This window comes from Azolla caroliniana, unplaced genomic scaffold (assembly GCF_043228905.1).
Source record: "Azolla caroliniana isolate FFs.n. ecotype wild unplaced genomic scaffold, voAzoCaro1.0.p SCAF_15, whole genome shotgun sequence".
Taxonomy (NCBI): domain Eukaryota; kingdom Viridiplantae; phylum Streptophyta; class Polypodiopsida; order Salviniales; family Salviniaceae; genus Azolla; species Azolla caroliniana.
In genome coordinates, this window is record NW_028230450.1 from 3,834,486 (window position 1) to 3,978,664 (window position 144,179).

Consider the following 144,179-nt stretch of genomic DNA (forward strand, 5'->3'; position numbering starts at 1 on the left):
CTTCTCAAGTGTACAAGCTTTCTTCTTCTCAAGTGAACAAATTCCGTCTAATCTTACATTGATCGTCATCTCTTCGATAATTCCGCGAACATCCTCCCCAGTCCAAGACCCCGGTGGTCGCTCGAGTAGCACACGCACGCGCGAATCTTCGCGACAACGTTCATCAGCTTCCCCTTTTGTCCTAGATGGCTTAAAGGGACTTCTCCGACATGCACAATCGGGTGAGGGGTGTCGTCTCCAGTTTCGACAATCCTCGGTTGTTCCGGTTTCTCCAAAAGGGAGAACCACTCTTCATGGCTCGTCATGTGGTTGGACGCTCCGGAATCAACGTACCATACTTCCTCCGATTTGGAAGTAGTCTTCTTCATTGAGTTAGCCTTGTGTTTCATCACGAAGGCTGGACCTTTACTGGTTTTCCCGTTTCTGGATCCTTCCGATCCTTCCGTGTAGTGCGAGTATTGTCGGTTCTCTCTGCCAGCCTTGCCGGATCCAGATCTGTCCGAATCGGCGCGCTTCTTCCAACACTCTCTTTCTGTGTGGCCCTTTTTACCACAGTACCAGCATTCCGTGTTAGCCTTTGCTTGCCGGCCTCCAGCGCCGCCTTGACTCCCCCTGCTTGTGGAGGGTCTGGAACTGCTCTCGGCACGTTCTCTGTGCCTTCGGTCCTACTCTTGCCGGCCACTACCATTGCAAACCGACCTGCCTCGTCCACCACGGGTGTCGGTGGGTGCACTTGTTAACGCACCGGCGTGATTCTCCTCTACAAGGAGCATCTACTGTAAGTAAAAAAATGATGGCGTATTCTCCCTTGTACATACCGCCGTTCGGAGCGCTCTGAACTTAGATGCTAGGCCCCCAAGACAGATCTGCACCGTCTCATCTTCCTCTACAGTGACGTTGATAGAGGCAAGTGAGTCACAGATCTCTTTGATTCGGGTCGTGTAATCGGCTACTGACGTGTCCTTCTGTCGGACATTGCTCAACTCCTGTCGGAGTTGCAGCTTCCGAGCCGTAGTACTTGCCGCGAAAACCTTCTTCAGGTTTCTCCAAGCTTCTTTTGGCATCTTGGCATCTCGGACATGGCTCAGTAGCTGGTCTCCGACACTGGACGCAAAGTAGTATATCACTATGCTTGCCGCTTGTTCCCACACTGGGAAGTTCTTGTGTGCCGCATCAGGTGTTGTGTCGTTAGCTCTGTCGACATAGCTCCAATAACCATGCCCAAGCAGGTACTGGTGCAACTTGTATGACCAAGATGCGTAGTTGGATCTGTCAAGCTTCCCCATCAGGAGCGAGCTAGCCATTCCTCTGTCCATCACTTCTCTTTCTGCTCTTATCGGGTCTTAGGGTTTGTCTTCAGATGTTGATGTCGGCTGCAGAGGTTCTCAACCCTCGCGCTCTGATACCATGTGAATGTTAATGTGCGGAAGCGTCAGATAGAACCGGCTCAGCCGGATAGCAATAGAAAATGACATGAAGGTTTAATGGAAAAGCTTAAAACACAAAGTATATACGGGAGAGACAGAGAGAGCAGAACATAGAACTATATTCAAAATTAACTCTAAAACTCTGTACATACAACGTGCTCAACAACACTATTTATACAAGTCCTAAGAGGACCGACAGAAGTATAGTGTACTTCAATGCTCACACGAGCGTCTCACACTAACTACAAGACATTAACTACCTAGTAGTCTAGGCTGCTACTAGGCTTCCGATTATTGCTTGATCGGCCTAATCGGCTCCCCAGCTCACCGGCTCACCGATCCGGCTCATCCTTCTGGATGCCGATCCGGCTCAGGCTTATTCAGCCGATCCGGATCCGGTTGAGCTTGCCGCTCAACACGGGTTGACCGGCGTAACTGTTTGTTACCCGGTTTGAGGCCCTTCTTGGCTGCTACCTAATATCTGAAGGTGTCTCAAATTTGGCTTCCGCCCGAAATACAGCTCATGTGCTGACACCGTGTCCCCGATCCGGTTTTGGATGTACATGGCCGTCCAGACCGCCTCAACACAGTAGAATTTGGACAGGCTCTTCTCCTCCAGCATTGCCCTTGCCGCGTCGACAATTGACCGGTTCTTTCTTTCGGCCACACCGTTTTGTTCAAGTGTATATCGGCAACTGAATTCTCTCCAAATTGGCCGGAAAAGTATTCTTTTCCGCCATCCGACCGCATGCACTTTATCTTCCTCTTCGTTTCCCTTTCGACTAAGCTTTGAAGGTTCCGGAAATAGTCGAAGACTTCAATTTTCTTCTCGATGAGGTAGATCCACGTGTGTTGGATGTAGTCGTCGATGAAGGAGACGAAATACCGACTCCCACCAAGACTAACGTTCTATGTCGGTTCCCATACATCCAAATGGATTAGATTGAGCTTGTTACAGCTCCAGTTTCATTCGGTGGGGAATGGAAGCCGATGTTGCTTCCCGAGCTGGCAGGCTTCACATATTTGGGCCTTCCAGCCACTGAACTTCGGCAATTCAAACACAACTTTTTTCGATTGAAGATCTTGAAGCCTCTAGTAGCTGACATGGCCGATCCGCTTATGCGAGAGATCGATGTCCGATTCAATCATCTATCCTTTGGCAAACATGGCGGTGCCAACGTCATTTGTGTTGAGGATGAACATCCTCCCTTCTCTGTGCCCTTGCGCGATTATCCGTCCTTCTTCCTCGATGAAGCACCCCAGGTGCGTAAACCGCACCTGCATTCCCTGGTCGACGATTTGTCCGACCGAGACCAGGTTCTTTGTGATTGTCGGAACGTGTAGTACGTTCATCAACTTCCCCCTTTGTCCAACATGGCTTAAAGGAACTTCTCCGACATGCACAATCGGGTGAGGAGTGTCGTCTCCGGTTTCAACAATTCCCGGTTGTTCCGGTTTCTCCAAAAACGAGAACCACTCTTTGTGGCTCATCATGTGGTTTCACGCTCCGAAATCAACATATCATACTTCCTCCGATCCGGAAGTGGTCTTCTTCATCGAGTTCTCCTTGTGCTTCATGAAGACTTGCCCTTTTCCGGTCTTCTCGTTTCCGGATCCTTCCGATCCTTTTACGTAGTGCGAGCTTTGCCGATTCCCTTGTCCGGCCTTGCCGGATTCGGATTTATCCGAATCGGCACGCTTCTTCTAGCACTCACTCTCTATATGGCCTTTCTTGCCACAATACCACCATTTAGTGTTGGTTTTCGACTGCCAGTTTTCGGCTTCGACTTGACTCCCCCCACTTGTGGAGGGTCCGGAACTACTATCGGCACCGTCTCTGTGCTTCAGGTTCTACTTTTGCCGGCTACCTCCATTGTGTTCCAACCCACCTTGTCCTCCACGCCCACAGGGTCGATTCGCTTCCGTGTACATCATCCGGCTATTTGATTGAGTGATCCTCGACCCACTTGCGTGGTTTTCTTCGACCATCAACATGGATTGTAAGTCGAAGAAGGACGGTGGCTTCTCCCGGGTGCAAATTTGCCATTCAGATTGGCTTGTACTGTTGGGCATTGTGTGAATCATGTGTAGAGAATGTTGGTCGCAATGAGGGTAAGAATCTGTTTTATAGCGAGCCAATCTAACAATGACCATGTGAGTTTCTTGATGCGAAAATAATTTCCTTCAGACAATGTTGGACAAGTATCGGCACAAGTTGCTAAACATCATAAAGACTTGATGGCGTAATTGGTTCTTGTTTCATTATTTTTCTTATAGAAGATTTTTTTTTAAAAACTTATCATACGTGTATAGGTGGTCTAGTGGCAGATTACTAACCTTCCACAGTACAAACCAAGGTTCGATTCTCGACCAATGTAATACGTATGAATCCTAGACCATTAACTTACTATATTTAGCACTCAAGATTCCATATAAACATCATAAAGTTGCTAAACATCATAAAGACTTGATGGCGTAATTGGTTCTTGTTTCATTATTTTTCTTATAGAAGATTTTTTTTTAAAAACTTATCATACGTGTATAGGTGGTCTAGTGGCAGATTACTAACCTGCCACAGTACAAACCAAGGTTCGATTCTCGACCAATGTAATACGTATGAATCCTAGACCATTAACTTACTATATTTAGCACTCAAGATTCCATATAAACATCATAAAGTTGCTAAACATCATAAAGACTTGATGGCGTAATTGGTTCTTGTTTCATTATTTTTCTTATAGAAGATTTTTTTTTTAAAACTTATCATACGTGTATAGGTGGTCTAGTGGCAGATTACTAACCTGCCACAATACAAACCAAGGTTCGATTCTCGACCAATGTAATACGTATGAATGTCAAGCAAATGGAGTGCACTAAAGATTTCAATACATGGGCATTGTACAAATCAGATGTAGAGAATGTTGGCCGCAACGAGGGTACGAAACAGTTTTAGCGCGAGCCAATCTAGCAATGAACATGTGAGTTTGTTGATGTATAAAGAATTTCCTTAAGAGAACCTTAGACAAGTATGGCCACAAGTTGCTAAACATCATAAAGACTTGATGACGTAATTGGTTCTTGTTTCATCATTTCTCTTATAGAACACGAAAATATTTTAACACTTGCATTGGTGGTCTAGTGGTAGAATAGTACCCTGCCACGGTACAGACCCGGGTTCGATTCCCGGCCAATGCAATTCGAATGAATCCTAAAACGAAACTTACTATATATAGCACTCAAAATTCCACATCTAGAGTGAGAATATTGGCCGCAGTAATGGTACGAAGCAGTTTTCTAGGGAGCCAATCTAACCATGAACATGTGAGTTTGTTAATGCATAAAAGACATGATGATGTAATTGCTTCTTGTTTCGTTATTTTTCATAGAGAAGATGAAAATCTTTTAACATGTCATACTTGCATCGGTGGTCTAGTGGTAGGATAGTACGTTGCCACGGTACAAACCCAAGTTCGATTCTCGACCGATGTAAACCGTATGAATCCTAAACCTTTAACTTACTATATTTAGCAATCAAGATTCCACATCTCATTCCTAAACCTATAACTTACTATATTTAGCAATCAAGATTCCACATCTAGTGTAGAATGTCAAGCACATGGAGAGCACTAAAGATTTCAATTCATGGGCATTGTACGAATCAGATGTAGAGAATGTTGGCCGCAACGAGGGTACGAAATAGTTTTAGCGCGAGCCAATCTAGCAATGAACATGTGAGTTTGTTGATGTATAAAGAATTTGCTTAAGAGAACCTTAGACAAGTATGGCCACAAGTTGCTAAACATCATAAAGACTTGATGACGTAATTGGTTCTTGTTTCATCATTTCTCTTATAGAACTCGAAAATATTTTAACACTTGCATTGGTGGTATAGTGGTAGAATAGTACCCTGCCACGGTACTGACCCGGGTTCGATTCCCGGCCAATGCAATTCGTATGAATCCTAAAACGAAACTTACTATATATAGCACTCAAATTTCCTCATCTAGCGTGAAAATATTGGCCGCAGTAATGGTACGAAGCAGTTTTCTAGAGAGCCAATCTAACCATGAACATGTGAGTTTGTTAATGCATAAAAGACATGATGACGTAATTGCTTCTTGTTTCGTTATTTTTCGTAGAGAAGATGAAAATATTTTAACATGTCATACTTGCATCGGTGGTCTAGTGGTAGGATAGTACGTTGCCATGGTACAAACCCAAGTTCAATTCTCGACCGATGTAAACCGTATGAATCCTAAACCTTTAACTTACTATATTTAGCAATCAAGATTCCACATCTAGCGTAGAATGTCAAGCACATGGAGAGCACTAAAGATTTCAATTCATGGGCATTGTACAAATCAGATGTAGAGAATGTTGGCCGCAACGAGGGTACGAAATAGTTATATAGCGAGCCAATCTAGCAATGAACATGTGAGTTTGTTGATGTATAAAGAATTTCCTTAAGAGAACCTTAGACAAGTATGGCCACAAGTTTCATCATTTCTCTTATAGAACACGAAATTTTTTTAACACTTGCATTGGTGGTCTAGTGGTAGAATAGTACCCTGCCACGGTACAGACCCGAGCTCGATTCCCGACCAATGCAATTCGTATGAATCCTAAAACGAAACTTACTATGTCTAGCACTCAAAATTCTACATCTAGCGTGAGAATGTTCGCCGCAGTAAGGGTACGAAGCAGTTTTCTAGCGAGCCAATCTAACAATGAACATGTGACTTTGTTGATGCGCAAAAGACATGATGACGTAATTGCTTCTTGTTTCGTTATTTTTCTTAGAGAAGATGGAAATATTTTAACATGCCATACTTGCATTGGTGGTCTACTGGTAGAATAGTACCTTGGCACGGTACAAACCCATGTTCGATTCTAGGCCAATGTAATGCGTATGAATCCTAAACCTTTAACTTACTATATACATAGGAAACAATATTCCACATCTAGCGTAGAATGTCAAGCACATGGAGAGCACTAAAGATTTCAATAGATGGGCATTGTACGAATCAAATGTAAAGAATGTTGGCCGCAACGAGGGTACGAAATAGTTTTATAGTGAGCCAATCTAACAATGAACATGTGAGTTTGTTTATGCGAAAAGAATTTCCCTCAGGCAACTTTAGGCAAGTATCGCCACAAGTTAAACATCATAAAGACATGATGATGTAATCGGTTCTTGTTTAATTATTTTTCGTAATGAGGATGAAAATATTTTAACATGTCATACTTGCATCGGTGGTCTAGTGGTAGGATAGTACGTTGCCGCGGTGCAAACCCAGCTTCGATTCTCGACCAATGTAATCCGTATGAAACGTGAAACTTAATATATTTAGCACTCAAGATTCCATATCTAGCGTCGAATGTCAAGCACATGGAGTGCACTAAAGATTTCAATACATGGGCATTGTAAGAATCGGATGTAGAGAATTTTGGCCGCAATGAGGGTAGGAAATAGTTTTAGCACGAGCCAATCTAGCAATGAACATGTGAGTTTGTTGATGTATAAAGAATTTCCTTAAGAGAACCTTAGACAAGTATGGCCATAAGTTGCTAAACATCATAAAGACTTGATGATGTAATTGGTTCTTGTTTCATCATTACTCTTATAGAACTTGAAAATATTTTAACACTTGCATTGGTGGTCTAGTGGTAGAATAGTACCCTGCCACGGTATAGACCCGGGTTCGATTCCCAGCCAATGCAATTCGTATGAATCCTAAAATGAAACCTACTATATATAGCACTCAAAATTCCACATCTAGCGTGAGAATATTGGCCGCAGTAACGGTACGAAGAAGTTTTCTAGCGAGCCAATGTAACGATGAACATGTGACTTTGTTGATGCGTAAAAGACATGATGACGTAATTGCTTCTTGTTTCGTTATTTTTGTTAGAGAAGATGGAAATATTTTAACATGCCATAATTGCATTGGTGGTCTAGTCGTAGAATAGTACCTTGCCACGGTTCAAACCCGTGTTCGATTCTCGGCCAATGTAATGCGTATGAATCCTAAACCTTTAATTTACTATATCCATAGCAAACAATATTCCACATTTAGCATAGAATGTCAAGCACATGGAGAGCACTAAAGATTTCAATAGATAGGCATTGTACGAATCAGATGTAGAGAATGTTAGCCACAAGGAGGGTACGAAATAGTTTTTTAATGAACCAATCTAACAATGAACATGTGAGTTTGTTGATGCGAAAAGAATTTCCCTCAGACAACTTTAGGCAAGTATCTCCAAAAGTTAAACATCATAAAGACATGATGATGTAATCGGTTCTTGTTTAATTATTTTTCTTAGAGAAGATCAAAATATTTTAATTTGTCATACTTGCATCTGTGGTCTAGTGGTAGGATAGTACGTTGCCACGGTTCAAGCCGAAGTTCGATTCTCGACCAATGTAATTCGTATGAAACCTGAAACTTACTATATTTAGCACTCAAGATTCCATATCTAGCGTTGAATGTCAAGCACATGGCGTGCACTAAAGATTTTCAATACATGGGCATTGTACGAATCAGATGTAGAGAATGTTGGCCGAAACGAGGGTACGAAATAGTTTTATAGGGAGCCAATCTAGCAATGAACATGTGAGTTTGTTGATGTATAAAGAATTTGCTTAAGAGAACCTTAGACAAGTATGGCCACAAGTTGCTAAACATCATAAAGACTTGATGACGTAATTTGTTCTTGTTTAATCATTTCTGTTATAGTACACGAAAATATTTTAACACTTGCATTGGTGGTCTAGTGGTAGAATAGTACCCTGCCACGGTACAAACCCGGGTTCGATTCCCGGCCAATGCAGTTCGTATGAATCCTAAAATTAAACTTACTATATATAGCACTCAAAATTCCACATCTATTGTGAGAACGTTGGCCGCAGTAAGGGTACGAAGCAGTTTTCTAGCTAGCCAATCTAACGATGAACATGTGAGTTTGTTGATGCGTAAAAGACATGATGACGTAATTGCTTCTTGTTTCGTTATTTTTCTTAGAGAAGATGGAAATATTTTAATATGCCATACTTGCATTGGTGGTCTAGTGGTAGAATAGTACCTTGCCACGGTACAAACCCGTGTTCGATTCTCGGCCAATGTATTGCGTATGAATCCTAAACCTTTAACTTACTATATACATAGCAAACAATATTCCACATCTAGTGTAGAATGTCAAGCACATGGAGAGCACTAAAGATTTCAATAGATGGGCATTGTACGAATCAGATGTAGAGAATGTTGGCCGCAACAAGGTACGAAATAGTTTTATAGTGAGCCAATGTAACAATGAACAATTGAGTTTGTTGATGCGAAAAGAATTTCCCTCAGACAACTTTAGGCAAGTATCGCCACAAGTTAAACATCATAAGATATGATGATGTAATCGGTTCTTGTTTAATTATTTTTCGTAAAGAAGATGAAAATATTTTAACATGTCATACTTGCATCGGTGGTCTAGTCGTAGGATAGTACGTTACCGCGGTTCAAACCCAGCTTCGATTCTCGACCAATGTAATCCGTATGAAACGTGAAACTTACTATATTTAGCACTCAAGATTCCATATCTAGCGTTGAATGTCAAGCACATGGAGTGCACTAAAGATTTTCAATACATGGGCATTGTACGAATCAGATGTAGAGAATGTTGGCCATAACGAGGGTACGAAATAGTTTTAGCGCGAGGCAATCTAGCAATGAACATGTTAGTTTGTTGATGTATAAAGAATTTCCTTAAGAGAACCTTACACAAGTATGGCCACAAGTTGCGAAACATCATAAAGACTTGATGATGTAATTGGTTCTTGTTTCATCATTTCTTTTATAGAACACGAAAATATTTTAACACTTGCATTGGTGGTCTAGTGGTAGAATAGTACCCTGCCACGGTACAAACCCGAGTTCGATTCCCGACCAATGAAATTCATATGAATCCTAAAACGAAACTTACTATATATAGCACTCAAAATCCCACATCTAGCGTGAGAATGTTGGCCGCAGTAAGGGTACGAGGCAGTTTTCTAGCGAGCCAATCTAACAATGAACATGTGACTTTGTTGATGCGTAAAAGACATGATGACGTAATTGCTTCTTGTTTCGTTATTTTTCTTAGAGAAGATGGAAATATTTTAACATGCCATACCTGCATTGGTGGTCTAGTCGTAGAATAGTACCTTGCCACTGTACAAACCCGTGTTCGATTCTCGGCCAATGTATTGCGTATGAATCCTAAACCTTTAACTTACTATATACATAGCAAACAATATTCCACATCTAGCGTAGAATGTCAAGCACATGGAGAGCACTAAAGATTTCAATAGATGGGCATTGTACGAATCAGATGTAGAGAATGTTAGCCGCAACGAGGGTACGAAATAGTTTTATAATGAACCAATCTAACAATGAACATGTGAGTTTGTTGATGCGAAAAGAATTTCCCTCAGACAACTTTCGGCAAGTATCTCCAAAAGTTAAACATCATAAAGACGTGATGATGTAATCGGTTCTTGTTTAATTATTTTTCGTAGAGAAGATCAAAATATTTTAACATGTCATACTTGCATCGGTGGTCTAGTCATAGGATAGTATGTTGCCACGGTTCAAACCCAGGTTCGATTCTCGACCAATGTAATCCATATGAAACCTGAAACTTACTATATTTAGCACTCAATATTCCATATCTAGCGTTGAATGTCAAGCACATGGAGTGCACTAAAGATTTTCAATACATGGGCATTGTACGAATCAGATGTAGAGAATGTTGGCCGCAACGAGGGTACGAAATAGTTTTAGCGCGAGCCAATCTAGCAATGAACATGTGAGTTTGTTGATGTATAAAGAATTTCCTTAAGAGAACCTTAGACAAGTATGGCCACAAGTTGTTAAACGTCATAAAGACTTGATGACGTAATTTGTTCTTGTTTCATCATTTCTGTTATAGTACACGAAAATATTTTAACACTTGCATTGGTGGTCTAGTGGTAGAATAGTACCCTGCCACGGTACAGACCCGGGTTCGATTCCCGGCCAATGCAATTTGTATGAATCCTAAAACGAAACTTACTATATAAAGCACTCAAAGTTCCACATCTAGCGTGAGAATGTTGGCCGCAGTAAGGGTACGAAGCAGTTTTCTAACGAGCCGATCTAACGATGAACATGTGACTTTGTTGATGCGTAAAAGACATGATGACGTAATTGCTTCTTGTTTCGTTATTTTTCTTAGAGAAGATGGAAATATTTTAACATGCCATACTTGCATTGGTGGTCTAGTGGTAGAATAGTACATTGCCACGGTACAAACCCGTGTTCGATTCTCGGCCAATGTAATGCGCATGAATCTTAACCTTTAACTTACTATATACATAGCAAACAATATTCCACATCTAGCGTAGAATGTCAAGCACATGGAGAGCACTAAAGATTTCAATAGATGGGCATTGTACGAATCAGATGTAGAGAATGTTAGCCGCAACGAGGGTACGAAATAGTTTTATAGTGAGCCAATCTAACAATGAACATGTGAGTTTTATGATGCGAAAAGAATTTCCCTCAGACAACTTTAGGCAAGTATCGCCACAAGTTAAACATCATAAAGACATGATGATGTAATCGGTTCTTGTTTAATTATTTTTCGTATAGAAGATTAAAATATTTTAACATGTCATACTTGCATCGGTGGTCTAGTGGTAGGATAGTACGTTGCCATGGTTCAAACCCAAGTTCGATTCTCGACCAATGTAATCCGTATGAAACTTGAAACTTACTATATTTAGCACTCAATATTCCATATCTAGCGTTGAATGTCAAGCACATGGAGTGCACTAAAGATTTTCAATACATGGGCATTGTACGAATCAGATGTAGAGAATGTTGGCCGCAATGAGGGTACGAAATAGTTTTAGCGCGAGCCAATCTAGCAATGAACATGTGAGTTTGTTGATGTAGAAAGAATTTCCTTAAGAGAACCTTAGACAAGTATGGCCACAAGTTGTTAAACATCATAAAGACTTGATGACATAATTGGTGCTTGTTTCATCATTTCTATTATAGTACACGAAAATATTTTAACACTTGCATTGGTGGTCTAGTGGTAGAATAGTACCCTGCCACGGTACAGACCCGGGTTCGATTCCCGGCCAATGCAATTCGTATGAATCCTAAAACGAAAATGCTTACTATATATAGCACTCAAAATTCCACATCTAGCGTGAGAATGTTGGCCGCAGTAAGGTTATGAAGCAGTTTTCTAACTAGCCAATCTAACAATGAAGTTCGATGATGCATAAAAGACACGATGACGCAATTTCTTCTTGTTTGTTATTTCTCTTAGAGAAGATGAAAATATTTTAACATGCCATACTTGCATTGGTGGTCTAGTTGTAGAATAGTACCCTGCCACAGTACAAACCCGTGTTCGATTCTCGGCCAATGTAATGCGTATGAACCGTAAACGTACTATAGTATTTTATACACGTGGATAAAGTGTGAGGGTTAAACGAGAGTGTAAAGAAGGGAAGGATTACTTTTCATCCTTGGGATTGAGACAACCCATTAAAGGCCAACTGTGAACTTGCCTGGGGGGGCCTTAGGTCTGGCTATAAATATGAGGCCTAGCTACCCTCATTTGGCACATGATCGACTACGTCGAGACTCTGTCCTTGTGGTGATTAACTCTTGAAGCGAGTGCCAGAATACCAAGTACGATTCGACACCACAATGGTGGTATGGAACGCCAATCAAGGTTCAAGTCCATCTCGATCCCTTCACTCAAGGGTGGTCAGATTGATCGACACCCTTCTTTCTCTCTTTCCTCTCTTTTTTTTAATAATATATTCCCTTATCTCATGCCTACATTAGGATCTAGCTCTAACAAAAAAACATCATGAAAATTGTCATGAAACCTTCTTAAGTTGTCCACCATAATATTATTTGGCTACACATTAACTAATTTCACCCATCACCTAACACATAAAGCCATTTGGTCTTGGTGGATGGTTATATCAAGGATATATTATGACATGATGGTCACATGTTATAATTGTCTTCTTGACATCACTCCTCTATAAAAGAAGTGTTTTTCTCATATAAAGAAATATGGCAACCCTCGACAAGTACCACTTACATCATGCTTACTTCTCAAAATTACATTGTTGCACCTCTCCAATGGAAGATGCATTGTTTGTCCTAATTCAACTTGTCTTTGATATGCACTTGTGCATTTTGCACAAATTACACATGAAATTGTTGCAAGTAATACACAACGAGGATCAAGGTACTACTACAATGACAATATTTTGAATATTGGTTAGAACAAGTCACAAGTGAATAGCATGTGTTGTATATCGGAAACATATGCGACCATGAGAAGGTGGAGGTATTGTATACAATGACGCAAGAAGAAGAAGAGACGCACAAGGATAGTTATCTTATTATGTAACTCTAAAACCCCTATGAATGGAAGTATGGACAATGTCAGGTGAAGACCATACCTATATGGGGGCAAGAGGTGGGTCATAATGAGCTCCCTAGTTGTAACACATCCGATGTGTTGAGGGGTTCTGTGATCGGAACCGCAACACGCCACCTCGATGGATTGAGGTAAGGGTCTTTCTCGACGGATAGAGAAGGCGCCCATGACTCGGAGTAAGAGTCGTGGGCTCCTAAGTCTACTCGATAGATGGAGAAGACACCCATGACTCAAGGTGTGAGTCATGGGTTTGTGGCATGTGTACCATTGCCTAAGTGCAATGTGAGGGATGGAATCTCTCTGAAGTGCACTCAATAAGCTAATAACTATGTGAGGGATGGAATCTCTCTAGAGTGCACTCAATAATCTAATACATATGTGACGGGTGGAATCTCTCTAGAGTGCACTCAATAATCTAATAAGGGATGGAACCCCCTAGAGTGCACTCACTTCCATAAGGTACTCATGTACCATATGGGGGGGGGGGGGGACTGACAAGAGAATGAAGAAGTATATTCTATTTTAAGCTGGATAGAGGGTGGTTGGGCGGATCCAAATAATTTCTCTCTTGTAGTCATTGATTCCCGTAAACGAAGAGCATCGACACGCGAGTCCGAACCAATCGGCGATTCACCCTTATCTCAGAAATTTCAGTGGTGTTACACTAGTAGCCCCCCTAAGACATATTTGATTGTCATTAATCGACAATCTCGCTTTAACGACTCTTCTAAGTATTAAAAAAATCTATCATCAAAATCTTTGAGTTTTAAATATATAAAACTTCCACCATTAAAATTAAAACACATATAAATCTTCTTCCCAATATAAAACAATAAGTAAGAGATCATTCCAAGCACTGTTTCGTCTCTGATTTCATCAAAGCATTAAAATTTTAGCCACCACAAATATTTTAACCACTAAAAAACACAAAATGTGTTTTGAACATACTTAAAACATCAAGTTACACAAATTTCCAGCCACAAAATGTTTCTAAGATCATAAGTTATGTAGTCTTGACTTCGGAGACCCAAATTGTCCAAAATCCAAGACCAAACCTAGAAATGAAAATTGAATCCATACAAAACAGAGATTATGGCCTATGTGGAGAGGATGGCAAATAGATTCAAAAGTTGAAGAGAGTACTAGTGTGACAATTTTCTTCAACAGAGCGAGTGGGAATTCTTTCTTCAATGGAGTGTTCATCTTGCTTATTTGCAATTCAACATGTTCCATTACATTACACACGTAGTTAGTTAGTGGGTGACCATACTCCATTGTGACCCCCGTTGTAAGTAGCAATGGCCACGGTTCAGTTCAGTTTCTTTGCCTTAAAACCAAACCAAACCAAACCATTTATATAGAACAAAAACCAAACGAAGCCGTGTATGAACACTCAAGCCATTTAAACCAAACCATTTAAGAGAAAAGGTAAACCAAATCATTTAAACCCAAACCGTTTAGGGAAAAGTTGAAACCAAACCAAACCATTTAGTACAAAATTTAAACATAACCATTTAAGTAAAACTAATTAAAAATCTAAATAATCAAATATACATTAAATTAAATAAGCGTTTAAGTAAAATTCATCAAATCAATAAAAGAAACTTTAATTAAACTAGTAAATTAAATACGCATTTAAGTTAAATTAATTAAATTAATAAAAAACCATTAAATTAATAAATAATTAAGGCAAAAAAAAAGTCAACTAGGAATACGAACAACGAACAGCAGGAGGAGCTCGTCGGGAGGCTGCACGAACAGCAGCTCGCAGTGATGGCGGTGATGACAACAGTGATGACAACAGAGGGGGCATCAACCAGCGTCTCAGAACCTGTGGAGGCTGCACGAACTGCAACTCGAAATCCTCTTGCCACCAAGGGGACGCAGGTATGTGAGGATCAAACCTCTAATGATTATGATGATGATCTAGAACAGGGGACAGAGGGGATGAATAGGTTAGGTGATAACTCAATGCAAGCTATGGGAGCCTTCGTTCTCTCCCCGGAAGAAGAATGCATCATGGAGAGTGAAATCGCAAGACTTAGACAGGAATCATTTGTGGTGAAAGTGGTGGGTAGTCGACCAAATCGCCCGTTGTTGCGTGATTGGTTGCAAAGTTGCCTGCAAGAAAACCTTGGAAGAGTGATGGACATCACATTTATGGGAAAGGGGTTCTACCATGTTACTGTGATGCCTGATACGAATATATGTAAAATTATCGAGAACAATCCATTGACATGGCACAATGCAAGAGCGTATGTATTCAAATGGAATGTGGATTTTGACATGTGTAAAGCAAATGCTTGTATAGGAAATCCAGCAGTAATAACGGCCTTTTTCCCTGGTTTACCTAAGAAATGGGAGTCCTTTCTCCCAGCCATTGGGAAGAGTATGGGAGGGCAATGTTTGGAAAAAACATTTGCAGAGAGAGTAAGTGAAATGCCGAGGATGAAATTAATTGTCTCTGATGTAAAGACCTTACCACAAACAATGGTGTTAAGCAGCAAACTCATGCCTGACCATGTACATCCAATGGAATATGCCGGACTTCCAGGGCAATGCTTTGTTTGTAGACAAATGGGGCATATGGCCCGAGAATGCCCTAGAGGTAAGGAGATCATGCATCGTAGAAATGGGAAGCATGGATGGAAAAGCCCAACAAGTTTGACACAACAGAAAAATATGAGAACAAACCATGCAATGTGGATGAATGAAGATGGATGGAAGTATATGAATAATAAAGGAAAACAAAAAATTATGCTCAGACAAGAATGGCATCAACTTAGCAACAAATATGAACTCTTAGCCATAGAGGACAATGAAAACATAGCTAATGACAAGGAAGCAAGATCAAAGGCACATTCGGAGAGCAACTTTGTGAATGTTATTAATGATATGCAGACATGGCAGTAGGAAGACAATGTTGATGCATCAAGAATGTATGGATGAGGAAGGAGAAATAAGAAATCAAAAGGATGTAAGCCCCTTGAAAGAGCAAGATAAGTCGCTAGTGACAACCCAACATATTAAGGGGATAGCAAAAATGAAAAGGCACATGCGTGCTAGAAAAGAGGAAGAGAATGGGATGGAGAAACATAAAGGTATGCGTAAACGGTCAAGAGTGAAATGGAATCCTCAATACAAAGTGACCCCCCCTATCGACTACTGGGCAACAAATCAAATTGAAACTGACAGGCAAAAAGTGGTTCAAGGAAATGTGTGGGGTTGAGATGAAGAAGGACAACATGTGTAGAATCAATATCTATAGTCATTGTGAGGACGAAGATCAAATCGTTGGACTGTCCTATATGCTGGTCGTGGGAAATAAGGAGCCCCACAACAGAGAAGAAGCACTCGGATGGTTGGAACAACAAATGGGTGCTCATGTAGATTCAACATATGGTACCGCAATAAGTGTGAAAATGAAAAGACAATGGAAAGATGCCATGCTATGGAGCTCGGGCAAGGTGAATGAGCAAGGCATATGCTATATAAATGTGAAATTTAGGAAGCTACCTCGAATGATCACGGAATTCATGGTATACCACCTTGAAATGGTGACATTAGAAGAGGATAATCTCCAAGATATGATCTTTGCGAACCTAGTGGAAGCTGAAAATGCATTGGTTGGGCCACTAAAGAGGCACGGTATATGCTAAAATGAATCTTAGCTTGCTAACATGGAATATACAAGGAATTGGTGGTAGCCAATTCCACATGAAGAACAATGTATTAGCTGCTGAAATTCAGCGATGCACGGAGGCAATAGTGCTTGATGTTATCATGGTGCAAGAGCATCACCTAGATGGGGATAAGATCGACAAAATTGGAAACATCTGCCCTGGCAGTTGGACCAATACATGGTCGGCAGCTACGGGGGACAGACAGATTCACGGGGGAGTACTCATAGCAATGAAAGCTAAGTATAATGCAACATTCACAGGCAGAGGATGTTTAGTAGAGGGTCGGGCTGTCTATATAAGGATCAAACATAGATATGGGCACTTGGGCATACTGAACATATATGCCCCAAATTCTACTACTGAAATAAAGGAATTCTGGTTGCAACTAGTGGACAAGAAACCAGATGCAGATATGTGGATCATTGGAGGAGATTTTAATATGGTGGAGCAACAAGAAGATATAAGCGGAAATGCAAATGGCACGGTGCAAGGGGCGGAAAAAGATGCATGGGATAAGTTTTGTTTAGCATATAACGTGATAGATTGTTGGAATGCATCTAACTTTCAGATGCAAAAAGAAAAATCTCTTCTATACTCTAGAGTAGGAGGAAGCGTTCATGGGAGGAGAATGTCCATGTTGGACAGATGGTATTTGGACCCTCGGCTCATAGATATGAAAGGCAAATGCATAATTTGTCCTGGAACGATGTTCTCAGACCATGCACCTATCCTGTTACATATAAAAAAAAACAGTCGATGCAATCCACATAATGTGAAGGGGAGCAAGGAGTTGGTCATGGACAATAAATGGACTAATGATATAAGAAGACTATGGTCTAATGTCAAATGGATGTATCATGATCCCGCTCATAGGCTGGCTGGGAAAATTGAGGAATGTGCATGTTTCTTTCGGAAGAAAGCAACTGAAATTAGAAAGGAGATGAAGGAGAAACTACAAAGAATGCAATGGACACTCGCTTCTATGCAGCGACTAAGAGAACAATACCTGAATAATGTATGGATTGAGGCCCAACTAGAGGAGGCAAAATGCAAACTGGATATGTATTAGAAACTAAGGACTACTAATGCCTATCGTAGTAAAGCAGTAAATTGGATGAGGGTAGGAGACCGTGTTATGAAAGGTTTTTTTGAAGCTGTAAAATGCAAAGGCTCTGGGACCCAACCTTCATGTTTGAAAAAGACAGATGGCACAATGACCACGTGCGCGAAGGAAATGCTTGGAATGGCCACGAGCTATTATATGCAACTACTGAATGTATGCAACGAGGATCATATTGAGCAGGATGCCTTTAGAAATATAATAAATAGGATACCGAAGAGAGTTTCGGCTCAGATGATGGACCGTCTAAATACCCCTATTTGTATACAAGAATTGTGGGATGCAATTTCAGATATGAACAAACAAAGTTGTGCAGGCATAGATGGACTCCCTATATATTTTTACATCAAATATTGGGATTTAATTAAGGATGACATGTTGGAAGGGATGCAATACATTATGGCTGAAGGTTTAATGCCTCCGACATTGTATCAAGGAATGATTTATTTAATTCCCAAGGATGGGAAAGATCTAACTATGCTTGATAATTGGCGACCTTTGACGATTCTCACTAATGGCTATAAGATCATGGCTAAAGTTGTAAGTAGTCAATTGAAAACGGTCCTAGGGGACATAATACATACAACGCAAACTGGCTTCCTCGAAAACCGGAGCATTGTTGACAATGTGATAACTTTTTGGGAGTATTCAGCATGGGCAGAGGAGCAAGAAGTGGACCTAGCAGTAATGTTACTCGATTTTGAAAAAACATATGATAGGATCTCATGGGAATTCCTAGAAGCAGTGATGGCTGCCCTAAGCTTCGAGCAGCAATGGATCCTTGGATTGGCTGCCTTTTATAGGGATGCTTCCAGCCAGGTTTTAATGGCTGGAAGCTTGGGGAAGAGCTTTAGGATGACACGATCGGTACGCCAGGGATGCCCATTGGCCTCGTACCTATTCATTATTGCAGCGGAAGTGTTGCATTATCAGATTAGTGATAGATATTGGCAAATACAAGGCCTTCCCCTACCCGAGGATGCAGGAATGATGCTTGATACAGAATATGATGATGATACAACAATTTATGTTAAGGGGGATGCAAACAACTTGGACAGACTACAAAGTGCAATAAATGAGTTTTGTAGGGGGTCATGTGCGAATATAATTTGGAATAAATCAGTGGGCATTTGGATTAGCAATAAGCCTGTGGTCAATTGGGCTCCAGACCCTAATTTCAGATGGTTGAGGAGAGGAGAAGCTACTAGATACTTGGGTTTCAAAATCGGGATGGACATTGATCGCTCAGAACACTACACTCTACTTGTGGACAAAATAAAAGTGAAGTTAATATGGTGGAATGCAAGAAAATTATCCTTTGCAGCCAAGATTGTGATTGCAAATCAGGTGCTAATGGCCACAATATGGCATACTGTGGCATGTTGGATAATCGCACCCAAGTCGATGAAATTGATAAAAAGGTTGATCAGAAATTTCTTATGGGGGGGCACCGAGGAAAAACATGCTTGTGCAAAGGTTGCATGGACTACACTCATAAAAGATAAACGTGAAGGTGGGGTGGGACTAATAGATCCTGTGGTGCAAACGAAGGCTTTGCTCGGCAAATTGGTGGTCAGGAGCTTGCAACCACCCGAGGCACCTTGGAAAATTCTCTGGCGACGCAGATGGAATATGTGGTTGCCAAGACATGGTGGGAGTTGGCCAAGTAGCCCTTTTTGGGGGTTTGTGCCTGAAATGCGACCCAAATACCGGGGATGTACACAGAGTATATGTGTTGTTGGAATTATGAAGGCATGGAATGGAATAAGAAAGGGAATCGTTTGTAGGTGGAGAAATGATGCATATGCTCGAATGTACATGCCTATTGTTTGGAACCCATTAATTAGAGATGTGGATGGGCTGATGATAGGACAAAAAACAGGTTTCAAATGGGCCAATTTAATCAATGCCCAAGGGAATACATTGGCAAATTGGAAGAGATTTCTACGTAATGATGTGGGCACTCAAAAGGCTAGAATATGGAGGATAAACAGGGGTAAATGCATGCTAATGAGGATTACAGATGCCTTTGCACGCAGCGGGCAAATCTTGGAAGAAGCAGCCATAAGCCCCTCTGAAATGGAATGGACAGGACTCATCGATGCTGAAAATTATGTAATTGGAATTAAGGGAATGAAAGCCAACTCTAATGAGGCATGCTACTACAAAATAGATCATAGAAGGGTAATATGTGAGCAACCAGCCTATCAAAGTGAAAGGCCAATTAGGTTGCTTGCAAAAAATGGAAAGGCTATGATAGTTGACCCCAAACCAAGTGAGCTCAAACCAACGACGGTGTGTTGGCCGATAGAAGGGAATTCAAATCAGCTATCATGGGACCCTGCGATGTATTTCTGGAAAACTCAAGGTCCAAGTGATGGTGCCAAGTTGGTGCAATTTTTCAAGTACAACACGAAAATCGAGAGGCAAATTATCCTAAAACAAGAACACCAAGATATTGCAGCTCGTAAATTTTGGATACAAGAGGGCATTAGTGAAAGGAGATTAGCTAAATTCTGGAAAATGATATGGCATGACAGCGGTGACCGCAAGATAATGATGTGCTTATGGCTTATTGTGCATAGAGCCTTGCCAGTAGGGGCATGGGCTAAAGGCCCCAATGTAGACCCAAGATGTAGTGCATGTGGACAACTAGAAAGCATTTCCCATTGTCTTTGGGAATGTCATGAGGCTATGGTAGTATGGAGAAGGGCATTACGATTGCTTTGCCATGCCTCTAGCTCATTTACCCTCAATTGGGGACATGCTTGTTGGAATTGTCTTGATGATGACGTAGAGAATTTTGATAGCACATGTACAACTATGTACAAAGGGGAGAATGGGACTATTCGAGTGATCGTTGGTAAAAGTGCACCTAGAAGTAATGCCCAGAAGCAGAAAATTGTAGATCTATGGATGTTGTTAGCACCCATTATCATATGGAACATTTGGACCGCAAGATGTACCAGGGTATTTTCAGCAAACAAACGGCCTCCAACAGAATCTATTAAGCTAATATGGCACATGCTAATAACTACATTGAGGGCCCAATATGAGCGGATTGATGGAATAGATGATGCTTCAGATTTAATGAGACTGAAATTCAGAAAACGATGGTGTACTACACCGATGGCTACAGAAATTGGAGTGGAGATACGATGGCAATACGTAGTACCGAGATGGTTGTTCCCCCCTCCCATTAGATGATAGAGGGGCGTGAATGACACAACAAACATGGAGAACAAACATATGGGCTATTTAGTGTAAGATAAATATGTGATGTAGTCCATACGGAAGTAGGTAATGTCTAAAGTTGTGTATTGTATGTCATTTTAACTAATGGAGTATATTCTTCTTTTGGAAAAAAAAACAAAAAGTCAACCAAAAACCAATAAACCTTTAAACCAAACCATTGAAACCGATAAACCCGAGTTTTAGAACCGAACCGAACCGTTTATTAAAAATCGAAACCAAACCATTAATTTATTGTGGAACCAATAAACCGTTAAAAGCATGACTTACGGTTTGGTTCGGTTCGGTTCGGTTGGAGCCGAAACCGTGCCCATTGCTAATAATTTGTAAGTAGTGTTTTTCGCACAGATATACTAATTGTATGTTTTCACCAGAAGAAGAAGAAGAAGAAGAAGACGAAGAAGAAGAAGAAGGAGAGAGAGAGAGAGAGAGAGAGAAAGGCCTTTCTCTCTGAAAGGCTTGACCCCTGTTCTGTGACTCCTTCCTTCTGCCACCGTCGCCATCACCACATCCATCCATCCATCCATCCATCCATGGAGCGTCGACACATCGTCGCATTGCAGTGTGCTTCCATTGCTCTGCTCTCTGTCTCTCTCCTGCATTTCTACCGAACCCGGCGTAGAAACCTTCGCAGGGCTTCTCTAGAACGTGTCAAAGATCTTCTCAATTGGAACAGAGAGCTAGAAGGCCTGGAAGAAGGAGACGAAGACGAAGACAATGAAGCAGATGCAATAGCAGAAGAAAAAAATGTGAGGGGTCGGACTTCTCATATCTGTACTTCTAATAGCAATAAGGAGACGAAATCATGTGGTAGTTGTAAACCTAAATTACCATCTTCTCGTCGTAAAAGGAAAGAGGAAGGTTCAGTTAAGCATCAAAATCGGGCAAATCGAGTCTTGAATTTGCCCGAGAAGCGAACATTAGCTGAAAATCCTATTGTCTTGGATGTCAAGTCTCTTAATTCTATCCAAGGTAAAGTTATTTATGCTTCTCAAACCGGTCGTAGTAAGGCCTTAGCTGAAAAACTTGTTCGAGATCTCTTAGTTGAGAATGCTCAAGTTGAGCTATTGGACCCTTTGTCTTATGAACCCGAAGACTTAGCTCAAGAGAAGTTTGTTGTCTTTGTTGTCTCGACATGGGAGAATGGCTTAGCGCCAGATCATGCTTCTTTTCTTGGAAGATGGTTAGAAGAAAGTTCTGCCGATTTTAGGGTCAGTTCTTGGCTCCTAAATCAGTGCAAATATGCCATTTTTGGAATAGGTAGTAGTGCTTATGGCTCTTCATATAATATGGTTGCTAGATCCTGGGATCAGCATATGTCAGAACTTGGGGCAAGTAGGATACTTGATAGAGAAGAAGGAGACGAAGATGAAGGTTTGGTGGATGAAAAATTCAAGGAATGGACGGAAAAGCTCATTAGAAAGCTGAAGTCTCTCAATGGGTCTCCATTACAAGTGGTTCATGAAGAAGGAAATATCGATGATGCTATCGATAGTGACGATGAAGATGAAGATGAAGATGATTATGATAAAGATGAAGATGAAGATGACAAAGAGAATATGGAAGAAGAGTTGGTTGATGTAGAAGATATTGGAGGGAAGTTTGATGTATCGGGGAAAAAAGATAACGTGCTTCTAGAAAATGGTAAACAAAAAATATATAGAAGGAAGAATCAAAGCAAAGTAGTTCCAAGTTTGGACAATGGAAATCAAGGACCAAAGGAAATGGTGACCCCAACCATTCGTGCAAATTTAGAAAAGCAGGTTTGACATCATGCCACTATCTATTACTAGGAAATTTCATGGTCTATATATGGATGCTTGTTTCCAATATTTGGTTATGGTGGCTATGCAGGGATATAAAATCATTGGTTCACATAGTGGTGTGAAGCTTTGTAGATGGACTAAGTCACAGCTCCGAGGACGTGGTGGATGTTATAAGCATTCATTTTATGGCATTGAAAGTCATAGGTAAGAATTTTATGCTTGGCATTCGAGAATGTTTTGTTACTAATCAGCAGTCTCCTTTTCATGTGTTAAAAATTGGAAAGCATGAAAAAAGACTGCGAATCGGATATTTGTATATTTTATAGGATTTGTAGTTTTCAAATATTTCCAGCCCATGCTCCTTTATAGTTCTATTTTTTCTGATAATTCGATTTACCTAATTTTGTGCTACTTGACATGGTAAAGATTAAAATGTTTGTAAAAGAAACCCTGTTTGGCTAAGCTAGTTTGTATATTTGACCACAGGTGTATGGAGACGACACCAAGCCTAGCATGTGCTAACAAATGTGTGTTTTGTTGGAGACATCACACGAATCCTGTTGGCAAGACGTGGAAGTGGAAAATGGACGACCCTATCGAGATTGTTGAAGCTGCATTAGACAAACATATTAAAATGGTCAAACAGATGAAAGGTGTTCCTGGTGAGACTTGAAAGTGAAGTTTTCATATCTATATATGATCTTTGCAAAAATGGAAACACTTTGTTCATTTATGGAGTGTCTGTGCATGTGTTGCATCACAGGCGTTAGTCAAGACCGCTTGATCGAAGGAATTAACCCCAGACATTGTGCCTTATCTCTGGTTGGGGAACCTATCATGTACCCTGAAATTAATAAGCTAGTAAGAGAGTTGCACAAACGCAGGATTTCAACATTTCTCGTTACCAATGCACAATTTCCAGATTGCATCGAAAATCTGGATCCGATCACACAGGCATGAATATTGAGAGTTTTGTTTGTTATAGAAGTTGTTCTACATTGTGAATCTTGATATTATCTCTAGAAAAGCTCACAGGAGGACATGTATACCCATCTTAAATTGGCACTTTTGGCATTATCAGCTCTATGTCAGTGTTGATGCAGCTACCAAGGAACGGCTTAAGGCTATCGATCGACCACTTTTTGCAGATTTCTGGGAGCGCTTTGTAGTAAGCAGTTTGCTGTTATTGTTTTGAGCATGAAAATTTCTTGGTGCTATGCATAACATGAAATCACTTTTGTTGTATTTTTCTCTGAAATTTGAATAGTTTTTTACTATCAAAATGATTATTAGGGTAATATACTAAGCTTAAAACTTATTTCATTTTTTTGTATTTTGTTTCCTGTGATGAAATATCTGGATCTTTTAGAATCGTAATGTCATAAGCATAGATGAAAATATGTTAGTCTGAAACATGGAATTGAATTTGAAGATTATGAGCACATGCTAGTCTGAACCGTACAATCTATAATATCAGATTCCACCCCATATGGGATCTGTCGACAAACTAATTCATCAGAAAACATACATGGCATCTGGTCAGGTCGACAAGAAGTCCTTACCCTCTTTTCTTCAGCTCGATTGTCTCTGTTCTTTGCTAGGATCCAGTCATAGGGTTCTTTAGGTGGATTTCTTGATCGCAACCTGCTGCCTAGTAACGTGAATCTGGAATCCCTGTAATTGCTTTCTTAAGTCTCATGAAGAAACCTATGCTAATGAGACAACATGGCCCATTTCACTATATCTCTCCCTCAAAGTTGATCATTTATCTGTAAAATTTGTAAGCAATTTACATGTCATGTTTCCGGAAAATGGTGGATGATCTATGATTTTCATCTTGTACTCACTCCATTACAATATTTCATCACTGAGGGGAATAGTGATTGCTGAATTCCCTTGTATTGTGCTAACAGGATTCATTGAAGGCCCTTAAAAACAAACATCAGAGAACTGTTTACAGACTAACCTTGGTTAAAGGATGGAACACTGAAGAAATTGAAGGATATGCAAGTCTTCTAGAAATTGGGGAACCAGACTTCTTAGAGATCAAAGGAGTGACCTACTGTGGGTCGTAAGTTATCTTCACATCTATATGCTTTGTGTAGATTGGTATGCATAAGAAATGAGAATCCTTTGTTTCAGATCAACCACATCAACCTTGACAATGGAGAACGTTCCGTGGCATGAAGATGTCAAGAATTTTGCAGAGGCTATTGCATCAAAGAGCAATGGTAAATATGAGCTGGCATGTGAGCATGCACATTCCTGTTGTGTGCTCCTAGCAAATGCTAAGAAGTTTAAATTGAATGGCTCCTGGTATACATGGATAGACTATGAAAAATTCCATGATTTGGTACTCTCTCTCTCTCTCTATCTATCTATCTTTACAGCATTTTAGTGTTACATTTATATACTTAATGTATTCAGATGCTCTAAGTGGGACTTAAATGGAGCTACTGATATTCACTGCATAGCTTGCCTATTTCTCCTTTCGAAATAATTTTATATCATTCATATAAGTTTTACATTAATATACTTCGACATGTTGAGGTGCACTAAGTGGAATTCAATTGAGAGGCTAGAGCTACCGATATCCACTGAGTCTTTCTTTTGGACATTATTATACATCATGCCATTCAAGTGTTGAATTGACATACTTGCCATGTTTAGTTGCTCACATAGCTTGTCTAATGTTCCGTTGGAAATTTTAGTAAAAACTTTCTATGTTCTTGGCAGGTTGCTGGTGGCTCTCAGTTCTCTAGCGAAGATTATATGGCTCAAACTCCAGCATGGGCTGTTTATGGTTCTGCTGAGGGTGGGTTTGATCCAAATGAAGTTCGTGTGAAAAAGGAACGCCGACATGGCGTTTCGAAACCTGTTTCTGGAGGCTGTACTTAAAACACAATTTTGTGGTATAGGTAAAAAATTAACATTATAGTGGTCTCAGGGCGTTTTCCATTTGAGGTAGACATTTAGTAACTACAATTTTTTTGTGCTAAGTTTCGAGGTGCATGTAAGATTCGATTTGATAACAAATTTTGTGGCCGTTGATTGAAGATTTGAAGGCTCAAGTTGTTTTAGAAAGGTTCTTCGAACAGTGTTGTGTTCCCAGCTGTGAATAAGGACCTAAGTTCAAGGTGAAAGAAATAATCTGCATCTGTGGATCAGACTGTACGTGAGCTGTATATATTGAATGAGAATAAATTGTTATTTTTAGTTGACCTCCATCTGGCATATTTAGATGCAAGTATGTTAATGACATTAAAGCATATGGATGTCTGAATCAGATGATTTTGATTCAGAAACCATTTCTCAATTTCTTCAATATAATGTGGTTTGCTTTGTACCATGCCCTCTACTTTGAAAAACCATGTGAGATACTTTCGATGTAAAAAATTATGTACCTACCTACATGCATAAAGGAGGATCAGTGGAATTCAGTCATAAACAGGGTAAGCGTGATTATGTACCAGCACAAGGGAAGGGGAGGAAGATGAATATAGAGAAGATTCTAATATCAGAGAGAGAATATTTAGAAATTTTTGTTTGTGCTCCAGAGGAAAGTGGATTAAGAAATGAGATAGTTTTGTGGCTATAACTGTATTATTTTATTGGATGTAGGTGGATGGATATAAATTGAATTGAAAGATGTGTGCATATTGTGATTTTTTGAGAGGGCAATATTTTGTTGGTAAGGGCTTGCTTGACAAATCTGTTTGTCGTCCTGTGAAAGACATACTAGCTAGACGTTGTACATATCGAACAAGAGATTCATAATCTTACAGTTTACTGAAGGAGGAATCTCTTTTTGGTGCAATGGTGATTGTGGAAAAACGTTATGTGCTACATTTATTGTCAAAACATCATATTAAAGGAATGGTTTTTATACGAACTTTTCCTATACATTTGGAGTTTTTCCTTGATGGAAGTCTAGAGCATCAACTAACTATTATGTATTTGCTCATACCTTCAGTTGTACTGGCAGATTCATTGCCATTAAACAATTGTATACAAATTTGAGAATATGATGCAAGTGTAGTTGCAATATAACGACCTTATCTTGTAAACTTTTCACTTAAACAATGATCATCAATCATGGATTCATCATGGCAATGAGTGATGATAATTAGATTCCTCCATTTATAGTGCCTCTTAATAATGATATGGAGAGTAAAACGCAAAATCATGTGTCTTAAATTTGGAATGTTGCGTTGCTGAATAGCTACATCAAATCACGAACACATGAAGAAGTTCTCATGTGAGAATTAGTAATTCAAATCAGGAGGGGAACTAAAAATTTGAACTAGTTGGAGATATTATGGTGTCATATGGCAGATTCACGTTATACACTTGCTAGAAGGAGGTATGAAAGGTATGGCTCTAACACTAGAGGGGGGGGATATGGATGGTGCGTGAGTCACACCGTAAGAGGTGTTGCCAAAAGGAAGGGTTAACTGGTGAATGAAATTGTAAAGAAACAGGTATGATTCTTGTGTAGCGGAATAGGTGTGAACTGTGTGTGTGTATGAGAGAGAGAGAGAGAGAGTGAGTGAGAGAGAGAGACAAGGAGTAAGACACAGAGTATATGCAAGGTAGATTATATTAACAAAGGAGAAAGACTCAACATTGTACAAGGTGGGAGGAGGGTGCTTTATATAGTCACCCTCTCTCTTCATTAACTGCAAGACTCATGGAGCATGGGGAATGTGAAAGCTAATAAGTTATGTGTCATAGAATATGATTCTATGACTCATAATAAATGATAGAATACAACGTGGTGACATAATGGTGACTCTTGACCGTTGGAGTGTCTATTCACTCTCAAGGTGAGTTCACACACTAGACCAAGTTGAGCTTGATTCTCAACAAAAAAGAATAACCATGAAAGGGCGAGAAACAAAGAAATATTAATAGTCTTTTAAGAGGCCCAAAATGGCCTATAAGACCAAAAACAAGAGATTCCATTCGTAAGTGTTGTCTCATCTTTGAGAACAACAAACCACAATAAATGTTCGTCAATACAAACTTCAAAGAGAGAGAGAGAGAGAGAGAGAGAGAGAGAGAGAGAGAGAGAGAATAAGATAAAAAGATACTAAAGAATCTTGTTATTGGCACATGTAAGATTCCCAAGCTAGATAGCTTGTAATTTTCGTCTTCGAAAGAACTCTAGCATAGGTCAATCGAGAATGCCGAGGCTAGAGATAGATTCACACACACACACATGCACGCGCACGCACACACATTGATTGAAGGAGATGAGAACAAAAACAACACATGCACGTGCACACACGCACATTGGCAGATAGAGATACAAACATAATCAACACTTTGGTGGTGATGGAGATGGAGATGAAGATGATGGAGATGGTGTGAATGAAGAAGAAGATGAAGAGTCCATTCCACTTTTGGCACCCCTCTTTCCGTTTTTTGGTCTATAATTCCTTTTATCTTTTTGCTTTAACTGATTTGTTAGACTCTTAACACTTTACATTCCATTACATTTCCATTTCGTTTTTGTTTTTGTTTTTTGTTTGGGAAGCTCTAAGGTTCTCTCTAACAAACTCAAACTCTTTATGAAATAAGTATAATAAGATTTGTATATAAATTATTACAGAAATAAAATAACAGCGAATTTAGGGCTTCTTTGCATCGCCCGCACGTTTTGTGACGTTCGGGAATTGAATAGAAGATCTAAATGATTAAAATTTGTAAAAAAGGAATTTAAAAATAAATAAATAAATAGATTATATATATATATCGTCGAAAAAAATTCTGAGCAGACAGAAATCACAGAAAAAACTGTTGAGGAAATTATTGCTGTTTTTTGTTTTCGGATTGCTTCTGTTTTGGTGTTTGTATGTATGGATCTGATGATTGGCTCTGATGATCACGATCGTCCTCCTCCTGCTTCGGTTGATGATGATCGTATTTATATTAATTTCGCCAATGGCAATATCATTCCAGCAATCCCTAATCCCTCTCCTCCTCATAACAATGTCCTCCTCCTCTCCGATTCTCAGCTCCTCGATGCCATGGAAGCTGAATTGCGCTTAGCTTACAAGATGGTACTGCTACAGCGATTCCCATCCATTCCTTACTGTTAAATTTTTATTTTTTGTCCATTGATTCGCTCAACTTTGCGTGCTTAAATCTGAATGAGAACCTTCTTTCTGCATCCGTGGAATTATTAACTAAAAGTTTGACATAATGAACCAACGAATGGAATTGAAACTGTTAAATTTTATTTTATTCTTTTATCCATTGATTCACTCAACTTTGCGTGCTTAAATCTGAATGAGAACCTTCTGCATCCGTGGAATTATTAACTAAAATTTTGACCTAATGAACAAACGAATGGAAATGGAATTGAAACTGTTAAATTTTATTTTATTTTTTTATCCATTGATTCACTCAACTTTGCGTGCTTAAATCTGAATGAGAACCTTCTGCATCCGTGGAATTATTAACTAAAAGTTTGACCTAATGAACCAACGAATGGAATTGAAACTGAACTGAGATGAGAACGGATGGATCATGGCAGGTGGAAGAGCTGAAGCAGGCGCCACGGCATAATAAGAGCTACAATTCTAGGTCACGGAGGGGAATGAATGGAAATGGTAGAAGGAGTGGTAGTAGCAGTGAGGCTATGGCGCTGAATATAGCGAAGCCATGCTGTTTCTGCAGCGGCAGCACTACAACCGCCGCCGCCATGGCAAGTCATGAAATGATGGTTCAGACGATGAGCAGGAGCGGCTCGGATCAATTCCCGTCGCCAGATTCGACGGCGCAGATGCGCAGCAGCGCCACCACTACGCCGCCGCGACGATCTTCCTCCACTTCTTCTTCTTCTCCCTCGTCTTCCCGCCTCCTCCTCCTCAGTAATAGTAGTAATCTGACGGTGCGCCATTTTTGTAATTTCAGCATATATTTTCTTTTCCCTCCATTTTTTCGTTACTACTTATAATGTGATAGATGGTTGGTAGTTATATTGGAAATTCATCCCTACTTACTGACATGATTTAGATTGTACTTCCTGTATGATTTGAACACGTTTTGAGTTCCTTATGTGTGTACGCATATTATGCATCTGAGAGTGCGCGCACGGAGCAATACTCCACACATATTATTCGTAAATGGATCATTTGCAATGGAGGGATTAAGTATCTAGCTCATATTAAGGGTTCATTAACAGAAGTAATGGATTGAACTAATCCAGAATGCATAAATTTGCTATTGTTTTCGTTGCATATTGTGTAATCCCAAAATTAGGGCGGCGTAGGAGATGGGACGGTTTTTAGGGTTTCAATAGAGGAAGTGTGTTTAGTAGTATCATCCATGGAGGCTTTTAAAAACAGTCTGGTGAATTTTTAAAATAGTATAAGGCCTTAAATGAATGTGAGCGATGAATTCTTGGAGCACTTTTATAGAGTAATGCACTTATAGTCTTGAGATATTCCATGGTTTCAGAAAATTGGATTTGTTTAATTACCATTCAATGTCAAGTCCATGTAATTAGCGAGCACTTTTAATGTATTGGTTGCCTCAAACTAATCTAAACTTTACCATAACTCCAGGTTGCTCAGAAGCTTTTCGACACGCGAATGGAGACTGTTTCCACAGGGTTGAACCCAGATGGTTTGATGCTAGCAGTAGACAAGTTCCTCTCTTCCCCTAATTACAGTTGATGTGCAAATTAAGGAGATTACAGGTCCAATTAGGATCTAATTGTGATGTGCTTATAAATATCTACCCATCTAAGCCAAATGATGCCTTTAATCCTCCCAGAATGTCGAAAGTAGAGAGAAATAATGGCAAGGCTAAGTTTCTTTAAATCTAATCCAAGTTCTGATAATTATATATTACAATGTATCTGTCGACACTGTATTTCAAGTAAATTAAACAATGGCCACCCGATTAGTAACAGAAAATGCTCTTTACATTGTGAAGAAGACAATCAGTTAACACATTGAATAAGGTTGTGCTGTTATCCCTCTCCCTAAACGAATAGAAATCTTAATTATGTATACACGAACATGTTGCATATGGCCTCGCATATAGCAGCTTGGATATGGCCGGGCTATGGTTTTAGATAGGGTTTAGAGATTTATACCAAAGAATATTGAGTAATGTTTGAACATAATTAGATGCATTTCTAATTAGATCGGATATAGAAAGTTATACCAAAGACTCAAGAGTATTGAGTAAATTAATGTTTGAACATACTTAGATGCATCTAATTGGATCGGATTTAGAGATTTATACCAACGAGTATTGAGTAATGTTTGAACATAATTAGATGCATCAATTTAGATCGGATTTACAGACATTAATACACAAGAGTATTGAGTAATGTTTCAACATAATTAGATGCATCAGATTAAATCAGATTGAGAGATTTATACCAAAGAGTATGAGTAGTGTCTGAACATATTTAGGTGCATCAAGTTAGATCGAATTTAGAGATTAATACCGAATATTATGATCACCACTCAACAAGATTTAGGAATTGACAAAGGGAATTTATAAATATGAGTAAATGGAGTCGGAATTATAACAAAATTAGGGAATGGACGAAGTTTTGGCATGGTGCAGAGAGCCTTAAATCGTAATTGGTGAATCTTAAGATCTGGATTAATTAATTCAGTGTCTCTTCAACAATGTATTAAGTGACAGAATTAGAAGTAAGAATTACTTTACAGGATTAAGAAAAGGGAGGTTTCAGCAACAGAAGTATGCCACCGATTTTTACTGCCGGTGCGTGAAAATTAATACTCAAACCATTAAACAATCGAAAGCAAAAGACTTAAATACTCGAACCATTAAACAATCGAAATCGAACCATTAAACAATCGAAAGAAAAACACTTAATACTCGATCCATTAAACAATGGAAAGAAAAAAAACGTCATACTCGAGCCATTAAACAATCGAAAGAAAAAAACTTAATACTCAAGCCATTAAACAATCGAAAGTATATGTATATATTTATTTATTTTTAGATTTAATGTTTAACGATTGACGAAGATGTTAATGTGATATGCTGTCATTACACAGACTAAGATTAGGCATATATGGTTGACACTAATTATGGATCAATGGCGGCTATAATTGGGGGGTATGTACTACAGGCAATGGATTTTGGATTCGATTGGATTGGATTGATTTGTATTTACTCCTGGTGGTGTCCACTGTGATGGTCATGGCCTGATGCATTTGGGGAGGTATGATGATGATGATGGTCATGGTGGCTAGATTGATGGCCATCATGCTGAGGCTTGGACGCCTGATGCTTCTTCGATTTCCTCTTGTGGCCTGCACGGGCAGAGGCAGGGCGTTTCTTCGAAGCAGCAGCAGAAGAAGAAGAAGCAGACCTGGATGAGGCCTTCTTCTTCCCTTTCTGTGCTGCTACTTTCCGCTTCTTCGTGCCGCCCGCCTGATAATTTCCCACAGACATCATCATCATCATCATCATGAAAAGCCATAGATATGGAGTCAATTCTTCTTTATGATCCCATGGGAAATGCTTAATTTTTAGTCCATTTCTCAGAGAATGAATTAAGACCAAAGAATCAACCAAATTTAAAACAAACAGGTTAATTTTTAGTCCATTTCTCAGAGAATTAAGACGAAAGAATCAACGAAATTCAAAACAAACAGGAACTTAAATTTTTGGTCCATTTCTCATAGAATTACGACGAAAGAATCAACGAATTCAAAAAACACATGTAAATTTTAAAGAATTATGACGAAAGAATCAACCAAATTCAAAACAAACAGATCAATTTTAGTCCATTTCTCAGAGAATGAATTAAGACGAAAGAATCAACAAAATTTAAAACAAACAGGTTAATTTTCTGTCCATTTCTCAGAGAATTACGACAAAAGAATCAACAAATTTAAAACAAACAGGTTAATTTTATTCCATTTCTCAGCGAATTAACACGAAAGAATCAACAAATTTTAAAACAAAAAACAGGCACGCAAACACAAACGATCCCCGAAGGCACATTCAAGATGGTTTTTCTGTAAGAAGGAAAGGGATCATTAGAAATATGTATTGGGAGTTTTTTTTTACCTTGACTTTGTGGGGTTTGGAGGCGAGTTTCTTCTTGGCAGAAGGAGAAGCAGAAGCCTTCATCTTTCGAGCAGGAGCCATGGATACTAACTAATGCGTATCTTCTTCCTGTATATGAGAGGTACTTTGGCAACGAATCAGAGCAAAATTAGGGCAAAGCTTTAAATTATGTTAATCTCAGAACACTCAGGGATTAATCAACTAAACTCCTGATGAAATTCGGATGGGAAGGATTGAGAGATTATATATATATATATGTATATATATATGTATGTATAGCTGATTCTTCTTCTGAAGGATCGAAAGGGTTGGAAGGAGCCAACCGTCACGTGACCCCTCGCCAATAACCGTCACGTGATTAATTTAATTCCTCCATAACCGTCAACCCACGTCCCTTGACTCCTCCTCTTTTGCATGCCTCTTACATTATTATTATTATTATTATTATTATTATTATTATTATTATTAGATCATGCCTTTACATAATTTTCTCATTTTTTTCTCTTTTCTAAAGGGCATTTTGGTAATAAAAAAAACTTCTCTTATATTATCCTAAAACCCTATATGTTAATCCTAGTACCACCCCCATGTCACGCGACAACTTCTATCTCTTGGTGTTATAGGACAGTTTCATTATTCAGTTATCCGATCGTTGCATCCCACTAGAGAGCGGGTATATAGATAGATTGATAGATCTATCAGTTGATGGATTGATTTATACATAAACCTCCCGAATTTGAATTCGTTGATCCTCGCCCATCAAGTGTAGTCCCTTATATGGAGCGAATCATCCTACTTGGTAGATTAAATTACAAACCTTTCATATTGTGGCATGCTAGACTCTTTCCCGAACATTAGTGCCTATCTTCGACTGTATCTAGTCATCTTGGGTCATGAGCTTTCGTTATGCATTCTATCCGCGAGTGAAATGGTCGTCTTTATGCATTTGACATGTCAGTACGACACGTCGTCAATTTTATGCATCTCTCGATCTAGATATTGGCATCAATGGGTTGTATCTAGTCATCTTGGGTCATGAGCTTTCGTTATGCATTCTATCCGCGGTTGAAATGGTCGTCTTTATGCATTTGACTCTCACTTTTGACATGTCGCTCCGACACATCGTCAAATTTATGCATCTCTCGATCTAGATATTGGCATCAATGGGTTTCCCTATCCGCAACATCCAAGCGCATGAATAGTCAAGCTTTTTTTTTTAGAGTTATCGTTGCAAAACTATAAGGTTGCCATTTCAACGTTTCTACCTTGGTTATCTTAGCTTCACCTTAAAGAACCATTAAAGCGTAACATGTCGACCACATATTTAATGATTCATAGGGAATCTTGCTTCTATATTAGAGTGATTGCATGCTTTTTAACAATCATGTTTGAAAATTTATATAGTTTTGATGAGCTACTAATTATATGGTAGAAATCAATAGATTCAATCTGAATCTGTCATCAATGTCACGTTTATAATAATAAATATAAAAGTAGCTAAGAGAAGATGAGATGAGCCAAAATTGAATCGGCACTAATGCAATATAAGTGGCTAAGTTGAAGCTAAGCATAGAAGTGTATACCGCTACAATTGAACATGTGGTTTTATCCACGATCATGTGATAACTTTCAATCTAAAAACAAACAAAGATGTCAACTAGGGAAAGGGTACTTATCACCCATATTGACGTTTCTTGACTATTTATGCAGGTGTGGTGATATTCATGATGCGGACGTGGTTGAAGTCATGCACGCTAATAATAAATATATTGTATGAGTTTCTTGACTTGATCCTTGCAACCTAGATGTAAGGTTTGAAGGTTTAATGATCTCAACTAGAAACATTCATGTTATATTGGATTTATGTTGAGGTGATTGATTATATACACATGAAATAAGGGTACACAACTTTATTGATGGATGCATAATGATAGGGATAGGTTAACACCTTAGTTTCTTAAAACAAGGTTAGTGTTGTCAATAAACAATATGTTTGATAATAAACACTCATGCACTCACATTACCAAGATTAAAAGTGTGTCAATGTAATTGAATATCCTTTCATGTGACCTAATTAAAGGAAATGCCTAAATTTCTAACTTGAAAGTTACATTATAGTAGAATTGTATTGCATGTTTTGTCTTTTGTGTTCATATTTTGGACCACTTAAGGACCACCTCTTTGATGTACTACACAATCATCACAACCTATTATAATAATGGGAAGGGTATCTACCATTGGCATACATGTGAATCTTGAAAAGTGCAAATTTGATAGTTACGACTTCATTGTGAAGTGATTCTATAAATGTAACTTGTAAAAACATAAGGGAATGGTTGTATCTCAAATAATGCAATAAAATTTTGAATTATTGGAGCCCATGATATAAACTCTCCAAGTTGACATGAAGATTCTATATTATTTTCACATTTTGTATGTTAATTGCATTGCAAAGATTCGATAATATTAATGCACACCATATTGTTGAGTATTTACCATAGTTAATCAAGACCCCATACTGATAACTTGCAATTGGGCATCTCCAAGAGTACCCTAAAGTTTTAAAAAATGACAATGGCCCAAACTTATGCCTATAACATCTTGAAGTTTCCAAGAATTGCGATAAAAGACCTCCCTTAGTAGTCGTTGACATATATCAATACCCAACAACAAGCTCGCTAAGAGAGTAAATACTCTTGCATTTCCCCGAAATGGTATGATCACAAATTATTACATGATGTTATAATAACATAAGAAGAGGTGTCTCACATAGAGAGAATCGTATATGTAAGGGCAAAAAATCATCAAAAACATTGACAGAGTTGGTTTTTATTATTAAAGTAGTATAACGTGAAATAGAAAAATAAATACATAAAGGAAAATATCATCGAAGGCATTGATGTATATCATTCTACCATTGTGTCGTGATATATGTGTATCTGTTAGAAGATCCTTGGCATGACATGTATGAGGATCATTGCATTTGAAGTGCAACACACTTCAACCAAGTTCCCCACCCTAAAAAACTAAGGAAAACAATCAACATTGCACCAATAGCACGCCATTCTCTCTCGCAAATATCTTTGTATTATATCATGTTTATGAATTGTATTCATATAGCGTTTATTTTTAGAGTCAATATTTGATCTTTTAACTCTTCTAACTTAGGCAAACATTTGGAAATAACCTACATTTCATTCCTCTTGCACACGCACACATGTATGCGAGTGAAGCAAACCCCACACTTTCCTACACCTATATATGCACATACTTGTATTCTTCCCCTTGTTCTTTGAATAGTTGCCCATCATCCACTCTCACTTTGCATGGTGAGCACCATTTCCCTCTACCATTTAATCACTTTCTCTTATATTTGTTGTTTCCCATGCTTTTAAAATAACTACGTGTTGATCTTCCTGTCCCAACTTCTTAGTTAGAACTGTCGCCAAACAAATTTACAATACACCATATGATAGCTCCTATCTTCAAAGTGTTGATATCACTAAAGACATAGTTTCCCAATACTCTTGGTTGTTTCTTCTTGCCATCAACACGCTCAAATGTTTTCTCTTAGTAATCATTGTTATTTTTAGGAAGATAGAGTGTCGTGAGTTTCTAACATAATAGATTATCTCCCACAATGAAATTTGATTTTTCTCCCCTTACTGAGTTTAGTGTCTTTCACCCTTTCCATGGCCTTTTCCCAAGTTTATAGCTATTAAGTATTTTTTTCACGTTTTATAATTTGTTATTGATTGCTCAAAGCAAGTTGTAGCTATGGCACCTCACATTATGGCAAAAAAAAAAAAGCTTCATAATGCAACATAGCTAGGTTTCTTGCATAAATTTGTGCCCATGTTGGAACGTTTAGAATCCATGCTTCTATTCTTACACAATTCATTATTGTTTCTAAAGTTTGTCTCATGAGTGAGCAAATCTTTATATAATAAAAGTAGATAGTCAAATGGTTAGTAAACCTCTACAATGTACATTGTAATTAAGTAAGGGTGTCATATAATGTGTTTGAGCTTATTCGGTGTATAATGCAACAAAAAAAGTATATATAATTTTTATTAACACATGGATTCATTCAAACTAGTTGTTAAAATCAAGTGCACGCCAACATCATGCAACATGACAAAGGGAATACTTCGGAAATTCAAGAAATTGACATCACAGTAAGTATTCATTAAATTATTTCCGTTTGGAACTTGGAGGTTAAAATTCGTGCATGTTATTATCAAGATTATATGACATTTAAAATTTAGACACATGATAATACTAGAGTGTATCACGATCTACACAATAAAATAAAATGCGTATATTATTTCCATATGACCTTTATGATTTTGTGATGTGCACTTGCAATATTCTGTATATGCATCATTTGAGTCTGACATTGTATTTGGCTACTAACCAAGTATAGGCTACATTGTTGTACATGGAACAAACCAAGTATACGCTTTATGGGTTTATCCGAGGCTTCTGATGTACAACATATTTTAGGGGTTGTATAATGTTGGTGAGGAATATGTAGCCTTAGATACAAGCAATATCAATGTTCCCTATGCCCATTGTGACTTTTGTAAAAGCTCGTCGTGACTTTTCCAAATGTGTATTTACGGTTACAAGCAACTTCAAAATATTCCTATAGCTCAATTTAAGAAAATGTTCCCCAAGAAAATATTTACAGAAGTTTTGTAATGATGAGAAGTACCGTCAACATCGTATTTAACGTTATTCCTTAGGAAACACAAGAGCCTTATAAGTTTACATATCTATGAAGTGATTTGAGATCTCCAACTTTTTCTTTCTAAAAGCTTGATGCCTCGTGATGTGAACAAGAAAGAGAATCCTTAGATGATATCTTGTATGGAACATAGATAATGCCTTAATTTGCGAAGGAGTTTAGTCAACATAGTCCCAATTAGTTTTTAAAGCTTACAAAATAACTAGTTATCGTCTATCAGTAGAAAGAAAAACAAATGAACAAATAAATGAATGCATGTGTGGGCATTCCCACTACCTGTAAATATTATCCATGGTCATTCTATGTCAAAGGAAACACTTACCAAAATCTCAAAACGTTTAGTGCATCACATCTTATTCATGGTACCATTTATTGTGAGTCAAATGTAGTATGTAACCATAGGATAAATAACAAATTTGATGAAGAATTCCTATCATTCATAATACATTGCCATATGAAGGAGATTTCACATTTAGCTTTTGATGCAAATGGTTGTCTGATTAGTATGCAACCAGAATAGTTTGGTTGTTGGACTAAGAAACATATAGGGACATGAATAACAATAAGATATTACATCTCCACTGATTATTGACATGCATATGGTAATGTCCCCTCGATATCTCATTTATCTTTACAACTCTTGTTTGGAATGTATTTAGGTTTGTTTGAACATCGCAAACATATAATAATTTTTTATATCGATGTGGATATCATAAGAATGAGAGAATAAAAATTATTTAACTAAATTTACTTCAAAGTGTACACATCAGAAAAAAAGTTTACAATTCCGTGGCTCTTTGACTTGCATTTGATAAGTTATGTGTTTATCATACATCATGTCTATGGACCATAACTAAGTAACCCTATGCAATATGATATTTAGGCACGCTTAATTCGAAGCGGAATAATATTGTTTTACCAATTGTAATGAAGATGTGTGCAACCTTTACAAAGACCCATGGGCCCCAATAGTACAACAATATTGTAAAGGTTAGGAAAATCTTATAACTAAGACCATTAAAAGCATCGAAAAAAAACACTTGGACAACTAGACATGACATCAAAAGTTGGTAGTGAGAAAGGATAATCAAAGCTTAGTACAAAAGAAAATGCATGTCAGAAAAGGAAGCATGATCCACCATCCTAAGTAACACCACACGCGCGCAAATGAATAAGAACTCTTTCTATTAATACTTCATATTATTGATGGGACACCTCCCATATTACACAAACAAATGTTCTTATTAAGAATAATCTAGATTGTGTTCAAATGCCCAATATTAGACTATGCAAAAGAAATGGCAAAGGGGTCTAGGTTGTGCAAGAACCTAAGAGACAAAGAACTTTGAGAATTGACGAGCATGAAATCATAATTATAGATTGCATGCAAATATTGCAAAAAGAATTGTGTGGGAACAAGTCCAAATTCGATGGAGGGTTTCCGTTGCTAGCTCAGACCACCTGCAAATAATAAAAGCAATTTTCCTTCATCTTAGAAACACATCAACATGCAAGATCCCAAGTACACATTGCCAAAGAAACAATCGTGTTATCTATCCATACTTCACACTACAATCCTATTCATACTTTTTGCTAGGTATGTAATGGCCGACAAAACATACGTCACTCCTTAAGCCATGTTTGTCCACTAAAGGAGGCATAAGATATGCTACAAATTGAGTCATTGAATCTCACTCCATATGGGCAAGGTGACACATATCACTCACTAGATTACTAGCCCTAGGTCTTGGGTTCAAGACCCAATTTTCTCTATGACTCCAGACATATACTCATTGAGTGAGTCGTTAACTTACGAGTCCTAGGTCTTGGGCCAACACATGATTTGAATATGGTGCTAGACCAAAACACATATTTGAACCTCCTTGTGCAACAAAGTGCCCAATGCAAATGACACTACAAGCTTTCAATTGCCTAGTCTATCATTTGCAATCGTGCTTGTGTGTCAAAATATGAAGACATTCTACATCCTCTAAACAGGCCATGAGGTCCAATAACTCACGAACTAAAACAATATTTCAAAACATGGTAGAACCTACACAAATTAAAAATATATACTTGCTTTCAATAACGACACAATATCGATGTTACGTGTATGTACATGGGTACTAGGGTAATTAAAAAGCGCTCATAGTTAGTCAAATTAAAAATATATACTTGCTTTCAATAACGACACAATATCGATGTTACGTGTATGTACATGGGTACTAGGGTAATTAAAAAGCGCTCATAGTTAGTCAAATTAAAAATATATACTTGCTTTCAATAACGACACAATATCGATGTTACGTGTATGTACATGGGTACTAGGGTAATTAAAAAGCGCTCATAGTTAGTCGTCTGAGAGACGAGAGACGCACAAATGGCATGCACATGTCATCATGACATGCGACAGATACAATAGATCCAATGTATGGGCATTTGTGCTATAAACTTAGTGGAGCTAAAGGACGTGATGAGGCGTGAGAACACAAACATAACATGCATGTGGTGATACGTACGGTGTGGGACTTGAAAAGACCATCACCATTTAAACAACAACTTGCGAAATCATGAGAAAATGTCATTGAATTAACAAACAAACAAATGTCAATTCCATCCCATACATGCATACATACATACATACATACATACATACATACATACATACATACATACATACATACATACATACATATACATATACATATACATACATTGATTGTACATACATACATAAATACATACACACACACACATATTATACATATACATACATACATCATACATATACATACATTGATTGTACATACATACATACATCATACATATACATACATTGATTGTACATACATACATACACACACACACACACACATTATACATATACATACATACATCATACATATACATCATACATACATTGATTGTACATACATACATACATACATACACACACACACATATTATACATATACATATACTGTTATACATATACATACATACATACATACATACATCGTACATATACATATACATATACATATACGGTTATACATACATACATACATACATACATTGTACATATATGTATTTGTTGTTTTGAGTAATTTTGCTGCAAAATTTAGTGCACCCATAATTTATACATATGTCGATGATTTGTTGCAGAATGTGAACAGACAGGGCCTCACTTCTGAAGAAGCTGCTCGATTACTCAGCAAATATGGACCCAACAAACTTGAAGAGAAACCTGTAAGACCTTCAATCTGTGTATTTTGCCTGATTCATGACGCTTATTCATTTAGCAGAAATCATTATTTGGCACCAGTCAACCCTTCATGTCCTCTACGCGTGTATGGGTTGAGAGAAACAACAAGCTCATCAAATGCCTATTAAAAATCTGGAAACTTGTTGAGGGGAGTGTGGCCAGCTTAATTTCTTTTTCGTAAATAAATTCTCATCCGATAGCAGGTCCCGCCAGGTTCTAGGAATTGGATTATAACGAATCAATCACGTTTCCATTAACATGTATGATAGTGGCTTTGCGTATATGAATGTGTTTAAAGAGGAATGTAGAAGAACCCGAAAGAATATTTGAGTGCAAAAATGAAGAAAGAAATGACTGGCTCACAAAGATTGGAATGAAAAACAGGTGAGTATCACATTAGGAAGGCTGATGAAACATGGCTATGTTTCAGGCACTCTGTAGAGATTCTTGGCAAAATTTGTTATAGTTTTTCATAATACATTATAATAATGGATATCATCTGACAAGTAATATTCAAGGAAGAATGCATGGATATACTCTTCCTTTTTTGGTAACGCATTATCTAAATGGACATTGTCTCTTTTAATGACCAATGAAGGTGAACAAGAGATTATATCTGAAAATGTTGTGCTATCTAAGCAACAACAAGATAAGCCACATAGCCATTTGATGGAATTATATGGGCCCTTGAGCTTCTTTAAAATCATAACTCATAGACATGGACTTCCACTCCAGCACACAAGTAAGAGTTTGGATACATACAACCTGGTGAAGTTACTGGTGGACAAATGCTCACATAAAAATTGATATCATGATGACTGCCATCATGATCATTTACAAGCACACTTCCAAAAGCTGGAGGTATTAGGATATTCACTCATGCTATTGAGATTTGCAAACAGAAACCTAATGGATTTTTCAAACCTTAAAAAAGAAAATAATATATGAGCTCTTCTTGGGACATACTGTAAGAAAGACTGACATAATCTGAGAGAGAAAGATGAAAGAAAGAAAGAAAAGTATATTAACATCTTTTAAGAGACCAAAATGGCCTATACGACCAAACAAGAGATTACAGCTTAAGTGTTGTCTCATCATTGAGAACAACAAACCAAAATAAATGTCACTAAGTAAAAAAAGTAAATACAATAAAAGGTGAGTAAAGTACCTTGTTATCGGTCCATGTAAGATTCTCTAGTCAGATAATTTGTAATTTTTGTTTTTGAAAGTTCGGTAGCAGAGGATAGATTAATGTCCATATATGAGGTCCTGATGATGAATTCATCCTCCTATGATTGCAAAAAGTGTCTTATAGTGGGCTATTTTCCTATCAAGTGATGTTTTGGGGCTGATACTTGTTATCTTGTTTTGCATTGGAGTGTGTGTATGCCACCTTTTCCTTTCCCAAGAAGAATTTTGGTTTTGATCTTGTTACCCATGCTTAAGTAGTGTTAAACATCATCTCTCGAGTTTTATTGATGTTTATCAACAAATCTTTGACTGTACAAAATACCTTGAAGGTGTTTAGATGTCTTTGTAGTTCCTCTGTGGAGTCGGAGATCAGCACAATGTTATCAGCATATAAGAATATCTGTATCTATACGTGCTAAGCATGCTCCCAAACTGCCATATCTGTCTGCAATGCCATATCTCATCTAAACAGATATCACAGAGAATGGGTGATAATGGGCATACTTGTACTCCAATTGCACTAACCAGTCTCTAACAACCCATTGGGATATTGCACTTTTCATGACAGGGATTCATACAGTGCATATATTCCCCTTTGCATATTTACGGGGACACTAAGGACTTTTAACTGCTGCATGAGCCGAGCGCGTATGTTGGAGGCTTTTCAGAAATCCACAAAGCACAATCCTTGTTTTATGGGATATGCCCTCCTCAATAAGGTCTCGGAGGGTCAATATGTGGTCCAATGTTGTGAACCCTTTTGAAAGTCTGCATGTCCACCTGATCAACAGCTTTTTCTCTTTGGTCATACACTCAAGTCTGACTCTGAGATCAAGCCATTAAAATAGCTAAGTAATGGCCATTGCAAATTTGAAAGAACAATATATACTGTTTCACGATAATTATGAACTCCTCATTCACAAGAATATACCCTGGTGGTAGAAAGTGTTTTATTCTCTGGGTGGCATTGAACAGCCTAAAGTAATGGAGTAACAACAATGATGGAATGTTGGATGAAGGTTTTTCATATCCACGTGATACATTATTGCACTGTCATATATTTTTAACTAAAATTTTGTAAGAGTTTTTAAATTACCTGGACAGAGTATTCCATTACCATTATGTTACCTTCTAAGAGAAAGAAAGAAAGAGATTACATCTTAAGTGTTGTCTTGTCTTTGAGAACAACAAATCAAAATAAAATAAATATTACTCTGTAAACATAAAAGTAAGTAAGATAAAAAGAGACGAGGAAAACTGGTTTTCGGCACATGTGAGATTCTCAAGCTAGATGTATTGTAACTTTTTTCTTTGAAAGATCTCTAGCATAGGTTGATCCAGAATGGAAAGTTCTCCAGAGCGAGGGAAGCACCTGCGATGGCGGGAGATAATGGCTTCTATCTGTCGATGACAAGGGTGTTGAGGTCGTGGTCCACGGGGCTGGGGCCTACGTGCACGACAAATTGCTATTGCCCGATCAATTGTAACCCCTTTGTTATGTCCTGCTCAGGAGCCCATTTGTGTATCCCTTGATTGACTTGTAGCATTGGTAGGAGTGATGGGGTTAAAGAAAGTTGTGATTGTTCTTTGTGGATGAGCTTGTGCGGCTGTATTTTTTAACAATATTTGCCGATGTCTCTTGAGCTCTAACAAGAAAAGGCAGACTCGATGGTACCTAGAACAATGGAAGTTAGAGAAATGGTCGATTGCCCTCAGTAAGCTCAATCCCCATCCAAACCATGTCTAAAAATGATTTCACGATTTACCAGTATTTGCTGAGAAAGAATAAGGAATATGATTCTTCACTTGTTTCTGATGTTGACTTCTTGTTCCTCTTTGGTCTGCTTAAGAGCATATATCAAGAAATTCTATGTCAAAGATGAAAGCATTGAGTATTTGTGATTAGTGAATTTAGTGATGAATATCTTCTGTTTTGATTTGAGCAGGAAAGCCAGATTCTCAAATTTCTTGGATTTATGTGGAATCCTCTTTCTTGGGTCATGGAATTTGCAGCCATCATGGCAATTGCTCTTGCAAATGGAAACGTGAGTGGATTTTATATCTTGCTGAAGCTTTTAGAGTTTATTGATAAATATCTCTCATGTAGACACTATATTACAACTCTTCATGGAACAGAACAAACCTCCAGATTGGCAAGACTTCGTAGGTATCATTGTGTTACTCTTATTAAACTCTACAATCAGTTTCTGGGAAGAAAGTAATGCAAGCAGTGCAGCGGCCTCTCTTATGTCTCGCCTTGCTCTCAAAACCAAGGTGCTCATATTCCAAATAATCACCAACTAAGTGAGATCTACATATCCATGCTAAGCTGACTTAATAAGGTATAGGTTTTGCGTGATGGAGAATGGACAGAACAGGATGCTTCTGTGCTGGTACCTGGTGATATTGTGAGTATCAAACTTGGTGACATTATACCTGCAGATGTTATACTTTTAGAGGGGGATCCTCTTCAGATTGATCAGGTAAATTCAGTATACCAACTTGAAATGAGGGAATGAATTTATGGTTGTTAACTGATTCATTCACTAGAACCTTGAGATAAGGTGATTGGTTTTGAATTTAGCATATTTTTACATCCATGCATCTGTGTGTTTCTTTTGCAGTCTGCACTCACAGGGGAATCTTTGGCAGTTATAAAGAGAACAGGGGAAAAGGTCCTTTCAGGGTCCATATGCAAACAGGGGGAGATTGAAGCTGCTGTATTTGCAACTGGTGTGCATACATTTCTTGGAAAAGCTGCCCATCTGGTTCATTCCACGCATCAAGTTGGGCATTTTCAAAAGGTCAGCCTTGAGAATTCATTGTATGGATGTAGGACGCTGGCATTCATGCATTGTTTGAAGCTAACTTTGTGGTCAAAACTTCAATGATGGATAGCATACCAATTATATTGATTGAGATTTCTTTTCCATGTTATTGGATAAGCACAAAAGAATCATTCAAGAAAATGAAGACGAGAAGTGAGTGGTAAATCCAAAATACAATGTGCATTATTGTTGCCTGTAGATTTTTGCGTTTGATACTGGGCTTCTAATTTCAGTACAACTATCTCCACAATACTTATGGAGAATGTGAATTTATGGTCCTCTCAATGTGCTAGTGGGTGAAGATAAGTTGCAGCTGAATATCAGCTGCATGTCATACTTTCACTTTGGATTGTTGAATCATGCACTTTCCTTTATTTCCAAGACCTAGATTTTCATTTGTGGCAGTTCTTAGTTAAATATCCTTTTTCATGAAAATAATAACCATTTTTGTAGAATACGTATGCTAAGTATTCTACAATATTCTAACGTTTTTTTAAGAATACGTATTTTATAGATAAAATACGTTAAATACTTCTTAAAATTAAAAAATATAAATTTCAAAAAAAATAAATTAAAAAATTAAAAAAATGTTAAACTTTTTTGAAATGATAAATACTTGGTAAATACATAGAATATGACAAATTTTTAGAATACGTAGAATGCGTCAAATTTTGAAAAACTGCAGTTCTAAAACGTAGAATACGTGTAGAATACTTCGGCACATTCTAAAATGTATTCTAAACATAGAATACATGTTTTTTAACAACTATGATAATAACCCAATTTGGTGGATCTGATGCAATGATATTTGTGTGTTTAATATAGAACAATTTCTTTCTGTAATAACAAAGATCTGCAGGATCTATGTTTCATTTAATGTTGTTTCCTACTTGTTAATTTTCATTTTAAGTCTTGTATAATGCTCTTTTCAACTAGTTACAGTTTTTGAAATCGTTGAATTTCAGGTTCTAAAATCCATTGGAAATTTTTGTATCTGTTCCATAGCAGTTGGAATGCTCATTGAGATTGTTGTCATGTATCCTGTTCAACATAGGCTCTACAGGGATGGGATTAATAACCTTTTGGTCCTCCTTATTGGAGGGATTCCCATTGCTATGCCAACTGTTTTATCTGTCACAATGGCCATTGGGTCACATCGCCTTGCTCAACAGGTAAAAGCAAAAGGATTAGAAATCTGTTGAAAATCATAATCCGGTTAAGAGGAGTTTGCATCTTTTTATATCTGGGTTGAACCGATGCTTTATGGATTGTTTGCTAGGGGGCTATAACAAAACGAATGACCGCTATAGAAGAATTGGCAGCTATGGATGTTCTGTGCAGTGATAAAACAGGAACTCTTACATTGAATAGGCTTACTGTTGAAAAACAACTTATAGAGGTAATCTTGGCTTGAACTGATAACCTTACTGCAACATACTTTTGAATGGGGAAATACAATACTCCAATTTCATACCTGCATTAATCAGTGCATGTATATATGATTTTCAGAGAAGAGAATGTTGTATGGCACATGTTTTGTATAGGTCATTTTCATTTGAAGTTTTCATAGAGGAATCCTCATGAAAGAATAGTTGAATATTCAATAAACTCACTTCCATTTCTGCTTCCAAGGTTCCAACTCAAAGAAATGGATAGCGTTATATGATGACAAAGCATTCATGTTACGACAGCCAAAGGATGTATAAGCTGTATGAATTAAGACAACATGTCTTTTTAAGTAACAAAACAGTGTGTTGGAGCATTTCTTATCGTGAGGGAACAATTTCTCACTTGCCACTATTTAGGATCCCTTTGTTATGAAGATAAACACATTACGTGTATATGATTAATTGGGTAGTTCAAATCGAATTGATCTCTCAAGACCCGTTGACCTATCCAGGAAATTGTTTCAAGAGGATCATCATTTGTACATTCTTTTAATTAAAATAATTTCGTGTTTGACTCACAGGTCTTTGAAAAAGGTGCAACTAAGGATAAAGTAATCATGCTAGCAGCTAGGGCATCTAGAACTGAAAACCAAGATGCCATTGACTCTGCTATCATCAGTTTGCTTCCTAACCCCAAAGAGGTGATATAGAAAAGAAAGAAAGAAAGAAAACTACATTACAGTGTTTTAAGAGGTCAAAATGGCCTGTAGGAACAAACAAAAGATTACATACATCTTAACATGTTTTCTTGTCTTTGACAATAGCCAACCAAAATAAATAAATGTAATTAAATATAAAGTAAATAATAATAAAAGTGGCTAAAGAAGTTTGTTATCGTTAAATGTAAGAGTCTCAAGTCAGATTATATACCTCCAGCTTTTCCATTAGGATGCTGTTTTGTCTTCTAGGTAACTTTCCTCACCTAAGGATGTGGAAGTACCCATTATTTTCTGCCCCAAATTATATCTAATTCTAAAAGCATATTTGAATGATGCGTCACACGGTTCACAAACATTTTAGTCAGCCTATTACGCCAACGGATCAAAACAGAAAATCCTTACGGTTCAGTTTAGCCTAAGAAAATACTTGTTACCATTTAAATTGGTCCTTCCATTGCAATAATGCCACAATTCTAATTTCAAGTGTTTCATCTGTACAATGTTTATTATTGCTTGAAGATAATGGCCACATACTTATTCACTGTTTGGTTGCCTCTTGTATGTGGATATTTGTTTGTCATCTAGACCTTCAAGACCAGAGGTATTTGATCTCCTTTTTGTTGAGTACTTTCTCAACAAATTTTATTGTTCCCTTGTAAGCACTTCTAGTTTGTTGTTTATTTTCTTAGCTTCAGTAGTTGTTGGAATAATTCTTGTCACACAATGCCTTTCGTTTTTATGCTCAGCATGCATTGTGTCCACTGCCTGAAAGTTCTTGTATTGTTTCACTTCTCTATATTGCACACAGAGAGAAAGAGAAAGAGAAAGAAAGACAAATGTAACGTCTTTTAAGAGGCCAAAATGGCCTATAAGACCAAACAAGAGATTACACCATAAGTGTTGTCTCGTCTTTGAGAACAAGAAATCAAAATAAAATAAATATTGCTAAGTAAATATAAAAGTAAATAAGATGAAAGGAACTAAAGAATCTGGTTTTCAGCACATGTAAGATTCTCAGGTAGAAAGAAAGAAAGAAAGAAAGAAAGAAAGAAAGAAAGAAAGAAAGAAAGAAATATTAACGTCTTTTAAGAGGCCAAAATGGCCTATAAGACCAAATAAGAGATTACATCTTAAGTGGTGTCTTGTCTTTGAGAATAAATCAAAATAAAATAAATATTACACAGTAAATATAAAAGTAAATAACATGAAAAGAAAAGAAATGAGGGAATCTGGTTTTTGGCACATGTGAGATCCTCAGGAGAGAGAGAGAGAGAGCTTTGAATAAACAGGCTCGTGAAAATATCAAAGAAGTTCACTTTCTGCCTTTCAATCCTATGATCAAACGCACGGCATTAACATACATAGATGAAAATGGATGCTGGTATAGAGCAAGTAAAGGTGCACCTGAACAGGTAGCTATGTATACTGAATTTTGTGCAATCATTGACCTTGTATTTATTGGGTTATTGACCCTATCATGGGCAATTTAGGTACAACATTTGATGATGTGAATGTTACATTTCTGAACAGATTCTAAGTTTATGCCAAAACAGAGGAGAACTGGCTCAGCATTTCCATTCAGTAATCCAAACTTATGCTGATCGTGGTTTCCGCTCACTTGCTGTTGCATGGCAGGTCAATTATATATTAACATGCATATATTTAAAATGGATCCTTTTTCATGTTATATACATCTTAGTTGCAACTTGTTTTATTTTAGGAAGTTCCTGAGAAAAGGCTGGATGGTGAGGGATCACCTTGGCAGCTTTCTGGCATACTCCCACTTTTCGATCCTCCTCGTCATGATAGTGCTGAGACTATATCTCGAGCTCTTAAGCTTGGGATTACTGTGAAGATGCTAACTGGTAAAAACTAAAACACGCATTAGAATTCATGTTGATATTTTTCAGCTTCGGAATACCAGTGGGTGGTTATAATATGCTAGGGACTGTACTGTGCCTGGAGTTTTTTAGGTCATCTGAAATCTTTATAATGATACTTCCTTTTTTCAGAAAAAATGGTGAACTTGAAGTTTTTGGGAAGGGGGTATTTTATGTACTTTCTCGAAGATTAAATAAACAAGTGTCCCTAGAAAAGAAACTCATTTATCTACCTTTGCAATATCATTATGACTAATAAGGAATCTTTGGTAAAGGGACTAACTAGGAAGGAAGAAAAACAATGACTGGCCTTAAAATGATTGAGGTTGAGTTTGTGGTACCAATATGTAAGGAAAATAAACAAGGTAATGCAATCAAAGAGCTATGGTCTAGTAGAGCATCTGATGGGTGACCATGAAGATGCCTCTACCAAAAATCTGGATGTCAAATATAGCAATGGTAGCCAACGAGTCAAGACTGATAAGAGTTGGATCAATTGCATGATCCAAAAATTCTTTGTGACTAAGGTCTATCATGATTGCTTTGATAAAGTTAGCATCTGAAAAAATAAAATAAAACTGCCGAGGAGTCTGAACAGATGCTTAGAACCAGCTGTTAATAGCTATTATGAAACAATAACAGAGAACTATAGCAACTCAAGGACAATTGAGAAAACATAGAAGAAGCGCAAACTTGTTACTTACAGAGTATTGTATTACACAACAGTATAGTTATAAAGTCAGAAGAACGCCTTCAAACATCAAAGGCACTTGATGCAAATGCCATACCACTACCAGGGGACATACGTGACTACAAAGTCAGAAGAACATCTTCAAACATCAAAGGCACTTGATGCAAATGACATACTAGGGGACATGCACGACAGATTGCTGAAGCGTTAAATGATAAAAATGCACTTCTTCTGGTTGCAATAGTGTAGAAGATTGCAATTATTTTAAGAGAGGACCTGTTCTAATCCAACTTCTACATGCAAGTTAAGATTTCTCGAGTGAGGGAGATGTATATCTTCAATAAAAATCTCATCTTTTTTTTTTCTTTATTTGTTCTTGTATTGTCTTATGCTTAGGTGATCAATTGGCAATAGCAAAAGAGACAGGCCGAATGCTTGGGATGGGCAGCAACATGTATCCTTCGTCACTGTTAAATAAAGAACACATCAATGGCGTTCCTCTGGATGATCTGATTGAAAATGCAGATGGGTTTGCTGGTGTATTCCCAGGTGATTATTTTATAATTTTCTGGTGATAAATCTAACAGCATCACAAAAGTTAAATATAAGAAGACACTGGTATAGGAAACAACTGTATTATAAACTGAGAACAAAGAAGTAACATTTTATTTAAATAAACTTATGATGCTTGAATAAACAAAAAAAGACATATCCACATCTTTTAAGAGGCCAAAATGGCCAATAAGACCAAACAAGAGATTACATCTTCAAATGTTGTCTTGTCTTTGAGAAGAACAAACCAAAATAAATGTAATTATGTAAATAAGTTTACTAAAATTAAAAGTGATGAAAGAACCCCATTATCTATAAATGTAAGATTTTCAAGTCAGATAGGTTGTAATTTTTGTTTTCAAAAGATATCTAACGTAGGTAAATCCAGAATGGCCTTTATTTGTCAATGACAAGGGTGGTGAAATCATGGTCCACAAGGCTGGGGCCTATGTGCACAAAAAATTGCCATTACCTGATCTATTATAACCCCTTTGCAATGTCCTTGGCAGGAGCCTATTCCCACTCATGTAGCCCTGATTGACTTTTAACATGAATAGGAATGATCGGGCTAAAGAAAGTTGTGATTGTTGATGAGCTTGTGTGGTTGTATTGTTGTGTTTCAGTTATTTCTCTCTAAATCTCTCCAGTTATTTGCCTTGTGAGGACTTTGTCCCTAGGTTTCTACTCCATAGAGAAGAGTATCAAGTAGCCACAATCTAGTTAATAGTTCTTGAACCTGTATATGTGTACATTCTTTATCAAGAGCACCAAAGGCTGCATACCCACGAGAAAGTCAAGCACATGCAACTTTCCGTAAGGAGAACTGAGGAGTTGTGAATGTTACTCCTAGGTATGTGTTGGATCATGTATATGCCACCTTTCTCCCAAGAAGAATACTGGTTCTGATCTCATTACCATGCATGAGTGCTGTTAAACATTATCATCTTAGTTTTATCTAAGTTTACCAACAAACCATTGTTTGTACAATTATTTTAAAGTGTTTAGATGCCTTTGTAGTCACTCCAGACATTTGGAGATCGGCACAATGTTATGAGCATATCATAATAATTGTATGACCCCTGAACTGCCAAATCTCGCTATACAATGCGATGCTGCATCTATATAGAGACTAAAGAGAGTGGGTGACAGTGGACATCCTAGTTTTACTCCAACAGTGCTAGCCACACCTTCTGACAACCCATTGGGAGATCACATTTTTCTTGACAGGGATTTATACTGTGCATAGATTCCCGAGTCCATATCTACAGGGACCCTTGTCTACAGGGACACCAAGGGTTTCAACTGACTGCATGCGTGAGAATGGGCTATGAGATGAACGGGAGATTGCATCTACAATGTTGGCTCATCTTTGAGAGCATCAACAAAAATAATTATAACTTAATTAATAAAACTGCTCATTAGCTAAGCACAAAATATGCCGCATAGATGAAACGTTTCCCGTTAAAAGATCTCTCACATGGGTTGATCTGAGGTGGAGAGGTGGTATCAGGTGATAATGACCTTGATTTGTCAATAACGGTGGCAGGGCTGTGGAAAGTTCTTGAGCTGCCCCATCATACAATGGAGCATACGAGATAGAGGTGTATCCATGCAAGAGGACTTGATAAATTGGGCAATGTTCCTATAAAGAGACATTGCGGGGTTGCATGTTCTTTCATTATCCAATTTAATGATATCAGTTTGGATCATTGTATTCGTTTTCATGCAGGCAATCACTGAGACTAAAGATCTCTTCTGGTTTTGAGTTCTACGAAGGCGTGATCCCCAAGTTTCTACTCTGTACAGAAGAGTTGGTGCTACAAGTGTATTCGACAACTACAATTGTGTTTGTGGTTGTTGGAATTGCATGTGTACATTGCTGTTCAAAGGCAGTTAGGGCTGCATACCCATGAGAAAGTCAATCACAGGAAGCATCCTGTAGGAAGAACCAAGGCCCTTTGAATTTAGGGTCATGTGCATGCCACAATTTCCTCGGCATGTACCCTATCCTTGTTCTGAAAATCTCGGCATCGTCTTTTGAGCTTTCCTATAGCGCACACAACTTGTATGTGTAGTGCATGCACGTTCCTTTTGGCCGCTTTGTCCAATGTTGCAGTCGTTATGTGCAACTTATTTATGGGTGCTCTTTTTGCTTCTTGAATACCTGTTCGAAAGTGCATATTCTATTATTTCGTACTGAGTTTTTGCATTTTTAACTACCTCTACCCATGTTTACATTTTCTTCTCTATATTTTCTTTTACAATGGAGGTGCATGTTTCAATTGTCTCTTGACCTTTCTTAAGTTCAACATTAATAGCTTCGTTCATCAAGACTAGTTTGGCCCAACTTAATTTAATTTCTGCTGTTAGATATTTTGCCGCAGTTTAACCTCTATAGTTGATTCCCTTACTAAGCTTTTAGTTCCATTTCTTAGAGTTTCTTGTAATTCCGAAAAGGGCATATTGTTCCTTTTTCTGCTTTGTGTGCTGCATTTCTCCTTTCAAGGCATTTCCTTTGCTTCTAGACAGTTTGCTATTTCATCTTTAACTTCTACTGTTGATTGTCTTACTAGGCTTGCAATGCCATTTCTTAGAGCTTCTTGTAATTCTTTCTTCCGTAAGGACATATAATTCTTTTTTCTTCTTTTTTGATTCCCCTTGCATTGTGTTGCATTCTCTCTTTCAAGGCATTTCCTATCTATCTATCCTATGCCAGATCACGTTTGATTGAGCAAGTTTCAACTTGTAATCATCCTAGGTTGGTGCTGGCCCAGTCCCTCGAGCATTGGCATTGTCTATAATCATGCATGTGTGATCACCTTTTGTGGAGAGCTCTATGTCGTTTATTATACCTGGTGCTTTTTCAGTTTTCTATTGTACATAATTTAATACGATATTTCTTAAAAGAGATCATATCCATGCAGAACATAAATTTGAGATTGTAAAACGGCTACAAGAAAAGAAACATGTTTGTGGCATGACTGGAGATGGAGTTAATGATGCTCCTGCTCTGAAGAAGGCAGATATAGGTATTGCTGTTGCAGGAGCTACAGATGCTGCGAGGAGTGCCTCAGATATTGTTCTTACAGAACCTGGATTAAGTGTGATCATAAGTGCAGTGCTCACAAGCCGAGCAATTTTCCAAAGGATGAAGAACTATACAGTATGTCAGGGTGGTTCTTTGAACATTTATTAGTATTATCTGAAGTTCAATGCCAGGAGATAACAGTTATTTACCACTGTCTTATTGTAGATATATGCTGTTTCGATCACAATACGCATAGTGGTTGGTTTCATTTGAAGCTTGCTCTTTTACAAAGTTATCATTAATAAAGTTAAGAGTATGGTTCAGACTAAGTAAATTCTTGATGTGTAGGTTGGATTTCTGCTCTTGGCCTTGGTTTGGAAGTTTGATTTTTCCCCTTTTATGATTCTCATCATTGCAATATTAAATGATGGTAAGGCATTTGTAATAATGTCTGTTTCTCATGTTGCCATGTTGTTTACCATGTGAAAATGACCTGTAACAAAGGTCAATTTTTTCGGTGTTCTTGGAGATGTTATAATATTTTCTGTTGGAGATGGTAAATTCTCATAGGCCTTTTTGGCCTTGCTGCAATCTTTGCACGCAATTTTCCTGGAATCCCAACTACATACCAAAGTGTCTCTTTGCCAACTTTCACGTCTCTACCCATTGGAGCTCTCTGCTCATCCATTTTATCTAAAGCATACTATTCTTTTATCAGCAAACTTGTTGCCATTGAGCACTACCTGTCGTATTTTCTTGACGATCTCAACATTAATTCCTTAACCTAGCCATCACATCTCTGGTAATTCATGATCTCCCGTTTTCTACTATTTCGCAAGAAGCTTAAGCTCGTAAGCATTTTGTGAAATCCAAGGGTGGGGAATAGTTACTGTCAATTTCAGAAGAGAGAGAAACTGCTGCTACATAGAACATGTTCAATAAACCAATCTATGTTCAATCCTCATTAATAGCCAAATCAGACACATGCTACAGTGCTAAGGTTCATACATACATCATGTGAACATTTCAAATACATGACTGTTCAATTTTGTGGTGATCAATGATGGCTGAAGAGAGTTGGCCTAGTAGTTGGGATTCCTACACAGGTGGGAAGCTTAACGCCCATCTGCCACAAATCTACCTAGGCAAGTGGGAAAATAAGACTTGTCTATGAAACAAAATGTCTGGTTCTTACAGGGTGCAGCCATTCCCAAATTATGTGGTGTTTATAAATTGGCGAAATTTCACAAGGGACAAAATTGAGAACAGAGATGTGTACAGCCTACAGTAAAATGATTACACATATTACTATTATTTCTGTTCTCTTCATTAATACAAATTAATATGTTGTTTGAAAATAAATTATGCATGTGTTTCATTCTTGAAGCTTTAAATGTACAATGACTAACAGGTAAGATCTAAGTTTCTCCTTGTAGGTACAATAATGACTATAGCAAAGGATCGTGTAAAACCTTCACCCCTTCCTGATAGTTGGAAGCTCAAAGAAATATTTGCAACTGGAATTGTCTTGGGTGTCTATCTTGCTCTTATGACAGTTCTGTTCTTTTGGGCTGTTCATAAAACTGACTTCTTTGAGGTAGGTTGCAAGAAGACTTTCGGCATATTTCAGCATGTTATTCCATCCTCATGGAATTTTATTTATTGGTTGTGTACATCTTATAGAGGCAATTCCATGTTAGAAGCATCCAGTCAAGTCAGAGCCAATTGACAAGTGCTGTTTACCTGCAAGTGAGCATTGTCAGCCAGGCCCTAATATTTGTTACACGTTCTAATGGTTGGTCATTCATGGAAAGGCCTGGGATGCTTCTTTTTATTGCTTTTATAATAGCCCAATTGGTAAGTGTGTATTTAAATTTTCATATCCACAAATTCAAATGATTGGTATGGTAGAGTGGTGATATGATAAATTTCTATTGTTTCTTGAACTTTGTTTTATTTTCATTGTGTTGTTTCGGTTTCAAACAGATCGCAACATTTTTAGCAGTATATGCTAAGTGGGGCTTTGCAAATATCAAGGGAATCGGTTGGAAATGGGCAGGGATCATTTGGCTCTACAGTCTCATAACTTATATACCACTCGACATTTTGAAGTTCACCATACGCTACATCTTGATGGAAAATCCTTGGAATCTCATATTTGCAAGGAAGGTCGCATTCACCACCAAAAGAGAACATGGAAAGGAAGAAATAGAAGCAATTTGGGATCCGAAAGATGCAGTGTTGCTCCGTTCCAACACTAAATCCATCTTCGACAAGAGTCAGTCAAAAAGAACTTCTCAAATGGTTGAACAAGCAAAATGGCGAGCAGAAATGGCAAAGTAAGATTCAATTTATTGACATGCAAAATCTTTGAGATAAGGGTTTAGACCTTTTGATTAACTCGTTCTTGGCTCAAATTGAAGTCTATTAATTCATTCATGGTTCATAATGGAAACAAAGGGGCAATGCTTCCTTTCATACCCAGGTGTGTCACCTTGCAGAGATGGAACCATATTATTTCATATACTAAAGAATGATTGAGCTGTACAAATGATTGTTAAGAGGTTATCTTGTTGGCCTCTAAGATTAAAATATATAAACTTGAAGATGTGTTTAGTGATGGTGGACTCTAGGTAGTTGCCTACGAGTCACTCAAATCCTGAAGCTTAGTCACAAGAGAATATCCCTCTCAAGATGGAAGGCTTCTGGGGTGTGCGAGTTGGTACATACACTACAGATGCCCCCTGAACCCAGCTGAAAAACAAAACATAAACGCTGCTATAGAGTAGGCCGTGCCCTTAGGTTTATTATATATTTATCATCTATATTGTCCATAGATTTAATTTCTCACTACAAGTTTGAATAATCGTCATGATCAGGTTACATGGATCACAGGGTTCAGCTGATTCAATCATATGGAAGGATCCAGGAATGTCTAGTTCTGTGGCAATTGTTTGAGTGAGTACACTTAGAAGCAAAGAAGATATTGTATACCAGGAAAGTACATAAACCATCACCATGGAACCAAATTATGAAACAAAAAAAATAAATCCTTTAAATGCTTTGATGGATTGAAGTCTATTATTTTCTAGCTCCTTTTCTTTAAATTTTTCAGGTGATTCCTGCTGTGTACCAATCTGTCTGTCGATATATCTTAATGCAATTAATACTCCCCCAGCATTAGAGAATCTGACAGCTTATGTGGTTCTATATGATATTCCATTATAAATTTATTTAGTGGCACCCTCTTAGCAATACTTTTTAGTGACACACCTAACAGCTTTTGTATTTCATATATTTACTTGATCTTATTGATCTGCATTTGGTATTCAAGGTGGCCTGATATTTGAGAGGGATATTATAAAGATTGGATTTTTTCATTTTTAATGAATGTGAAGGTATACCAGTTTGTGGGTGCAATAACATTCATTAAATGCATCAAACTAGTAGTAAGATGGGTGGTAATGAAATTGATTGTGCTCTACAGCTTCATTAGTAAGATTGGTGTTCATGAAATTGGTTGTGTGATCAACTCCTTTTGCACAGAAATCAGTTCAATCCTCTTGTGCTTACATAATAATTACCACTAAATGAGGATTCAAAGTGAAGATTTATGCCTGGTATGATCAAAAGCTTACATTCGCTGACTGACCAAATCCAAGAATTATATATTGTACACTAAAAGCAGAGGTTCGAATAAATATTTCAGAATGATTTACCAATCCTATATACATGATAAGGTGTGGCAGGATGCAGAAATTTGACAGTATAATTTTACAAAAAAATGCTCTCAATTTTATGGTACAAAAAATAGCGCAGCCAACTCAAAGCAGAGGAAACTTGACGGTATAATTTTACAAGAAAAATGCTCTCAATTTTAAGGTACAAAAAATAGCACACCCAACTAAAAGCAGAGGAAACTTGACAGTATAATTTTACAAAAAAATGCTCTCAATTTTATGGTACAAAAAGTAGCACAGCCAACTAAAAGCAGAGGTTCGAATAAATATTTCAGAATTATTTACCAATCCTATATCCATGATAAGGTGCAGCAGGGTGCAGAAACTTGACGGTATAATTTTACAAAAAAATAGCCTCAATTTTATGGTACAAAAAATAGCACAGCCAAATCTTTGCAGAGGTGTCTGGCAACATCTTGTAACTGTACACATTCTGAGAACTGACCACCTTTCACCTTTAAAGATATTCTAGCGCTCATGCTAGGATCTGCCACTGACAGACCAGTGTTTTCTCTGATTTGTTACCTGTGCATAATAAACATAATCTGTAATCCAATGCAGTGTCTACATCAAAAATATGAGCCCCACATAAATATAAATTATATATATACCTTGAGCAGATACTTTTTATGGATCTTCAATGCCTCCTTACACGCTTTCCTTGCATCAAGTTTGCCAGTCACATCATTCAGGATCTGAAAAGCTCTTTCAAGATCAAAACCCATCACCACGTATCCCATATCTATTTGTAAAAAAAAACTATAGAACTGTAATAAAGAGCTCATAGCTAGAGTATCCACAAAAGACTTTGTTTAAAATATACAAACTTGGCCACTTGTGGAAACATACCCTCAGAACTTCATCGAGCCCAGGTGATTCTTGAAGCCTTGATTTCTGTGACTCAAATATGCTCGCAGCACAAAAAACCACAAAAGGAATTTCGTGTGGATTATTATCTTGACCATACTTATTTTTCTGGCGCTCAAACTTGCCCCATTTATACACAGATTTTCCCTTTCTTGTGATCCAGCCATTTCCCATACTGCTCTTTGAGAACGGGTCAGCCTTTTGCGGCTGAAGACCAGTCTCAGGAAGAATCATGTCAGGATAGTATTCTAAAGACCACATAATCTGAACAAACAAGACAACATGTACCAAGAGAGAAAGATAAATCAATATCTTCAAGCTGGCCAAAATGACCTATGAGACGAAACACAAGATTACATCTTAAAATGTTGTCTCATATTTAACCACCACCACCAAAATAATTATAATTAAATTAGTAAAATAGTGTAAGGTACTAAATAATCTTGCTAGCTATGCATTTACTATTTTGAGCTTAAATTGATCGAAAGATCTCTAACATGGGCCAACCCAAAATGAAGAGGCGTCCAAAGCAGCAAAAGCACATTTGGTGTCAGGTTATAATGGCTTGATTTATCAATAATAAATGTAGTGGCCTGTGGTCAAAATAGGTTGCATTACCTGCACAAATTTCTATTGCCCAACTATTGTAAACCCTTTTGAATGTTGTGGTTGAGACCCTAGCCTTGTGGCCCTTTATTGACTTGTAGAATAAGAAGGGATAGCGATACTAAAAGTTACAATGATTCTTATTGATGAGCTTTTGTTGTCTATCGGCTCTTTTCCATAAATGTGTTATATCTGCCTGACTCATCTGTAACTGATGTAACGAGGTCCTGAGCTACCCTATCACATTATGAAGTGCATGAGAACAACATGTATTCATATAAAAGGGTCTCATCATAAATTCATCTTCCCATGTGTAAAAAGAGGGGCATGTAGTGGGCCAACTTCCTATCAAGAGGCATAGTTGGGCATGTTCTTCCATTTCAAATTTCATGATAACAGTTTGGATCAATCAATTCTTTGCCTCTTTGGTCATGTTCAAGGGTGCGCAATCAAAGATATACTGGAACAAGGGTAGTGCATTTATATTTATGCAATGTGATCAGAAACATTCTTGCATTTCAGCAGACAAACAATAATTGTTTCCATATTCTGTCAAGTGTATTGATGACCCAAGGGCCAATTTTGAGTACCTTTTCTTTGATCCATTGGATACCAGTCAATGATCAGAGTAGTGAGTCAATCAAAGATCACTCCAAATCTCGCCAGTTATGTGATCTATGGAGGCTCAATCCCTAAGTTTCTACCCCATAGAAAGAGTTAGGTGATGCAAGTGTATGAAACCTACCATAATTTTGTTCATGGTTCTTGCAACTGTATATATATGCATTGTCTTTTACGGCAAGCAAGTGCTGCATATCTAAGAGAAAGTTGCGCAAATACAGCCTCCGCATAATAAGAACCAAAGCCGTGCTACGCATGCTTGAATGGTGTTAATACCATCACTTTGAGTTTATCAAGTTTTACCAACAAAACTGTCTGTACAAGATGACTTCAAAACGTCCCTCTATGCAATTAGATACCTCATCAATGAAAAGACCATGAAGAGTCAAGGATAGTTCCATTATTGTTTTGTTCCAATCGTGCTAAGCCATAATCACTGACAACCCATTAGGGGCATATATTTTTCTAGCACATTCAAATAGTGAATGGATTCCACATGACATTCATCTACCAGGACTTGCAGAAGCCTCCAGTTTCTGCATGACACAAACATGAGGTATTATGTCGAAAGTTTGCTGGAAATCCACAAGGCAAAAATAGCTTCCCCTTTTATGGGCTTTTTCTTCCTCAGTAAGGGCTGAACGCATAAATTTATGCTCCTCAGCTCTCTTGGAAATAAATTGTCTTCATTTCACACAAAATGGAGCTAGCTCCCCCACAAGGAGGTTGTCCTAGTTGCATAAGCGCAGCGCAGTCTTGACTACAGGTATGTGAGGATTATTCACTCAACTGCAGTTGAGAAAGAATCTCAATACTCTCTGAACAGGGTAAGGTGCACAGCAATAGGAAAGATCATGGCAAGCTTGCTAGTACTTAGTATAAGTGAATGAAGTGGTGAACCTGGAGAAGAATCATACCCCTAGTGGCTATTCTCGGTATGGTTCTGATACTATCAATATCCACAAATTCATATGCTTACACAAGAACATCAAGCTATAAAATGAAAGGATCCCTTGCAAGCTAACCTCCCATAGATATAACGAATCAGAAAAAGAGAACTCCCGCCGAAATAAAACCATCAGCATTCGAAATGCAAAAATAAAGCTGCCACCCCCAAGGTCATCTGCAACATTAAAAATGTAATCATAAATTGGAAACCATATCTAGGATACTAACAAGATAAATGAACAAATTGTGATTTGGCAACCAAACATATGTCGAAGCTTTATCGGACTAGAATATTTTGAAATTACAAATTCAGTATCTGGGTGAGTATGTAAGTTAAGGAAAACTCGAGTGCATATTATATTATATCATAATCTATTCATAACAAAGAATTAACCAGCACATGAAAAGCTCTGGAGTTACTTGGCATACCAGATGATATAAATATAAACTTAAGCAAATCCACCTACTTCTAACAAGTTGAGCGATAGCATTTGGTCCATTCGCCATTTTATGTAATTCAAAGTATATTGCTTGTATTGTATTTGTTCTCATTTACACTTAATAAGATAAACTAAAAATGCACATGGATACGTTTCAATTTCTTCTCAATAACCAAGTTTACTGAAATCTACTTCAAACATAAGATGTATACAAAAGAATTGAAATGCACATGGATACGTTTCAATTTCTTCTCAATAACCAAGTTTACTGAAATCTACTTCAAACATAAGATGTATACAAAAGAATTGAAATGCACATGGATACATTTCAAGTTCTTGACAATAACTAAGTTTTATTGAAATCTACATAAATCATAAGATATAGACAAAAGAATTGAAAAGTGCTGACCTAAATGCGTATGCAGCTTTGGATCAACAACCTTTAGAACTAAGCCTAGATTTGCAAGTTGCTTCTGCACTCCAATAGCTTGTGCTGTACATTTGAAGTTGTCCCGCTACATTTACAAACAAATAACCAGTTTAAGCAATCAGTATTTGGATGTCAACCTTGCATGCAATGATGAAAACACAAATTTGTTTACACATTAAAAACTTTATTTCTGTCTCTTAAATCAATTAATCCTCCTATCACTTGAATTAATTATATTAACTAGCCTACATTGTAAACCAGTTCTATGTCATATTGTCTGCTCAAAACGACCATTCAATTCTTGTAAAATAGATCTCAAATATGTATATCATATCTCAGATTTATTCAATTTTGTCACCTGCATGTATATCAATTCTTTAAACATAGTGTGCATGAGGGCAACCTGACTTAATTTTTTGCACAGAAGGCTTTTAGCACTTAAAGGTGCTCGAAGTGTGGAAGGTTCATCTTAGTCAAAAATCTTGGCTTTACCCATTCTTCTAAATACCTCAATTGGTACGTTAACAGAAATTATGATGAACCATACGCTTCTTACTTTTTGATGGTGGAATAATCTAATTTTATTTAGAATGCTGGCACCACTGATAGATAAGTGAGCCCATTGCCATTCTGATCTGGTGATGTGACTCTTTTGCAGTTATAAAAAAGCAAGTCAGCAATTGCAAATAAATACGTCAGCAGCTATAAAAAAATTGAAACTTGCCCTAATGTCATTGAATTTTGTGCAAATACTAATCTTTGGACAGATGTCCCATGGAGCCTAACAGCCTATTGATGTTTGCTGTTGAATTTCTTGAACCTGTCCTCATATAAAATGAGCTGAATGGGCTCAGTTTTCATACTAGCAATGAAATAAATTGGAGTTGTTGCTGAATACTTTGCATAGAGATAGCTGCATTGTCAAATATATTTGTGGAGGGTTCCAAACACTGACTTTAGAATTCTTAATATCCTCTTCCTTAACCTCATGTACCTAGTACGAAAAGAGGTCTTGGACTATAAGCCCCTTCATCTTTACAACGTGAATTGTGAAGCTCATGAGAGGGAATTCCTCTCATGTAAGTTCTTCTGTAACCCAAAGTTGCCATGCAGCATCCTGTATCAAGTATTACCTTATCATTTATGGACTCTTGTATTAGGCTCTGCCATGTTATAATCCCAAGGAGATGCAGTACATACAGTCAGTTGCTTGATGTGATCTCCATCCCTTTTACCTGTGATAACAGAATTCGCGAATTCGCTGTCCCTACATACTTTACCAATACGAGTAGTAATGCTCGTAGAGCCCTCACACTACTTCGCACTCGATCTCACAAGTTAGGTATTGAAGTTGCATCATGGTATCAAATAGTAACGAATTTAAGGGCATGTAAAGTATGCAATGAAGGCATGGTAGAGGATGAATGTCACTTGCTCTTCACATGCTCGGCATATAGTGCAATTCATTCAAGATATGATGACATATTAAGAGTTAGTAAAAACTTAAGTGCCATACTTCAAACACCGCCTAGAAGGTTGAGCTCATATGTGCATGCCTTATTCACACATAGAGACATTGTGCTTCAATGTACAAATACCCCTTTTTAGGAAGGAGACACATATCAAGAACACATGTATACTCTGGTTCCATAGGTCAAAATTGGCCTCTTTATGGACAATAAAAATTCTAATTCTAATGCATTGGCTTGCCACAGATCATGCAACCCTATGCTTTAAGACACATGATGGATGCCAAAAAGATGTATATGCTAAGAATAGGACTGGGGAATTTACTTGGAAAATAATTTATGTGTCTAGTTGTAAGGGTATGGAATGGCATGCTTTATTTGGGTTCTTTCCCACCCAGAGAGTGTTGGAGGGAAACCGCTCCGGCCCCATGGACTACGATCTCACCACCCTTGTCATTATCTCCCATTGTCAAAGGGGCTTCCCTCACTTCAAAGACCTCTCCATTCTAGATCGAACTATGCTCAAGATCTTTCGAAGACAAAAGTTACTATATTTCTGACTTGAGAATCTTATATGTGTCGATAACAAGACTCTTTAAGTCTCTAGTAATCTTATTTACTTTTATGTTTACTTAGTAACATTTATTTTATTTTGATTTATTGTTCTCAAAGACAAGACAACACGTTAGATGTAATCTCTTGTTTGGTCTTAAAAGACGTTAATATATCTCTTTCTTTCTGCATATTTGCTCTCTAGATATACTTTATTCCACAAAGAACCACAATTTTCTTTAGCCTTATCACTCCTACTAATGCTATAAGTCAATCAAGGGCTACACAAACGGGCTCCCAACCAAGACATAACAAAGAGGTTATAGAAGATAGGGCAATAGCAATTTGTCACGGCATTGGCTCATTGACTGCGACCTCACCACCCTTGTCATTGACAGATAAAGGCCCTTATCTCCCACCATCGCAGGCACTTCCCTCGCTTCAGAGACCTCTCCACTTTGGATCGACCTATGCTAGAGATCATTCGAAGTCAAACGTTATAATATATCTAACTTGAGAATCTTATGTGTGTGGAAAACCAGATTCTTTAGTCTCTTTTTATCTTATATACTTTCATATTTACTTAGTAAAATTTATTTTATTTTGATTTGTTGTTCTCAAAGATGAGACAACACTTAAGATGTAATCTCTTATTTGGTCTTGTAGACCATTTTGGCCTCTCTTAAAAGACGTTAATATATCTTTCTTTCTTTCTTTCTCCATTCTCCACCACTTTAACTCATTAAATACCTGGGAATATTTTATCTCCTTTCATAATTGCAATAGGTTATAAAACCCACTCTCATTTTTTTATCTAAAGGCTTTGAGCCTCATGAAGAAATATAGTTCTTGTTTTAACTTATTGTTAAGCTCCTGCTAGCCTCTTTGGCATCTTACAAGTATTCATAACAGTTTTCTTGCATGGTATCAGAGCTGTGAGGTCTCCATAACCTCCACTAATATTTTTCTCCTATTCAACTCAATTTTCTTCCAGTAGCCAACCATTTGTTTCTTTTCTTTCCATTTCATCCCTCCCACCCTACAAAGAACACTCTCCAAACAGCCATATATTTTCTCACTTGAACTATCATTCAGGGAGTAGGCAGCCTTGAGCACCTGATTCTGTTTATAGCTCTAGAGGAGAGATTCATGGTTTCCGATGCCACTATAAACTCTTCCACCATTCAGAAACTTCCCAAAGAGTCTATTCTAGATGGAACTTCTATCTAGATTGGGAATTGCACAGGATGACCTTGTTGCAATACCATTGTTTGTGGAGTATTGTAAAAGGACCAGAGCCCAATCCTGAGGCTACATCTATTATTTCATCTTCCACACCCACACAAGATGCAATTGACTCTTGGCGAGACAAAGATGGCAATGCTCAAGCTTTCATGTTCTTCAACATGAAACTTCAAGTTCTTGGCAAAGATAGCAAGATAGCAGAAGAGTTGTGGGATGCAGTCCAATAAAAAAGTATCCTAGAGCCAGAATAAGGCTCAAATGATAGCATTGGAGAACCAACTAGCCAATTTTCGAGTTTTTTATTGCCATAAGATTGTGGAACAGATCACAGATTTTATCTCTCTCCAAAAACAGCTTGTTTCCTTAAGAAGCAAGGCCACTAAAGAAGAGTTTGTGCATCACTTGATGACCAAGCTCCTAGAATCTTTCACGGAATTTTGTGATACTATTTCCCTTCTTCCCACTACTCCCTCTTTGAATACCTTTGTAGGGATGTTAAAGATTGGGTTGCAAGGCGAACTAGCACTTCAAGTTCTAAAGGAGACTTCTCTCCATGTTAAAGGCAAAGGCAAATGCAATGCTCTCCTAATAACGGTACATCTTCATCGAAATCAGCCAACAATCCAGCCCATAAAGAGCTTACTTGCCACAATTGTGGCTATAACGGCCACATCCAGCCCAATTGCCAGAAAAGAAAAGGGACAATACCACAAAACCAGCCTCAACAACCCCAAAATCACACCTAGATCTAACAGCAATCAGTTCAGACACCCTATTCTTTTCCACTTCGGTCATGTTTAGATTGGGCATGGTCCAAGCTATCTTGGAACAGGGGTAGTGCATCTATGCTTATGCCCACGTGACTCGAACCATTCCTGCATTTCAGCATACCCATAATGAATGTCTCCATGTTCAGCCATTTGTCTTGATGACGTAAGTGCCAACCTTGAGTACCTTCCTTTAGGGAGCTCCCAAAGACATTGGATACAACTCACTATTTGGAATAATGCCTCAGTGATTATAGGGGCTACCTCCATCTCTGCCCGAATTATAAAGAGAAGTTGCTGAAGAACCAGAATACAACTACAACATCTCATCACCAGAGAGCAAGCAAAACCTTCAGTCTATCTAGGTTCAGAATCTTAAGTGCGTAGATAATTAGATTCTTTGGTAACCTATATTGAGATATATTTATTTTGGCACAGAATACGAAGACAAACAACGCTTGACATTACCCTTGATAGAGCTCAAGAGCAATAAAGAAAAATTGTTGGACAACAGAGCAAAACTTTTCGTCTATCAAAGTTGAGAATCTTAAGTGCTTAGATAACTAGATTCTTTGGTAACCTATGTTTAGTTATATTTATTTTGGCTTCTTGTTCTCAAATATGAGCAAATGTTTGAACACATGATCTCTTGTTTGGTTTTAAAGACAAAACTTTCGGTCTATCTCAGTTCAGAATCTGAAGTGCTTATATAACTAGATCCTTTGGTAACCTGTAATTAGATATATTTATTTTGGCTTCTTGTTCTCAAATATGAGAAAATGTTTGAACACATGATCTCTTGTTTGGTTTTATAGGCCATGTTGGCCTCTTAATAGATGTTAATATAGCTTTTTTATTTCTTGATGTCACATGATCTCTGGCTAAAAAACACATATATTTCTGTCTTCATATTTCATTATTCTGATGTGTCATAAACACTCCTTCATAGAGTAATGGTATTTTTCCCAATCTCACTGTAGACCATAGTACAATGGCAAACATGATGTTCATGCTTCTGCTTTGTTCCTTTAAAGAAGTTCACATGAATAGAGAGTCTCTTTCTATCCATAAATTATGTGAAGAGATCTCAATCTGTCCTATCACACTGTGAACAGAATGATGGTGAGAGAGATGAACACACATATAAGAGATTGGATAATAAAGCAATCTGGTGATAGCTGTAAAAAGGGGAGCCAACTCTAAATAATGATATATTCTTGTATCCAGTGGACCAGTGGCACCTAGGGGGTTTATCCAAGTTTTGACACTTTGACTCCTTTTTGTATTTAAATTGATATTATTTGGTGTTATCATTCAGCTATTTGGGGTTTTTGACAGCAAGTATAATTATTATTATTCAGTTACAATACATATAGATAAACTGAACAAAGTAGTAATAAACTACAAAAATGAAAAATATCCATATAGCAAAACCCAAATTCAGGACCATTGACACAAACGTGATAGTTTTAATACTTTCTTTTGCAATTCCTAGAAGACAGATACACTTCACACTAGTGAATCATCTAGAATCCTTAACTGGCCAATCAAATGATCAAGACTACAACCAGATGTCACATGTATAGGGGACTGAAATATCTTTTGTCAAGTTACTTACCAATCTGTACATTAATCGCTCAAAACACCAAAAGGCATCTGCTTCATTCTCTAGTAAGATAACCATTGGAGAACAGAGATCGCTCATGCCTGTTCAATAAAAAATAAACAAGAAATTGGATTTTTCCCATTGCATTAAGACTGAAGAAAGAAAGACGTTTTAACTTCCTTTAAGAAGCTGAAATGGCTTATCAGACTCAAGAAATATCAAATAATCATGAGGCATTGCACATATTTTCCACCTACATACATAATGTGACAAGAGTGGCATAAGAAACTACAAAGACACACATTTCAATTGCTTTTTCAAGGATTTTCAATTTCAACATTTATGAATGCCTAGAAAACTAATACCTTCTGAACCAATTGATAGGTGCCAATTTCGAAGGCAAAAGCATTAGGCTCCATCAGGCAAATATTCTCATAATTTAACAGAAACTGAACTAACAGTACTAGTATCTGAAACATATCCTATCTTTTGACTGCCCTACAAATATGAAAAGAATTAATGTAGACTCACGTTATGCAACTGAAGCTCCTCTATTATGACTAAATTTAATTCCTTATTACCGTTATCATTTAGCAAGTAATTCTACTTAAGAAAGTTATGAAACTGAAGCTCCTCTATTGTGACTAACTTTTTTTTCCATGTTACCAATATCATTCAGCCTATAACATTCCAAATTGTCTACAATGCCTAAATGGACAATGGAAATTACTAGTGTATTAAGTGTGTTCAGATTTGTTAGAAATATTCTATTGATACTTGAACTTAAAATAGAAATAATCCCATGCCATCATTCTGTTATGCACATGAATAATCAATCATATACACCCACAACAATACTATGGATGAAGATTAACTAGCCCTAAAGCATTGATCGGGCACAAAAAAGGGAGACAGAATGTGGCAATTTCTGACTTTCCAATTAGCCCACAATACCCAACATGATACCAATTGAACCAATGTACCATACCTGGTCATTATAACAGGTGCAATAACTAGAGGTTCAAATTACTTTCTACTTTTTAATGGTGTATAATGTGTGCTAGTATTTGCAATAACTCTTTCTTTGATAATTGGAGACTTGATAAATATATTCTAAACCCACATCAAAATGACATTTACTTATTGTATATCCAGAGGCTTCTAAAGTGATTGCAAGAATAGAAAATTGATAACCTTGGCAATAGCCAACTTCAGGATCCAACCAGGAATATACTGCCAGAATGTCCCAAAGTTTTGCAAGATTTGAGGGTTTCTCATAGAATTCCAGTGTACGATCAGTTCTAAGAACATCTAGTCCTGTAACAGAAAACAAGAATAAAAGGACAACAATCACAATAGAAAAACTCACTTAAGTTGGTAATCAAAAAATTAGCAATAATCATGGGGAGGTATATGCTTCAAAAACTTTAAAGAAAAGCTTAGAGATAATGAGCATATGCATGACATATATCAAAAATGAAAAACACCATTCAACTTAAAAAGAAACAACAATGACGTGCTATTTTTTGCAGGCTGATTACAAATTTCAAGATGAAGCCTCAACTACTTTGAAAGATACAACCTAGGACAATAATGTCAATGATCAATTTGCAAACTGTTTTTGATATTTCACGTATGTTTATATGAATGTTCAATGCACATATATGTAAGTGCAAGCTCTTGCTTTGACTATTAGAATATATATGGATCAAGTCAGAGATAGAGAGGACAATAATTACATAAAAAAACATCTGAAAACCTATTGTCAATAATTCCTGAAGTTAAAGATAGGAACTATAACTAGATACATGCGATGCATGCTGAACATAACATAATGACAACATATATCCACGAAACAAAATTGAAAAGCATACCAATCTGATGTAAAGTAAGTCTCCACTGAGTGACCTGCTTCTCTTGCATGGATTTTGCAGGGCCTCTATTACCTTCCTGGCCACTTCCAGGGAATCCAATTTTAATGGCTGAGCTGCGTTGCAGCTGGGCTATCCGTGCTTTCTCAGTGTGATTGCCATTACCTTCCCCAGCCTGCTCTGTAGCACTTTTATCTACATTTACATCATCCTGGCGCAGGAGAGACATCAATGATCTTGGTAATCTCTCACTTTTATATGAGTCTGTATTGATGTTTGCATCATCAATTGTGTTATGTTTCTGGTTTTCAATAGCAATCCCATCTTCAGTTATTCGAGGCAACGTTATAACAACTCCACTGCCCACAGCAGGATCCATAACATGGCATTGAGCTTTTACCTGAAAATACTTCTCTCTGGCAAAAAGATCATACTTTGCTGATTATACTTTTAAACGAAAAGGATAATATCTACGATATGACAAATAGCTCCAAGCATCCAAAACTTAGCCATATTAGCATGTTACTATCACAGCTCCACAAACGAAGGTCATGTAGACTTTGCATAAAATACGAGAGATTAGGTAAGGTTAGGAGATTGACACCTGCGAGCCTTTCGAATCGCAGCACGCTCTGAGTGTGTGCTATCTGCCGCATAGCAGCCAAGAAGAAATTCCCAAACTTCTGCCCTTATTGATGGATCCACACCCTGAGTAATAAGATTTGAATTTCATACAGAATAATGTGGGTTAATCCTTTGTTAGAGGTTTTATACTTACTTTAACAGCTTTTAAATTCTTTCACGAGTTGTCATAAAAAGTACACCCCAAATGATCATTGCATCATGAAGACAATAGAGAGATAAATGAAAGGCTCACACTGTGCTACATTGTGTACTTACTGTGGCTTAATGGACTCCTCCAGTCCTAAACTGAATCTTTCATGGGTAGCATCATCACGAAAACTTAGTTTTTAAAGAATAGTCTTCCAACATAAAGCATGTCAAAAGAGAATAAATATAACAAAATATTCCTAGATTTCCATTGGGACAAGAAAATATTGTTGCTGGGAACGGGATCATCAGCTCATTTTAGCTAAAATTCCTTGGATGCCAAATTTTGGATCCAAATGAGTTTACTACATCCCAGACCTTCATCAATTCATTTGATCTTGATAATGTTTGCATAAATTAATGGGACAAAAAACAATCGAAATTTTCCAAAACTAACAATGCTCCATTTTATTGGCAATCAAAATTTTATTTACAAATTTAACAACCGATATAAGAAAGTGTCCCAAAACCAAAATGAGTTATTTAATTAGAAAAACAATGCAATACATATTGGACTCCCAGGAGTGCCTTCCATAACTAGTTCTTCAAAAAGTTCTGCAAGCATAGCATGCAAATTTGAGATTGTCCTGGAAGGTACCAGCTTCCGAGATAATGGTGCAAAATTAATGGAAAAGAAGAGTAAAAAATGAGTACCCCTCCTTGAATCCGCATAAGCACTTTTGATATGTCTACTCGCCCTTGTCTATCAATGGCAGCTCTCCATTTTCTTTCTGTTAAAGTCTTTCCCACCTGGATCATCGCAAACCTTGTAAATATCTCATCGAATTTGTAGAATTTTATAAACGAAGCAAAAAATCAGATAGAAATATACAGCACTGTAAAAGTGTGGTATTTTCTCATAATTTCCTATTATTTCATGCACAAAACTGAAACTCGGTTTCAACTAGTAAAAAGGAAATGTTTCCTGAACACTAAATACTATCATTCAATGTATCTTATCATTTCATGTTGTTCTTGAGAGGAATCACATACTCTCGTAAACCAAAGCCTCATTGCATATGCCAATGCATCACATCATAAAACAATGTTCCAAATTATAAACTGTATGCTTCTAGTTTCTAGTATGGATAAAAGCAGCATTACTGTCGGACGAGACCCGGGAATCAAAGTGACAAACAAATAAGCATTATTACCTTAGGATGGAGTCGAGAAGCAATGGCTTCGACACTATCACTCTTGATCTTATAGTGAGTATCTTCATGAGACATGGTAACTGACAAACGCCTCTAGTGGAAGAAAAGAGCATCAACACGCTGGAGAGGGTCTAAAACATAGACCAGATCTCTCTCTCTCTCTATCTTATCAAATGAAACCGAGAGAATCAGACCGGCCTTTAATAACACTAGCAGACATCCAGTAGCTAAGGCAGGGGTTGGATTAGGGTGTGGAAGAAGAAGTAGCAGGGATTTCCATGAGCCTGGTGCTGCTTCTTCAGATTGTGAGAGTGATTTTTAATCAAGAAAGAAAGAAGGAAAGAGCAGAGCAGGGGTTGTTTGTTGTCAGGTCATACATACATGTATTCCTTTTTTACAAATATGGCCTCCTTTACTTGGAATGAGTCCAAATTTATCATAATTCTCTACTTTTGCCTGCTAAAATCTATCTATCTATCTATCTATCTATCTATCTATCTATCCATCCATTTGTCTAAATCTATCTCTCTCCTGAAACCCTTCCTTTTTTCCTCTTCTTTTCTACTCTTCTATGTTCTTTGTCGGAACTCGTTTCTCGAGTGCATCTATTTAGGGATCTAAAGACTACTACGACTCCAAACTCAATGTCACCCTACAAGCCAATTCAAATGGTGAATATGATGATATGTGACCTTGCAGAGTTTTCTCTCTTTATGGTTGAGATTTCATAACTTATCTAGCACTGCCAATTGCCACAAAAGAAATCCTTTTAACTCTCTCTCTCTCTCTCTCTCTCTCTCTCTCTCTCTCTCTCTCTCTCTGGTGAAAACACACTTATTATATTCATAAAAGTGTGTGAAAAACATTACTTACAATGGGTGCCACAATGGAGTATGGTCGCTCACTAACTACACTGCACTACATGGGTAGTGGAACATGTTGAATTGCCAATAGGCAAGACGAACACTACACTGAGGATAGAATTTCCGCTTGCCCCAATAAAGAAATTTGCCACATTAGCACTCCCTTCAACTTTCACATATATGCTTTCACTCCATGTCTACCATCAAATACAAAAGCATTGTGCATATCCCAATTATGACGCAATCCCTTATATCAAAGAATTAGGAAAACGACCTCCATCTCTGATTTTGGGTCAACCTGTGTAAATTGTGCAAACACCCACTGTCTAGGCGTGATAAAACTTGCCAATTTTAAGAAATGTAACTCCAAATATGATAAGCAATCAAATATTGTATAAAATGATGAGAAATATCTTCCATTTGAACAATGCAAAAGAAGCAATTACCTGTTGCTAGTTCATGACTCTTTAGAGCTAATTCTAGAGGCAACCCTCCAATCAAAACTATCCAAATGAAGACCTTTGCTACAAGTGGCAATTTAGAATGTCAAGTACGTTTTAAATTTTGCCACTACCCATGATCAAATTTGTGTATTTTCCATTCTTTTTCAGTCTCAGATGATATCCATCCAAGAGACTCAACGAAGCAATGATACAAAAGATTAGTAGTCACTTGTAACAACAACATCTGACCATGTAAACACCAATCAATCCATGGTTGTTCTCCTATTTGTAGATGTAAAGGACCTTGCATCAATGCAATATTTTATAGTTGTTGCTAGATAAACTCATAATTAGGTGAGATGTGTAATAATTGTCGTGCTTTGACAAACCTCTCTCTCTCTCTCTCTCTTCACGCGTCGAGATGGTATTTACACTAATCGACGTCATCACAAAATGCATTTGATTAAAATTTACCTGGAAAACTCTTTATCTTTTCATTGATGATTTATTCATTCTTGCTTGTCGTCCCACGCTTTGCAAGTCAGTTGATTATTAGTCATGTCGAGTATAGTGTGTAAGGATCCCTTATTTGATGATGGTGAATTTAACATTGACTATTTTGTCTAAATATAGACCATTTGAACATATTAAAAATGTTATTATTTGAGAGTTGGGCCAAGGCCCTAGTCACATGGAGGAAGTAGGAAGTGGTACAGATACACCTTTTGCGTGTGAAACCTTGACCAAAGAATGCGGGAAGGTATCATTGATTCTATCATGGTTTTTGTTTATGAGTGCTTAAAGGGGGTAAATATGTTAGCATCCTTGTCCTACCATGGGATTTGATGTTTACATTCATGTATTTTTATAGCTTGTCAAAGTGTCAATTTATACATATTTGTCAATATTAATATGAACATGTTTTCATGACATTTTGTACCTTTACTATATGATCTCTTTACCATTGTTCTTCATTCCTTCCAAATCTCATGTGTTATAAGGCATTTTATGTTGGTTGCGTGATGTAGAATTTAGTTACGCATTCCTTGCTATAAAAAAATGTTATGAGGCAAGCCCTCAACTTACTTGTGGTTCCCATTGAGTCAATTACCTCATACAAGAAATAAGTGTAACTTTGATGAACCCATTTGTTTTATTTGACAAATACCCTTTCTCGTACAATATTTTTGACAAAATAGAGGTGGTGGATAACAATCGGCAACGGTTTGGTTTGAACCGAACTGAACCGCGAAACAATGGTTTAACGGCTTAACGGTTTATTATTTTTAATTTTTAATTTTTTTAAAAAAAATCTAAAAAATTTTAAAATTTGTTTTTAAAGAATCTTTTCATTTTTAGATCTTATTCTCACATTTTAGGAACATCTTAAAAATTTTAAAAATTATAAAAAAGGAAATATTAAAATTTTTAAAAATTTAAAAATTTGACCTATGTTGAAAACCGAAACTGAACCACAAAACACCATGAAACCGTGGTTTAACAGCTTAACAATTTATTATTTTTAATTTTTAATTTTTTTTAAAAAAATCTAAAAAATTTTAAAAATAGTTTTTAAAGAATCTTTTCATTTTTAGACCTTATTCTCGCATTTTAGGAACATCTTAAAATCTTTAAAGATTATAAAAAAGGAAATATTAAAATTTGTAAAAATTTGAAAATTTGAACTATGTTGAAAACCGAAACTGAACCACAAAACCGTGGTTTTTACGGTTTAATGGTTTACCGGTTTGAAAATTGTTTACCGGTTCGGTTTAACAGTTTCACGGTTTGGTTCAGGTTTCAAATATTTTAAACGGTTCGGTTTGGACCCTCTCAAACCGAACTGAACCGTTGCCGATTGTTAGTGGTGGACACCTTACCCTTGTGTGTTCATGACCATCAACTTTTTAAAATTTCAATGACCATCAACTAGCGCGACATTTCAGTGACAGAGATTTGGATTGAGGAAGAGATCAAAACTTCTCAACTCAAACTTAAAAACTACAATTCAAGGAGATAACGATGATGCACACGAATGACATGTGGGTAGTATGTGGAAGTGGTTCAGTCATAAAGCCCGTAGAAAATATAGTGTTGAAATGAAATTCACAAAGTAGCCCTAACGTAAAAACATCAAATCTAAACATACTCGTTCAATCATCAAATAAACTAGAGCCAACTCCAAATTCAACAAAAAGTGAATAAGGTAGCCCTAGTCAACAAAGCACCACATTCAAAATAAATGACAACATACTCAAAATAATCATCAAATTAACTGAAATAAATGAAGGATAACCTTTTAGCAAATGAACTATAGTTTATTTCAATGAATATGATAATGTCGACTTTGCTAAGATTAACTATGTAAGCTTAAATGAATAAAGAATAAGCTTTGAAACATGAGAAATTTGAGCATGAATGACATGAGTGTCAAAGAATGGTAGATGACAATGATGTTTATTAGACAATGCCATGATTTTGATAATCGCTAGCTTGATGCATTGATTTCATTGGGCCATGGATATTTATTCGATGTGATTAAGAGCCAAGTCCTCGTATGGTTATGTATCCTTTATCTTAAATTTAAGCATAACAGGCTACAACTGGAACACCTTTTCTAAATGTTATCGTCTTTTAATAGTTTTCATAAAAGTGTTTGTTTCTAGAGCCACCAACTTCTTAATGAGGCCAACAATTTTGCAAGCCTTCAATTTTTGATTGATTATTGTTTTGGTATACAAAGGAAAGTTTAACTACCTCGTGTTTTATTTATAAAAATAAACAAGTTAGTCAAAGATTGTTGGATGTATTTGAGGAGTTTATGTGTGTGTGCGCGCGCGTGTGTGTGCATGTACAACTAAATCAAATTTCATGCCATTGTAAGAGGTCTCAAGTTGTAGTGTGATGGCTTATTAATGGAAACAAGAATGCATTTTACATCCTTGTACAAAAAGAATCGTTTCTACTATCAACCTAGATATATCTTATAAATGTAGACAAGTTGTTCGAGATAGGAGGTAGAAGTAGGGACTTTGTACATGTTTTTGCTCGTCAAATGACACCTAAACAAATTTGATAAGAAAAACCAATTGCGCCTACTATAAAGTGACAAACCCAAAACATTAAAGGGCATATATTCTAGACAATTGAAATCTTCGCATGAATATCCAACAACGTTAAGGAATTTAAGAAATCCTCTATACAATGGCATTCTCTCGGGCTAGGCCCAATTGGACATTTGAAATTTCCGGTGTTTAAGAACATCAAGCAATCAAAATCTCCCATGTAGTGAAAAGTATTTTATCACTCTCATTTTGTCTTTTTATGCTTTCCTATTTCAATGGCAAGTGTGACCATAATACCAACAAGGATACATTCAAAATGTTAATAGATATTGGTGGTTCAATAAACAATGTTCCTAGCCTCACAAGGACATTATATTATTCATTATCGCCGTCTCTCCATTGATATCTTTTAGACATGCACACATTGTCACAAATATGTGAGCACGCATGCACGAGGACATAACATACATATTGTACATGCAACATGTCGAAGTGAATAAGAAATGACAAAACACCACCATTTAAGACAGAAAAACTCGTGTTGTACAATAGGATTACCAAACCAATACCCAACCCTATGAAATAAGTGAACATGACGTGTAAATCACATTCATGACTCGACAAAGTTGTGAGTTGCTTGGGTTACTTCTCTCTCGACGACCTGCATGAGAGTGTGCAAAGTGCAAACAATTAGGTAATACTTCATCTTACATGATAATAGAACGGATCAATTGGTTTGCAATGCCATTATCATCTAAAATTGGGGTCAAATGTATAGTATTTGATAATGTGTCAATTCAAAATTCAAGAATGTGGCATTGATCAAAATCCAAACCTCAAAAAAGTTTTATGCTCGTTTAAATGGTTATTTACGCGTCAAAGAAACGACAACTATGGATTCTCCGAATGAGGATTCAACCTCTGACTTCTTCTTCTCTAATCAAAATAAAAATTCAAAAAGTAACATGAATAATTTAAATCCACCCCCTATAGAACAGTAAAGTGGAATAGTATGTTTAGTGCACCCATAAAAGCTACAATAACAAATTCCCTTTGTATGTATAATATAGCATGTACACCACAACATCACTGCAAATGATAGTGATTGTACAGACATGATGCTCACTTTAGTGTTCAAGGCATATATTTTTATCCATGCATCAAGCAAAGTATGTGATGATGCTTGCTCAATTATATGGGAATGTTTGAGACTTAACAAGAGAAGTGATGCTCAACTTCCAATTCAAGGCAAACTAGTCACTATTGCTGCCATGTTACAAATCCCAAGAAAAGGTCAAAGTGACCTTTGATAAGTGGGTACTTGTACATACTTGAAACCGACAGGAGTGAGTAAGGTAGAGAATACACATTGATGCGGACAACGTGTCATAGCGATCGCCACAAAGGCACACAAATGCTCAAAGTGCAATTCACTTATAAGTAGAAAAACCCATAGAAAAAACAGGTTTTGCCATCGAGAAGTAGATGGCAAACTGGGGTGGAAGATACCAACACATGTGTGCTTGACCTGTTGTCGAGGTAGTGGCGAATGACGTACAAGAGAGACGTTGGTTTCCTGGGGGGACACATACAGATAGAGGCAACTGACGATCTCGTATTGATGTGAATGTGGGGTCCTCCCCTGATGGCAGGATGACATGCCAGGTGTGCGTGCTATGATTTATGTTACGCGTGTGTTTGCTTGAGTATTAGGGGGCACATACAAGTAGAGGCAAGGCATATCATGATCTCGTACTAATGTGAATGTGGTCCCTAATGGCAGTAGGAACGACACGCGAGATGCGCATGTTATGATTTGTGTTACGTGTTATGTGTGTGGTTATGTGTGTGTTTGCCCGTGAGTGTCACGAGGACTTCCTCAGGTGATCGGTCTTCTTCGGCCTCGTGGTGCTCCTTTCTTTAGCACTGAACTATTTGTTTCACCTCCTCCATTAATAATGGACTTGGTTTGGTATGGTTTCTTTGCCTTGAAACCAAACTAAACTAAACTAAACCAAACCATTTATATAAAACAAAAACTAAACCAACCCGTTTATGAACTTTCAAGCCATAAAACCAAACCATTTAAGAAAATGTAAACCAAAACCGTTTAGGGAAAAGTTGAAACCAAACCGAGCCATTTAATAAAAAGTTTAAACCTAACCACATTTAAGCCAAACTAATTAAAAAATAAAATAAAATAAAAAAATACTAAATTAAATAAGTGTTTATGTTTAATTAAATAAATAAATAAATAAACATTAATTAAGGCATTAAAATTAAATAAACATTTAAGTTAAAGTGAATTAAATCGATAAAAAACATAATTAAACCATTAAATTACATAAACATTTAAGGGATAAAAAAAGTTAAGCCTAAAAACTTATAAACCTTTAAACCAAACCCATTTAAACCTATGAACCAATAAACCCCAGCGTTAGAACCAAATCGAACTAAACCTAAAGTGTTTATTAATAATTATAACCAAACCAAACCATTTAATTATTTTGGAGCTTATAAACGTTTAAACCATGGCTTAATGGTTCGGTTCGGTTCGAGCCGAAACCGGGCCCATTGCTATTGTTTTCTCCTATTAAGGGGGGGGGGGGGTCCTAATCAATTGGTTAAAAAAAGAAAGGGAAAAGTACGAGGATACCCCTTGGAAGTTCGTCTATTTACCAGAATGCCTGTGGAAGTTCCAAATTTACCAAACTACCCCCCAATTTCCAAAAAATTACACTTTATAAAGTAATTATACACTAAAATCTTTGGTAAATAGGGCTATAGTTCGGGTCCATTTCTTCCATCGTTGGTAAATAGGGCTTGTAGATTTGAGTGTATAAATTACTTTATAAAGTGTAATGTTTTGGACATAGGGGTAGTTTGGTAAATTTGGAACTTCAAGGAGGGGCATTCTGGTAAATAAATGAACTTCTAGGGGGTATCCTCGTACTTTTCCCTCCCCCCAAAAAAACCAACCTCCACCAAAAATGGTGGTAATACACACCAGAAAAAGCAAACGCAAACGCAAACGCAAACGCAAAAAGATGCTTTTCCCCCTCTGTTCCTCTTTCTACTCCAACTGTTACTGCTACTGTGTTCCTCGCTCTTCTTCTCATCAAAATCCTAGAAACCCTAATCTTATTGTTTCCACTCCATTCTGCTCTTCATGTCTATCTCTTCCTCTTCTTCTCATCAATCCTAGAAACCCTAATCTTATTGTTGTTTTTTTTCGACTCCATTCTGCTCTTCCTGTCTACTTCTTCGCTCTTCTTCTCATCAATCCAAGAACCCTAATATGATTGTTTTTTTTTTTTTTTTTTTTTGACTTCATGCTGCTCTTCCTGTCTACTTCTTCGCTCTTCTACTCATCCATCCAAGAACCCTAATATGATTGTTTTTCTTTTTTTTGACTTCATGCTGCTCTTCCTGTCTACTTCTTCCTCTCCTTCTCATCAATCCTAGAACCCTAACTGTCATTTTTGGTTTTTATGTCTTTCTCTTTCTATGCTACTCTCTCTCTCTCTCTGTACTTCTTCCCCTGTTTAGCCTTTAGTCTTTGCCTCCCTTTTCTGCAATAACTAAAGTCCAAACCTCCCATCTCCCATCTCCTTCTCTCTCACACCCACATACACACACACCCACACACTTATACAGTTTTATATTACATTTGCACTGCAGCATCATGGTGATATTGGAAGAGATATCTATGGAAGAACATGTGCAGCCGCGAAGCCGAGCGGAAAGCATAGCTCGAGGGTAATTCCTTTATTCACCTTTAGTTTGCTTGAAATGTGTCATTCCGAAATGAACATTGCAGGTAAGTTTCCAACTTCTGAAAAAGAACATAAATGATGCGTTAACTTCTTTAGAAATTGTGCTGCTAGAAAAAGAATCATTAATAAACTAGGCTAATGATTGTCGCTGAAAGCATAGCTCGTGACAGTTCTGCTCTTTTCTTTAGTTTGTTCGCTTAAAACGGATCATTCAGTAGCTATCATTATGGTTACATTTCCGAGACATGCCCATAAATTGAGTGCCTAATACTGAAGCTAAACACCAAGTGATCTGTATTTTCTTCTGATTTTATTGCTACAAATGAGTCATTTGTAAAGTAGATGTTAATGTATCTTAAGGTCTACAAGGCATGCTGATGAGAAGAGTGTGTAACATTGGGGCTCAATCTTTAAGTGTTGAAAAGAAAAGAAACACTGTATCCCCTTGGTATTAAATCCTCAAGAAATGTAACATGCAATGAAAGTTGTGATTATATGCCTATTGCATAGCTTCTCTCATCAAATCTAATGTAGATGCAATAAACATGATTGCATAAATGAATACTATGTGCTTTCGCATTTTTGGAAGGCCAAAACTATGTTTTAGAGATGAATACCATGCTACAAAGTTAATGAGATAGAATGTAATGTCCAAATTGCTTTCCTAATATAATCCCTCTAAGCTATATTATGAATGGGCGATGAGATAGTGAAATCGGATTTAAGGAGATTAATGAACACTAGAGAGCCATAAGTTTGTGCAATTGCTCTCTTACACTTGCCCAAAAACAAACTTGTAGGGTGTAGTGGTAAGGTGTCAAGTACCACCTACTAGTGATGTTGGGAAAGGGGGTAAGGTCATAGAAAGGATTGGGAGAAAGTGGTTATTAAGGTCTATATAATATCATCCTTGGAAAATGTTCTATTTCATCCTGATGTCGTAGAGTTCATGATCAGTGCGGTCAAACTGTGGGGGTTATGAACAAGGAGAGTTTGTAACGAAAAGGGCGAGGTGCTCGAAGGATTGGGAGAAAGTGGCTATTAAGGTCTATATAATATCACTCTGAACCTTTTCAACCTTAGAAAATGCTCTATTGCATCCCGATGTTGTAGAGTTCGTGATCTGTGTGTCTAACTGCGGGGGTTATGAATGAGGAGAGTTCGAACCGAAAAGGGAGAGAGACGACCAGAAACAAGGGATGAAGATAGTGTACGATTCAAGAAGCAAAGAGTTTATATGATAAATATAGGGTTTACTAAATTGAGAATACAAGTATTTATTTATCAAAGTTACAATATTTGATCATAAGGATGACCCATTATTTTTGCCAAACTCCGACTCAGACCTTGGATGAGAGACTTTTTGAATGAATTAACTTAATATCTACTAATGAACGTATTGTTCTTCTTGATGGATCGATCGATGCCTGCATGCCTTTCCTTCCTTCTCCTTATATAGGTTTTCGAATACATGTGATGTATGTGAGAGTGCATGTGATGTGATCATTAGTTGGCACACATGTGCTACTTGTGGTGCATGACAACCATGTTGCTCATCTAAATCACCATTATTGTATACACATAAGACATAATAAAACTTAAACTTATAGAAGAGCTTATCCTAATGGTCCATACTTGGTGCTTGATAACTAAGGTTATAGGTTTGAGCCTCACAAATGTCACTTGATATAATATTTGAATTTATTTTTATATTGTGAAGCAATTGCTTCACAACACAACACCACTTGCTTATAGAGAGTAAAGGTGATGTATATATGGGCTTGGTTTGGTTTACAAAAACAAACCATTTGATCACAACTCTAAACCAAACCATTTAAGTCAAATTACTTAGACAATGAAACAAAAAAACATTTAAGTTAAATTAATTAAACCATCAAACAAAAAATTTATTAATTAAACCATTTAAAGGTAAAGAGGGATATTTGAGGGAGCAACTATTTATTGATGACGTTTAGCAAACAAGACTGTAGTAGAGATGAGAGTAGAGGTACAGATTTTTGGGTGTACCCAACCGCCTTGATTGGTACACAAGAAACAAAGGTTATTATATTAGTTAACCCTACAAAGAAAGAGACGTGTTCACATTACAAAAGGAGGTGTCCTGTCCAGGTGAACAATGTGTTCACATATACGAATAATTACCTAATTTGTGAACGACGGGCCTTTACACTAACAACCTCCCACTTAAAGGTCCGATGTGAACATTCAAGTAACTCCCATTAATTGTATGCAATGCTCATGTTGAGCTTTGCCAAGACTTTTGGTGAGAATATCTGTAGGATTATCCTGTGTTTTGATCTTGGTCAATGTGACTAGACCATCATTCAAAACTTGTCTGATAAAGTGATTGTCGCACATCAATGTGTTTGGTGCACGAACGAAACATGACATTCTTAGCCAGATACATAGCACTCTGGCTATCACATCCTAATACAGGAGTACTAACAGACATGCCAAGATCTTCACCAAGTCTGCTGAGCCATATAGCTTCTATAACTGAAATATATTCAGCTTCGGTAGTACTCAGTGCTACAATCTTTTGCAATTTGGAGCAGCAAGACACTGCTCCACCAACAACCGTAAATATATACCCGCTAGTAGACTTACGTGTATCCAAGTCACCTGCCATGTCTGCATCACAATATCCTTGCAAACTTAATGCACCCTTCCCATAGCATAAACATTTTCTCTGTGTACCTTTAAGATACCTGAAAACACACTTGACAGCCTCCCAATGTGCTTTGCCGGGATTAGACATATAGCGACTGACAACTCCCACTACATATGCAATATCTGGACGAGTAGCTACCATAACATACATTAGAGAACCACATGCTGATGCATAAGGAATTCCCTTCATAGCATTGATTTCCATCTCATCCTTTGGACAATCATCCTTGCTAAGTTTAAGATATGGCGGTAAAGGAACTCCAACAGACTTTGCTTTTGCCATATTAAATCTGTTAAGCACTTTTCCAATGTACTTTTCTTGTGACAAATACAACAAATTGTCCGTTCTGTTTTTACTAATTCTCATGCCGAAAATATGCTATGCATTTCCCAAATCTATCATAGAATAATCATCGATAAAGGAAACAAAATATGCAGCACTGCCCAATGATTTTACAGGCAATCTACATACATCAGAATGCACCAAATCTTGCACATTTGGTTTACGAGAGATGCCAAAATAATAAGAATTTCTCACTTGTTTGCCAAATAGACTATCATTACAAAAAATCAGCTTTGATCCTTTAACATCAAATCTTTTTAGAGCGGAAAGGACTTCAAGTCCTTTTTGGCTCATATGTCCTAATCTCTTATACCAAAGCTCTATACGAGAGTGAAATTCAGCAATAGCAAGAAACCTTCCAGGTAAAGCTTTACATTGCAAACAATACAGAGTGCCCTTTTTGCAACCTTTCGCAATAACAATAGATCCTTTCTTTAGTTTCCACAATCCACCACCAAATAATGTGGTGTTACCATGCAAATCCATCTGTCCTACAGATAGCAAACTTTTCTTAATGCTAGGTACATACCTAACATCTTTGAGCACGAGCTCTTGACCATTATCCAAAGACAAGTGTATGGTTCCAATACCATCAATATTGCAAGCAATATTGTTACCCAAAAGCCCCAGAGTCTACTATCCATGTCTGTGTCAATCCATCATCAATTGACAATAAAGCATCAATAACAGTTGTTTTGGTGATTTGCATGTCTTGAACATGAGCTATAAAGGCATCACCTGTAATACAAAGTACATCACCATCTTCACCAGATAGGTCTTCGATGATAACATTTGAAGCCATATTAGCTTTCTCTGTTGTATTAAACTTATCATCTTTGTTTTTCTTCTCTCCTACATTCTTCTTCCTTTCTAGTTCCATCTTCCAATATTTACAATCAGGTTTCTTATGACCTTTACGACCACACTGATAGCATGTGATATATTGTTGCTTTCCTTTCCCTCTACTCTTATCTCTTACTTCTATTTCTTTGTCCTACATTTGGGTTCCTCTTATCATATCTCCCCCTAATATTGTATGCTGAACCACTGCCTTCTCCACTATATTGCCTTTTAATCTCTTCACTGAGAATAGAGCCCCACACACCATCGAAGGTCAAGGTGGGGCTATTAGATAGTGAAACAACTAATGTTTCCCACGAATCGGGTAAAGTCATAAGTAGGAAGATAGCTTTGAGCTTGTCATCAAAAGCTGGTAATCCTGAATCTTGTAGTTGGGAGAGAGTACATGTGAATAACGATAGATGCTCTGTTGCACCTTTCGCCTCATCAAGCCTCGTACTGACAAGTTTTCTCATCAAATGCACCTGATTCACAGGAGTAGTATTCTCGTAAGTTGTCTTAAGTTTCTCCCAAACTTGATGGGCAGTAATCAAGCCCTTTATATCTACAAGAATTTCATTAGAAACAACCATTTTAATATATGTAATGGCTTTCTTATTCAGAGTGTTCCAAGCATCATTTTCCATGCTCTCTGGTTTCTTTTCTACGAGAGCATCTTCACAATCTCTTAGAAAGAGGATGCCCAACATACGCTCTTTCCACAATTCGAAACCGTTTCCATCAAATCTCTTGATTTCAAAGAGGTTTTTCATTTCAGTTGAAGTGGAGGCCATTGCTCCCAAGATTTATGACAGATGCCTTCAGAAAATTGAACAAAATACCAATAGGAAAGGGTTTGACAATTTTTAATTTTTAATTTTTATTTTTAAAACTGTGTTTTCTGTTGATTCTGAATCTAGAAAAAAAACAGCAAAGCAGAGGAAAGAGGTTTGGCTCTGATACCAGTTAAAGGTAAAGAGGGATGTTTGAGGGAGCAACTATTTATTGATGATGTTCAGCAAACAAGAGTGTAGTAGAGATAAGAGTAGAGGCATAGATTTTTGGGTGTACCCACCGCCTTGATTGGTACACAAGAAACAAAGGTTATTATATTAGTTAACCCTACAAAGAAAGAGGTGTGTTCACATTACAAAACGAGGTGTCCTGTCCAGGTGAACAATGTGTTCACATATACAAATAATTACCTAATTTGTGAACTACGGGCCTTTACACTTAACACCATTAGGGAAACAAAAAATGTGAACCAAAAATGGATAAACTATTGCAAATAAACTTTGGTTTTAAAACCAAACCTAATTGAAACCAAACCAAACCGATTAATTTTATTCGAACCAAGAAACTACTAAATCATGGTCTATAGCTAGTGACATGATGAAAATTTAGATTGAACAGAAATGTTTCACTCTTTTAATTTGCAGGCCTTTTGAGGATTAAAGATGAGTCTTTAGACTGAAACATGTATTAGATAGTTTTTGGTATGATTATTATATAAACCTCTATAAGAAAAAAGAAAAAAGGAAAAGAAAAAAGGAAAAGAAAAAAGGAAAAAGGAAAAAGAAAAAAGAAAAAAGAAAAAAGAAAAAAGAAAAAAGAAAAAAGAAAAAAGAAAAAAGAAAAAAGAAAAAAACGAGAAAAAAGAAGAAGAAAAAAACGAGAAAAGAAAAAAGGAAAAAAACGAGAAAAGGAAAAAGAAAAAATAAAGAAAAAAAAAGGAGAAAAGAAAAAAGAAAAAAGAAAAAAGAAAAAAGAAAAAAGAAAAAAGAAAAAAGAAAAGGAAGATTTAGTTGACATTAACCCGAAAATCTAGTAAGTTGTAAGGATGCAACATCCATTAACGTAAAGATTTGGCACAGGAGGATGCGCAAACCGAAATAAAAGCAAATGATCCTTGGATTGAGATATTTTTTAAGCCATTGGGTGTCATGAACACATGACCATTATGGCGTCACCCGAACTTGAACCTCAAACCTTGTAATTCATACTTGAAAACCTCAACCATTAAGATAGCTTATTGTTATATGAAACAATAAAAGCTACTTCTTGTATTACATTGATTATTGTAAAAACTCTAGATTATTCTAGAATGTTCTAGAATGTCCTAGAGCATTCTAGGTCTAGAACATTCTAGCATTCTAGAAATCTCTAAGCTATTCTATAGAAACCTATAAATAAGCGCATACATGTATTCTCAAATCAATTCGAATCAACACCAGTCTTTAGCTCTCATTACATATCTTGTATCCATTCTCTTTCTTTCTCTATCTTATACATCCATTCTTCTCTATCCTTCTTCCATCACTCTATCTTTTATCCTTGGTTCTAACATTGGGTGGACTCAAAATGGAAAAGACCAGAAGATGTTGGGATCTTAAAATAAGGATATTGACATTAGATATTCCAATTACTCTGGCTTGAGGGTGGGGGGAAACAAGTCTATGTTTGAGGCTTTTATCATTTGGTTCATGGATATGAAAGAAAACAACCTCTTTATCCAAGCAAAGGGCCTTAAAGGACAAAAACATATATTTAAATGAAGATCTTATCCTGGGTCAAGTAACACAATGGTATAACAAACATGCCAAAGTGTTGTCTGTAAAGAATGTCAGGGTCATTATTGCAAACAAGAGAGCTATATGATAATGTATAGCTTATGAGACCTTATGCATGATTATATGGAACATAGTTGTAATTTATTTAAACAAGGAGGGAAAAATTATTAACCATTTGTAAAGGTTCTTCTTCATTTGATATATCTCTCTTGGATGTTAAAAAGATATCTATATATCTATCTATCCTAGAGTTAAGGTGTAATCCCTCTCGCTATATCTATCGTATATGTTGTGCAATGTGATAGGATAGTTGTGAACTTCATCACATCAGTTAGAGATTGAGGAAGGCAACATGAATACCTCTAGAAGAAATAATTTGCCAATGATGTCATTAGGGAGTAGAATATGAAGAACGCTATGTTTGTCATTGTGTTGTTTTCTATGAAATAAGAGGGAAATACCATTGCCTCTTTAAGCAAGGCATTAGCCCGATGTGTAATAATGGAATATGAGGTTCAATATTACTTGGGGATTTTTTCGATAGTACTTAAAAGACACAGAGAGAAGTTGTTGAAGGACAACAACACAGCTACACAAGCTCATCAACAAAGAATAATTACAACTTTCTTTAAGCCGAATGAGATCCCAACCAGGACATTGCAAGGGGATCACAATAGATTAGGTAATGACAAATTTTCATGCATGTATACCTTGTCCTTGTGGACCATGATCTCACCACCCTTATCAAAACCATTATCTCCTGCTATCGTGGGTGCTTCCCTTGCTTTAGAGACCTCTCCATTTTGGATTGGCCTATACTAGAAATCTTTTGAAGTCAAACAATACGATGTAATCTAACTTGAGAATCTTACATGTATAGATGACAAGATTCTTTAGTCATGTCTTAATTCTAATTCTATTTACTTTTTTGTTTAGTTATGTTCACTCCAATTTGCTATTCTCAAATATGAGACAACATTTTAAGATGTAATCTCTTGTTTGGTCTTATAGGCCATTTTGGCGTTTTAAAAGATGATAATATATCTTTCTTTCTCTTTTAAAACACACTTCTTACATACATCGTAGGATGGATTTGTTATCAGGCCACCTTATATGGACATACATCTATCCTATGCGCTGCGTAGTGTGATAGGGCAGTTGCGAACTTCATCACATCAACTACAAATTGAGGTAGGTAGATATACAAGACTACCTCTAGAAGAGAGAATTTGCCAATTGTGTCATCAAGGAGTGGAATCTGAGGAACACTATGTTTGTCATTGTAGTGTCTTTTATGAAATAAGAGGGAGATACCATTGCCTCTTTAAACAAGGCTTTGGCCCACTACGCAAGGTAATGAAATATGAGGACCAACGATGCCTAGGACTTTTCTTGCTAGAGATCAAGAGACATCAGGAAAAGTTGCTGAAGAATACAACCACGCAAGCTCATCCACAAAGAACAATCACAACGTTCTTTAGCCCCATCACTCCTACTAATGCTACAAGTCCATCACGGGATACACAAATGGGCCCCAGACCAGGACATAACAAAGGGGTTACAATTGATCAGCCAATAGCAATTTGCTGTGCACGTAGGCCCCGGCTCCATGGACCACGACCTCGACACTCTTGTCATCGACAGATAAAAGCCATTATCTCCCGCCATCGTAGGTGCTTCCCTCGCTTTGGAGACATTTCCATTCTGGATTGACCTATGCTAGAGATCTTTCGAAGACAAAAGCTACAATATACCTAACTTGAGAATCTCACATGTGCCAAAAACCAGATTCCCTCGTTTCTTCTCTTTTCATCTTATTTACTTTTATATTTATTGTGTAATATTTATTTTATTTTGATTTGTTCTCAAAGACGAGAAAACACTCAAGATGTAATCTCTTATTTGGTCTTATAGGCCATTTTGGCCTCTTAAAAGACGTTAATATATCTTTCTTTCTTTTTAATTATCTCGGGGATTATAAGTTAAAAGCCTAAACTTTTGTATCCTTAATAACTTGTGATTACATTAAGTGGACTAATGTGACTAGATTGAGCTGGTGACATCTTGTCTCTGGGTGGAAACATGGTGAAGTTTTTTTGTGGTTAAGCATAAAGTTTTGTCTTGTATGTGTAAGTTGTAGATTCGAATTAGTGTTTGCTTTAGCAGTTAGTCTACGCATAAGTAGCTTGAGTGTGGTTGACACACATTTTCACTCATCTTTCCCACAAAAAGGTAGACAATGGTACGTCTGTGCACACCAACCTTGAGATGGTTCTCAAGAAGATCACCGAGTAAGAAGTAGCCTTCGGTAAGGATAGTAAAAGACATTGCATATTTGGTGCTGCTATTGGGCATTAGAACCACCACTTGAAACTAGTGGTGAGCTTATTGCAAGCTCCCATGATTATGCCTAGGCTAAGGAGGTGAGGAAGAACCACCTCCGAATCTTAATTTTTACATTTTTAGTTATTTTTCTCATTCTTGTTTTCACCGCGATTAGCAAATCTTGACTACTGGAACTTACTGTTCATATTTTTTGAAGTGCTCATTTTTTGTTCTCTCTCTCCATGATTAATCAAAAGTAGTGATTAATTGTTCTCATAATCAATTTGCCTATCATTAAGTCTAACCATTACTATCAATTAGTAATAATTGGTAGTTAGGCTAATAATTATGTTCTCTTCCAAATATAATCTAGTTCTAGGATAGAGAATATTAATACATTCAAGAGGCTCAAGAGTACCTTTGAAGGGTTTCATTTAAAAGCTGTTGAACGTGAGGATAATCTATATGCGTATTTCACATGCAAGAATGATCCAAGTCGCATGACATAATCATAAACACACTATCCCCATTCCAATAAATCTTGGATTGTCCACATCCACGCTGTTAGAAATATTGAGAATCAACGAGATAGGCATATAGAATTACTCTCACAGAGATGTATATCTGAAACCAAACTTTCTGTTACATATGAGAGTAGCTCAGAATGGTAGTCCACCATGCACACCTTAGAGCTTAGATGGGATCTGGACTAGTCGACTACAAAATTAGTGGGGACATATAATAGTTATAGCCACTATGTGAGAGAAAGAAAGTGGATATTTATATTCTCTGTTTGGTCTTAGTTATAGTTATTTAATTGAATAATGAAAGAACACGTATGAGCTCCACAACACCTCTTAATACGAAGATGACCCACTATAAGGCACTATTTTTACGCACATCACAGGATGGATTCATTATTAAGCCTTCTTATACAGGTACAAATCTATCTCAGACAGCCCGTAGTGTGATGGGATAGCTTAGAACCTTTTCACATGAGTTGGAGATTGAGAGTGGGAGACATGCATGCAAATGTATGGAAATATGAATCTGCCAATTTTGCCATTTGGAGGTGTGTGAAAGAGAAAGAACATTATGTTTTGGAAGTGTGCCATTTTTAATGAAATAAGAGGGATTCACCTCTGTCAATAGTTCTTGGGACAAGTCTTGATAGAATTCAAGAGACAAGTTCAATAAAAAACAACAGCTCATCAACATAGAACTATCACTATTTTCTTTAGCTCCAACATTCCTCATACTAGAAGTCAATCAAGCTGTACAAAAGTAGGATGTCAACTAAGACACTCAAAAGAGGTTAATATTTGATTGGGTAATATCAATGTGTCATGCACATAGTTCACAACTATTTGAACCGTAGCCATGTCACCCTTGTCATTGACAAATAAAGGCCATTATCATCTGGTACTAAAGGTGATTCTCTCGTTTCGGAGACCTCTCCATCTTGAAGCAGATGTGTCGAGGTTTTTCAGACGCAGAAGTTGTTAGGTGTAAAGGCCCGTAGTTCACAAATTAGGTAATTATTCATATATGTGAACACATTGTTCACCTGGACAGGACACCTCCTTTTGTAATGTGAACACACCACTTTCTTTATAAGGTTAACTAATATAATAACCTTTTTTTCTTGTGTACCAATAAAGGCGGTTGGGTACACCAAAGATCTGTGTGTCTCTACTCTCATCTCTACTACAGTCCTGTTTGCTGAACGTCATCTCTCAATAGCTGATCTGTCAAACATCCCTCTTTACCTTTAACTGGTATTAGAGCCAAATCTCTTTCCTCTGCTTTGCTGTTTTTCTTTAGATTCAGTATCAACAGAAAACACAGATTAAAAAATAAAATAAAAATAAAAATAAAAAATCTGTCAGACCCTTTCCTATTGGTATTCTGTTCAATTTCTGAAGGCATCTGTCATAAATCTTGGGAGCAATGGCCTCCACTTCAGCTGAAATGAAAAACCTCTTTGAAATCAAGACATTTGATGGAAAAGATTTCGAATTGTGGAAAGAGCGTATGCTGGGCATCCTCTTTCTAAGAGATTGTGAAGATGCTCTCGTAGAAAAGAAACCAGAGAGCATGGAAAATGATGCTTGGAACACTCTGAATAAGAAAGCCATTACATATATTAAAATGGCTGTTTCTGATGAAAGTCTTGTAGATGTAAAGGGGTTGACTACTGCCCATCAAGTTTGGGAGAAACTTAAGAAAACTTACGAGAATACTACTCCTGTGAATCAGGAGCATTTGATGAGAAAACTTGTCAGTACGAGGCTTGATGAGGTGAAAGGTGCAACGGAGCATCTATCGTTATTCACATGTACTCTCTCCCAACTACAAGATTCAAGATTACCAGCTTTTGATGACAAGCTCAAAGCTATCTTCCTACTTATGACTTTACCGGATTCGTGGGAAACATTAGTTGTTTCACTATCTAATAGCCCCACCTTGACCTTCGATGGTGTGTGGGGCTCTATTCTCAGTGAAGAGATTAGAAGACAATCTAGTGGAGAAGGTAGTGGTTCAGCATACAATATTAGGGGGAGATATGATAAGAGGAACCCAAATGTAGGACAAAGAAATAGAAGTAAGAGTAGAGGGAAAGGAAAACAACAAGATATCAGATGCTATCATTGTGGCCGTAAAGGTCATAAGAAACCTGATTGTAGATATTGGAAGATGGAACTAGAAAGGAAGAAGAATGTAGGAGAGAAGAAAAATAAAGATGATAAGTTTAATACAACAAAGAAAGCTAATATGGCTTCAAATGTTATCATTGAAGACCTATCTGGTGAAGATGGTGATGTACTTTGTATTATAGGTGATGCCTTTATAGCTCATGTTCAAGACATGCAAATCACCAAAACAGATGTTATTGATGCTTTATTGTCAATCGATGATGGATTGACACGGACATGGATAGTAGACTCCGGGGCTTCTTTTCATGTTACTCCATGTTTGGAGTGCTTTACCACATTTGACGCAGGCAGTTATGGGAAAGTTTATCTTGGTAACAATAGTGCTTGCAATATTGATGGTATTGGAACCATACACTTTTCTTTGGATAATGGTCAAGAGCTTGTGCTCAAAGATGTTAGGTATGTACCTGGCATTAAGAAAAGTTTGCTATCTGTAGGATAGATGGATTTGCATGGTTACACCACATTATTCGGTTGTGGATTATGGAAACTAAAGAAAGGATCTATGGTTATTGTGAAAGGTTGCAAAAAGGGCACTATGTATTGTTTGCAATGTAAAGCTTTACCTGGAAAGTTTCTTGCTATTGCTGAATTCGACTCTCGTTTAGAGCTTTGACATAAGAGATTAGGAAATTGAAGGGAAACCAAAATACAAGGCAAGATTAGTTGCCAAGGGTTATGCACAGAAGGAAGGTATTGACTTCCAAGAGGTCTTCTCTCCTGTTGTGAAGATGACCACACTTCGTGTGCTATTTGCTCTCACTGCAATACTTAATTTGGAGTTGTACCAAATGGATGTAAAGACCGCTTTTTTGCATGGTGATATTAATGAAGAGATCTACATGAAACAACCTGAGGGTTTTGTAGTCTCTAACAAGGAGCATTTGGTATGCAAACTAAAACGTAGGTTATATGGCCTAAAACAAGCACCACGACAGTGGTATAAGAAGTTTGATACTTTTATGCTTTCTCAAGGCTTTGATCGTAGCTATGCAGATCATTGTTTATACACGAAAAAGGATATCGATGACAATCCTATCATACTTGTTCTATATGTGGATGATATGTTGCTAGCTGGGAAAAGAAAGACTAGTCTTGATGCTCTAAAAGTTCAACTGAAATTGGTCTTCTCTATGAAAGATTTGGGAAATGCAGAGCATATTTTGGGCATGAGAATCAGTAGAAACAGAAAAGACAAATTGTTGTTTTGGTCACAAGAAAAGTACATTGAAAAAGTGCTTAACAGATTTAATATGGCAAAAGCAAAGTCCCTTGGAGTTCCTTTGCCGTCATATCTTAAACTCAGCAAGGATGATTGTCTAAAGGATGAGATGGAAATCAATGCTATGAATGGAATTCCTTATGCATCAGCATGTGGTTCTCTAATGTATGCTATGGTAGCTACTCGACCAGATATTGCTTATGCAGTGGGAGTTGTTAGTCGCTATATGTCTAATCCTGGGAAAGCACATTGGGAGGCTGTCAAGTGTGTTTTCAGGTATCTTATGTGAGAAAAGCTGTTAATAGCAGTAGCGGAAGACTTAAAACAAAATAGGCACAGCCAAGCTGTGAGAAGGCTGTTAGACAGCAGTAGAAAAAATGGTGGCAAAGAGCAAAGACACAGCCAAGGAATAGAGCTTGTTTTAAGTAACAAAAAAGAAAATGAAAACTTATACAAAAGAGGCTGGTATAGCCTATTTATACAAAATTGGGGAATGTGGGTGAAATGGCTGTTTGGTAGTTAAGTGACTCTTGTACTACCAAACAGGTACAAAAAACTAGGAATATCTTGGAAAAGGTAGAAGAGAGAAAAGGCATTTAAAGCATTGCAGATTTTAGAGAGAGAAGGCATTTAAAGAGTTGCAGATTCTAGAGAGAGAAGAATCTGAGAAAAGAGAGAATGTAGTACAAAGATAATAAATATGAAAGAGAGTGCAGGGCTGGAGCTGCCACCCTCCAACACCTCCTCTTAGCTCCAGAACGGCAGTCCAACATTGAGTCAATCAAGGAGCTGATTAATGGCATGCCTTGGAAGCGGGATATATATATATATATATATATATATATATATAGAGAGAGAGAGAGAGAGAGAGAGAGAGAGAGAGAGAGAGAGAGAGAGAGATTGTTGTCAACATAACAGTTCTGAAACCCAAGAGAGAGAAAGAAGCTATCAATTTTGTCATGCTAAGCTTTGGGAGCTTGCTTTAAGCCATACAAGGCTTTGTGTAACCTGTAGACCATGTTTTTCTGCGCTAAAATCTCGAAACCTGGAGGCTGTTCAACATAAACCTCCTCTTTCAAGTCACCGTTAAGGAAGGCTGACTTGACATCCATTTGAAAAATGGCCCATTTGTTGTGAGCAGCAAGTGCAAGCGCACATCGGATAGATGTGTACCTTGCTGTTGGAGCAAAAGTTTCCTCATAATCCATTCCTTCAACTTGTGAGTAGCCTTTTGCCACTAAACGTGCCTTGTGCTTATCCAAAGTACCATCAGCATGGGATTTGGTCTTGAAAATCCATTTCAATCCAATGACTTGTCGATGTGGAGGCCGTGGGACCAGCTCCCATGTATGATTCCGCTCAATGGAATCAAGTTCAACTTCCATTGCTGCTTTCCACTTTAGAAGAACAAGGGCCTCTTTTGCTGTTGTGGGTTCTTTTGATTGCACAACAGTGCACAATAAGGCAAAGTTGCATGAGTGAAGAGGCCGTTGTGACTTACGTGTTCGAGAACCAGATGTATACTCATGAAGTTCAGCATCGGAGAGCTGAGAATCACGAATGGTGGCTTGAAGCCACTTGGGAAGTGGTGGAAGCTGGTTTGTAGAGGGAGTGGAAACAAGTGGGGTTGAGGGAGAGGTTTGAATTGTTGGCGAAGTTAGAGATTGAGTAGGAGGAGATGGGGGGCTTGAAGATGAGACATCTTCGTCTAAAATAGGAGATTCCGGAGGAGCTTGGATTTCAACCATGAACTCAGGTAAAATCCTAGAGTCATCCGGCGGAGACTCCACAAAATGAACATCCCTAGATATGACTAGGGACTTTGACTCTAAATCCCATAACCTGTATGCTTTAGATTGTGTGCTGTAACCAAGAAATTTGCATTTCTTGGTTTTGGACTCAAATTTCGTCCTTTTATGATCTGAAATGTGAACATAAGCATCACAACCAAAGACTTTAAAATGAGATACTGAGGGCTTTACACCTGTAAATGCTTCTTCAGGCGTCATTCTAGCAACTGCTTTTGTTGGGCAGCAGTTGATGATGTAGACTGCTGTGTTGACAGCTTCACCCCAAAACGAGAGAGGAAGATCAGATTGAGATAACATTGTACGAGCCATCTCTTGGACTGTCCGGTTCTTCCTTTCCACGACTCCATTTTGTTGAGGAGTATTGGGTGTAGAAAATTGGCGAGCAATGCCTCGTTGAGAGCAGAAATGGTGGAAAGCTTTGGAGATAAACTCTCCACCATTGTCCGACCTGATCTTTCGAACTTTCTTCGATGTCTCGTTCTCCACGAGAGCTACCCATTCTTGAAATTTTGCAAAGGCTTGGGATTTTTCTACAAGAAAATAAACCCAAACCTTGCGGGAGAAGTCATCAATTATAAGCATGAAGTAGCGTGCACCACCAAGAGTAGATCCATGTGACCACAAAGATCCATGTGCACTAACTCCAAGATAGATGTTGCTCGGTGAGTGGCTTCATGAGGGAAAGGCTCTCGATGTTGCTTGCCATGAAGACAAGCAACACATGGGGTATTGGGAGATTTGAAAATAGGAAGACCCTCAACTAGTTGGGAGGAGGAGAGCTTTTGAAGAGAATCATAGTTGAGATGACCAAACCTAGCATGTCACAACGTGGGATCTTCTTGTGCCACCAAGGCATGAGAGCCTTGAAGAAGATGAAGAAGATGAGATTTGGAGTTTTCCAAGGGGCTATGGGAGCTTTTTAGGCGATATAAACCCCCTTCTTGTGTGCCACTAGCTACAATTTGTAGGTTGTTGGTGTCAATCACTTCCAAAACTGAGCTATCAAAGTAGACTCCATAACCTTGCTTGGTGATTTTGTAAACCGAAAGTAGGTTGGTAGAGATGCGAGGCACATGTAGCACATCTTGAAGAACGACAGGTTCTTCACTTGAAGAATTGTCAAGAACCACATTACCCACACATGAAGCCTCAATGCTTGAGGCATCTCCTATAGAGATTTGGGAAGAGCTAGGCTTCACATCATGCAAAATGGATTTGTCATAGGTCATGTGTGAAGTGGCACCACTATCTACTAACCACTCATCGATGGTTGAAGTAGTTGGTCCAGCCAAATGTGAAGTATGTTCCTCAATGCCAAGGAAAACTGTTTCTTTGGCTGAGTGGGCCGAGTTGGATTTCGGTGTAGGTTGATTTCTGGTAGAAGAAGAGTTCTTAGCATTGTCCCTTTTCTTTTTCCGACAATCTGGCTGAATGTGACCTTTGTAGCCACAATAATGACAAGTGAGCTCCTTGTAAGCTGGGTTGTTTGGCGGTCTTGGATTGGGTTTGTTGTAGGAGTTACCATTTTGCTTCCACTTGCCTTTACTTGTCGCATGTAGAAGCGTCTCATTGGAAGTTTGAGCACTTTTCTTCCTTGTTGCCCTATCTTGTAGCATACCAAGAAATGTATTCATGTCAGGTGTGTTGGGAAGAAGAGAAATGGTGTCACAAAAGGCTGAGAATGACTCAGGCAACTTTATCATTAGACGATGCACAAACTCAACTTCAGTGGACTTGCTTCCCAAAGAAACTAGTTCCTTTTGGAGAGTGACAAATTCCGTTATTTGATCCATGATGTTGGGAGTGTCATGAATCTTGAGATTTGCTAGTTGGCTTTCAATAGCTATCATTTGAGCATGATTAGCTCGATGATACCTCCTTTTGATGGCTGTCCATAGTTCATTGGCTGTCTCGTCATCTTTATCTTGAAATTGACGAGCGATGCTCGGTTTAATATTAAACATGAGGAAAGCATGAGCACGAGAATCCTTATCTAGCCAAGCTTCAATCTCAGCGTTAGATGAGCCAGCAACTGATTTGGTTGAAGAGGATGAAGCTACTGGTGGTTTCTTGTCACTACCATTGACTACATTCCATAAACGATGGTATTGTAGCAAGGTCTTTATTTGTAGCTCCCAATCCAAGTAATTGTTCCCATCCAAGATGGATTCTTTGGGGAGTTGGGGAATGGTTGATGAAACAATGGTGGCATGTGAGGCCATGGATATCCTCCTCTTGAGCTACAGCTGGACAATTTACAGCAGTTGTAAGTAGATACTCAGGGTCTTTCTACTTCTCCCTAGATGCTAGGTGAGGCTCAAATAAGGGGAAAAGAAAACAGAAGAGCCTCCTCTGTAGGGTTGGGAGGGAGGGATAAAAGAAGATAGGTCTGTGTGCTCTTTGGCAAAAAAAAATCAGGCTGAGGATATGGAGACCTCACTGCTCTGATACCATGTGAGAAAAGCTGTTAATAGCAGCAGCGGAAGACTTAAAACAAAATAGGCACAGCCAAGCTGTGAGAAGGCTGTTAGACAGCAGTAGAAAAAATGGTTGCAAAGAGCAAAGACACAGCCAAGGAATAGAGCTTGTTTTAAGTAACAAAAAAGAAAATGAAAACTTATACAAAAGAGGCTGGTATAGCCTATTTATACAAAATTGGGGAATGTGGGTGAAATGGCTGTTTGGTAGTTAAGTGACTCTTGTACTACCAAACAGGTACAAAAAACTAGGAATATCTTGGAAAAGGTAGAAGAGAGAAAAGGCATTTAAAGCATTGCAGATTTTAGAGAGAGAAGGCATTTAAAGAGTTGCAGATTCTAGAGAGAGAAGAATCTGAGAAAAGAGAGAATGTAGTACAAAGATAATAAATATGAAAGAGAGTGCAGGGCTGGAGCTGCCACCCTCCAACATCTTAAAGGTACACAGAGAAAATGTTTATGCTATGGGAAGGGTGCATTAAATTTGCAGCGATATTGTGATGTAGACATGGCAGGTGACTTGGATACACGTAAGTCTACTAGCGGGTATATATTTACGGTTGCTGGTGGAGCAGTGTCTTGGTGCTCCAAATTGCAAAAGATTGTAGCATTGAGTACTACTGAAGCTGAATATAATTCAGCTATAGAAGCTTCAAAGGAAGCTATATGGCTCAACAGACTTGGTGAAGATCTTGGCATGTCTGTTAGTACTCCTTTGTTAGGATGTGATAGCCAGAGTGCTATGTATCTGGCTAAGAATGCCATGTTTCATTCGCGCACCAAACACATTGATGTGCGACATCACTTTATCGGACAAGTTTTGGAAGATGGTCTAGTCACATTGACCAAGATCAAAACATAGGATAATCCTGCAGATATTCTCACTAAAAGTCTTGGCAAAGCTCAACATGAGCATTGCATACAGTTAGTGGGAGTTACTTGAATGTTCACATCGGACCTTTAAGTGGGAGGTTGTTAGGTGTAAAGGCCTGTAGTTCACAAATTAGGTAATTATTCGTATATGTGAACACATTGTTCACCTGGACAGGACACCTCCTTTTGTAATGTGAACACACCACTTTCTTTGTAAGGTTAACTAATATAATAACCTTTTTTTTTTGTGTACCAATCAAGGCGGTTGGGTACACCAAAGATCTGTGTGTCTCTACTCTCATCTCTACTACAGTCCTGTTTGCTGAACGTCATCTCTCAATAGCTGATCTGTTAAACATCCCTCTTTACCTTTAATGTCAATCAAGCTGTACAAAAGTAGGATGCCGACTAAGACACTCAAAAGAGGTTAATATTTGATTGGGTAATATCAATGTGTCATGCACATAGTTCACAACTATTTGAACCGTAGCCCTGTCACCCTTGTCATTGACAAATAAAGGCCATTATCATCTGGTACTAAAGGTGATTCTCTCGTTTTGGAGACCTCTCCATCTTGAAGCAGACGTGTGGAGGTTTTCCAGACGCAGAAGTTTCAGTTTACCTAAGATCAGAACCTGAAATGGTTATTTAACTAGACTCTTTGGTTCCTCGTATTTAGCTATGTAAGTTTTGTTTTCTTGTTCCCAAAGACTAGGCAGCATTCAGGAAGCAATACCTTCATTGGTCTCATAGGCCATTTTGGCCTCTTCAAAGACAGTGATATAGCGTTTATCTTTCTTTCTAGTATCTCATGGATGGATTGGATTTCCAAAAATAATGTTTTGAGGTCCTTGAAAGTAGTATAGATTCTAGAAACATTGTCTCTCAATTTCATCAGCATTACAAAGTCCAAGTAAAACTAAGGACTGCTGCAATTTGATCTTGGTTTAAAAAGAACGTCAAACTGAAATATGATCTTAATAGATAAACTCTACTTTTATCGGGCAGATATCAAATGGAATATCTGAGGAAAGCAAAAGAAAAAAATATCATTGTGTGTCTTGAAACTGGCTGTGGAAAGACATTGATAGCAGTGTTATTACTGGAAGAGTTGTCCCACCTTTTTCCTTCTTTGACGCCGAGAATTGCTGTATTTCTTGTGCCTACTGTTATGCTTGTGCAGCAGGTCAGTCAATATCCCTCAACAACCTTAAGCTGGCAATTTATAATTTGTATATATGTTATGGATGAGGGAATAAAACTTTGATCATGTGACACGTAGCAAGCAAATGTGATCGAGGAACTTTCAGAACTTAAAGTAGGCCAGTACAATAGTCAAAAGGATGGTGGAAAATGGAGCTTGAAGAAATGGGAAAATGATATATGCAACCTACAGGTGCATGTTTAATCGATATTCTCAGTGATATTCATTAGTTAATCCTTATCTATGTTGATATCTGAACTCTTTTTACTGTAGGTTCTTGTTATGACACCTCAAGCCCTTTTGAATTCCTTGCGTCATGCATTGGTAAAAATGGAATGTATCAGGGTTCTGATTTTTGATGAATGCCATCATTGCCAAAAAGGACATCCGTATGCTCAGATTATGGAGGTATAATATCATAGTTTTGCTCCATTGTGCAAACATCTACCTCAGTATTTATTCTGGATTTTAGGTTTGATTGGTTGGAAATGATACTTAATATACAGGAATATTATTTCCAAGTTGATGAATGTTCTAGGCCAAGGATACTTGGCATGACTGCATCTCCAGTCATCAGAAAAGGTGAGATCCTTGATAGTTTTCTACTTCAAATGGTGGGGTATGTAACATTATATTACATGAAAGGACTGCAAAAACATTTTGCATAATTTACCTGATAGTGTGGATGAGTGGATGATAAATATTGTAGTATTTCACTTTGGATTATGGTGGTATGACGTTAAGATATAATAGGAAGAGGACCCAATTCTCACAGTAGCATGGACACTAGCAGAGAGCTGCCTTAATATTGAGTGGTGTAGCTTGAACTGGCTGCAACATTATCTAATTCTGTCCCTCTTACCTCTGGTACAACATCATTTAGTTAGAGTATACTCATCCAAGCCGTGTTTTTGGTTACTCAGAGCTGTCATATTATTTGGACCTCATTATCATAATTTTTTTTGATAAAATTAGGTCAAATAATGTGTTCTGTACCTTGATTGGGTTGAATTCATGTTCTATATCTCTGTCAGTCTTTCTTAATAAAAGAGGGCTGTATATTAACCAGGACAAGTTAATTTGTTCTGTTTCTTCATTGAGTTGAGTTTTTGGTTTCCATCTTAGTCAGTCTTTCTTTTAAAAGACAGAGGACACCTCAAGGTGTGATTAACTCACACCATACATTTGGCCATAGTAATGAAGGTGGAATGAGTCAGTCTGAATATCTGCATCCCATGTCATCTGGGATCCCTATTATGCACTTTCTAAAGGTGAGACATCTTCAGCTCATTCTGCAATGTTGAGGTGAACCATGGTATCATCGGCTTATTCACTTGGTTCTTTTCAACGGTCTTGTTTGTTGAGTGTTCATCATCTGGATTTTAAGCCTTGCTCACATCGTCATCCGCCCTTCAGCTAAACTTCAATCTACCTTTTTATCCAGCAAGACAACACTGTTTGCTGAAACTCCCTCTGACAAGTTGTAAGGCAGTTCTTCTACACATCCATTCTCGTCATTGACTTCGTTTGGTGTTGATTGATCTGGGCTCCTCTCAGTCTGCACTGTTCTGAACTGGACTGTTTTGTTCTAGGATTTTCTCTGCTCAACATAATTTTTGGAACCTTCACTTATTGGGTGCATGTTCTGAAAAGAAAGCGGCTTGAAAGGGAATGTATTAAATCTGTTCTTCCATTTTGGCCATATCCTTTGCATGCTTGACCTGTCTTTATGGATTTAATTATGTGTCTTAGTGCTCATATTTGTTTGCAGTAATCTGATTTCAATTGTCAGATCACTTTGACGTGACTATCTTTTAACCTCTCTTAATGCAGGCAACTGTGATCTACAAAGTAGCCAAGATTTGGAAGCATTAGAAAATTTGCTCGATGCAAAGGTATAAATGTGATATGTTTCATGCAACAAAATCCATCTTAAAAATGTCGGGCTAAATGCATATCTGAAAAATATACATTTTTTTCTAGATCATGATAGTGGAGGACAGGAGGGAACTTGATGCCTTGGTTCCAAGTCCAAACATTGAAGTGGTTGAATATGATAGAGTTTATGATTCTTATGACAGATTACAGTCCTTTGTGAAGAGGATCAACAACTGCAAACTCAAGGTGGAAAATTCTCAGTTGAGATTAATATTGTTGTGTACAACGGGCTGTCTGGAGTTTATGTATGAGCTTTAACATGAGTGCTATATATTTCCTGTGGCAGGAAGATTGCTTGCAAGCTGCAGGGAATATAGAGTACTGGAAAAGGAAGACTCCTGGCATAGATAGGATTTACAGAGATTTGGAATACTGCATCTATGAGCTTGGACTGTGGTTCGCAAGACAAGTATGCTCTAGTTTTCCAAGTCATTATATAGTTGCACATGGACATTTCTTCTGCTTTATATGCACAGTTCCAAATCTAGAGGGAAAGTCACGTAGAAAAGGGAAGAAGTGGAGAGGTCAGAGGTTATTTTTTTAAACTGTAGCCTGACAAATTTCGAAGAGTAGATGCATAACATACCACTATCTTCTTTATGTGGAAAGTCAAGGCAGATTGAAAGAATCATCTGATACAATAAGATGCAGGTCATATAAGGGTTTCTTAGTTACTTGGCATATATGACCTTTCTTTTCTCTATTAGAGTTCTTCTAGTATTTGCACTATAAATCCCTGGTGTAATTCTAGAACCAAGTGATTGAGATGAATGAATTGACTAAAGATATCAGCTAGAGGGAAAAATAGGAGGAAGAAAAGGGCAGAATGCTGATGCATGAAGAAAAAGTTTTTTGTATGGACAACGTGCCAAAAGTTTTAAGCGATCACCTTGTTTACACTTCCTTGTGACTCCTATTATGTTCATACACAGATGAAACCAATCAAATTGGAAATTCTGAAAAAAATTGATATGGTACTTGCAATTTATGTATATTGACAGGCAGTTATAGATGCTTCCACCTCATTTGCATATCGTCTCCCTGAAGAAGGAAACTATGAAGCAGCTGTAGATGAAGATAATGGAGTACTCTTAAGGGACATTTCTGGATGCTTTGATAAACAATACTCAAAAGGTAATCAAGTTCCTTTTCTATTAGTTTTGGAACTTGTTTTGATGTAAGATTTCTTACCTTTGCTTTCTCATTTTGGATAACAGATGAATTTGAGAATCTAGAGTTTGATAATCTCAAACCAGACATTGTTTCCAATAAAGTGATTTCTATGGTGAAGTTGCTTCGAAGGTTTAGGTCAGTGGTGTCATATGAACATGTATTCTAAGTTCTACGTCAAGTCTTTTCCTCCATGAAAAATGAAACTTCACCTGAATCTAGATCTTGGAACCATAGTACGTAATATTCGTGTTCGTTAGCCCAAACATTCGTTTTCATATGTTTGCAAACGAACGTGTATGTTATTGAAACATTCTTGTTTTTTTTACACTTTTTACCTTAACTTACCTTAACTTTCTTACCCTAAAAATAAATACCTTATAATAAATAATGAGTGCCAAAGTATGGTATTTACCATACTTCGAGGGTGTTTTTCATACTTGAATGATAAGAATGTTCACGAATGCAAATGCTTCATACTATGCTTGGAACTAAGGACATTTTGATGTCAAACCTCCTCACTAGTCCAGATTTCTGCATTGCCGAGTCAAACCATTGCTCTTTGGAGAAGTGATAGAAATTCCATGTGGGAATTGTGTACTTAAAGCCTGGGTATTCTATAACACATCATATGAATGCATATGTATGAGTCTTCATCTACTCTTGGCCACTGAGGATACCATATCAATACTACAATATATGCATCTTGTAGCTGACAAAATATATTCTCCCTTAAACTAAATTCTGCATAATGTAGATTTCTTCTCACATGTTTCTAATTCAAACTTCTGTTGGCGTTAAGATTTGATTATGCCTCTTCGCTGATTCATTCACTTGCTTGCACATACGTGAGTCGTGACCTCTCTCCTCCTCTCCCAGCTGTCCTCCGGTAAGGGTGTCGCGATTGGCCTTACCTTCCGGTCCACAGTCTTGTACTTAGTGCCCACTTGGGCGGTCCGATCCGCCCTGACCATCTTCCCGAAGTCCGCGATGACTTTGTACATTTCAACCGAACTGACCAGAATCATCCGGTCTTCGCTCAGATCCTCTTCGACTGCCCTCTCGATATGCCCGAGAGTGTTGTCGAACGAGACCGCCTCCACTATGCCACTGATCTCTTCGTCGGGGCCCAAGGCTCCGCAAGCCTTCAAGCGCCCTTCGACTTGCTTCTTTTCCCGGCCACCGATGCCGGCTATGGTACAACCTCCATTAACAGAGGGCCAAAATTTCCTACCTATTGTACAGGTGTGGGGATTCTTCCGGTCGTTTGGACTATCAGTCCCAACGGGAGACAAGTGGAAGACAATTTTCTGCACTCGATATGGGCATTTTGAGTATACAGGCATGCTATTCAGGATCACAAACGCACCATTAGTTTTTCAGCACATAGAAAAGGGCGTTTTTCGAGATCTTTTGAACATCTTTCTAATCATCTATCTAGATGATCTATTGATTTATTCAAAAACACAAGAGGAGGATGATTCTCATGTTTGTCAAGTACTAAAATGACTATGAGAATATGGCCTTTATGCTAAACTTGCAAAGTGTAGTCTTGACTGCAAACAGTGCAAACAGGTGGAATTCTCGACGATTTCATCTCCGCTGAAGGAATCTCTTCAGTCAATGCCTTTATGGGTTGCCTCCCACTCCCTCCTTACCCCACGATATGCTAGATATTTTGTAAGGCCAAATTGCTGGTTTCCTAAACTTATGGACAAATTATGTGATTTCTTGACAAGCCTATTGCAAGGTTGATATAAAGGAGAGTTAGCTAACAAAATAATCTTAATGAAAGTCTTTCAGATTTGAAACAGTATGCTGAACTCTATGTCTCACACTAAATGCAGGCTTCCACAAGAAAGGTGTATAATTTTTGTGGAAAGAGTTGTAACAGCAAAAGTCTTGGCAAGTTTCCTTTCTTCTATTTTTGAATCTGTGCAGTGCCACTACGTTGTTGGAGGGATGCACTCCTCATCCAGAAAATCTCTGACAGACACAGTAAATAAATTTCGGTCGGGACAAGTAAGTCTTTTCTTATTGGATTTCACAGGGTTATTTTTTCTGGAAAATATAACAAGGCATTTACAGAATGCATATATTCTCATGAATACAGTGCATTTGCAGATTAACCTGCTGATTGCAACAAGTGTAGCAGAAGAAGGATTAGATATCCAGCAATGCAACTTGGTAATTCAGTTTGACATGCCAAAAACACTACGCAGCTATATACAGTCACGTGGGCGTGCACGTGTGCGGGCTTCTCACTACATTATTCTCAAGGACAGGTGGCACTCTAATAGATGTAATTGTAGTTTAAATAGATTGTTGCTTCTAAACGTAAACAAAACAAAACTACCCTGCACAGGGCAAATATTGCTGAAGAAAAGTTGCTAGATGCACTTGTTCACAATGAGCATTTTGTAAAGGAAAAAATTATGAATGATTTTCAAACAAGTACTGCTTCAACCAGAAAGTCCCAGAATTTGGAAACAGAAATGTTCCAAGTGGAGAAGACAGGAGCAATTGTAAGCATCCAATCAAGTGTGCAATTGCTCCATTTTTATTGCTCCACGCTTCCGGGTGACAAGTAAGCCTGAACTTTGAATGTATTTGCACTGATAACATTTTGAATTTTTCCTTTTATTTGATTAAAAAACATCCTAAGTTTAATTGGAAAAAATAACTTTAGATTGATAGATTGAAAATAAATTTCCTATAATGGCATGGCATTTCTGATTTACCATTTCCAGCATTAGTTATCTGGACATACGATATATATCGGCTGATTAGTAGTTGAACTTGTGAAAACATTGCCGAGGAGTTTTGAAACAAGAACATTTGATGTATTTTGCATGATAGAGGGGTTTATTAGCAAGTGATCTTGAATTTAAGGCTTCGTGTTTTTGCTAAACTATTTCTGCCTTCATGCATGACTAATAATCTCTACATTATTGATTTATCAGGTTCTATAGTCCCAAACCCATATTCAGATATAGCTCTGAACCAGATGGAATAAAATGCGATGTTCTTCTTCCTTCAAATGCATTAATTAGGTTTGTTGCAGGAGAACCACGGATGTCGAAATCTGTCGCGAAGAAGGCAGTTTGCTTGAGAGCATGCTTTATATTGCACTTAAAAGGAGAATTAACAGATAATCTTCTACCACGAACAGGCAGCATCCCAAGTGAAAATAGTGACAGCTCTTTTAATTCCAGTAATATGGGAAAATGTGGGTAACATTCTCTGACGGTTCTTGACTTGTTTAATAGCGTTTCTCAAGCTCATGGAAATATTTTTGCAGCTTTAATACTGCAGGAAACCATTGTACCAGCTGTTTGGATCCTCCCAACAAAGACAATCAACCCCAATATAATATCTTTGCACGCATACATGATATCTTTTGTTGGTACTCCTGCTAACCAGGAGTACACAAGTTTTGCATTATTGCTACAATCTCCGATGCCAGAAACTGTTATAAATATCTCATTAATTCTTGAGTTGCGTCACGGGAAAACAGTGTCGTGCAAGCTGGAACCAATTAAAAATATCTCTCTTGATAATGAACAGGTAATTTTGAATAAGACAAAACCCCCTTTATTGCAGATAAAATATCGTTGACAACCTCAGGAAACCTAATTTAATTTATTATTTATGGAATGATTTCTCCAAAGAGACCCTGAAAGTGTAATTCAGAACATCAGAAATTGGCTTTATCACGAATCTGATAGAGAAAAGTCTTTCATTCATTTAGGTTCAAATAATATGATGCAAAGATACAGGGTAATGCGAAGATTCTTGTACTCTTACTTTTGAGTTTGTCTTGTCAGTACCGTGAAACTTTCTTTTTCTTGGAATAAAGGAAGTGCAATGAATTATTATACAAAGCCAAAGAACTTCAAGATTTGAAGAAAAGTATTATATCAACAAAGTTCTGTTATAGCCCGAAATCTGTTTCATACGAATACACATCAAAGGGGAGAGAGATGATTTTCAGCCTGAGAAATATGCTGAATCATATTTAGTAGTTACCTGAGAAATTTAGATGGAAGAAGAATTAGTAGTGGTCAGTTCTCATGAAAAGGAACTTCCACCTGTATTTTAGGCAGCTGTGAATTTGTGGTTAAGGTTCAAGTAATAGAAACCAGGCTCTTCAATATATTAGTGTTTTATTTCCCTGGGACGTAGTACAGAGAATGGGACTATGCATGCCGTGTTTTATTTATACTTTCAACTATGGGGCTAGAACTGAGATTTGTTGTGTTAGTACCAATTACCATAGGTTTATCTGCAACCTTTGTACTTGTATTAGTGGACTGCTTATTATTGCCGACATGAATTTTCTTATATGGGATATTTATGGTTCAGAACTGAACTACATTTGGGAGAATAGGGGCCGCTTTTCCTGTAAACACAAATATAGTGCTTTTTCAGGGGCTTACTTTAGTTCCTAGGCTGCCTGACAATATTAAGAGCACATGGAGGAACGTTCTTCCTACTTATTTCTCCACCTGGAGGTACAGGAAGGATTGAAGGTACTAGAGAGACCAAAACAGCTACTATTAACACACTATTTCTTAAGTAATAATATTATTTCGAAGTATCAGTCGAAATCAAATTCTTAATTCTAATTTATTGAGTAGTCGGATCAATTGTGAACCTTCCCCACAATAAAGATCTGACGTTTTGGCATATTATAGAAATACAGGTTATGCTTTCAAGTATCCATTAATTGATGAGAGATTGAATGGTGCATTTTCCCAATTAAACATGATCTAATAAAGATTTACTTTGCTATAGATAATGCATTTGTGTTTGATGGCAGATCTCTCAAGCAGAAAAGTATCAGTCAACATTGTTTTCAATCATATTAGATCATAATTTGGAAAATCTAAATCATGTGCAAAGGTTCACAACAGATGAGGGATGGTATTTACTATTACCAATGAGATCAAGTCAAGATTTTACTCACCATGAAATCGATTGGATTAGAATACATGAACTTTGCACTTCCAGACAGTCTCATTCTGTGGAATTTCAAAATGAGACCTTTTCTAGTTCCGTCACTGGAACCTTACAATTCACAAATGCAATTATTCCAGTAAATGAGGTTCCTGGTTTGCTGGTTAGAACTACAGGAGGAAATAAACTTTACAGAATAATGGACGTTTTCAACAATTTAACTCCTCTTAGTCATTTTCCAGATCCCAAGTACGAAAATTATGTTGATTATTTCCAGAAAAGGTGAGACATTTTTTGGTTTCTTCAGTTTCACCTGGTTCTAGGACTTCAATCATCTGACTCCTACAGATTCTTTTCAGACACAATATAGAAATTCTGCATGCAGAACAACCTTTACTAAAGGCTAGTTTTTTAGGAGAAGCGTACAACTGTTTGCAAGTCAGACATGTAAAAAAAGGTAACGCAACACCCCAACTTCTACTGCCAACACTGTTGCATCATTCTCTTTTAATTTATTCTTATAGAAGGGATAACATTTTTGTTTCCAATCAGATGTAAATGACTACAATATGGGGAACTCGTCTTACCATCCTAAGTCAATTGTCGAGCTTCCTGCTGAGATTTGTGATATACTCATGTATGGTTTGCATGACAGTCTTGTCAATGCCGCCATTCTTTTGCCATCGTTCATGCAAAGGCTTGAAGGTATTCTTGCTGCAACTCAGTTGCGTGATATTTTCAGTTCACAGTTTCCGCAGGGATCACTTGTTTCGGTTGACAAGGTGCTCTTCTTTCTTCAATCTTTGACAATGTGGGCATTATTATGAAGTCCCAGACTAATTTTTTTATTTGCCTTAAGGTTTTAGAAGCTCTGACAACAGAAAATTGTTCTGAACATTTTTCACTTGAAAGATTGGAGCTGCTTGGAGATTCGTTTTTGAAGTTTGCTGTTAGCTGCCAGCTATTTGTGAGACATAGTGAAGCACATGAAGGATTTCTGAGCTTGGAGCGCAAAAAGAAGATCTGCAATTCGTCACTATACATGCTTGGGAGCAATTATGGTCTTCCTGTATGTCCTTTATGTGGATCTTATAAATATGTATTTGTTAAGAATCTCAAGTAGATTAAATTATCAATGGGTCTTTTTCCTTTGCAGAATGTCTTGAGGTATTTCATGATGCTCACAGATTACTGGAATGAACCTAGAGGCCTTAGTCATTTAATGTAGAAAACTTGAAAATAGTCACATAGTCTTGTAGTTTCATATTAAATGAACCCTAAACAAGGTTGGCAAAAGTTGTTATGGCTTCATTCAATTTGGTTTATCCTAAACAAGAAAAGTTGACATCTGAGGTGCTAACTACTTCTAAATATTTGCCAGCCTAAAGAGTAGAAGTGGCGAAAATGAAGAGGTAGCTATGGTAAGAATCTGTGAAGAAATTCTAAGAGATCATTATCATCGTTATGTGAAATGACATTTGGTCATCTCCAGAAGCTATAAAACAGAATCAAGCCCCTCCCCCTCTGATGTTGCCTTGCCACTTTGAAATTGTGTCTTTAGCCTCTGATCGCATTGTTCCTATCGCGAGTTCCTTTATATCTATCTTGATTACTGGTCCTTTGACATGTTAATCTAACAAAGGGTTGCAGAACCAGGTGAAAACCAATTGTCCTTTTTAGAATGACATTTCAATTTATTTCCGTTGTCTGGACGTCTTCACTATCATTGATTCCAGCATTGTCTTGTTTGAAAATTAAATAGGCCAAACATCACCACTTTCACCTAGTAATCTACCTTACTGTTAACATTGAGATTTTTGTAATAAACTCTGTTTAATGTACGACTTTGCCCCCCTACAACAATCAACTCGTAAAACCTGTAGACATTCCAGGACATCACATATTAAATTGTATGAAACAGTGAATTATTATGATACTCAAAGAAGTGTTTACCTTTGCCATTGCTTGATCTCTTGTATTGAAGGAGCAGGACATTAAGGTGAGGTTATTGATAATGCCAAATTGCATTAACTCATTGAGCCTATGTTACCCAATATTACTATAAGGTCATTGACAGTACCAAATTGCTTTAGGTCATTAATAATAGGGATGTGTTTTATACTATGAATTCCCTATCGAGGAAGAATGCAATGGACTAATTGAGTTATTGATTTTGTGGCTGTGGCATGAGATTTCCATTCATTCACTAACACTCATCATATAATTGAATGATCCCTCTTCCAGGTCAAGAATATTTCAAATAGATGTTGATGCATAACAAATCACAAGAAATTATATATATATATATATATATATATATATATATATATATATATATATATATATATATATATTTGCATATTCTGTCTCATCATATCTGTTGTATTGATTGATTCCTGTCTTTTCTTGTATTTATAGCTTTTTGCTTTTCATGTCAAGATGGTCGTATAACCTTATGACACTACAGTTAAAATTATCAAATATATTCTGCCACTATTTGAAAATTCTTCATATTCTTAATTTACTTTGCAAATACTGAGTATTATCTGTGCTTTTTGAATTTTTCCAAAGATGCCATGACGTTCTTGGGGTTGTTGACCTTTGTCTGGTAGTTATCTTGAATTTTTGGTAGTGACATTGCTTTCCCTCCAATGGCCATCATCATTGATTACATATTTATCTCCAATTTTTATGAGTACTAGAGACCTCCACTACTGGTGTCTTTTGGAATTCTTCTCTTTATATCTAGGATACTTTTGCATTTGGGGCCAAGGCAGATGCTTAAACCTACTAATTTTCTGTGTTAATTGTTTTTGTCAGAGTTTTATTCGTGATCAGGCATTTGATCCAAAATTTTGGATTGCACCTTGCCATCGTAGCAAGATTGTGTGCAATGAAAACAATCTTATAGAACTTCATGGAGAACCAGCTGAAAAGAAAGAAAATAAACAACTTATTGTCTGCAGCAAGAGACATAGATGGATGAAGAAGAAAACAGTAGCTGACGTTGTTGAAGCATTGATTGGTGCATATTTAGAAGATGCTGGTGAATTAGCTGCTCTAGCATTTATGGAAGTGATTGGTATAGAAGCAACTACAGAATACCAAGAGAAACTAGCCATACATTCCTTAAGTGATAAAAATTTGGCACTTATGAGAATGATCAATATCAGTGCAATTGAAGAGTTTCTTTCTTACAGTTTTAGACAGAAAGGTCTTCTTATTGAAGCATTTACACATGCTTCTTTCATCACTCATCATTCAAGATACTACCAGGTGTTAGTTAATAGTGTTACAGAACTTTCAGATCTCTCACATCTGTAAATATCGTCCATAACATGTTCTTTATATGTGAACTTTTTTCATGCGTACATTAATTTTTTTTGAATATGTATTCAATGTTCCAGCGCCTTGAATTTCTTGGGGATTCCGTTTTGGACTTCTTGATCACACGCCACCTCTACAAAACACATTCTGCAGCAAAGCCTGGCGAGCTTAGTGATATGAGATCTGCGATTGTGAGCAATGAAAGCTTTGCAAGAATTACGGTGGAACTTGGGCTCTATGAGCATGTCATACATTCATCTCCTGAACTGAAAGTATGCATAACAGATTTTGTGCGATTTACTTCAGAGAATAGACAAGCTGGAGATTGGGATGGAGATAAATGTCCAAAGGTAAGGAAACTACCATTTTTAATCAGTTTTTGATTACTGCTCAATCACCATTAAGGCTGCTCCATTGAATCATGAGCCATCAATGCTTTTCTCAGTATAATGTGGATGATAAACTTGGTTCATTTTAGAAGGAAAGAAAGAAAGAAAGATATATTAACGTCTATGAAGTGGCCAAAATGGCCTTTAAGACCAAACAAGAGATTACATCTTAAGAGTTGTCTCGTGTTTGAGAACAACAAAAAAAAAAAAACTAAGTAAATAATATAAAAAGAGGCGAGGTAATCTGGTTTTCGGCACTTGTAAGATTCTCAAGCTAGATACATTGTAACTTGTTTCTTCAAAAGATCTCTAGTATAGGTCGATCTAGAATGGAAAGGTCTCTGAAGTGAGGGAAACACCTGTGATGGTGGGAGATAATGGCCTTCATCTGTTGATGACAAATTGCTCTTCCATGTGGCCGGGGTCTATGTGCACGACAAATTGCTATTGCCCGATCTATTGTAACCCCTTTGTTATGTCCTGGTCGTGAGCCCATTTGTGTATCCCTTCATTGACTTGTAGCATTAGTAGGAGTGATGGGGCTAAAGAAAGTTGTGATTGTTCTTTGTGGATGAGCTTTTGTGGCTGTATTATTGTCCTTCAACAACTTTTACCTATGTCTCTTGAGTTCTATCAAGAAAAGTCCTAGGCACAATTGGTCCTCATACTCCATTACCTTGCATAGTGGGCCAAATCCTTGTTTAAAGAGGCAATGGTATCTGCGTTTGATCTCATAAAAGAGGCAATGGTATCTCCTTGATGACCCAATTGGAAAATTCTTTCTTCTAGAGGTATTCATGTATATCTGCCTACCTCAATCTCTAACTGATGTGATGAAGTTTGCAGCTGCCCTATCATATGGCGCAGCGCATAGGATAGATGTATTTCCATAAAAGGTGGCTAGATGATGAATCCATCCTCCGGTGTGTGTAAGAAGTGGGCCATCTTCGTACCAAGTAATATTTTGGGGCTGATCCGTGTTATCTTGTTTTCCAAGTTAATAATATCAGTTCGTGTCACTCTATTCTTTTCCATTTTGGTCATATTTAGATGGGGAAAGTCCATGCTATATTGGAATGGGGCAGTTAGGATCTCTTTGCTTAGGGACCATTGGATGTCAGTGAATGCTCTAGGAAGGAGAGATTATTAATTTGTGTTATGGGAAGCAATGGCGACTAACTAATTTCTAGGCTTGGTTAAGAAAATGGAGCACCAATATAACTTCTGTAAAAGTTTGGTTGGCTGGACCAGGAAGCAGTAAAGGTTTCTCTGATGAGAGTCTCCTGTGTCTGTAAACCCTGGTACTGAGTGTTGATGAGAATGTGCATTCAATTACAACACTTCTTTGAGAGAGTGATATCTGTCAAAAGGCTACATAGAGTGACATCTTTTCATTCAATAAGAAATGGTTGTGTGAAGATATATTCCAACAAATTTCAGAAAGTACGCAAATTGCTTTTCTTGTTTTCCACAAGCCAAGAGATTTACTTCCATATATGGTGAGGAGTGACAGTCTACCGCACATTGCCTATCTCTTATGCATAGGTTCAATTTCTTGGCATGTGTTAGAGTCGACAATGTTTCAGTTTGTGGTCAGATTGTGGGACACATTTTATGCTGATAGATCTTTAGGCTGTTCTAGTTAGTAACCAATCATGGCTCAAAGATCTCTTACTATTCATCTCATTGCTCAAATTGTTGTGGAGGAATTAAAACAGAAATGATGCCCCACTTCTGCATACTAATGCCTACCTTATTTTGCACCAACCATTATTCTAAATGTCACAAAGATGAATGCATAACAAATAAATGTATCATCCGTCAATTAATTGATGCTATGTGAAAGTAGCTTAAATGATATGAAAACTATAACTTGTGGATGACCGTTGATGAACAGGTTCTTGGTGATATACTCGAGGCATTAGCTGGGGCTGTATTTGTCGATGGTGATTTTAATTTGGACCTGACATGGGAAATATTTGAGCCAATTTTGGAACCTGTGATTGCCAATAGAAAAAATAAGATTCATCCTGTACGTGAGCTTCTTGAACTATCCCAAAAATATGGGTTTCCCTTGGAAACTGATGTGTTTGGTGAAGGTATGGTGAATGTCACCTATACGATTAGAACCTCAAATATTGAAGTCATCACAGGAACTGCTGTAGCCAAGGATAAAATATCAGCTAAGAGGCATGCTGCTCTTGATTGTTTGAATAAGCTTAAGGTAACATTCTCCATCTTTTTCTGTATCTTTAAACAATCTTGATAGTAATGTATGTATTGTGCTCATTGTAGGCCTTGAGTTACACTCATTTAAGCAATCGTCAAGCTAAATTAGCTAAACAAAATAGGGCAGCAAAAGCATTGTCACATGAATCGAGAACACAGCATAATGAAGTGTTCAATTCTGAAACTCTGACACGTTCTTGTGATGAAAGCGGCCAAAGAAGTACGTTACCTTGCTCGTCAGAGCGTCAAAACGGAGTTTCTGAACACACAATTCAAACCATGGCAGAACTTAGTCTTCAAGAACCTTTAGACTTTCAGAGAGACATCGGATCTGATATGGAAATAGAAGCAACAGCAACAGAAATAACAGCAAAAGCATCTGGCAAAGGTAGTACACAAGCAATCAAGGATGAAATAATAAGAACGGAGCATACTGCAACTGAGAGGCAACAAAAATCAAGAGCATTTGGCAATAACATTTTGCATTTGCCAAAGAGTGAAGTTATAAATATAACACCACCAGAGGACATCGAATCAGCAAGGATGTTACAATCACAAACAATGGAGAGAGCAGCATGTGGAAATCACATGAATTCGTCTTTCTTACATGATGGTAAGAATAGGCAATTGCATCGGTAGTTTTTGCGGGTTTTCTTGGATGGGTTTTATACTAAGCCATGATGGTATTTGTGTTCAGGTACATCATTTGGCTTCTCACAGCAATATTTCCCCGGCCAGTCAATATCACAACTTCATGAGATTTGCTCGAAAAAAAGATGGCAGGTTCCATTCTACGAGTGCATCTGCGAAGAAGGGCCGCCACATGATAAACGGTAGGAATATGTTACGGGCAATGATGATTGCATATTTTGACTTGAAAGATATGTTAGTATGAAGCTGTAGAATTGGGTTGAGAATTGTAGATATGTTTATGTTCATTTAAAAACAATTTAAATATAAACATTATGCTATTAGGAGCACATTTTGTGAACCCTAAACATATCACATGTCACATGGCATAATTGAATGCATGCCTTGTTGTGAAGCCTAAAAATAAGTTTCTTAGATGTCTTTTTTTTGTTGGGTGAATGTTTTTCCAGGTTTACTTTCGATGTAAACTTACAGCTGTTAGATGTGGGTCTTGTGAAATGCTCAGGCGACCCTAAGAACAAAGTGAGTCTAGCCAAAGATTCTGCCGCAGCTGAGCTTTTGAGTTGGCTCCGATCTGAACGATACATCTAATCTAATATATCGCCGGTTCGGTCCACATGTGTATCATGTATTCCCTCCTTGTACATAAAAGCGCTATCGTGAAGTTGTAACTCTTTCACGGAAATATTATAAATTTCTTACATTCTCTCAAATATCATTTCTGAGCTTATTTCGTTATCTTTCATCTTTCTTTACTACGTTTACTCTTTCCGTCTCTTCTGTCTAAAATCCCACTTATTCCTTTCATCTTTCTTTACTACGTCTACTCTTTCTGTCTCTTCCTTTACTTTTATGTTATATTCTGTTCGAGCAATGCCACAACAATTCAAACCCCAGCAAAGCATTTGCTCGATTGTACAACCCATGCGCATTGCGTAACAATGTAATGTATTTGTCCTTGACTAAGAGCACAAACATCGTGGCTCGCCTTGTTTTATATTTTTCCTTGACATCAAAACATGTGTATATATCATCACTTGTTAAGATGTTTTGCATTGATATCATAAATAATTGTGTGATGCCTTTGAAGATCTTTATTATAAGTTCCTAATAAATAGAATACCTTTGTATGAACATTCCAAGCTATGCATAATCCATCTGAATTAGTTGATCATATAATTGAAACATCCTGTGTACGTCTAAAGTTTTCATGAAAAATGCCATTTAGAGGTTTTCAACCATGGAAGAGTCAATGCATTTGGATTGTTTAGATTAAAATTTGCATTGAAGATTGTTAAAATATTCTTGTAATGAAGCCAAAAATAAATATAGCATTAATAGTGTTATTAATTTGTGTATTGCAGGTAGAGGCTTATGCTTTTTAAAACTTCTTTCTTTCATATGATACCTTTATCTAAAGCCCATAATGTCACACAATATATTATTCTAAATTTGATTAGAGTAGAAATCTGAGATGTTTAAGAAGTATGGAAAACTTAACCTAACTTGATATACCTAACTGGTAAATTGTGTGCCATATAGTTCATAAACAACTAAATATTATGCCAACTTAATAGTACATTCAAGGAAGAAACTTGGCTAAGCGGTGAATGCTATGAGAACATGCAACTCCCTATGGGCGCCCCAAGGTTCCCCACATTTTGCCTCTCAATATCATGTTGGTGCTTTTTTCTCTAGAAGGGGTGTTGGGGAAAAGTTGTGGTTGGGCATTGAATGTGTATGATACGTAGAACAAGTAAAAGTTATTTGCCTGTAGGCTTACAATGTAATGTATGTACACCTAAACTTGTACATACAAAAACAACTTATATAGGGTTGTTGAGCCTTAAACGATACATTAACATGTTGGTTTTATATCAAGAAAGGGTCCATGGAAGATGATAATTCCATTGAGGTCTTTGGTTTGTCATTACAAAGAGAGGCACCTTCCTCCATAAGTGAAGAAGCTTCATCCTTCTTTTATGAATATTTTCTGGAGAACCAGACATGTTATCATACTGCCCACGAACTACTGTCAACAATGTTTCCCATATCTCAAGCAATATCTCTGGAATGCCAAGCTTTGCGGCATCGTAAAGTCGACTGCATCTACATTTCCATAATACCCATAATGTTATCGTAGTCACAGTTTTCCAGATTTGGACAGATCGCATTTGCTTTCGAGGTTGCTGAAAAGGACTAACTGATATCAATCTTTTGTTATATGCCGTCATGGCCTCTTGTATATCATTTGCCTCATACAACATCAGGCTGGAGTGTAATATTCCCCACACTGCTGCTCCCCATGAGAACAAGCAACCAACATTGATTGTTAGGAATAAAGAAAGAACTTTATTCCATACTGTTGAGCCAAGGAACAAGACCAGAGGGCATGCTTAGTAGTCTCCGGCGTTTCATAGCAAAATCCACATTGCCTGAGATCATGTGCTACATTCCCTTTTAACGTCTGGCCAATTGGTAATGCAACATGCACTAATAGCCATCTAAAAAGAATAAATTTAGAAGGCCCCTTGAAAGACCATATCCATCTCCATTATGTTTTCAACTGCAATATTGAAACACCCCAGTTAGTCCAATGTTTTTGTGCTGCTGGCGCCATTACATTCATAGACCTTAGTAATGACCTAGAACCTTTATGATATGTTCCCCCAAGGAATATGTCTAGAACCAGCCCCCCGGATCCCATAGTAGTCTTGCAACAGGTTCTTTTGCATACAACCACATCATATCACACATATGAGCAATAGAAGGATAAAGACCCAACAACCACTTCTTTCCCATTTTTGCAATCACTCTGACAGGTGCATTCCACACATGCTGAAAGTAGCTGCAGTCAAAAGCATGAGGTTGCATTCTATTGTTATCAAGAACCTCAAAATAAGAGATGCACCCATTAGGTTTGGATGCTTCATAAATGATATATTAGTCAATATCTATTTGTTGACCATGAGTGCAGGATGGTTACATTGTTGTGGCAATACTTGCACACAAGTAATGCCACAATTGTAGCCACATTTGCGCCACCCCACCACTCTCTCTTTTGAGTGCAAGGTTAACTACAATATGGATCATTTTGTGAGAGCTATCAAGAGAAAATGTCGATTTTGATCATTCTTACTTGCATCACTCGCCATCAAGTGTTTTGTTAAGACCTTTAACTCTTGGTGTCCTCTCTATCAAGCTTGGGCATATATTGAAGGTTATGTATGAGGCAAAAGCTTTGCCAATAGTCCATTACATGGAGGAAAACTTTTAAACTTGAAAAATAATTCTTAAAAGGCAACATAAAATGAAGCACAACTTTGTACGTCATTATTGCTTATGTATTCACGATATAGTCTTGTTGTTTGAAATTTTAAATTTGAAGTGTACAACCATGATATTCTACATCTAAAGCTTGTGTTTTGAAGCCTTAAGACTCTAGGTACAAAGTTCAATAAATGGGCTTGATGTTTAAGCCATCATAAAAATCTTTATTGTTTCAAGTTTAAGATAGATAATGTTAATCTATCCATGCTCTCAAAAATGGATTTACAACTATTTGGTTCTAAAGGCAATGCTATAAAGTATTGCTCACAATCATGCTATGAACAAATAATGCAAATCCCTTCTTACTCTTTGATGATCATAAATGTAGCATGATTTTGCACCTCACTATAGTTATACATGAAAAATCCTCTCATTGGAACTTACTAGCAATCATCAAATTGACAGTCAAACAATGGAACTTATTGTTCAATGCATGTGGTTTTGTTGTCATTGCTCATGTAATTAGAAAAATGAGGTCCCGACTTGACCTCATATGTCCTCTGCTTGTATGATTTCCCTCTAAAGCACTCAACTTGATCACCTTGACACTACATGAAGCATCTTAAGGGGTGCCTCCATTGCATCACCATCCACACTTACATATACCACAAAGGTGGACCTCTAAAGGATGACTCCTAAACCACACAAGATATTTTGTCCTCTCATTTTTTGTCTCTAGTTGTTGGCTTGATGGTTTAGATTGTTTCACCTATGTGACAACACTAATAAAGTAAAACCTCAATCTTTCCATGCTCATCATAATGAAGAGATGGTATACCCATAAAACGGATTTGATGAATGTCTTCCATGAAGAGAAGTTTTTGGGAAAAATGTGTGTGGCATAACCACCCACATTCAAGTAGGAGTTCCAAATATGCATTGTTTTTTGGTTGAAGAAGCCTTTATTAAATCTCAAGCAAGCTTAGGTTCTTGAAGATCAAATAGTACTTGTGTAACATCAACTTTTGCATGTCCAAGGTAGACAACTCACTCTATGTGCAATCTTACACTCATGGTATTGAATTCACCCTCTTGTATGTTGATAACTATGAATTGGAGGTGAAAAATATTTGATGATTCATTACTTTCATGGCATCAAGGTCATACTCATATCTCATGAAATCTTGCACTTCCAACAACATTACACCTTGAATTTAATGTTTAGATTTTGCATAAAGAATTTGTAAGTCAACCTCAATATCATGAGGTTGCAAGTTGATTTTGGCTCCATTATTCATTGCGTAGCACAATACTGACAACTAGTTTGTAGCCTTATCTACATAGTAATCAATTGCCCCAATCGTAATTACATTAGGCAAGTATAGAGTTTCAAATATTATGGTTTTGAAGTTGTATGGCTCGAGAAAACCCTCAAAGAATTTAGAATTCTTATTGATGGCCTAGTGCAACTCTTTTGCTAAAACTCTACTTCTAACTAATGTGAAAACTCGTGTTTCATGCACAAATTTGTGGTAATGCGGGTTTTGATATATATATATATATGCAAAAATGTAAGGACCTGTAAGTAGATGTGGACAACAAACAACACAGATATGTAGCACAAGAAGAAACAGTAGATCGACAGAGATTGGAGTTTTAATGGAAGTTCTTTTTATTCTGTAACTCTCTCTCTCTACAAGACTCAAGATACAATATTATTGTGTTACAACGTTAGGTTAGAGCTTATATACTCAACCCCTAACTATTGGACGTGTTCACACTCATATGGATACAAGGTGGAAGGAGTCGACCTTTTATGCCAACAAACTCCCTCGTAAAAGGGCTAATATTTCTATACACAATTGTATGGGGTTATCTCTCCCTTAAACATAGATTATTTCAATCTAAAGTTATGATTACAAGTCCTACGGTGCATAGCCGAGTCGACGAAGATAGAACCAATATCTAGCCTGATTCGGCTTAGTCATTCAGATCAGTTTGTTCGAGTCGGCCAGTCTTTGAATTACCTTCTACTCCTCGCTCGACGTTCTTTGGCTCAGTTGCTTGTCGTAGTTCCATTCTTGTCCTTAGTGCTTTGAAGTGTTATTCTGGGAGTGGCTTCGTTAGGCCATTGACGATGTTCACCTCGGTGTCGATCTTTTGGATTTCAACCGCCTTCTTTGTCATGAGCTCCCGGACATGATGAAACTGCACCTCAATGTGTTCTGTCTTCGCGTGATAGACTGGGTTCCGAATTAGGTGTATTGCGCTTTGTGAGTCGCAATAGATGGTCGGCGCTGGGTGGTCGATTCGACTTGTAATTGAGAAGTCGGCTGACAGTCGGTGCAGCTAGATTGCTTCCTTCGCTATCTTTGATGCTGCCACTTGGCTTCTGTGGTAGACAGGGTTGTGCACTCTTGCAGCTTTGACCTCCATGATATATCGCCGCCTCCATAGGTGAAAACGTAGCCTAATGCTGACTTCCGATTGTCCAAATTCCCGGCATAGTCTGAGTCGATATAGCCTTCGACTTCAGTCGGGTTTGCCGATCCGAAAGTTAGTTGTGCATCTTTGGTCCCTTTTAGGTACCTGAAGATGTGCTTGACGGCCTCCCAATGCTTTTGTCCTGGGTTCAATATGTACCAGATGACGACCCCTACGACATATGCAAGATCGGGTTTGCCGATCCGAAAGTTAACTGTGCATCTTTGGTCCCTTTTAGGTACCTGAAGATGTGCTTGACGGCCTCCCAATGCCTTTGTCCTGGGTTCGACATGTACCAGATGATGACCCCTACAACATATGCAAGATCAGGTCGGGTCACCAACATCGCGTACATGATACTTCCTATAGCCGATGCATATGCTATCTTTCCCTTGAGCTCTCTCTCCTTATCCGGTAGAGAAGAGTCTTTGTTCGATAGTGAAATGTGGTGTTGGTGCTGGCTTCACATTCTCCATATTGAAGCGCCTCAACACCTTTTGGATGTAGTAAGACAGAGAGAGTCAGAGAGTTTTTATCATCTGATTTTGCTCGATCCTCATGCCCAATATGTGTCGGGCTTGTCCGAGTTCCTTCATCGTGAACTTTTCATGAAGGCTCTACTTTAACTTTCCGATTTCGCCTTGATTGCTCCCAACAATAAGCATGTCGTCAACATATAAGATCAGATAGATCCGGGACTTGTCGGCCAGTTGCCGAGTATATAAACATGGGTCGGAGTCGGATCAATGGTATCAAAGGTGCTGAATGTAGGAGTCGAACTTCTCGTACCACATCCTCATCGCTTGTTTTAAGCCATAGAGGCTTTTTTTCAATCAACATACGAGGTGACTTTCCTCCCCCGTCGCCAAGAAGCCTGCTAGTTGGGACATGTAAATGTCCTCTTCCAAGTCTCCATGTAAGAATGTTGTTTTGACATCCAGTTGCTTGAGTTGTAGGTTCTCTATCGCCACGACCCCGAGTAGGAGCTGAAGGGTGGTCACCTTGACTATTGGGGAGAAGATCTCATCGTAGTCCACCCCGTATTCTTGCTTGAATCCCTTCGGGATGAGCCAAGCTTTGTATTTGGGCTTCTTTGAATCGGATACATATTTGTATTGAAAAACCTGTCAAAGTTAATATGCAGAAGCTTTGACAAACCGGTTTATCTGGATAGCAACGGAAAACAGAGACAAGGTTTAATGGAAAGCTAGAATATAGGGGAGAGACAGATAGAGTAGAACATCATAAACTGAATTCAAATAATAACACTCTGTACATACAATTGCTCAGTGAGCACTGTTATACAAGTCCATAAAGGATTGCCAGAAGTATTGACAAGTATTTCAATGCTCATACGAGCGATTGACACAGACTCCAAAAAATATGCCTACGTATTAGGCTAGATTCGTAGGCCTCTAACGGCCTACCGGTTATAATCCGATCTGGCTCCTAGTTCCGGATACCATCCGGACACTGATCCAATTCTTCGTTCCAGACTCCGATCCAGCTCTAGCTTGTTCAGCCGATCCGGATCCGGTTGAGCTTGTTCGCTCAACATTCCCCCTCAAGCTTAACTTGAGGTCGGATCGCAGTGTTAGTGTATGTGGTAGCCTGTTATGGGCATCACCATATTATATCCCGCGGTGAGAATTTACCGTAGTATTCTATACACGTGGATAAGTGTGAGGGTTAAATGAGAGTGTAAAGAAGGGGATGATTACTTTTAATCCTCGGGATTGAGACAACCCGTTAGGCCAAGTGTGAACTTGCCTGGGGGCCTTGGGTATTGCTATAAATATGAGGCCTAGCTACCCTCATTCCATCATACCTTGACTACGTTGAGACTCTGTTTCGTGGTTGGTCAACTCTTGTAGTGAGCGTGCCAGCACCAGGTACGACTCGATGCCACGATGGTGGTATGGGACGCCGATCGAGGCTCGAGTCTGTTCCGATCCCTTCGCTCGGGGGTGGTCGGGTGGATCGACACCCTTCTTTCTCTCTCTCTCCTTTCTATCTATATATCTTTTATCCTTATCATATGCTTACTTTAGATCATAACCAGTTAGTATCAAAGCTTATGTTTCTAATGTTTCCTTTGTTTGTTTTTGTCTTCTTGATGAATGGTGATCGATCGACGCGCGGTCGACCTTGATCCAGATAGCGATCAACAAAGGAACTTCGGTAACTCTTTCTTGTTTTTTTTTGTATTTTTTCTTCTTCCATCTAATCATGTATATAGTCAATATGAGAGTTTTTTTCATTCATTCAATGATGTTGTAGTGGTAATTAATTGGTTGTATAAAACTTACATATGTGTATGAGGTCAATACCTCATTTGACATATATTTGATATGTGATTCGTGTCGTATGCGTACGAGTTTAATCCCTCAATTGCATATTATGTTCACATACATCTGTTACGTATGCGTATGAGGTCAATACCTCGATTTTTTGTAAATGATATGCGTTTGGTGTCATATGCGTAAGAGGTCAATACCTCAATTGCGTATTACGATTAACCCTTATTATTGGATGTTTCATGTGCGTAGAGGCTATATGCCTCGATTACGTGTCTCGATTTCATCATATGTTGGCTATTTGATGTTGCGATTTTTCTTAATATACGCATAAGTGGTCACGTGTATACGTATTTGATCGTATATGTGTGATAAATATACATATGTGTATGTTAGTTATAACGTAATTTCTATATCTAATGTTGTCCTTTTCAGAGAAAGGATCTTGGTGTCCGTCCTTCACATTTATGTGAGAATGGCGTAGTCATCATCCTTTTTTCAACAATATTTTTTGTTGACATCCCCGTTGGTCACTTCGATTTCGTTATGTAATGAAACAATCATAGCCACAATGATGGTGAGAACGTAGGGCTTGACCCACTTCATGTGAGGTTGCTCCTAGGACACACATATCCAACATCCCTCCCTCATTACATGGATACGATGCCATGATGAGATCATTCTTACGAAAGGTATTCGTAATGACGTAACCATGTGATGGGCCACGTGGGCCTACTACGAAAAGAGGGCTCATTTGGCTTTACCATTAGGTTGCACTTTGGTGTATGCCATCGTAATTATGAGACTTGAGGTTAGGTAACGCACCAACATAGTTTGTGGTAAATGAGGGGGAAATAAGGACTCTTGACATATATGTTTCTTTTAAAAAAACATATATGAGCAAATGCCTTGCATATCTCTTATACGCATAAAACATTAAACATTCAACACGAGCAACCTATGGATTTGTTCTCGAGGTTTCGAGTTCAAATATGACCAAGACCATACAACATTGTTGATACATATGACTATAATACATGTTTAGACTTTAGGTCTAAGTGCACTTCGGGGTCCTCGTAATAGGACTTAAAGAACCGAAACCACATATGTGGGCACAGAAACATAGTTTATTGTTAACATTTTTTTCGTGTATAAACTATTCATGATGCAAACATACATGGTTGAGCCTTGGGGAGCCGCCATGAAAAAATCGATATAGAGATCAGGGAAAGACATTCATTTGTCACCCCCAACGTTTTTAAAACACCTTTGTGTTACCATAGTAACCTGATCTTGAACCTCATCTCATACATCTACAGGGGTATTGACGTGAGATCATGACATCGATTCATGTGTAGGATGATGGAGTTAACTCCTCGATGTCGTTTGCGAAGTTCGGACCGGCGTATACCCTTTTGATGGCGAATCAGGCAAAGATGGTTGTCGGACACCTTCGAGCCTCATACTCACTTAACGATTAATAGATGATTAAGCACAATATCTCTCTCACTCTCTCAAGCTCGCTCTCATAATGAATATAGACAATAAGAATAATGAATATGTTTATTAAACCTCTTTGCTAACAGGTCTAACAGCAATAAGGAAGAGAGATTAATGTTCTCTAACTAAACGCCTCACTAATCTCTCTTAAGCTTAAAGGTTACAAGAAGGAGGAGAGGAATCTCTAGCTCTTAATCAATAGGCAGATCTTTACTATGTGGTTTATATAGCATTTACATTTAGGGTATGAACCTTTCACACTTGGGTGTCCCTTAGACCTCTTTCCTCTTGCCATTCCCTCTTCATAGGTCCTTTAGCCATACTATGTCCTTGTTGATGCGCCTTCTTCATTACCGGTCGCGGTGCGATCCAAGCGCTTAACAGATAATGATATCGATTAATGTTGGCCCATGATATGTTTACATCACGACTTGATGGTATGACTATTTTTCTAACCTTATCCTATTTCTTTGCCAGAAATAATCATTCAATGGCTTAGAATAATGACCCGATGTCATCCGCTCAAGCGGAAGGAACTCAAGGAAATCCTCCTGGAGCAATCTCCATTGAGTCGTATTTCTTACAAATACAAAATTTCCTTAGTTCAACTGCTCATCAGATGTGCGAACTTCGGCAATCTCAAAGTGCTCTCGAGGCACGTATCATTAGTTTACAACGTGACACTAATAGACCCAACGAGCGTTAGGGTGAACCATCATTTGTCGTAAAGCCATTTACGAGAGAAAAAAAGGAAAGAACCGAAGAAGCAATCTGCACGTGGTTGGGCTGATGGGAGTCTCATTTTGAGCTCTATCCCACTCTAGATAATACGAAGATTGCATATGTCGGCCGAGAACTAAGGGGTAAGGCTGCCGCCTGGTGGCGTGGGCTCCGAACTTTGGGGAAATTGCCCGATACCTAGACAGATTTTGTCACAGTTTTTAAAGGCCAATTACTGCAACCTCCCTCTCAAACCAAGGCAGCACAAGCTTTAATGAACCTCTCTAGGAGGAAGTTTTCCTCGCTAGAAAACTATGTTCACCATGCTAGAACCCAAATCCAAAAATCGGGTCTAGAAGGGGATAATTGGTTAATAGCTTGTTTTGTCAATGGCATCCCCAATTCGGACTATCACTGGATAGTGCACGATAAGGATCCGAAATCCTTCAAAGAGGCTGTTGAAATAGTTCTTTGCTATCAACGCACTTCGAAGAAGGACCATAACAAACCCAACGAAGTGCCCGGGACTAAGCAGTCGCAATTTGCTGGGAAACGCAAGACACCCAACAAATTCATGGATCGTGATTGTAAGTGACAACATCCTTTTTGCGTATTCTGCAAAAAGAAGGGTCATACAAAAGAACAATGTCAAAAGCTCCAACGGAAAGAGCACGACAACATAGCAAAAGTTGTAGACCATAAAGGTCAGATTCCTAATGTCCTTGAGATCTATACACATAATTTAAGTAATTGTCAATGTTCTTTCCCTCATTATGTATTGGGACGCAATGATTTGGGAATTGTCAATGGATCTCCTGTACAATTTTTATTTGATTTGGGAAGCTCACACAATTTTGTGAATGATCGTTTTGTTCAAATATGGGGAATCCAACCCACCGTAAGTGATCACACCTATAGGGTTCCTTTGGCTAATGGAAGAGTACAATACATCAACGAGGCGATTCATTCATTAGTAATTTCTATTGATACTTATGTAGACTTCCATGTAATTAATCTTTGTACCACTGATGTGATACTAGGTTATCCCTAGTTTTATAATAAAAACTCTTCTTTGTCTATTGATTGGGTTCGTCATTCCATTTCCTTTGTACTAAACGATTGTACTCATTTTATTCAATGTGTAAATAAACAATCCCTTTCGATTGTTTCCTCTTCATCAATATCTGAGTTGTCTTGTTCTTCTTTATTTTATTGTGTACTTGATCCGTGTTACCGATTAGGGACACGGTCTGCGGTCAGTCCTTCGACCTAGACCTCCAAGTGATTGTGGAACAACGAATGGGGCGTCTATGCGTAATGTGTAGGGGAATGTTCCTCGTAACCTATCAACATATAAGGGAGACGGCTACAACCGACTCCTTAGCAATGGTTACACTCACGTTCTTACACGCTCAGGTATTCTAGACACACAGTAGAGTAGCCATAGCTATACACATACTTTCAGAGAAGATAGAATTCTATTATGATACGCTTCTTTACATTCCCAAAATACACGCGCCCTCTATCAGAGGTTTTTTGCCCTTTATATACGTAGGGTCTATTTAGCCGTTCACGCTTCCTGCGTGAACCGTTACATGCGTTATGATATTATATTATTTCTTATTCCTACACTCTTGTCTGTCGGTTACTATTCCGGCGAACAACACATGGCACGCATGTGGGACAGTGCCCTGGCACGTCGGACCCATCCCGTTAATCTTCTTCTAAAATGGCCCGGATGTTTGGCTCTGCTACAGTGTCCGCGTTTGGAGGCGACGTAGGGCCTGTAGGTGCGTCGTGGTGTGGCTCCCCTGTTTGGTCGAAATGGTTTCTCCCAATGTCGTAGTTGTCGTGTATGGGCGGTCCGGGTACGATGGGCTCTTCTTGAGCTAGTGGGTTGGGCTCTGCCGTCGTCGTGCTTGCGGTCGGCCGTGGTTTTGTCTCAATCGTTACTTCCTTCGTGGTGTCGGCCGTCTTTGTACGTTCCAGGGAGTGGGGTTGTGATTCTACCTGGCTCACATTGTTCTCCGTGTGGTCCGACGATAGCGTGGGCTCCTACGGATGGAGCTCCTCTTGGGCAGCGGTTTAGCTGTCTAGTACTGTGGGGGACTCCGCTCGTCGGTCCGCGCTGTTCACCGTCATTTTAATTTCTGGTGATCTAGCCTGAGGTTCCTCTTCTTCGACCGTGCCCGGAATTGGCGTGGCGCTGGATTTCTCATTTGTTCGCGTGTTGCCGTTTTGTGTGATCTGGTGAAATAGCTCCTCCTGGCTTTAACCAAAATCATCTAAGAGCTGCGCGAGTTCTTCGGAATGTTGGTCTGCTAGCGCACGATAGTCTTGCACTAGGTCCTCGCGTACGGCTGCAATGCTCTCCTCATTTAGTTTATAGAAGCCTTTGCCATCTTTTCGCCGGTTCTCCCAGTCCGCACGATACGCGTGCAATTCCGCTGATTGGGTTGCCCACACCATCCATCCTTTGTCCAACACCGTTTTCAATTGTGTTTCGAACCTCTCCCGATTTGTTTGGAGAAGGATACACACGTTGTCTGTGATGGCCTGACAACGGTTGCGTGCGTCCTCCATCGACTTCTGGAGGTTTGCAATTTCTTGCTGCCTAACCGCCGCTACTTCTTCGTACGTGGTCTTCAGGCCCACCCACAATTGGGATTCCTTTGCATGTTGTTCTTCTAATTTCCCCATTTCATTGTTTAGGCAGATTTCGAGTTGATGCCTTCTTTCCTATTCGACCACGAGTTGCTCGTCGAACCATACCTTCTTTTTCTCTAATAAGGCCCGAAGTCCCGCAAATGCCGCGTCCGATTTCTTCGCTTCCTCCCGTAATTGGGCGTTTTCGTCTTTTGTCCAGATGTGTTGAGCTACCTCCGTAGCGAGTTTCTCTTCAAGGGTTTTTACTGCCTTCCGGCCGCTAGCCTGTATCTCCTTTTCTCCGTCTGAGGATTGGCGCAGTTCAGCTCGAAGGCGGTCAATTTTTGATTCCACTAGTTGCACGGCCCTTTTCGCTTTTGAGGTGATGGCGGTCTGAGCCTCAATTTCTTCCTTCAAAGCGTCGATGGCATGGTTTGGTGGCGGAGTTGCGTGTTGCGCCATAGTCGCGTTAGCTTCCAACTCCGCGGTGTGTTCGTTGGCTTTTTGCAGCTCGGCTTGGGTCATTTTCACCTTCTTCCAGACATTCTTATTTTTAATGGCCATCTCCTTGGCACCCGTGCTGACCTTTGCCAGTTCCCTATGGACTTTGACTAGGGCCGTGTTTAATGGGGGTAGATCCATCCCCACTCGGCGTACCCCGGTGTTCCTCTGTCAGCCAACCCTCGCTACTCGGTCCTCATCGTCGCTCTCCGTCGTTTGTGTTAGGGCGCGCTCGATCATCTGGCGCTCCGCGTGCTCCTCGGCCATTTGTTGGGAGGCTTTTATATGTTGTGTTGCCAGGAATTCCATGAGGTCAAAAGAGGTTCCGAACTGTAAGAGGGCGCTGAACTCATGGGCCGTATCCGGGATATCTGGATATGTCAAAACCTCTCTTTCCACCGTCAATACGGCTTTCCCTCGTTGGGACTGGGTCGTAATGATTGGTCGTGGCTCCCAGATGATTTCGAAGGTGGTATTGGGCTCCGTAGTTGCGGAGCCATCGCCTTTGGTCATTGTCTCTGCTGTCGTGGGGACGTCTTTGACCAATCCCCGCTCATCTTTCTTGTCCAATCTACGCCGTTTCGGTCTGGGGCTATCCTACCGTGTTTCAGTGTCTGGCTCTGGGGCTGCTTCCACGGAACGTGCCGGTTGTTCCTCCTGCGTAGTCCATGTGTCTGGTTGGGCGGTAGGTGTTGTCCGCGTGTTTGGATGGGCGGGTTGGGGTTCCTCTTCCCACTCTGGGGCTGCTAACTCCGCTAACCTACACTTTGCGGATCGGGGCGGGGGCGTGGGTCGGCTGGGCTATGGTGTCGGTAGGCCTCGGGGAGGGAATAGTACTGTAAGGTATTGTTGTATGATCGGCCTGAGCTTTTTGCCTGCTTGATACGCATGCATGCCTTCCCTTACCGCCGGCCCTGTGATGACCCCCCAATCGACCGCACGCCCTTCAAAGGTATCGATAATGATGCCCGCCTTCTGCTTGGGCATCCCATATGCGTTGACATGATGTACGTAGCCGACCTCTAACAGGAACTTGGCAACTTCACGGAAGAAGGGATCCAGGATCTGCTTCGTTCTATAGGCCTTGGCGGAGGAGGAATATGGCCCGAAATATCGCTGCAGCACCTCTGTAGGAGGGATTTTGAAATGCCTTTCGCCTAGCGATGACAGGTCCAACTTTTTCCGGATGGAAGAGTTGGTGATCGTGTCGATGTTAAGCTTCCTGGCGATGTCCATGGCATCTGGGTGTGGGGGTGCCTCTGCGACCCAAATGTACCCATCCAGGCGTTTCTCCACGAGCCATCAGCGTAAGGCAGTAGAGATGAAGATCAACATCGCCAGAGTAGGTTCGTGGGAAGGAGACTGGTGGTTGCGGTGGGCTGGAGCTCTGTGATAGGATGGAGGAGAAGGTGAGGGGGAGGAGCGATGGGAACGCTGATAGTTAGAAGGTGGGTTTCTGTTTTGTGCAGAAGATCTTCTATTTCCTTCTTTTTGTGGCTTAGGGTTCATTGGGCGGTGAGCCATCGTGGTGCCGCGTGTTCTTGAACTAGGAGTCTGTGCAGGCATTTAGTCTTTTTAATAGTCACTATCTTCTCTCTTTTCTTTTTTTTCGTAACGGTTTTATATAGCCTATTTTTACATTATGGTACAAGTGGGGTTGTCCATTTACGCCGCGGGTTCTCCGGCTCTATCCTTTTGCCGTACTACTTCCCTGGCATTGCAACATGGTATGCCGTACGATTGGACTACAAATTGGATCAAACCTTTATATAAAGGTGGAGATATAAATAATGCAAACAACTATCGAACCATCTTGGTTGGCTCATTAATGGCAAAACTATTTGGATGTATAATGGAATCAAAGATAAGTGTATGGGCTGAAAAAAATGGTAAGAGAGCTTATGGACAAGTTGGCTTTCGGAAACACCATAACACCATTGATCACCTTATCACCCTTCGAGTATTAATGGAGGAAAGTCACCTTAGAGGTAAAGGTTTATATTGTTGCTTTGTAGACTTCAAGAAAGCTTTTGATATGGTACCTCGTGAGCATCTTTGGAGGCGAATGGAAGAACTTGAGGTGCCAAGTGAATATATGCTTGCAATTTCCCAAATTTATGAGAAGGTTATATGTTGTGTGTGCATGAGAGATAAACTTTCAGATTTTTTCAAAAGCACTATTGGTGTTAAGCAAGGATGCCCACTCTCACTAACACTATTTGGTCTATGCATTGATGAATTGGACGAAATGGTTACCAAGTTTTCAAAGGAAGAATGTGTCGAAGAAATTGGCATTAGGAATGTTGTGATTATGCTTTTGCTATATGCAGATGATGTAGTGCTTTTTGCAAATACTTTAGGAGATGTACAAAAGCTTATGAAGGCATTGGAAATTTTTTGCATGCATACTAAATTAAGTGTCAATAGCTCTAAAACAAAGATTATGCTTGTGAAGAGTCAAAAAAGAGATAAATCATGCATTATGTACAACAATGAGCCACTTGAATGTGTGGAAAGCTTCAAATATCTTGGCCTTGAAGTTCCTTCAAATCATAGATGGAATGAATGTGCTACACACCGTGTAGAGGCGGGTAAGCGAGCATACTATGCATTTGAGAACACATGCAATCTTGGAGATATTAAGTGTTGGGTCCTCAAGAAATATCTTTTCGACACTTTGGTGACACCAGTTCTTCTCTATGGGGTGGAAGTATGGGGCGGTAGCATCCCTTAATCTATGTGGAAAGAGTTTGAAAATGTCCAAAAACATTTTCTTACAAAGTTTCTATAAGTTATGAAACAAACGCCCTACACCCTCCTCCTCCTTGAGACGGGATCGCTTCCCATTGATATCATGGTCATGGAAAGGGTTGTTGAATACATGCTTAAGGTTCAAAAAAGTCCCTCACATCGACTTCCTAGAATTGCGTGGGAAGCAAACAAAAAGATCCAAAAGACGCATAAAAGCAAAATTTTGTGTTTCGGTTGGATGCAAGATATAGATTAATGGTTTGGTAGATGGGATGCGAGACACTTGCTTCATGATGCATCATTAGATTCCTTTGTAAATGAGGCCTTTTTGCAACGCCAATGTATCATGACATGGGACAAATGTGGAGGCTCGCGCTTCACACATTATACTACACATGTTGCACCTAACTACAAAACCATATTCTTTGCGGAACGGGGAAATCGTACACATCGATACATGTTAGAGCCCATACCGTTATCTGCCATTCAAACCATTGCTTCGATGTGACTTAGCTCACATGCATTCCGATGTGAAACAGGGCGTTGGGGCACAAGTGATGAGAGTGGTCGGCAATGCACACTTTGCCCTAAACAGGTTTGTGAGTCTGAGTATCACACTTTGATACAATGCTCTGCCTTTGATCATATTCGACCATGCTTTCCACATCTCTTCGACCAAGCCCAATCTTTGCATGAATTCCTCTCACAACCACAATGTGCACTCTCAATTGCAACATTCATTGGTAAAGTTCTTGAACATCGAGAGTCACTACTTACTTTCACATGTATCACGTGAAATGTAATATTTTTGGTCTCATAGTTCATATTTGACCTCTGAAGACGATAATATAATCTATCTATCTCTCTCTCGAGTTCTACACCCTCCTTCCCTCTTAGTGCTAATCTGCTTCTCTAATACTAATTCCCTCTTTGTCTTAGTAATATTCATGACATTAGGATGGACGAATGTTCATCCTCGAAACCAATGATGTAGGCACCTCTATGTTTGCAAAAGGGCAGACATCTACCTCTGGCACAAACGGATCGGCCACATCAACTTCCAGAAGCATTAGGAGATGTAGTCAAAACATGTTGTTTTCGGACTGTCAAAGTTTAGTGATCGGAAAGGCCAAATATGTGAAGCTTGCCAGCTCCGGAAGCAGCATAGGCTTCTGTTTGAAGAATCGAAGCCGTAATCAGAGCCATAATCGAAGCCGTAATCGGTTCAATCTCATCCATTTGGATATGTGGGGACCGACTCAAAATGTAAGCATCGGCGGGAGTCGATATTTCATCTCCTTCATCGACGATTTCAGCCAACACACCTAGATCTACTTAATCAAGAAGAAGAGCAAAGTCTTCTCATGCTTCCGGGACTTAAATAATCATGTTGAACGAGAAACCGGAAGGAAGATCAAGTGTCTGAGATCGGATGGGGGGAAAAAGTACTTTTCTGGCCAGTTCACTACTTATCTACAGACCAAGGGAATCTGACGAGAGTTCTCCTACAAATATACGCTGGAGCAGAACAACGTGGCCGAACATCGGAATTGGACGCTTATAGAAGCGGCAAGGGCGATGCTAGAAGAGAAGTGCATGCCCTAGATTTATTGGGCCGAAGCAATTTGGACAACCGTCTACACGAATTGGATATCTGCCTCAGGGACAACGATGTCACCGCACATACTGTATTTGGAGTGGAAGACGAATTTGGCGCACCTACAGGAATTTGGCAACATTGCATATGTGCATGTGCCGGATGAGAAGCGATAGAATTTGGATGAAAAATCCGAGAAGTGCATCCTGATTGGCTACTCCGACAAGCAGAAGGGATACAAGTGCTACAACCCCCATTCAAAGCAAGTTTGAGTTAGTCGTAATGTCGTTTTCGACAAATCCACATCTTGGTACTTCTCATTACCCGAACCCGAGCCGATTGTTGTGGACTATGCAACTAATTCTAGAACAAACAGCATAGTGGATGTAACGAAAGGAGTGAAGCTGGTTAGTTACCGATGGGTGTATAAAGTCAAATACAATGTCGACGTCTCCGTTAACCGGTGCAAGTCCTGACTTGTGGCTAAAGGCTACATGCAACAATACTGAATCGATTATGAGGAGACTTTCGCGTCGGTCGCGAAGATGACGACAGTTCGTGTCTTGCTTGTAGTGGCAACGGCGAACGTGTGGCATCTACATCAGATGGATGTGAAAAAAGTGTTCTTGCAAGGTGATCTTGAGGAACAAGTGTATATGATTCAGCCCCCCGGATTTCAGTCCGGAATGAACACGTCGGATGTTTGCCAACTGAAGAAGTCCCTTTACGGACTAAAGCAAGCCCCGCGTGCCTGGAACGCGAAGATCACGCAGCAACTGCATCAGATGGGGTTTCCCGTGTCAAAGTCAGACTCTTCACTTTTCATCTGGCATGGTCAGAATGGGTCGGTAAGCATTTTGCTTTATGTTGATGACTCAGTCATCACCGGCGTGGAACTGAACGAAATTGACTATGTCAAATCCGAACTCGCGGCATCGTTTGAAATGAAGGGTCTCGGGGACCTTCATTAATTCCTCAAGGTCAAAGTGATTCGCACCTCGAAAGGCATACTAGTTAGTCAATGCCATTATGTGTTGAGTATGCTCTTCAAATTCGGTATGATGGAATGCAAGTCCATCTCAACTCCTCTGGATAGGAATGTGAAGCTTTGCCCCAACTCCGGAACGGCCTGCGATCCGAAAAGCTTCTGGCAAATAGTCGAAAGCCTTATATACTTGACCATCACCCGGTCGGACCTCAGCTATTCGGTCGGCTTGATCAATCAATTCATGGCGCATCTGACCGTGGAGCACCTGTAGTGAGCGCACCGAATACTCAGGTATGTTAGCGGCACGAAGGATAGTGGGTTGATGTATCATGATGGTATAGTCGGTCAACTTGCTGGCTATATAGATCCTGATTGGCGGAAACGCCAGTGATCGAAGGTCCACTTCCGGATTTGTGTTTTCACTTGGAAGTGCCGCGATTGCCTGGAGCAACAAGAAACAGCTGGCAGTCGTACTATCGAGCACCGAGGCCGAGTATAGAGGAGCGGTTGTTGCAACGTGCGAGCCATATGGCTTAAACAACTATTAAAGGATTGTAGGTGGAGGTGTCCAATTCGACAACGATCCATTATGACAACTGTTATGTAAGGTTGTCCCTCCTTATGGGGGGGAGTCAGTTGAAAAGCCGAAATTGGCCTAGGACCGGAAAAATAGATTTAGGGAATGCATATAGTCCGGGACCAAACTAAAAACATGTTATGGCTGTCACAAGAGAAATATGTGATAGAAGTTTTGCAAAGGTTTAACATGTTTAATGCAAAATCTATTGGATCTCCATTGTCGGTGAATTGTAAACTAAATTCAAGACAATGTCTTAAAACAAAGACAGATAAGGTAGAGATGAGGAGGGTGTCGTATGCCTCGACTGTTGAGAGCCTAATGTATGCTATAGTCGGCACTAGGCTGGACATTGCATTTGTCGTTGGGATAGTTAGTCGCTACATGAGTAATCTTGGAAAGGAGCATTGGGTTGCCATAAAATGGATACTCATATACCTCAAAGGTACTTCAAGTGTATGCCTTAGATATGGCTCCGGGAAACCTATGCTTGAAGGTTTCAGATATTCTAATATGTCAAGTGATGTAGATTCCAACGATCCACATCAAGGTATGTGATGACTTATTCAGGGGAAGCTGTGTCATGGCGATCAAGATTGCAAAAGGTCGTTGTCGTGTGGTTTTTCACACACGATATGAAAACTAGTAAAATAATTATTTATGATTAGCTTAATATATGGATATGGAAATATAGATGTGTTCAAGAGCTTCATAGCGTATTTTACTACGCATAAAACGAATAAACAAGTATCAAGTTATGTGAGTGTAAAGTTTGAAGAAAAGACAAAACTATAAGATATCCCACATAGATAGGACAACATTGGAACCCAGAATATATAAGGGAAACCAAAACATATTCATTCTATCAATGTGTGGAGCATAGAAAGTTCAAGGTGACTTGGGCTACACTATGTGGTGTGCATGCTTCTGGTGTATGTGCGTGTGCATGGTTGCGTGGATGTTTTTGAATGTACACGCGCATGGACGTCTTCAGATGTATGCGCGTGTGCAAGTTTCGAGCGTATGCGTGGACGTTTCGGACGGACGAGCGTGTGGGCGCGTGTGTGCGCATGCGCGCATGCGTACACTACGGCGTGGTTGAGACTTTTGTGCGCGGATGCATACACGGTGCGGGTTGGATGCGCGCGGGCGTGGATGCGTACACTATGGATGCGTGGATGCATACCCTACTATGCAGTTGGGACTTTTGTGCACGGACGCGTCTATGGTTTGGTTGCGATGCACGTACGGATACGCACGGGCTAAACTTTATGGATTATTGTGTCATTTGGCCGAATGCGCACACGCGCATGCGTGGATGCGTACACTACGGCGCGGTCGAGACTTTTGTGCGCGGATGCGTACACGGTGCGGGTTGGACGCGCTCGCGCGTGGATGCGTACACTACAGCGCGGTCAGGACGCGCGCATGCGTGGATGCGTACACTACTACACGGTCGAGACTTTTGCGCGCGGACGCGTCTACGGTTTGGTTGTGATGCACGTACGGATCTGCACGGGCTAAACTTTATGGATGATTGTGTCATTTGGCCGAATTATACGGACAATCGCATGCAACCAAAAGCCAAGGCCATGCAACTAAAAGTAAAAGGCATGCATCTAAAAATGGAAGCATGCAACTAAAAGCAGAGGCCATGCAACTAAAAATAGAGGCCATCCAACTAAAAGGGGCATGCAAAGTAACGTTGGGGAGGAGAATCAACGAGGAGCTCGATATATGTCCCATTTTTTCCCTCCTAGTTTTTTTTTCCCCTTTTTTCTTCTTCCCTCTCGGATTCGAGAAACAAATTATCTCACATATTGATATCAAACTCCTAGCTTTGTTTACTAGGGCTTTCTAGTCAAAAATTATCTCTCGTATTAAGATCGGACCACTCCTTGCATGGTTGTTGGCTCCTTTCTTTGAAATTTTAATCTCTCATTTCCATACCCAACCCATTGTAACACGATTTTGGAATTATATAGAATCGATTTTCTTTTGCAATAAACTAATGATTTTTCTCTTCCACTTGTCTTATGCTTAAAACTTGCTTGTGTTGTACGTGTTGCACTAAATCCTTCTAGTCCAGAACCCCGGCGGTTCCATCTCACGATCCGCACATAGTGACGGATTTTCACGACATCGTGGCTTTGTCAACCACAGATGCTGAGTATATGGTTGCGATAGAAGCTGAAAAACAATTGATTTGGATGAGAGATTTTCTAAGTGAACTAGGAATGAAACAAGAAAAGTTCCTACTTCACTATGATAATCAGAGTGCCTAAGAATGTTGCCTATCACTCTCGTACAAAGCACATTCAAAGAAGGTATCGTTGGTTGTGAGAGAGAGTGGAAGAAAATGAGTTTGTCTTAACGATGCTCCATATTGACGAAAATGGATCAAATATGCTTACTAAAATCTTATTTATGGAGAAACTTGTAGCCTGCCGACGAAGGACTGGTTTGGTTGACCCCCCCCCATACATGAGTGAAGGGTGAGTTTGTTATGTAAGGTTGTCCTTCCTTATGGGGGGAGTCAGCTAAAAAGCCGAAATGAGTCGGCTGGCAGAAATAAGCCGAAAACAAAATGGAAATCTAGACGAATGGACGAATATATTTGAAAGAAGGTTTGTCGCATTGGAACAAGAAAATCAACGTTTGTTGGGGGATCTTCAACAAATCTCTTTAAAAAAGCAGCAAACGCAACAACAACATGGATAGTTGCAACAACAACATGAGGAGCTAGCATTATGCGTGCAACAACTTGAAGCAACCATTGTAGCATTGCAACAACAAGGACCAAGTACTCAAGGGATTCATAAAGAGCCCAAGATTGGCCATCCTATGAAATTTGATAGAACACGATCACAGTTCAGAGGATTCCTTAATCGGGTACGATCAGTCATTCAAATGCATCATTCCTGATATCCCACCAATGCATTGCGAGTGGGTCTAGTAGGCACGTTGCTAAGCAGCTCAACTTTGACATGGTTCGCGTCGTTGTTAGAAAAAATATCTCCATTACTAAAAAAATTTGAGGAGTTTCTAAGCGAGTTTAAAGCATGTTTTGGAGATACTAATAGCATAAGGACGACAATCAACAATTTTCCGTGTACTCACCTCGCCCTGTGGAGTGTCACGCTCCTTATGAGAAGCCGGCACGAATGTAGTCTTCATCAAGTTGTCTGACTGAGATCAATGGTCTTGAGAGCTCAGGTATTGTCATGATATAGCATGGTATGGTTTCAAAAGGATTTGAACACATGACCTTGTGTTAGTAGGGTTGAAGCCCTACCATTAAGCTATATAAAGAATACATTATTAAGCTATAATACATTATAATATAAAGAATATTGTTTTCATTTATTATTTCACTTAGGAAATCCATGTATATTCTAGATTTCTCTGGAACATTCTAGAAATGTCAAGAGTACGCCTAAGCCCACTATAAAAAGAGGCACGTGGAATTATTGAGAACCAATTCGATTCAACGCCAGTCTTAAGCTTCCTAGTTGTTCTTGTATCTTTCTTCATATAATATAATATACTTCTTGTTGTCATCATTATCTATCTCTACTCTCTCTCTCTTTCCTCCTCTCTTGTGATTCTCACACCCTCTTTCACTTATTAGTACTAATCCTCATTCTTCTCCTCTATCTTTAGTACTAATTCTCCTTACCTCTAGTACTATCTCTAACAGTTTGAACCGAATTGTCTTCAGCTTCGTATCCCTCCTTCCCTTCATACTAATCTTCTTATCCTTCCTTCCTCCAATACTATGGCAACTGTTAGCACTCAAGAATATCAACCTGTTTTCTTGGAGCATCAATGCTTGAAAGAAAGGTTTGTCGCATTAGAACAAGAAAATCAACGACTATTGGGGGATCTTCAACACGCAAATTTCTACCGCAAGTTTATACATGACTACTCAAAGCTTATTTTGTCTCTCACACAGCTTACCAAGAAGGGATAGTCGTTCATTTGGTCTAAGGAAGTGGACACAACTTTTGTGAGTGTTATAAAAGCATTTATCTCAGCTCCTATTCTAGCTCATGTTGATTCGAAAAAACCGTTCATCATTTAGGCAAACGCGTTAGATTTTGTCCTTGGTAGCATTCTGTCACAACAAGGTGATGATGAAAAACTACATCTTGTGGCTTTCCACTCGCGCAAGTTTGACACCGCTGAAATCAACTACGAGATACATGACAAGGAGCAACTAGTAATAGTGAACTCTTTTGCACAATGGAGGCACTTTTTAGAGGGATCTTCTCATCAAGTCTCCATATTCAGTGATCACAAAAATCTTTCCTACTTCCAGAATGCTGGTGTACTAAATCGACAACATGTTCGGTTGGCCCAATTCCTCACTCGTTTCAACTTAAAAATTACATATCGTCTTGGAAAGCAGCAAGGGAAGGCAAATGCATTATCGCGATGCTCATATCTAGCACCTCATCCTAGTAATCCAACATTTGATAATCAAAAGCAAGTAATCCTAGGACCAACACGACTGCAAGCAACATGGGTTCTTGATACTCCATTGGATTCCCGCATTATCGATACCATACATGAAGACTTGAAGACGGACGCTTTCGCTCAAGCCATTCTAGTGCAAATTGATCCCTCTCGGGCATCCTATTCACAGTTGCAACATCCGGGTACGGACTATCAACAATTCGAATGGCATGATGGATTACTATTCTTTAAGAAATTCTTGTATGTTCCCAATGGTTCTTGTCGCCTTTGGGTAGTCCAAAATTGTCATGACACATATACAATTTGACATTTTGGTAGTACTAAAACGTTGGATTTAGTACAACGATCATTTTGGTGGCCTCATATGCGCCGATTTATCGAAGACTATGTTCGGACATGTGACACATGTTGTAGAGCAAAGATGCCAAGGCATCATCCATATGGTTTATTGGACCATTGCCAATTCCAAGCAAGCCGTGGCAGTCCATTTCTCTAGATTTTATCACAGATCTTCCTGTTTCAAAGGGATTCGATGCAATCTTAACAGTAGTAGATCAATATACTAAGATGGCAGATTTCCTACCTTGTACTAAGGAAATCACTAGTGAAGAAACCGCCGAAATTGTCATGCATGAGGTATTTCGGCATCATGGCCACCCAGATAGTATCATCAGCGACCGTGGACCTCAATTCGTCTCGAAATTCTGGAAGCATCTCTTCAAAATGCTCAACTGTTGTCGAACATGATTGCACTATCAAGTACACTGACTCCGACAAGTGCATCTGAATTGTGGTGCAGACTATTTTGTCCAACTTTTGTCATTCATTCGGTTTGTATCCTTCTAGAGCATTTTCGTTTTCAATGGGTCCGATTTGCCCGGTGACTATCAGATAGTCTTGCATCTACTCCTTCCAGAAGTTGAAGTTTGATCTATCGAACTTCCTTAGACTCATCTCTGACGAGCCCGATGTTGATGCCATCTGTGTCAACTTGTTAAACTTTGTTCGGAGTTTACTACAAACGGTGGTGGGATGCAGCCGACTGGGTCACCCGATATTGTTCTAGTCGGATTCGAACACAAGTCGAATTGGCTTCCCGAGTTCGGTAATTGAATCTTTCGATTTGAGTTCAATGCCGATTTCGAGATGTCGAGCACAGATTTTGTGCCGATTGGTCCTCTCGAATGTTGTTCAGCCGAATGAAACACATATTGGGGTTGTTCCCTAGAGCCCAAACTGCTACGAGTGATTACAACGAGTGAGTAAATAGTGTCTATTGACCTATTCGATTGTCTTCTAATCCGATGTAGCACGATTTCAGAGGTAGAATCTTCAAAACAAAATCTCACTCCGAGTGGCTACAATCCCAGGGGTAAAGTACAGCCACTAGCTTACTTTAATGGTGATTTAGAACAATGGAGTGCAAGTTTTGCAGGTGTTTCTCTTCACAAAAAAGATATTGTAGAGAGTTGCCAACCAAGATCTTCAAGGTGTACAGAGGAAGAGTTGTTGATGGAGACTAAGTAGACGGCAGAAGCATAATTGAAAACACCAAGCTCTAATACCAGATGTTGGGAACATGGTCGTCTAATGCGAAACAATCTCAACACTCCTCTCTTGAAATATCATTAACAAGTACAAGCGTAGATTGATGATTACAAGCAACTAAAGCAAGTAACAAGATCAACACGAATGCAAGAAGGAGAGATCATAACCCTAAACCACACGAACATTAGGGGGGGGGTGTAACATCTCCAATGTCATATATTGTCAATAATTGAATGGTATCATCATTACATTTGTAGTGGGACATGTTGAATTGCCTATAGGCAAGATGAATGTTCCACCAAGTAAAGAAATTAAGAATCTCGACTTGCTCTAATGAACAAAATTGCCATCCATACACATATATCTTATCATGTATTTTAGTTCTATGAGCCTTAGGACTACCTATCTAGTTCTCTACATTTTACACCATCATATATCAAATGCTAGACTCCACATCATAGACATTGAATCGTGTGTTATGTTTTGATCAACTTATGATATGAATCATTGGTGTACACTATAAGTATTACTCTAGTTCTCTACACGTCAATAGGCTTCTCTAATCACTTGTTTCTTTCTCTTTCAAACTTGGTTATTACCCCTCATACCATTATTCTTCCACTTGGAATATGCACCAAGGGATGCATAGCTCACGATTACATTAAGTATTCCAACCTAATTAAATCTTTGCCTCATGGGAGATCTTGAAAGTTGGTGATCATAGATTGAATCTCGTTGTAATATCCACCTCTTGAAATCCATTTAAATAGGGCATCCGGCTTGGCAAAGTTGTGTAGGGTTTGTACTTGAAGTATACCTTTCAATAAAATAAATCTATCACTATCAGGGCAATTGGAACTCAATCATGCCTTTCAAATGTTTGGAATACATGTATTTTTTTTCCCCAAAACGAAGCTACTTTCCCATTGGTTGGGAGAATTATTGTAGAAAGACTATACAAGGGGGCTTGTACATAGATCGGGGAAACACCCTCTGATTGAGTTCAAGAATATGAGACTACATACATAGCCTTTCAAACTAACTACTTAATGTAAGTAGATACCTATAGCTATAAACGGTGTCCTTCAGCGCTGGCCAATACAAGCCGAATATACATTTTTTCTTTCTTACAAAATAATGTGGTGGCACAATTAGTTAGGCTAGAATATGACACATGAAATTGTATATTTGCCCACATGTATCATTAGTAGACATTGAATGAGACTCGAAAAAAATGATCATGGTTATAATAAAGTTGCACTTGGTACAACAAAACAAAATTTGAGTCATTTTCATTACAATATGGAATTTTATAAAGTTCTCTACCTCCATTTCCATGTGTTCATTATATCAAGTTTCAACAATGTCTTCTCCTTATAATAATATTCATTATAAACAATAGGATCGTGTGGAAAACTAGAGGACATTCTTACCCTTTTCACGGTGCCTTTCACCATTTCCAATGTCCCCATTTGTGAGCCATAAATTTGATTTACATTAATGGATCAAGGGGCGAAATAGAATACCAATTTGAGAACATTTTTTTTGTTACTCATATGAGAAGTGCTAATAAACATATCCCCAAATGTTGCCTAAAGATGTACATTAATGATGGATCAAGGGGTGAAATAGAATACCAATTTGAGAACATTTTTTTTGTTACTCATATGAGAAGTGCTAATAAACATATCCCCAAATGTTGCCTAAAGATGTAAAAATGCTGAGTTTTTCTTTAGCTTTGGAAATCACGAAGAAATAATTAGTTACAGCTTCCATCCCATGTTTATATGATGAAAGCGTTAAGCGTATGCACGAATCGAAGTACATAAAAAAATACAAATGCCCCTTTTGTACACTATACAGTTAGGATAACACTATGTACAATAAATTTATGAAGTCCAGGGTGAAACAATTATTGACATTGTTTGTGTCCACCTCATTTTTTGAGAAACTCCGAACCATTGGTACCACAATAATGCGGAACACTTATTTTGGTATATGCTTAATTTCGTTGGCTTATTAGTAATTTAGTCATATGAATGTACTATCATTGTAAATGTTGATAGCACAACCCATAGGGGCTCTATGGGGAATACCTTTCCGCCTTTTAGAATTTCTATTCACAGGGGAACTTTTAGTTAAAGGATTTTCGGATTGAGGTATTTGATTGTATAATAAACTAGGGGTTTGTAACAACTGAGTTGATGCGTTAGCATGACTCACTTTTTTGTCACTTTCACCATTAAAATATACTAGATTCGAGTTGGTTCTATAATCATGAGAAGTCTCAACTTGTTGAAAGTGTGATTGTGCCACCATGGGTTGCATTTGGTGGTTGTAAGGAGACAATTCTTCACTCTTTGGTGGTTTAGCCTGTAGGATGAATGTTGTGTCCCCGTACTTTTTAATTCCAGCAAGCTGTTGTTGGTAAACCGAAACTTTGTTTAAACAAAATCACAAGTTGATAAGACATAAAATAAAGTTTGCAGTCATTTTGTTGCACAAGTAAAATGTCCACATATATGTTCAGGACCACATTTAACTCTTGTTTACCTTTTATTCGGTTATGAAATGATAATTACATTTTAAATCAATGCATGTTCCATGATACTAAATAAATGTGCACACCGCAACAAACTAGAAAAAGATAGACATCTCATAAAAAACGGAGAGAGGCTTTTATAGTACTCATAATGTTGCCCTGGAGCGGGGGGGGGGGGGGGGGTATGTGCACACAGTAACATGTGACTTTAGAATGTTGATGATAATATTTATTTGACCAATATACGATCAATAATTTCATACTTGTTTTTTTCAATTGATGGAAATCACATCCCCTAAAATAGATAATGTGATTAATGTATTAGATAGTTTTGACTTATCAATTGTTTGATATACATGCAATGACACACACGTTGAGCACATGGTGGGGCCTTAGGTCACCGAACTTAAGAGAGTACCGAGGGAAGATGTCTATTTCTCTAGCCCCATCTTGGAAGGTTAAAAGATTTGTCTACGATTTACGGGGACATGAAGCCCAAATTAACACAAGGTTCGCTTGTTTCTCTATGTTATCCACGTATTACCACAACTTTCACAATTTCCTAACGAAAAATAGCATTTGCCATTCACTACAATATGCAAGATGCCATTTTCTATATATCATCCACTATCTGGAGAAGAAAAAAGCTCAACTTCTCTTGTCCTCAATGTGCAAGAGCACATGGTGGGGCTCCTCCTCTTCATAATAGTAGGTGAAGAGTCAAATCTTTGTCACTCAATTAAATAGAAATGTATTGATGATATTTTAGGTATACTAAGATACACTTGAAAATATATTGAAGAATGATTACTTTTGTTCATGTTTACGCCCATAAAATATTGTATAAGTTCAACACGTTAGGCAATATTGTGTGCATATGCACATCAGACAATGTGTAGAAAAGGCATCCATCTTGATTTGCTAAAGATAATGGGTTGATCTATTATTTTGATTTGCCTAAAGTATACAAGATAGGCAAATTTTGCCAATTTGGTAAGGTCATTAGTTCAAATGATGTGGGTGGCTCAAAGTAGGGTAGTTTCTTGCCATTGTAAAACTTAGATTTCTTATGGGAAAGATGATTATGAGATTTCTAACTTGTATTTATAGTTTGGATAAATGTGTACACAATTTGTTGGTGGTTAGCTTAGTGGTTAACATATTGAACTCACTGACCATGATGTCCTTGTGTTGAAAACCCTTAAAATCATTGAAGGGATTGTACCTATCGTGTTGGTATGAGCATATGGAAATCATGGGGCCAATGCTCAACTACAAACAACTTTAATATCCATCATTACCTTCATATGATTGAGATTGGTGTGCAATATTGTTCAACAATCAAGATTGCAATCCCGGTCACAAGATGATGATTGAGGTACATCAAGATATTGTATATGGTGGTGTGATATTCATCAAGTTTGATCATGAAGGGCCTGGTCTTCATCAATCGCCACTTTTAAGGTTCATGGAAGGATTCCACCAAATAGTAATGAGCATGTATAAGAATCTATCATCATTACGAACATGTAGATAGTGGAAATGAGCTCTTGGATCATGTCAAAATTTAGCTCACTCCCTATCTTTACTTTTTTAATAAAACCAATAAAAGAATATTCAACTTCTAATGGTTGTTGCCCATCCAGTCATTTGGTCAATATATTCAATCCAATCACTAAAAGCAAAAAAAATGATTTAAAAAGCCAAAACCCTTGTGTAATCTCTTATAGTGGTAATTTTCTTTCCTCTATCGTGAACATATTCTTACCTTATAGTAGCACACTTCTTGCATGGTCAAGACAACAAGGTAAAAACTAGTTTCTTGTTGTATGTGGTTCTAATTCATTATAGTTCATCTAGAAGGTAGTTCATCTAGAAGGTGATATGCCTCCTTGACATGTTTCACTAAAGTTCGAAATCATTGCCTTAAGTTTGGAATCTATACGAGGACCCAAGGGATCAATCTGTGACCATGACCCATAAACAATTGCAAGTTGAGTTTCAAACAAATTTCCAAGGCCCTTTTGATTTAGACTTACGTTTCCTTGAAAGCAAGGCATGATACATTAACTTATATGATGAAGATAAGAGAGACGAACAATAATTTACCTTGCAAGCAAGAGAGCAAAAGCGGAAAGTGTCAAGGAGGCTACGGCCACAAATGTGGCAATTGTTGGTGACCCCCTTGCCTTGGCGTGGTTGTGGTCGACCTCGTATGAACACAACCCTTGCACTATTTATTATGTATGTCTGGATCCCACAAAGGTCGATGGCCTTCTGGATCTCGGTCACTCGGATTACGTCATGGTATGATGACCTCCTTATCTGCACAACGTTTGCATTTTAACATGAACCAACCGAATGTTGTCAATTAACATGATAGGGGTATTCGGGTGAAATATAGAAACTAAAGGGTATTTTGGTAAATATACCCAACAAGTTAGGGGTATTCTTAATTAATCTCCCCTTGCTAATCAAATCAATCACCTAATTAATTACTAATGCATTCAATCAACTAATTGATCACCATTTATCTAATTCTAAACAATATTCCTAATCTACATTGTACTTCACTAGTAAATTTGGATTAATTAAGCACCATTGTGGCAATGGCGGCCAAATCGTTGTGATCACAAAATGAATACCGCATTTGAACTCAATTAATATATTCTTATGATCCTCTTCTTGATGCAGACAAAGCAACTAGGTGCTTCGGATGCATTACATTTTTACATCCAATGTACATCAAAATTATGACATAATGATCATCAACAATGTTAATACACCCTAACTACTTCTTTGTTCCCAGTTGAGTCTCCGTGTATAATTAAGCATGCATCCTATAATATGCTAGATGTGACGGGAGGTTAATCCACATTGTAGCAAGCAATGCTAAAACTCTTGGATATATTAGAATAAGCAAGCTAGGCATGAATATTCAATGTTTATACTCAATTCATATGATGATAAATGAGCTTCTCAACTAGAGTTAGATCAATACTAATGTGCAAAACATTGATATAAGTTCCATGTGGTAATCCATGTAATGTTGGATACCTACCAAGCTATGCAATCCAAAAAAATTGTTTCAAACTATGATGTGATAGCTAGGCCCATGCATTTGTGTTGCTTGACACTTTTACATGAACTTGCACAAATGCAGAGATGGAGGGCGCTCTCGCTCGAGCACGCCTCTAGAAGCTCTCGCTCACGATGTTAAAGATCAATCGATCGATGCAATCGGGATGTGGGGCATTAAATTATAATGTTGTGGGGTAATCCATAGTAAAAATGCTTTACACTAACTACATTCTCATTATATAAACATGTTAGGAACCCTAATTTTTGACAATGTGGCAGGAGAGAGAGACAAAGAGACCCATGATTCCAATAGTGATGACACTCAATGGTTTATGAGAGAGAGAGAGAGAGAGAGAGAGAGAGAGAGAGAGGACCTGAATGACTTGATGGTGTTTGTGGTGGGATGGGAGACAAGTGGAGCAAAATGCAGGGGCTCCCACACAATCCAAGCAAAATTGGTTACATTCAGCTCTGCTAATTGATTGATGATGGTGGTGATGATCTTCTGATGATGATGAGGAGGAGGAGGAGCCATGGTGGAGTGAGCATGGAGCAAAGAAATTTGTCCTAATCAGTGGCTCCAGCCATGGGGGTGCAATTATATACAGCATCTTCACATCCTTCTTGTTCTCATTGCCATTCTCTGTGTCATCATTCTTATGATTCTTCTTATTGTGGTTGCTTTGCTCAATGATTGCCCCTTGATTATCTTCCTTAGTGTTGTTACTATTAATCATTGTTTTTTTTTTTTGTTTAGCTGTAAATGATTGCTTCCCCCCAAATCTCATGCAATTGTAGGAAGCAGGAGTTGGTTTAGGGAGTGATTAGTGGTACAATCAAGGGAAACAGGGGAGGGTGCTGACAATTTTGATATTTTTTAAGGGGTGATTAGGGAGTGATTAAGGGAAACAGAGGAAAGGAGGGGTATCATTGCAAACAATGTGTCTAGAGCTAAATTAAGAGGAATCTTAGAGATAGAGGAAGGTGATAATCATTCCCCCCCCCCCCTCCTAATTAAGGGGTGATTAGGGGATGATGAAGAGAAGCAGAAGATGATCAAG

The 144,179-nt window shown here is 38.2% G+C and overlaps 7 protein-coding genes and 6 non-coding genes across 15 annotated transcripts; 10 read left to right on the forward strand and 3 right to left on the reverse strand.

Annotated features, from left to right (window-relative positions):
* Window positions 1-4,551: 4,551 nt before the first annotated feature.
* On the forward strand, window positions 4,552-4,622 carry TRNAG-GCC (transfer RNA glycine (anticodon GCC)). The gene has a single exon. It is a non-coding gene; the product is annotated as a tRNA-Gly (tRNA).
* Window positions 4,623-5,304: 682 nt separating this feature from the next.
* On the forward strand, window positions 5,305-5,375 carry TRNAG-GCC (transfer RNA glycine (anticodon GCC)). Its single transcript has one exon. It is a non-coding gene; the product is annotated as a tRNA-Gly (tRNA).
* A 1,702-nt stretch (window positions 5,376-7,077) lies between these two features.
* On the forward strand, window positions 7,078-7,148 carry TRNAG-GCC (transfer RNA glycine (anticodon GCC)). The gene has a single exon. It is a non-coding gene; the product is annotated as a tRNA-Gly (tRNA).
* A 1,042-nt stretch (window positions 7,149-8,190) lies between these two features.
* Window positions 8,191-8,261, forward strand: TRNAG-GCC (transfer RNA glycine (anticodon GCC)). Its single transcript has one exon. It is a non-coding gene; the product is annotated as a tRNA-Gly (tRNA).
* A 2,153-nt stretch (window positions 8,262-10,414) lies between these two features.
* TRNAG-GCC (transfer RNA glycine (anticodon GCC)) lies at window positions 10,415-10,485 on the forward strand. Its single transcript has one exon. It is a non-coding gene; the product is annotated as a tRNA-Gly (tRNA).
* Window positions 10,486-11,526: 1,041 nt separating this feature from the next.
* On the forward strand, window positions 11,527-11,597 carry TRNAG-GCC (transfer RNA glycine (anticodon GCC)). Its single transcript has one exon. It is a non-coding gene; the product is annotated as a tRNA-Gly (tRNA).
* A 9,889-nt stretch (window positions 11,598-21,486) lies between these two features.
* LOC147854398 (flavodoxin family protein / radical SAM domain-containing protein) lies at window positions 21,487-25,957 on the forward strand. Its single transcript, XM_087331193.1, has 8 exons — window positions 21,487-22,738; window positions 22,830-22,945; window positions 23,228-23,403; window positions 23,505-23,695; window positions 23,823-23,909; window positions 24,655-24,812; window positions 24,884-25,094; window positions 25,478-25,957. Exons 1-8 carry the CDS (start codon window positions 21,509-21,511, stop codon window positions 25,637-25,639), a joined length of 2,331 nt encoding a protein of 776 aa, XP_087187319.1. The 5' UTR covers window positions 21,487-21,508; the 3' UTR covers window positions 25,640-25,957.
* Window positions 25,958-28,602: 2,645 nt separating this feature from the next.
* Window positions 28,603-30,482, forward strand: LOC147854399 (uncharacterized). The gene is made up of 3 exons (XM_087331542.1): window positions 28,603-28,806; window positions 29,283-29,639; window positions 30,316-30,482. The coding sequence occupies exons 1-3, from the start codon at window positions 28,603-28,605 to the stop codon at window positions 30,424-30,426; spliced, it is 672 nt and encodes a 223-aa protein (XP_087187668.1). The 3' UTR covers window positions 30,427-30,482.
* Window positions 30,483-31,757: 1,275 nt separating this feature from the next.
* LOC147854400 (uncharacterized) lies at window positions 31,758-32,896 on the reverse strand. The gene is made up of 2 exons (XM_087331511.1): window positions 32,816-32,896; window positions 31,758-32,173 (listed from the first exon to the last, which is right to left on the reverse strand). Exons 1-2 carry the CDS (start codon window positions 32,894-32,896, stop codon window positions 31,910-31,912), a joined length of 345 nt encoding a protein of 114 aa, XP_087187637.1. The 3' UTR covers window positions 31,758-31,909.
* Window positions 32,897-36,065: 3,169 nt separating this feature from the next.
* LOC147854401 (plasma membrane ATPase-like) lies at window positions 36,066-56,364 on the forward strand. 2 transcript variants are annotated; one of them, XM_087331431.1, is made up of 21 exons: window positions 36,066-36,144; window positions 36,915-36,993; window positions 40,731-40,814; window positions 43,968-44,066; window positions 44,158-44,295; window positions 44,370-44,504; window positions 44,646-44,825; window positions 45,815-46,021; window positions 46,129-46,248; window positions 46,819-46,938; window positions 48,246-48,368; window positions 48,487-48,591; window positions 48,677-48,821; window positions 49,924-50,076; window positions 53,004-53,242; window positions 53,333-53,365; window positions 53,456-53,537; window positions 54,544-54,704; window positions 54,791-54,964; window positions 55,094-55,446; window positions 55,987-56,364. In XM_087331431.1, the coding sequence occupies exons 2-21, from the start codon at window positions 36,943-36,945 to the stop codon at window positions 56,063-56,065; spliced, it is 2,781 nt and encodes a 926-aa protein (XP_087187557.1). In that variant the 5' UTR covers window positions 36,066-36,144; window positions 36,915-36,942; the 3' UTR covers window positions 56,066-56,364. The 2 variants fall into 2 exon arrangements, with proteins under 2 accessions (XP_087187557.1, XP_087187558.1); XM_087331432.1 differs by lacking the exons at window positions 36,066-36,144; window positions 36,915-36,993; window positions 40,731-40,814 and having other exon boundaries at window positions 43,974-44,066; window positions 44,189-44,295.
* Window positions 56,365-57,100: 736 nt separating this feature from the next.
* Window positions 57,101-70,438, reverse strand: LOC147854402 (rab GTPase-activating protein 22-like). The gene is made up of 11 exons (XM_087331195.1): window positions 70,255-70,438; window positions 69,755-69,850; window positions 68,874-68,977; window positions 68,273-68,685; window positions 67,593-67,715; window positions 66,411-66,499; window positions 60,739-60,844; window positions 59,967-60,064; window positions 57,697-57,978; window positions 57,459-57,542; window positions 57,101-57,372 (listed from the first exon to the last, which is right to left on the reverse strand). The coding sequence occupies exons 1-11, from the start codon at window positions 70,327-70,329 to the stop codon at window positions 57,328-57,330; spliced, it is 1,515 nt and encodes a 504-aa protein (XP_087187321.1). The 5' UTR covers window positions 70,330-70,438; the 3' UTR covers window positions 57,101-57,327.
* A 7,815-nt stretch (window positions 70,439-78,253) lies between these two features.
* LOC147854403 (endoribonuclease Dicer homolog 4-like) lies at window positions 78,254-113,134 on the forward strand. 2 transcript variants are annotated; one of them, XM_087331596.1, is made up of 27 exons: window positions 78,254-78,384; window positions 97,279-97,456; window positions 97,553-97,666; window positions 97,748-97,882; window positions 97,981-98,056; window positions 98,919-98,987; window positions 99,067-99,147; window positions 99,308-99,369; window positions 99,458-99,598; window positions 99,699-99,821; window positions 100,414-100,546; window positions 100,630-100,720; window positions 102,430-102,604; window positions 102,707-102,867; window positions 102,948-103,169; window positions 103,546-103,811; window positions 103,884-104,149; window positions 105,405-105,823; window positions 105,901-105,998; window positions 106,094-106,323; window positions 106,401-106,610; window positions 108,362-108,817; window positions 108,949-109,218; window positions 111,155-111,481; window positions 111,553-112,099; window positions 112,184-112,319; window positions 112,587-113,134. In XM_087331596.1, exons 1-27 carry the CDS (start codon window positions 78,311-78,313, stop codon window positions 112,726-112,728), a joined length of 5,202 nt encoding a protein of 1,733 aa, XP_087187722.1. In that variant the 5' UTR covers window positions 78,254-78,310; the 3' UTR covers window positions 112,729-113,134. The 2 variants fall into 2 exon arrangements, with proteins under 2 accessions (XP_087187722.1, XP_087187723.1); XM_087331597.1 differs by lacking the exons at window positions 98,919-98,987; window positions 99,067-99,147.
* A 26,073-nt stretch (window positions 113,135-139,207) lies between these two features.
* On the reverse strand, window positions 139,208-143,876 carry LOC147854404 (uncharacterized). Its single transcript, XM_087331447.1, has 3 exons — window positions 143,493-143,876; window positions 142,147-142,362; window positions 139,208-139,913 (listed from the first exon to the last, which is right to left on the reverse strand). The coding sequence occupies exons 1-3, from the start codon at window positions 143,853-143,855 to the stop codon at window positions 139,527-139,529; spliced, it is 966 nt and encodes a 321-aa protein (XP_087187573.1). The 5' UTR covers window positions 143,856-143,876; the 3' UTR covers window positions 139,208-139,526.
* Between the last annotated feature and the right edge of the window lie 303 nt (window positions 143,877-144,179).

Bases quoted from the DNA above. Each gene is read 5' to 3' on its own strand.
- LOC147854398 (XM_087331193.1), top strand. From the start codon at position 21,509: ATGGAGCGTCGACACATCGTCGCATTGCAGTGTGCTTCCATTGCTCTG. The intron at 22,739-22,829 runs GTTTGACATCAT...GTGGCTATGCAG, and splicing joins GTGCAAATTTAGAAAAGCAG to GGATATAAAATCATTGGTTC. The intron at 24,813-24,883 runs GTAAGTTATCTT...CCTTTGTTTCAG, and splicing joins GGAGTGACCTACTGTGGGTC to ATCAACCACATCAACCTTGA.
- LOC147854399 (XM_087331542.1), top strand. From the start codon at position 28,603: ATGGATCTGATGATTGGCTCTGATGATCACGATCGTCCTCCTCCTGCT. The intron at 28,807-29,282 runs GTACTGCTACAG...GGATCATGGCAG, and splicing joins TGCGCTTAGCTTACAAGATG to GTGGAAGAGCTGAAGCAGGC. The intron at 29,640-30,315 runs GTGCGCCATTTT...CCATAACTCCAG, and splicing joins GTAATAGTAGTAATCTGACG to GTTGCTCAGAAGCTTTTCGA.
- LOC147854400 (XM_087331511.1), bottom strand. From the start codon at position 32,896: ATGGCTCCTGCTCGAAAGATGAAGGCTTCTGCTTCTCCTTCTGCCAAG. The intron at 32,174-32,815 runs GTAAAAAAAAAC...GGAAATTATCAG, and splicing joins CCAAACCCCACAAAGTCAAG to GCGGGCGGCACGAAGAAGCG.
- LOC147854401 (XM_087331431.1), top strand. From the start codon at position 36,943: ATGCAACATGACAAAGGGAATACTTCGGAAATTCAAGAAATTGACATC. The intron at 44,067-44,157 runs GTGAGTGGATTT...TTCATGGAACAG, and splicing joins TTGCTCTTGCAAATGGAAAC to AACAAACCTCCAGATTGGCA. The intron at 53,366-53,455 runs GTTGGTTTCATT...CTTGATGTGTAG, and splicing joins CGATCACAATACGCATAGTG to GTTGGATTTCTGCTCTTGGC.
- LOC147854402 (XM_087331195.1), bottom strand. From the start codon at position 70,329: ATGTCTCATGAAGATACTCACTATAAGATCAAGAGTGATAGTGTCGAA. The intron at 68,978-69,754 runs GTACTCATTTTT...CTTATTACTCAG, and splicing joins TTATGCGGATTCAAGGAGGG to GGTGTGGATCCATCAATAAG. The intron at 57,979-59,966 runs GTTAGCTTGCAA...TTGTTTGTTCAG, and splicing joins ATTCGTTATATCTATGGGAG to ATTATGTGGTCTTTAGAATA.
- LOC147854403 (XM_087331596.1), top strand. From the start codon at position 78,311: ATGGTGATATTGGAAGAGATATCTATGGAAGAACATGTGCAGCCGCGA. The intron at 106,611-108,361 runs GTATGTCCTTTA...TGTTTTTGTCAG, and splicing joins GGAGCAATTATGGTCTTCCT to AGTTTTATTCGTGATCAGGC. The intron at 112,320-112,586 runs GTAGGAATATGT...ATGTTTTTCCAG, and splicing joins GGGCCGCCACATGATAAACG to GTTTACTTTCGATGTAAACT.
- LOC147854404 (XM_087331447.1), bottom strand. From the start codon at position 143,855: ATGATTAATAGTAACAACACTAAGGAAGATAATCAAGGGGCAATCATT. The intron at 142,363-143,492 runs GTCCTCTCTCTC...AACGTTGTGCAG, and splicing joins AACACCATCAAGTCATTCAG to ATAAGGAGGTCATCATACCA. The intron at 139,914-142,146 runs GTAAATTATTGT...TACCAACAACAG, and splicing joins TTTGCTCTCTTGCTTGCAAG to CTTGCTGGAATTAAAAAGTA.